Here is a 144,179-nt window from a genome sequence, read left to right on the forward strand (position 1 = left end):
TGTTTCCGTGGATGCTAATTACTTAACAAAACTTTAAAGACTTTGGTGGACCGTACCTGCTGATCCCTGGATCAATATCCAGCAACTCAGTTTTTTTTTGCATATATATATATACATATATATATATATATATAAACATATATATATATATATATATATATATATATATATATATATATATATATATATATATATATATATATATATATATATATATATATATATATTATTATCTACTGGCGGTCGCCAGTAGATAGTTATAGTTAGGACTGAGTTCCCATAGGAAATCTGAAAATTCTATTTTGAATAACTTTGGCGCCGGTTGACGAATCCTCGCGAAATTTTCAAAACTAATGGGGCGCTCCGCTCAGCTCCTACCCTGTAAGTCTCGGGGTGATTCGGCAAGCGGGGGCTGAGAAAAAAGGGGGGTCCCAAAACGCGTTTTCCCCATGCATTTTCCCATAGGACCTTTAGTCGAAGGTACAGCCCGAACGGCTGAACAGAATTACTTGAAATTTGGCAAGGAGGTAGTCCTCAGGTCAAGCATGTGCCTTTTGCATATATGGTGTCAATATGTTCAGTAGTTCCTGAGAAAATTGCAGTTAAAAGTACATACATATCTATATGCGCGCACCGTGCGTGCACGGTGCCGTGCGCGAGCGTAATTCTTATTGGTGGTTAGATGTCAGTCAACATTCGAATCGGTCGAAATCAGGAAGTGTCAGATGCCATTTTGTGTGTGGCAGTGAAAAAGAAAGGTGGAGAAGATGAAAAGGGGGCAGGGTAGAGAGTTCCTGACCCCCTAGCCTTTGTCAGGGGGTCCCTGAAGGACCCGAAGGGTGAAAAAAACATTTTATTTTAAAAAAATCGCGGGGTGCAAAACACTTAAAAAAAAACATTTTAAACTGTTTATAAGTTTATAGAAGATATTAACTATGCTGTTCAACTTTACCCAAATTCAAAATAAAAGAGCTGAGCCATTCCATATTAAAGGATACAGTCAATCTATAACTATATACATAGGTAGTTTATTGTAAAATAAATATATAAAAAATATAATAATACATACATAAATTAGCATTTGAAAAACATTACAAATTCACTAAAAAAAACATAGGTTTCACACACGTTATAGTTAGGAATTAGCATTTAAAAAACCTTGCAAATTCACTGAAAAAAACGTAGGTTTCACACATGTTATAGTTAGCTGGACATTTCACTCGTAAAAAACCATAGAAATTGGGGGGGCGTGGCTTTGGAGCCGTTGGTGATGGCCGCTGATTTCGGGAGCTCCGCGGCGACGTAGACAGTGGAGGGCTTCCAGGCTTCTTTTCTTCTGTTCTGGGTTGCAGAAATCGACATGTCCTTCGTCGGAATACCTCAGCTATCGGTGTGAGGAATAGCGGAGAGTTTCCATGCCGTTAAGGTGATTTTATTTCGGGAAATGCAGTCAGTCAGAACAACGGCCGCCATTTTGTTTTTTGTGACGATAGTTTCCTGATACGTTCGTCACCCTTTTTATCAATACCATTCACTACGAGACTGATATTATATCATATGCACAAAGGTTTTTTTTTTTTTTTCTTCATGTACCTCCTGCAGACTCTTTTTTCTTCAGTTTTTCGTTCTCCTCTCATCAACGCTCTGTGGCGGACTTCTTCCAACTTTGACAGATATTGTTGTCTGAATCATCTCTCCTTGTGATCGTCTCTTTCGTCACCAAAAGAGACTTTGTCTTCATGGCAATGCCGCGCGGTGCTCGCAGTGGCGCTCGCGCTGGGGCTCACCAAGTTATCTCCTCGCCACTGGCTGATAACAACCCTTTTAATGTCCTACGAGGCGCTATGGATGAAGCTTCTCCGGAGTCTTCTGATCATAAAACCTCCTCTTCGGCGGATACTCGCCCCAAACAACTCTCCAAATTACCTGCAGCTTCGCCCTCTGGCAAACGGGCAAAAATTAACCCCCCTTCTCCTACTAATCCATCCTCTTCAGTCTCTATGGAGCTTCTCCTTGAGGAAATCCGTGCTCTGAAGCCGTATATGGAAGAAACTAATTCGCGCCTACAAAGCCTTGAAGACAACTGGTCTCACACCGTCCAGAGAGTTGGGGTCCTTGAACAAAGAGTTGACGCGTCCGAAGATACCTTACAGCACGTACCCCTCTTACATACAGAAGTTGATCGGCTCAAACAACAAGTCGAACAATTGGAAAACCGCAACAGGCGCAACAACCTGCGTATTTATGGTCTAGCTGAAGGCCTTGAAGGTTCCAATCCAATTTCATTTTTTCAGTCATTCTTACCGTCTCTTCTTGGTCTTCCTGAATCTCCTCCTTTGAACATTCAACGCGCTCATCGTTTGGGCCGGTTTTCTGCTTCTTCCTCCTCCTCAGCGAGACCTCGAGGTACTATTTTATATTTTTTGGAATACACGGACCTCCTCAAAGTACTCCAAGCTGCCAAACAAAAAGGAAAGATCTCTTGGCATGGCTCCAATTTATTTTTTACTCAAGACTATGCCAAAGTGACTGCAGACCGTCGGAAAAAGTTCCTGGAAATGAGACCTGCTCTTCGGAGTCTTAATGCGAGATATGGCCTTTTTCATCCATGCCTTTTTAAAGTGACATATAATAACAAGACTGTTTCTTATGAGGATCCGGCTGTTCTCCAACAATTTTTGAATAACTGTCGTCATGAGTCTATGGATGTCTCCAGATTATAATTATTTTCTCTCCCTCATGTAGAATGTTTGCTGTTTTACTGTATATGGTTTTATTGTTCCACATCGTTAACATTTGTATTTGGTCTTTTTTCCCCTTAGTTTTGGATACCTGGGCCCCTGTTTGTTACCCTCTTCAATTTTCCTGGATGCCGCCCTCCCTGCCGTCGTTGCCCTGTGGTTTCCCGTTCGGCGTTTCATTTCCCTGATGTGGTTCCAACACCCTCATCCTTTCTTGTTCTCCTGTGGTATGTCTTTTGCCATTGTGTTTTTATGTTTATGGAATTGGTTGTTTTTGCTTTCTCGCTTTCTTCTCCTTATTCTACTCTCTTCTCTTACTCCTTCTTTCTTTTCTCAGTATCATTGTCTCATTCTTTCTTCTTTTGCTCTTACCTATTGCTCTTTTCTTTCTTTTTCCCTCTTTCTCGGGATTCAGTTCCTTCAATTTATTTTTTATCTTTTTTCCTTATTTGTTTATGCCTATTTCATTCTCATTCTATCTCTGTATTCTTTGATTTTCTTCCCTTTTCAATATAATGTGTTTTATGGTGGTTCCTTGGTCGTATTTATTAAATTATGTATCTGCTTTTCTTTCTTGTATTTGATACTATCTCTTCTCCCTGCAATGCTTTGTCTTTCCTTCCTTTAATATTGTAAGGATTACTATCCAATTTTTCCCTATTTATGCTTTTCTGTTTTCCTTTTATTTACATTTTTCTCCTTCTATATGAATGACTTTGAATATTTTATCCTGGAATGTTAAAGGTCTTGGGTCACCTATTAAACGCCAAAGAGTTTTATCTCATGTAGCAAATTTAAAAGGGGATATTGTTTTACTACAAGAAATTCATGTTAAAGATACTGAAATTCCTAAATTGCGTCGCAATTGGGTTGGTCATGTGTTTGCCTCTCCTGGTTCTGGGAAGCGCAATGGTGTTGCCATTCTATGCCATAAGAAGTTAGATGTTCAGCTTGTCAATCAAGATAATGATACAGATGGTAGGTGGGTAGCAGTTTCTTTGTTGATTAATAAAGTTCCTTTGACTATTATTAATATTTATGCTCCCACTGTTCCAGATAAAGTCTTTTGGCCCCATATTCTCTCCTTACTTATGCAAGTCACCGATGATTATCTAATTTTGGGTGGAGACTGTAATATGGTTGTGGACCCCTTTTTGGATAGAAGATCTGATTCTAGATTCTCCCCTTCCCACATGCATTCTTTGTTTACTTCCACTATTTCTCAAAGAGCCCTTGTTGATTCGTGGAGGCTCTGCCACCCTACTCTTAGAGAGTATACCTTTTATTCACCTCCTCACTCTTCCCAGTCCCGGTTAGATTATATTTTCATTTCCAAAGCCCTCACTCAGCTTATTACTCACTCAGACATAGGTTCTATCTTAATTTCTGATCATGCTCCAGTCTCCTTAAGCCTGGAATTACTCCCCCCCGTGAAAGGCACTAGGAGATGGAGGTTTAATAACTCTCTTTTACTGGACCCACAATTTACACCAGCTTTTATGGATTTTGCCTCCTCATTTTTTGTAGAAAATGACTCACCTCAATTAACTCCTTCCCTTATTTGGGACACATTTAAAGCCGCCTCTAGAGACTTCATTATTACATTTGTTGCCCGTAAACGTCGTAAAGCCTCTCAATCGGCCCAGGTACTTAATACACAAATTAAACAATTAGAACACTCCTTTTACCTTTCTAAGAAGCAATCCGACTTAGATAATCTTATTAAGGCTAAGATCTCCTTTAATAAAATTTCCACTGATTCTGCCAATCTATTTTTACTTAAGTCTAGTGCTAAGTATTATACTGCCCAAAATAAAGCCGGTAATCTTTTAGCTAGATACCTCAAAGTCAGGAAGGAACGTACTAAAATTGAATCCATTGTTACCTCCTCTAATGTTGTGGTCCATAAAGATGAAGATATTTTGGCCGAATTTACGGATTTTTATCAGCGTTTATATACTCCGGAATCCCTCCCAGCCGTATCCGAAATTACTCGTTATTTATCATCCATTACCCCACCTTCCTCCTCAGAAGTTGATTTTTCCCCTTTAGAGGCTGACATTACTCGCAATGACATTCTGGAAGCTATCCAAACTCTGAAGAGGGGTAAAGCCCCTGGCCCTGATGGGTTTACTATAGAATTTTATTCCCATTTCTCCTCCTTACTTCTTCCTAGGATTCACCAACTATTCTCATTCTTTATAACTTCCCAAAGATCAGAAGGTACCTTTCAGGAGGCCCTTATTTGTCTTCTCCCCAAAGATGGTAAAGATCACACCTTTTGTAAGAATTATAGGCCCATTTCCCTAATTAATTTAGACTACAAAATTTTTGCCAAGATCCTTGCACTTCGTTTAGAAAAAATTCTCCCAAAATTAATTGCCAAAGAACAATGTGGGTTTATCAAAGGACGTCACTTATCTGATAATACCCGTCTCTTCTTTAATGTTTTAAGTAAATCGCACTCTCATAAGTCGTCATTGGCAGCTATTGCATTGGACGCTGAGAAAGCTTTTGATAGAGTCAACTGGCAATTTATTTTTTCCTCCCTTTCTTGGTTTGGTTTCGGTCCTAAATTTCTTTCTTATGTCTCAATGCTTTATTCCTCTCCTAGATCTTTTATTCTAGCTAATGGCCTTGTTTCCTCTTCCTTTCCGCTTCTCCGTGGGGTTCGACAGGGTTGTCCGTTGTCCCCGCTCCTATTTATATTAGCATTAGAACCCTTTTTAACTAAAATTCGTATGAACGCTGATATTTCTGGTTTCCCTTATGGTTCTACACAGTTAAAGATCTCTGCATACGCAGATGATATTCTAATATTTCTTTCGAATCCCCATACATCTCTTCCGGCATTTTTATCAGAAGTCTCGAACTATGCATCAGTGTCTGGTTATAAGCTTAATGTAGACAAATGCGAAATCCTTCCTCTTAATAAATTCTGTTTTCATGCTGATTTCTTAACTTCTTCCTTCAACTGGAGCCCAAACAAAATCAAATATCTTGGTCTTTGGTTTACTCCTTCTATTAAGGACACAGTGGCTTTGAACTTTAAAAATTTACTTACAGCTCTCACTACCTCTACGAATCAATGGCATCCTTTGTTCTTATCTTGGTGGGGTAGACTAGACTCTATCAAGATGATGTTGGTTCCTTTAATCTTATTCCTTTTGTCGAATCTTCCGGTTCACATTCCTAAGTTCTACTACAAGAATATCTACTCCATTTTATCTAAATTTTTATGGCAAAACAAAACGGCCAGAATGTCTTTCTCTAGACTTAAATCTCCCAAACACTTAGGTGGTGTTAATTTTCCTGATTTTTCGTCGTATCATACTTCCTTTTTTCTTGCTCATTCTGCTTCTTTCATTTCTGATCATACTCCTGACCCCTCTTCTTGTCCTCTATGGGTAGAGGTTGAGACTTCCTTTTTTCAGCCTTTTACGTTTGAAGAATTTGTTTCATTGTCACAACCTCCAAAGAAATTTTCTCTTCCTATTCTCCAACATGTTTGCAAGACCTTTCAACCTATTATTTTCCATAACCTGGATGACCGTGCTCGTTTTTTACAATCCCCTATTTGGTATAACTCTCTTATCAAGATTAAAAATAGATCTATCTTTTGGAATGATTGGCTTTCCCTAGGTCTTAAATGGACTCATCAACTCTTTCATGATGGTTCTTTTATTCCCTTTTCTATTCTTCAAGATCGTTTCTCTCTCCCTCTTTCTTCTCACCCTAAATATACTCTATTAAAATCGGCGGCTCAAGCTACTTTTGATGCCCTTACGGATACTTCCATTCAACACAGTTTTTCTCTCATTTCCTTACCATCTTTGCATTCCTCTCCATCTGCTTCTCAAATTTATAAAAAATTGAGAGATACGTCTGCTAATCGACTGAAATCTCCTGTGGAGTGTGCCTGGGAATCAGATTTAGAGGATTGTTTTCCTCTTACTACTTGGGATAACATTTGGAACAAAATAAGGAAGTCATCTAGAGCGGCAAATACAACCCAAACCCTATTTTTTATATACAATCGACTTTTAATTACCCCATCCAAACTACACCACATTGACCCCTCTATCCCGTCCAGCTGTTGGTCTTGTTCGGCTTTAGTGGCTGATCTTAAACACATGTTGTTTATTTGCCCTGCTGTTCATCTTTTTTGGGGCAAAGTTTGGCAACAAATTAACTCCATTTTTTCTACCAATTTCCCCTTCTCTTTTTCCCATATTTTTCTTGGGAGTCTCTCACAATTGTGGTCCTCCTCCAACACTGATACTTCCATAGTTGACCTCCTTCTTGCTGTGGCATTTCAACAAATCACGAAAGCTTGGAAAGATACTTCCCTTATTTCCTATCAAGCATGGTGGTATGGGGTTTGTTATAACCATAGGCTAGATAGAGCATATGTCCACCCTATCTCCCTTGCGATTAAAAGAGACTTATTATGGCTACCCATTACCTCTTTTCTAAATGTGTCTGCCCAATCCATCCCCTTACACAACCCTTGCAGGGAGGAAGTATCTAAACCTCCTTAATGTTTTTGTTCTTATTAATAATTCTGATAGTATTAATATAGGTAATTTTGCCAATTCGCTCTATATCTTGTTACATACTAATTCGAATATTATGAAATCATATTTGTTCCTTATACTGCCACTTATTTAATATATTGTTGTAATATGTTTTTGATGATAGCCCTTTTTCTTTCCCTCTTTTCTTCTTTCTCTTTCTCTCTCTACTTCTTTCATTGATCTGAACTTATTTATAATGTATTTTTTATCATAAATGTATATTATTATTGTATTGCAACTTTTTTCATTCTTCAATAAAATCCTCTTTAAACTGAAAAAAAAAAAAAAACATAGAAATTCCCCTGTTATAGTTAGTTCAGCTAACTATAACTCGCGCGACCGCAATCCACTGCTGATGACGTCGCATATTACATCACTCATGACATGGTCAGTGACATCACTCATGACATCACTGATGACATCTCAAATGACATCACTGATGACATCATCCAGTGATTATGTGTCTTTCTGGAAAAAAAAATTTTTTTATATATGTATATCTCTAAAGGTTAATGGAAGAATATATGGGTAAATAAGTGTCTAAATAGATTTTTTGTTTGTAAAATTAATTGTATAACTGACTTATTAACAGTATCTTAGTGAATACAGTGATGTAATATGCGACGTCATCAGCAGTGGATTGCGGTCGCGCGAGTTATAGTTAGCTGAACTAACTATAACGGGGGAATTTCAATGGTTTTTTACGAGTGAAATGTCCAGCTAACTATAACATGTGTGAAACCTATGTTTTTTTCAGTGAATTTGCAAGGTTTTTAAAATGCTAATTCCTAACTATAACGTGTGTGAAACCTATGGTTTTTTTAGTGAATATATATATATGGCCTTTGTTGCATTTCCGCAATTAATTCCATGATCTGGCCCTGCTCCCTTTGTGTTTTGAGCCAAGTCTCTATCCCAGATATCTCCTTAAGAGCTTTCTCTCGATCAGACCACTCATATTTAATGAGGATGGTCAGTATTGTTTTGGAGCAGTTTGTGAGTTTTTCACACATTTATCAATAATACGAGGATCTGGCTCTTCATAAGCTAGTACTGTGAAGATCCCGAGTCCTCTTGGGACCATATCCATGTCAAGATAGTTATCTAGGGAGGCTGCTTCCCACCACTTGCTTAGTTCAACCTCATATATCTTCTCTAGTCTGCCCAGTTGCCCTGTGAGCGTGGTGTTGGTTTTACAATTACTTGTGCTTGTGCTAGTTTTAATATTTGCTGCCAATAATAGTGCCTTTGTGCAATATATATATAGTGCTTTTGATGTAACTTTTGTTTGTTTGCAGGACGTTCTCAATGCGCTTTCAAAAATGTATGATACCTGTTTTTATTTTATTTTACAGAGAGGAGGGGACTCTCATCTGGCGTGCTGGGTTCAAAAAGAGGACCTCGCTAGGGTACCCTACTTTTTTCATCTGGAGCACTTTGAGCACACTGGGTGATATTATTTGCACTTTTCTCTTTTATTAATTTCAACTTTAAAGTTTGGACTAGTTTGAGTGCAATTTTGTGAATATTTTGGGAAATAATTCTATGTGCCTTGGTCACCCTGACATTTACTTCATTATACCACTGGGGCATCATCTCTGTACTATGCCTTAATGAGTTACCTGTTCATCTATGTCACAGCTTTCCAAACTTTTCATGTTGGTAACACACTTTGTGGAGATGCATCATTTTGGGACACAGTAAGGCAGTGTAGCGAGCAAGCGTAGCAAGTGAGCCTGAACTACTTAAGGCGGGTTCGGAGGGGGGGGGTTCTCCCCCGGAAGAAAAATTTGAAATAAAAGTGGTCAAATGGTGCATTTTCAAGCAACTTTGAGACCATGTGGTTGAACACAGACCCCTGCAGCGGATGCCTTTGTCCACTGAGCCACTAGACCCGACATACACACATCTCTCTCTCTCTCTCTCTCTCTCTCTCTCTCTCTCTCGCTCTCTCTCTCTCTGTCTCCCTCCCTCTCTCTATCTCTCCCTCCCTCTCTCTGTCTCCCTCCCTCTCCCTCACTCTCTCTCTCTCTCTCCCTCCCTCTCTCTATCTCTCTCCCTCTCTCTCTCTCTCTCTCTCTCTCTCCCTCCCTCTCTCCCTCTCTCTGTCTCCCTCTGTCTCACTCAATCTGTCTTTCTCCCTCTCTCTCTAACTGTCTCCCTCTCTCTGTCTCCCTCCCTCTCCCTAGCTCTGTCTCGCTCTCTCCCTCCCTCTCTCCCCCTCTTTCTCCCTCGCTCTCTCTCCCTCTGTTTCCCTCCCTCTGTCTCCCTCTGTCTGTCTCCCTCCCTCTGTCTCCCTCTATCTGTCTCACTCCCTCTGTCTCGCTCCCTCTGTCACCCTCCTCCCTCTGTCTCCCTCTGTCTGTCTCCCTCCCTCTGTCTGTCTCCCTCTGTCTGTCGCCCTCTGTCTCCTGCTCTGTCTCCCGCTCTGTCTCCCTCTGTTTCCGTCCCTCTATCCCCTCTCTCTGTCTCCGTCCTTCTGTCTCCCTCCCTCTTTCTCCCTCCCTCTCCCTCTCTCTCTCCCTCTGTCTCCCTCTCGCTCTCCCTCTTTCTCCCTTTTTCTCCCTCTGTCTGTCTGTCTCCCTCTGTCTGTCTCCCTCTTTCTCCCTCTCTCTGTCTCCCCCTCTCTCTGTCTCCCTCTCTATCTGTCTCCCTCTCTCTCTCTCTCTCTGTCTCTCTCCCTCCCTCTCTCTATCTCTCTCTCTGTCTCCCTCTGTCTCCCTCACTCTGTCTGTCTCCCTCTCTCCCTGTCTCCCTCTCTCTCTCTGTTTCCCTCCCCCTCTCTCTCTCTGTCTCCCTCTGTCTCCCTCCCTCTCTCTCCCTCTGTCTCCCTCCCTCTGTCTGTCTCTGTCTGTCTCCCTCTTGTCTGTCTCCCTCCCTCTGTCTCCCTCCTCCTGTCTCCCTCTATCTGTCTCCCTCTATCTGTTTCCCTCACTCTTTCACCATCCCTCTGTCACCCTCCTCCCTCTGTCTGTCTCCCTCTGTCTGTCTTCCTCTGTCTGTCTCCCTCCCTCTGTCTGTCTCCCTCTGTCTGTCACCCTCTGTCTCCCTCTCTCTGTCTCCGTCCCTCTGTCTCCTTCCCTCTGTCTCCGTCCCTCTGTCTCCCTCCCTCTGTCTGTCTCCCTCTGTCTGTCTCCCTCCCTCTGTCTCCCTCTATCTGTCTCCCTCTCTCCCTCTGTCTGTCTCCCACCCTCGGTTGCCCTCCTCCCTCTGTCTGTCTCCCTCTGTCTGTTGCCCTCTGTCTCCCTCTCCGTCTCCCTCTGTCTCCATCCCTCTGTCTCCCTCCCTCTGTCTCCTTCCCTCTCTCCCTCTCTGTCTCTCTCCCTCTATCTCCCCCTCTCTCTGTCTCCCTCTCTCTCTGTCTCCCTCCCTCTGTCTCCCTCTGTCTCCCTCCCTCTGTCTTCCTCCCTCTATCTCCCTCTGTCTGTCTCCCTCTCTCTGTCACCCTCTGTCACCTCACCCCAGCTTCCCGGGCACACACACAGCCGCACCTGAGTAAATCACAGGTCTTTAAAAGACTATTTACTGGGAGACATTATGCAATAGATGAGGCATAGTGAGAACAAAGCTTTCAAAGGAATGCCTCTTAATTAGCAGCAGTTATATGCTAAGTGCCCCGCGACACACCCACCATTTGCAGGCGACACAGTACTGTGTCGGGACACACAGTTTGGAAAGCTCTGGTCTATGTCTTAATGCCATGTACTCCAGTACTGCAGCTCACTTGGGCTATATCCCCTTTTGAGTTACAGTTTGCTACTTTACTTTACAGGACAGAGGTCCATGATTTAGCCTGTAACCTCAGCCCATTTTATAGCCCACCGGGGTTCTACTCCTGGCCCTAGCTGCAATTGGATTCTAGTCAGTGGATGCCATACACTTTAATCCACACTGGTGGCTTTTCCACTTACAGCCGCCTATTGACCCCTGTCTTTCAATTTACTGGCATGGAGGATACATTTTAGAACAAGCACCACATGTGCGAGTATTGACATTGTCAACCCGTTAACATTACTAGTACATGAGTATTAAGAAAGGCCAATTCACACTATTAGTTACACTTTCCATTTCTCGTGCTGTCCCACACCTCAACTCCACACACATTAGGAGTGCTGCCACTGTCACCACTGATAGGAGTCATCTTAACGCCTGACACTTAACACCAATTGATCTTTGAGAACATACTAAAAGCTGGGTGGCACACCCATGTGACTTTGCATTAGTTATTTACATATTGAGGCAGAGTATAGCTTCACATCAGAAGCACTACCATTGTCAGCCAGGATGGCGCTCTTCTTAACGCCGAACATTTGATACCAAATGGTTTTTGAGAACCAGTAATTAGCTGGGTGAAACACCCACACTACTTGGCATGAGTAACTTACATATTGGCGCCAATAGCATATGTATTGTTTTACTCGCATGAATTTCGTTTTATTGATATTTTCTCTGATTTTGATGCACTTGTACGTCTGCATTTGCACTATGAGTCGAATACGAATATATATATATATATATATATATATATATATATATATATATATATATATATATATATATATTACCTACTGGCGGTCGCCAGTAGGTAGTTATAGTTAGGACCACGTTTCCATAGGAAAACCTCAACATTCTATTTTGAATAACTTTGGCGCCGTTCGACGAATCCTCGCGAATTTCTCAAAATAGGTGGGGCGCTCCGCTCCGCTCCTACCCTGAAAGTCTCGGGGGGATCCGTCAAGCGGGGGCTGAGATAAAAGGGGGTCCCAAAACGCGTTTTTCCCATGCATTTTTCCATAGGACCTTTAGAACGAGCTACAGCCCGAACGGCTGAACAGAATTACTCAAAATTTGGCAGAGAGGTAGTCCCTAGGTCAAGGAAGTGCCTTTTGTAGGTTTGGTGTAAATCTGTTCAGTAGATTCTGAGAAAATAGCCTTTAAATCAATATATATATCTGAGCCCGCTTACGGTACGCTTACCGTACGCTTACGGTAAGCGTACGGTGGCGTGCGCGAGCGCGATTCTGATTGGCTCTTAGATCTTAGTAAACATTCGAATCGGCCGAAACCAGGAAGCGGCGGCCGCCATTTTGTGTATTTCACTCTGAAAAAAAAGAGTGAAAACAAGGAAAGGGGGCAATGAGGAGAGTTACAGACCCCCTAACATTTGTAAGGGGGTCAAAGAAGGACAGAAAAGTACAAAAAAAACATTTATTGATTTTAAAAAAAATCACGGGGTACGCGTACGGTAAGCTTACGGTAAGCGTACGGTAAAAAAAATAAAAAAAAATAAATGAAAAGCAGATTTAAGAGTTTAGAAATTAGGGAGCTCTTAAAAAGAGCTGTTGTGTTTATGAAGTCATTTTTTTAGTGGTACCTACAAGTAAGTACCGATGCAGAGTCTAAGGTTCAAGAGGAAGACTCTGTTCCCTTCATCATTGAAGTGCACACCATCTCCTCTATAAATGTCTTGCATGTCATAACGCAAGTTGTTGTGGTAAATGGAACCCATACCATAGTCTCGGAGGAAAGCAGAAACAGATTTGTTGACGTGCTTTCTTGCTTTGTCAATCTGCGGACAAAAATGATTGGACCAGTTCCATTTTTGCCTTTGGCATATGTTAGAATACACAAAGGCAGTTTTAGGGAAAAGTGAAAACAGTTGTGCAAAGGTCTCCTTCATAAGCATTTCCAGACCTACCCCAGTCAAAGTGCCTAGGTCATTGCCACCACAGTGCACTATTATGAGGTCAGGGTGTTGGATTTGAATGAAGGATTTCACCAATGGCATCAATTGGTGCCACTTTAACCCTCTCTGACCAATCCATTTAATGTCTACATTTGGCAAAGCAAGGTCTCTCACCATACCTGTTTTCTCTGCAAACTTTTCACTCCAGAAGACATAGCTGTGCCCTACAATCCACACTGTGAACATCTTCAAAGGAGAACTGGATGCACTCAGGAGGTGTCTTTCAGTAGAATGGCAATATGAAAAGAAAGACAGTTTGGAAATGGAGGCATACATATTTTTTTCAAAACAAAAAGAACTGATTGGCTGTTTCATACCATTCTAGAATAAAAACTAGGCTGTATGTGTAAATTAATAGAAGCATGTTTTGTATTGGTAAAAAAAAATGTGTAACCAAAGAACAGTACTATGGATTTGCTGTTAGGTTTGAAAAGTCAAGCACTCTTGCTCTGTGGAATTGAAACATTGTTTGGCGAACTTCTGACCTAACTCAACACAGCAGTGTTCCATGAGCTGTTGCTATGGTAGCAGGCAGAAGTCAAGTTGGGGGAAGGGTACTAGGCAGAAGTCAAGTTGGGGGAAGGGTACTTTTGGAAAAGGGTTGGTTTTCAACCAATAGAAATGTGTGATTACATTTGAAAAAAAGGGGGAAGCACTGAGATTTGAAACTTACAAGTATATGTGTGGAAAATAGAGGGAAAGTTTGCCATTATCTGGTTCTGCTGAGAGGAGAGAGGTGAACACAACAGAGATCCTGGCTCTGATAATCTGCTGTTTGAGTGTCACATTTCTTTCACAACTAACTAATTTTAAAGGTGAGTTTACAGTTTGAGAGGGGATGTATGTGGTAACTTAAGAAATGAATAATAGAAATGGAAATTGTTTTTGTTGTAGTTACACATGGTGGTTTCATAATGTGTCAGTCTGAAAAAGTGATTTTCACTTGCCCCGAAAAAAAAAAGAGCAGTAAGTGTGCTTTCAAATTGGCAAAGAAATTTCGTTTTGGGACTAATGTGAAAACATGACTCTGTGTGCAGAGAGGAATTATAGGCAGAGATTTATTGCGTATTGCTCTGGTGATTTCACAGTTGCATTAGATGGAAAGGGGGAGCGAATTTTTGGGGGAAGAAGCAGAGTCTTAGCACACACCCATGTGCTTGCCATGTATAGTCATGCACAGTATTTACAAGCGAGTGGGGTTTTCAGGTTTCAGTCTGTAATGCAAATACATTCAGCATCACTAAGGCTGGTTGCCCTTGCTGGAGTGTAGGCAGTCACCAAGAATACACATGGTGGTGGTCTGAAAAAACAGTTTGGACATGTGCATTTAAATAAATCAAAAAAAGTGGTTTCATAATGTGTCAGTCTGTAAAAGTGATTTTCACTTGTAAAAAGTGATTTTCACTTGCCCCGAAAAAAAAAAGAGCAGTAAGTGTGCTTTCAAATTGGCAAAGAAATTTAGTTTTGGGACTAATGTGAAAACATGACTCTGTGTGCAGAGAGGAATTATAGGCAGAGATTTATTGCGTATTGCTCTGGTGATTTCACAGTTGCATTAGATGGAAAGGGGGAGCGAATTTTTGGGGGGAAGAAGTAGAGTCTTAGCACACACCCATGTGCTTGCCATGTATAGTCATGCACAGTATTTACAAGCGAGTGGGGTTTTCAGGTTTCAGTCTGTAATGCAAATACATTCAGCATCACTAAGGCTGGTTGCCCTTGCTGGAGTGTAGGCAGTCACCGAGAATACACATGGTGGTGGTCTGAAAAAACAGTTTGGACATGTGCATTTAAATAAATCAAAAAAAGTGGTTTCATAATGTGTCAGTCTGTAAAAGTGATTTTCACTTGCGCCGAAAAAAAAAAGAGCAGTAAGTGTGCTTTCAAATTGGCAAAGAAATTTCGTTTTGGGACTAATGTGAAAACATGACTCTGTGTGCAGAGAGGAATTATAGGCAGAGATTTATTGCGTATTGCTCTGGTGATTTCACAGTTGCATTAGATGGAAAGGGGGAGCGAATTTTTGGGGGAAGAAGCAGAGTCTTAGCACACACCCATGTGCTTGCCATGTATAGTCATGCACAGTATTTACAAGCGAGTGGGGTTTTCAGGTTTCAGTCTGTAATGCAAATACATTCAGCATCACTAAGGCTGGTTGCCCTTGCTGTAGTGTAGCAGTCTGGACATGGGCTTTTTAAAAAATCTGAAAAGTGGTTTCATAATGTGACAGTTTGTAAAAGTGATTTTCACTTGCCCAAAAAAAAGAGCAGTTAGTGTGCATTCAAATTTGCATAGAAATTTTGTTTTGTGACTATTGTGAAAAGAAATGTAGTAATATATTTAAATACAATAAAGGAATTGTTACAGAGAATCGGTGAGATCTGTACAAATAAAACTTTAGAATTTTATTGGATTACCATTGGAAATTTAATCAAAAAAGAATTTTAAAATTACTATTTGGTCTAAAGGAAATGAAATCAGATGTATTTTGGAGTTATTTGAGATATAATATTGTGATTATACTTCTGAAACAAACATATCAGACGGTATTTTAAAGAAATAAGTATTGGTATTAGATGATATTTTTTTAGAATATTATGCATTTCTATAATGTTAAGTTTAAGTAAAAAAAGAATCAGGGCTTTTTTAATACAATCTTTGTGATTGTTATTTTTTTTTGCCCGCTGTAAAATGATGAATGCAATTGCTTTCACAATTTATAGTGAAATGCAATATATTCTGAAAACAGCAAAAATAAGGCAAAAATATTTTATGGAAAAAAATGTAAATATGTGTACTGTATTATAAAATGTTTTAAAAATATTAATACTTTTTTCTTTTTTTCCAGATAGATATAGAAAATTTTCGAAAACTACAAACATTTTTAAAACTATTTTTAAAAAAACAAATGAATAAATATTTTTTCAGTGAGTATGGTAAGTCAATAATAATAATTGTAGTCTCTCAAGGACCTTGTAATGTGTTTATTGATTTTTAGTGTTTTTAAAAAAAAAAAAAAAAAAAAGTACGCGCACCGTACGCGTACGGTAAAAAAAAATAAAAAAAAGTTTTTAAAAACATATGTAAAAAAAAAGATGAAAGATAAGGTTGGCTCTTAAAAGAACCGTTGTGTTCATGCAGGGACAGAGGAAAGGAAGCATGGGAAAATTATTCAAAGCGACAAATGTGCTGATCTATTTTGTTGTTCACTAGGGAAACACTGGTCTCCCTATAGCAAATTAGATCTTGACAAAATGTGCATCGAATATCAACCTTCCGAAATCGAGGGTTGATTTCCAGAGGGCCAGCAAAAGGAGATTCTCCCCCACAGATGAAGGGCTCACCTGACCTGCAGAAGAAGGAGTCAGTCCTGCAGATGATGGTTCAGGCTGAGCTGCTGTGGATGTACTGGCTTGTCTTTCTGAAGAGTTACCTCCAAAAAGATGACCATGTGTCCTTCTGTGTACATCCTGGAGGTGTCTCTTCATGGTGTGATTCCCAAAGGAATACTTCCTGTTAGGATTACCTCTAGAAAGTACACGCTTACACAGCTTACAAGTCACTAAGGGTGCATTTACCTTTTGCTGGCCTTCAGGAAAAGTAAAATAATCCCATACATAAGAGGGCTTTTGTTTCCTCGATCTCTGCCTCAAGACAGTGCTGCTAGTGCTAGCCTCACTCTCAGAAGAGCTCTGCTGTTCTGCCATCGTATCCCAAAGACAAACCAGCTCCTTCTCCCAAGGGATCACAAGCAGAAATGAGGGGAATGGGTGTGGTGTAGGAGAGTTCTAGAACTGAAAGTAGTTTCAACCAATCAAAAGTTGTGTTTCATGATCACATGACCTACCGTACGCTTACGGTACGCTTACGGTACGCTTACGGCAAAAGTGCGCATGCGCGTAAAAAAGACACGCGCTTGCGCGCATGCGCATAACAGTCACTCCCGGCACTTCCGCGTAACGTGCGCGTGTAGCGTACACGCGTACGCGTCCCACGCGGAGTACGCGCGGCTACGCAAATTGCGTAACTATACGCAAGCAGCGTAGGAAAATTACGGACGTTGTGTAAACCGTACGCTTACCGTGAGCTTACGGTACGCGTACTAAAAAAATTTAAAAAAAAATAGAAAAAAAGTACTGCAAATAAATTTTACATGTTTATTTTAAAAAATATATAAAAAAAAACATATTAAAGAATTTTAAAAATTTAATCATAGTCTTTATAAAAGGTAAGAAAATTAAAATAAAAATATGTTAGAAAAAATAGAAGAAAAAAAAAAAATAGCATTTAAAAAACCTTGCAAATTCACTGAAAAAACCATGGGTTTCACACACGTTATAGTTAGGAATTAGCATTTAAAAAACCTTGCAAATTCACTGAAAAAACCATGGGTTTCACACACGTTATAGTTAGGAATTAGCATTTAAAAAACCTTAGAAATTCAGTGAAAAAACCATAGGTTTCACACACGTTATAGTTAGGAAATAGCATTTAAAAAACCTTAGAAATTCAGTGAAAAAACCATAGGTTTCACACATGTTATAGTTAGCTGGACATTTTACTCGTAAAAAACCAATGAAATTCCCCCGTTATAGTTAGTTCAGCTAACTATAACTCGCGCGCCCGCAATGAACTGCTGATGACGTCACATATTACATCACTCATGACATGGTCAGTGACATCACTCATGACATCACTGATGACATCTCAAATGACATCACTGATGACCTCACTGATGACATCATCCTTGTGATAGAGTGGCAGACCTCCTCTTCCCCTAATAAAACCTTTGATACACACATTCAAAAATAGAGACTAAAATTTACAAAACAATGGACATACCAATAACAGTTACAACAACCTCTTCAGTAATTCTAAGATCCACATACACATCCACTCATTCACCAACAGTCCAATACAGTCACTCATACATGTACTCACTTATCATATGTACTCATACACCTATACATCCTGTTACACAATGCCACTCATCCATAGAGCTACTCACACACATAGTCACTCATGCTAATAAAGAATCAAACATACATTTACTTGCATATACAGTTATACACACACCACCACACTTACTTCTACGGAAACTTACACAGACTTAGTCTTTTAAACAATCACTTATAGAAATACATACTTATTCATACAGGAACTCTTTCAATCTCTCACTCTCACATATACTCACATATATAAACCAATAGTCACATATACTAGTTTTAAACATATGTAGTTACTCATAAAGACACTATTGAGACAGTCATTCACTCACTAACACACCCATACACACACTCATCCACCCATGCAGTCCTGCACACATGCTCTGTTCAACACATACAAACAGTGAGTCACTCATTCATGCACCTATGCACTACGTCATACCCCCCACCGAACCATGCAGACACTCAGACTGATACTCAAAAAACCAACTAATAACCTATATAGACACCCATGTAGCTACTCACCAACCCATGCAGCCACTTATACACAAAGTGAAAAAATGATACAGATATTTATATATTTAAACATTACTCACTAAGCCATGTATTCACTATGATACACTTAATCAGTCAGTTGCATAATCAATTTTTCAAAAAGAAATCATCCATTTAGACAGTAATATACCCATTTATTCTTCCATCAACCTTGAGATATACATATATAAAACATATTTAATTTTCAGAAAAACACACATTCACTGGATGATGTCATCAGTGAGGTCATCAGTGATGTCATTTGAGATGTCATCAGTGATGTCATGAGTGATGTCACTGACCATGTCATGAGTGATGTAATATGTGACGTCATCAGCAGTTCATTGCGGGCGCGCGAGTTATAGTTAGCTGAACTAACTATAACGGGGGAATTTCATTGGTTTTTTACGAGTAAAATGTCCAGCTAACTATAACATGTGTGAAACCTATGGTTTTTTCACTGAATATATATATATATATATATATATATATATATATATATATATATATATATTATCTACTGGCGGTCGCCAGTAGATAGTTATAGTTAGGACCGTGTTTCCATAGGAAATCCGCAACATTCTATTTGGAATAACTTTAGCGCCGATTGACGAATCCTCGCGAAATTCTCAAAATAGGTGGGGCGCTCCGCTCCGTTCCTACCCTGAAAGTCTCGGGGGGATTCGTCAAGCGGGGGCTGAGAAAAAGGGGGGGTCCCAAAACGCGTTTTCCCCATGCATTTTTCCATAGGACCTTTAGTCCGAGCTACAGCCCGAACGGCTGAACAGAATTAGTTGAAATTTGGCAGAGAGGTAGCCCTCAGGTCAGGGATGTGCTTTTTGAAGGTCTCGTGTAAATCTGTTCAGTATTTCCTGAGAAAATAGCATTTAAATCAATATATATATCTATGGGCGCGCTCCGAGCGCGTACCGTAAGCTTACCGTACGCGCACGCTGCCGTGCGCGAGCGCGATTCTGATTGGTTGTTAGATCTCAGTAAACATTCGAATCGGTCGAAACCAGGAAGTGTCGGCCGCCATTTTGTCTCTCGCAGTCTGAGGGGGTGAAAAACAAAGGTGGATAACGTGAAAAGGGGGCAGGCTGGACAGTTCCTGACCCCCTAGCCTTTCTCAGGGGGTCCCAGAAGGACCCCCAAGGGCAAAAATTAATTTAAATTTTTTTTTGAAAAATCGCCGAATGCGCGTAGCGTACGCGCACGGCGTAAACGGAGAAATTCCGCGAACTTCGTGTAATTACGCGTACCGTGCGCGCACGGCAAAAACAAATTTACAAAAAGGAAAGCTTAAAAAAAGAAAAAAAAAAAATTGTGAGGTAAGGTTGGCTCTTAAAAGAGCCGTTGGGTTCATACAGGGATGGAGGAAAGAAAGAATGGGAATATTATGAGCGTCTACAAACGTGCTGGTCTATCTTATTGTTAATAAGGGAAACACTGGTCTCCCCAAAAACAATAAGACCACAACACATTGTACACCACATTGCAACCCTCCCAAATCGAGGGTTAACGTCCAGAGGAGCAGAAGAAGGTGATGCTCCCACCTCAGAGGAAGGGCTCAGCTAAGCTGCCGATGATGTACTCGGCTGAGCTTCTGAGGTTGGGCTCTGGTGACTTACTGAAGAGTTTTCTCCAGTATGTCGAGCAAAGGTCCTGGGATGGCTATCCCTAAGGTGTCTCATCATAGAGTGATTTCCAAAGGAATACTTCTTCCTTGGATTTCCTCTAGATAAAACACGGTCACAAAGTGTGCAAGTGACCAATGGAGCATTGACCTTTTTCTCCCCCTCTGGAAAAGTAAAATACTCCCATACAAAAGAATTCTTTGTTTCCTCCTTCTCTGGATGATGGTGGTGCTGCTAGCCTCACTCTCAGAAGAGGTCTGCTGTTCTGCCATTGTATCTCAATGTCAATTCAGCTCCTTCTCCTAGGGGATCTCAAGCAGTAATGAGGGGAATGGGTGTGGTGTGGGAAGTTTCTGGAACTGAAAGTAGTTTCAACCAATGAAAAGTGTTCTTTGTGGATCACATGACCTACCGTGCGCGCTCCGTAAGCTTACGGTACGTGCTCGGAAACAAGTACGCATGCGCGAACGTGACGCTTACGGAGCGCTTATGGAGCGCGTACGTAAGACGCACTCGCGCATGCGCATTACACGCCCCTGCGTAACCGCGACGTTGCTTCCGCGTGTACGCGTACGTCACGTACGTATCACGTAAGCGCGCTGTACTTATGACGTACGGAGCGCGTAGCGTCAGCTTACCGTACGTGCATCGTATCACATAAGTGCACCGTACTTATGACGTACGGAGCGCGTTGCGTCAGCTTACCGTACGCGCACGGAAAAAAATGCATAAAAAAAAAATTAACCATTCCATAATGCAGGATATAGTACATATATTATTTTATACATAGGTTTACCAAAAATCTCAAAAAAAAATTTGCATTTAAAAAACCGTACAAATTCACTGAAAAAACCATAGGTTTCACACACGTTATAGTTAGGAATTAGCATTTAAAAAACCTTGCAAATTCACTGAAAAAACCATAGGTTTCACACATGTTATAGTTAGCTGGACATTTCACTCGTAAAAAACCAATGAAATTCCCCCGTTATAGTTAGTGCAGGCAACTATAACTCACGCGACCGCAATCCTCTGCTGATGATGTCAGATATTACATCACTGATGACATATGTGTCTTTATGAAAAATAAATATTTGTAATATATGTATAGCTAAAGATTAATGGAAGAAGACATGGGTAAATAGGTGTCTAAATACAGTGATGTAATATCTGACATCATCAGCAGAGGATTGCGGTCGCGTTACGTAAATTACGTAATTACGTAAAGAAATGGAGGACCGTCTTGAAAAATATGAGGACGAAATCCAACAAAGAAAACATAGAAAATTCATGAGAGATGAGGCAGACTACAAAACGGGGCAAATATTAACGTTCACAAAAAGATTCGATGTATTAAAAAAGAACTACGCTAAGACACCTCAAGTAATCATTGATGATCCAAGCAGTGAATCTGACATTACTGGCAGTGACAACGAAGCAATGGCTAACGCTACCACCACTGGCACGATTACATTTTTAGAGGAAATGCGCTTGGTCAACTTAGATCAAAACTTATCCAGGAATCGGGGCCAGGGCAGTGGGAGAAGCAGAGGCAGAGGCAGAGGGTCTGGAAGAGGAGATACAAAATCTTCTGAAGTCACAGAAAAACAAGAAGATCCCGGTCTAAAAAAACAATACTGGCTGAGAAACAGAACCAAAAAGAACTAGACCAGGAAAATTTGGTGATCAACTTGCCAGATTACACCCCCACTAAAACAGAATACCGAATATTAAACAAAGGCCTCACCTTTTGTCCTCAAAAACACTTTAACTATACCAACACGAAGATTGACTTATACAAGTATGTATGATTACTAAATTCACAGTAAAGAAATATTTGTTTGATTTCAAAGATATAATTACGAGTGCACTGGTAGATGTGAAAAAAGCATTAATAATAATGTAAAAACATCATATCTGTCATAAGGTGATTCCCAATTAATTTGAACTACAACTCCCAGAATTCTATGGGAGTAATTAATGGACAGGAAATGACATATAATAGCAACAGAAAGTAATGTCACCTACCGTGAGAAAGGCCGTTGTGGCCGAAACGCGTCGGTATGACAGACTGGGCTCTGTTGAAATAAAACTTTGAATACTATCGGTTCCAGAGTGCGGCGTCCTTTGTTGTAAAATAAAAAAAATATATATATATATATATATATATATATATATATATATATTATCTACTGGCGGTCGCCAGTAGATAGTTATAGTTAGGACCGTGTTTCCATAGGAAATCCGCAACATTCTATTTGGAATAACTTTGGCGCCGGTTGATGAATCCTCGCAAAATTTTCAAAATAGGTGGGGCGCTCCGCTCCGCTCCTACCCTGAAAGTCTCGGGGGGATTCGTCAAGCAGGGGCTGAGAAAAAAGGGGGGTCCCAAAACGCGTTTTCCCCATGCATTTTGCCATAGGACCTTTAGTCCGAGCTACAGCCCGAACGGCTGAACAGAATTACTTGAAATTTGGCAGAGAGGTAGTCCTCAGGTCAGAGATGTGCCTTTTGCAGGTCTGGTGTAAATCTGTTCAGTAGGTCCTGAGAAAATAGCATTTAAATCAATATATATATCTGTAAGCGCGCTCCGTGCGCTTACGGTAAGCTTACCGTACGCGTACGGTGCCGTGCGCGAGCTCAATTCTGATTGGTGGTTACATGACTGTAAACATTCGAATCGGTCGGCCGCCATTTTCTGTCTCTCGCACTGAAAAACAAAGGTGGATAACGTGAAAAGGGGGCAACGAAGAGAGTTGCAGACCCCCTAGCGTTTGTCAGGGGGTCAACGAAGGACCAAAAAGTACGAAAAATACATTTAATAATTTTTTTAAAAAATCGCGGTGTGCGCGTACGGTAAGCTTACCGTACGCGCACGGCAGGGTGTGCGCACGGTGAAAAACCAGAAAAAAAAATAAAAAATAAATACATAACTTAGCATTTAAAAAACCGTACAAATTCACTGAAAAAACCATAGGTTTCACACACGTTATAGTTAGGAATTAGCATTTAAAAAACCTTGCAAATTCACTTAAAAAACCATAGGTTTCACACATGTTATAGTTAGCTGTACATTTCACTCGTAAAAAACCAATGAAATTCCACGTTATAGTTAGATCAGGTAACTATAACTTGCGCGACCGCAATCCACAATGTGTCATTTCAGATGTCATCATTGATGTGAAGAGTGATGTCACTGACCATGTCATGAGTGATGTAATATGTGACGTCATCAGCAGTTTATTGTGGGCGCGCAAGTTATAGTTACCTGATCTAACTATAACGTGGAATTTCATTGGTTTTTTACGAGTGAAATGTACAGCTAACTATAACATGTGTGAAACCTATGGTTTTCTAAGTGAAGTTGCAAGGTTGTTTAAATGCTAATTCCTAACTATAACGTGTGTGAAACCTATGGTTTTTTCAGTGAATGTATATATATATATATATATATATATATATATATATTATCTACTGGCGGTCGCCAGTAGATAGTTATAGTTAGGACCCTGTTTCCATAGGAAATCCGCAACATTCTATTTGGAATAACTTTGGCGCCGGTCGATGAATCCTCGCGAAATTTTCAAAATAGGTGGGGCGCTACGCTCCGCTCCTACCCTGAAAGTCTCGGGGGGATTCGTCAAGCGGGGGCTGAGAAAAAAGGGGGGTCCCAAAACGCGTTTTTCCCATGCATTTTTCCATAGGACCTTTAGACACAGCTACAGCCCGAACGGCTGAACAGAGTTACTTGAAATTTGGCAGAGAGGTAGTCCTCAGGTCAAGGAAGTGCCTTTTGTAGGTCTGGTGTAAATCTGTTCAGTAGTTCCTGAGAAAATAGCATTTAAATCAATATATATATGTGGGCGGAGCCTAACCACACATCTCATCCTGAGATCTGATTGGCTGTCAGCACTTCATCCAAGACGTGTTGGCAGCCATCTTGGGACCAATATACATGATAGCACCTCATTAAAAAGCATTGCAGTTAATAGAAGATTTTAAGACTTTAGTTACATTATAAATCATTTGTTGATGGTACCATACTCATTTTAGGAATTGTGGTATGTTCTAAGGTGATTTCACCATGTGAAAAAGCCTTCTGCTGGGATATCATGATTGAGAGAAAAATATTTTCTCATGCTTTTACCACAGAGGTTTGGAAGGTGATCTATAAGCTAAACTGAGAGCTTATTTTCTGTAAATTCACATTATCTTTCTCAGTCATGTGAGAATGAAGTCTGACATTCTCAGTAAAACATGTACATCCAACAAGGGCAGAGACTGTCAGTTGGTTCCTTTGTGTTCTACTGCAGCTTTCCAGAGTGTTCCAAAGAACTACTAGAGCGCTAACCGTCCTACTTATGATAAATGTATGGCACACCTGAAGCCATCTTGCTTGGATTAAAGTGGTAACTCTTAAAACATTTAATTTAAAAAGGAACAAAATGAGGTGGTTCATTTTTCCATAAAAAGTATGATTAGTGCTGCATAAAGAAAAATTAGGGCACATTTTGAGTGACTTCTCAAATCCTGGCATGCAGACTGAAACATGCACTTTCAATACCAGCAGCAGTTTTCCCTGGTGAGCAGTAGCTTTACTACAGTGATCTAATGAGCAAAAAGAGTGCTAACATTCTGATTTTATGGCAAATGTGTGACACATTTGAATGCCTTCTTGATGGAATCAAAGTAAAAAACTGAAAGTATTTCCTACTGAGGAGACTGCAGTAAATGAGGAAATTAGGAAACTTCATAACAAATAAGTCTCCCAAGATGGCCACCAGAGACAAAAGAGCCCAAATGTAGCCCAAATATCACCCAGATGTAGCCCAAGTATAGCCCAATGACAGAATGTCCAAGAATGTTCTTAAAAACAACTAGAGCACTTACTGTCTTCATTATGACAAAAGTATGGCACACCTGAAGCCATCTTGATTGGAATAAACTGGTAACACTTAAAACATTTAATTTAAAAAGGAACACAATGAGGGGGTTCATTTTGCCATAGAAATTATGATTAATGCTGAAGAAAGAAAATGAGGGCACATTTTGAGTGACTTCTCAAATCCTCTTCTATTTCATTAAAAAATTCTGACATGCAGACTGAAACATGCACTTTTAATACCAGGAGCAGACTTCCATGGTGAGCAGTAGTTTTACTACAGTGATCTAATGAGCAACTAGAGTGCTAACATTCAGAATTCATGGCAAATGTGTGACATATCTGAATACCTTCATGATGGAATCAAAGTAAAAAACTGAAAGCATTTCCGACTGAGGAGACTGCAGTACATGAGGAAATTAGGAAACTTCATAACAAATAAATCTCCCAAGATGGCCACCGGAGACAAAAGAGCCCAAATGTTGCCCAAAATCACCCAGATATAGCCCAAATATAGCCCAATGACAGAAGTGTGCAAAACACTTATTATTTTGTGTTTTTGCAGTGTTATATAGTGCAGACTTGTCAGGTATTGGAGTGCTTTACATGAGCATTGGTTACATCACACAAGAACAAATTCATTTTGGTTGTAGACATGGGGAGACTAAGTGATTTGACCAGAATCACAGAATGTCGAGCTGAAGCAGAAACTTCAACCTGGTTCCCCAGTTGCAAAGTCTGCAGTTCTGGAAGTAACACCACATCCTCTCCCCTAAGTGCAACATTTAATCAAGTTGTCAACTAGATAAAAAAAATAAAGATAACAAATAATTTAAAAGTGCTTTGTCGCTATTTGAAAACTCAGAAAATATGTCCTTATTTTAGTCTTTTAGAGCACTAACCATAATTTTGATGCCAATAAGACCCTCTCATATATGTAATTTCTAAAGGAATGCTCTAGGTATTACAGTTTTGATTACATCAAGATGATGTCAGGCGCTCCACACTTTTGTAATAAATATAGAATGTTAGCAATCTAGTTGTTCATTAGGATACTGTTGAGAGGCAGAGGCCAGGGGCACGGACTCTGAAAATTGAAGGCAGGTAGGAGGGTGCAAAGGCAACAATTTAACCACACTGAGCAGGCAGGAAGGGCCGTGGAAGCACAACAGACTATGGAGGGCAGTGGAAAGGGGGGCAGGGGCAACAAACCAACAATACAGGACTTGCAAGAGAGGCTGTTGGAGGGAAGATCTATTACGGGTCAAGGAAGCTAGGGGCGGTCCCCAGAGCCCCGGGAGCCACCACAGAACTGAGCAGGAGAGTGAGTCAGGGACAAAAGGGGCACCTTAATTTGAGCCGGGGTGCCTAGGAACGCTTGCTCCAAAAATGAAGAAAACAGACATATGAGACATGGAATTGGAGGCAGAATACAATGGCAGTTTAATGAGAAGATGCAACTTCAAAGAAACCGCAGAATAGAGACCTAAAGTACAAAATACAGAATCCAGATAATCATACAGCTGTCATGATATTCTCTGTATCTCAATTAATGGACTGACAGAGAGAGAGAGAAAACACATCTATAAATGCATCATGAGAAACAAGTTACACCAAGGAAAATGTTACCTAGGGACACTCACATTTACTCTTAGAGCAAGCATTCCTGCAATTACAATACAACCAGCCTCATGCATCAACCCAAAATCCAGTCGGTAAAATACCGATTCGGTAATAGCTCCCGGTATTAAGGAAAAAATACCCAATCCCAATGCATCAACCCAAAAGCAGAAATCGCTATTTAAGGAATCCTTAAATAGCGATTCTTTAAATAGGGATTCCTTAAATACCGATTCCTTAAATAGCGATTGCATTTAAGGAATCCCAAAGTGAGATTCCTTAAATGCAATGCATCAAAGTTAAAAAATTAGCGATTTCGCTAATAGGGGGAGCAAATTACCATGAAGATGAACTGCATGGTAATTTGCAAAAACTTTGAAAAATGCACTTTTGTGCATTTTTCAAAGTTTCATGTTGCGCACACACATGCCCTTAGAGCATGTGTGTGTGCAACATATGTGCACATATCATTTTCAGGGGTGCAACAGGGTGTCCTTTTGACACCCTGGCACCCTTGAAAGTGCTCCCGCTATTAGCGATTCGGTAATACCGAATCGCTAATACAGACTGGCTTTACATTCATTCCTATGGGCCTCCAAGCCCATAGGAATGAATGGGTAGGTATTCCTTATTACCGATTCGGTATTACCGATTCGGTAATAAGGAATATTAAGGAATCGCTATTTGAATAGCGATTCCTACATGCATAGCCTTTTGCTATTCCTTATTAGCGATTCCTTATTTTTCGCTAATAAGGAATCGCAAATGGCATTGTTGATGCATAGGCCCCATTATCTTTTAAATGCAAAAGTAAAGAGAACAATGGTTAAACATAACATGACATTTCATATAGGTAAAATAGAATAAGATACTTCAAGCAAAGCCGAGCAAGACATTTTAAGCAAAGGAAGACAAGAGCTCCCAGTTCTTGGGGAAAACCTGCACAGCCTGTTAACCTACATACAGACGGCGAGGTTGTCCGTCGATATCTGTGGGTGCTCCCTTTTTATATCATTTTGTGGGCTCCTTTGCACGCTACATCTACCTACGTATGCTACCCAAAAGCTTCGTCTGCAGATTTTACCAGACATTTCGTCATTTACCCACTTAATGCTGACAATGGACTGGGTGAAAAGGTCAGTCTCTCAGGCCAATCGCTTATCGTAAGTTCCATAGAGCAAGCAGAAAATAATGGGTATTGTACAGGAATTCAATATATTCATGTATAAAATCTCCTCAGTTCTCCTAACTTGACGCTCTGCGGTTGCCACTTCCTTAAAAGCGGGAAACCTGCCCAGGAAGCAAGTACCAGTCCAGGATGCAGCCTACTGTATGTCGACAGCTTCAGGGGGATGTTGAACTTTGATACCGAGCACGGAGCACTCGGGTAGGGTGGGGGCTACTAGTTTGGAGCAGAAGGCCTCGCAGACCTGCCTTCAGACTGCTATACACTAAAATTGCAGAGCTATGGTCAATTTAACAAAGAGGCCTACATATTGAACAGAAGGGCCTACACAGGGGTTTTATGCTGGCTGAGTGGTAAGGATGTCTCAGGATAATTATATAGCAACACAGGACCCGCTGGTCAATTTAATACGGCCTACAAATGCGGCTGGCAGGGCAAGGACAAGGGTCTCATACTTCAGGTGTGGACAGAACGGGCCAGGGGCCCCCTGTGATACAAAATCTACCCTCCTTCAAGGCTGTGGCAATGTAATAGACCATTGTGGGCAGAAGGAAGAGGCAATGGTAGTACAACCATACATGCCAACAGACCCGATTCAGCCAGGAAACGTCCAATGTTTTTAAGCTCAAATGGGCTTTATTTGATCTGTCTCCTGTCTACAATATCCTCTTTTTCAATGTAACTCAAAGGGGAAAATCAATACCCCAGTTTTTTTTCAAAATCTCCCTCTTACCAAGTTCAAAATGTTCGCAAGTATGGTACATTGGATCATGGAAGGAAATGGGATAGGGACATGGACTTGGATAACAGAGGACAGGAGAGACATGGAGAGGTGCACCAAACTGACCCTGCAGGGCAGGCATCAGGGTTTGCAGCAGCACAATACACCACACAGGGCATGCAGGACGGGAGTGCAGCACAACAATCCATAGAAAGCAAGAGGGAGGGGACAGGACCATGCACATGGACAACAGAGAACAGAGGGGCAAGAGGCAATGGTAGCTAGCTGACCATAATGGACAGACAGGAGAGAAGGCTGCAGCATAACAGACCATAAAGGGCAGGAGGGACGGATCAGGGGAATTACAATGGAACAGACAAGCCAGGAGGGAGGGAGTAGGGGTCTGCACATGTAAACAGAGGGCTGGGGGCAAGGGGGCAGGGCAGGAGCAGCAAGATGGCCATGGAGGTCAGGCAGGATGGGCACTAGAAGCAAGACACAACATGAAGAGCAACAGTGAGACTGTGATGGCATACACACAGACCATGGAGGGAAGGTGGGAGGGGGTCAGGGGCAGCTAACTGACCACACAGGGAAGGTGGGAGGGGCCATGGCAGCACAGAAGACCATGCATGGCAAGTGGGAGGGTTAGTGGCAGCACAATGGCTATGATGGGCAAGAAGGAGGGTGCAGGGGCATGCACAAAGGACGATGGAGGATAGAAGGGAGGGTCAGGACCTGTGCACAGACAAGAAAGTTCAGGGGAAGGGGCCTCACAACAGACCACACGGGGAGGGCAGGAGGAGCAGTTGCAGCACAACAGACCAGGGAGGGCAGAAGGGTGTGGCAGTACAATGGACCATGTAGGACAGGAGGAAGAGGATAGAGGCATGGCATGTGGACAGGCAGGGTGGAGGTGGCAGGGACAGGTTACAGTCATCTGACAATGCTAGGCAGGTGGGAGGGGAGTGGCAGCTCAACAGAACACTCAGAGTAGATAGGAGTGGCAGGTCCATGGGACATGGTGGGCAAAAAGGATAGAGCAGGGGCATGCACAAAGACATCGGAGGGCAGGGGGAAGGAGAATAGGGGCAGCAAGCTAAGCACAGAGTTTAAGCAGGAGGTCAATGATGGGGCATAGAATTGGGCAATGGAGGGCAGGAGGAGTGGACTGGTACATCATACTAAATTGAGGGCAGTGGCAGCACATCAGACCATGCATGGCAGGAGGGAGGAGGCTAGTCCATGGATTCACACAACAGAGGATAGGGAGGAGGGGGATGGGGCAGCAAGCTAACTGTTCAGAGAAGGCGGGTATTAGAAACTTTATTGTTTTTAAAACATTTTGTCTGTGCAAACTACTTAAAATATGAACAAGTATGCAGCATAATCTCACTTTTATTCAGGAAGAAGAAGACGTTAGTGACTGTGACTCCGGGCTCACTTGGCAAAAACACCCCCTGACCCTCCACCCCCTATCGCAAAATGTAATGCCCGTGAAAAGGGTAGGTGAACACAGTGTTATATAGAACATAGTCCTGAGAGCACGATTGAAAATGAAAACTAGATATAGTGTATGGTATAAACTATGCACCAAAAAGTGTGATATAAGATGAACCAGGCGTGAAATATAATATGCAATACATTGTGCGCAATGACAGATTCATTGGAGAGCGCGAGATAGCACAGGCACTAGCGTGTGCTATGCGATATGCGCCTTGGAGTGTAATATGCACAGGGCAGTGTTGTGTAACCTAACTAGTCTCTAAAGTTGTAATATAAAATATGTGCTGGGGAGTGTAACGTTGCATATGCACTGTGACAAAGATATGGATCCCAAATTGTAATATGTATGGCATAGCACTGTGCGTTATAACATAGGCATCGAGGAAGGCACGTTAGATGGGGCAATATAACCCGTGCGAAGACAAGTGTGGCATGACATTTTCACGGGGTGGTGTTACAGTGCACATGGGCTAGAGAGTGTCATAGCATATGCACTAGCTAGTGGAATACAATACAGAGGTGTGTGGCACTCGGCAGGCAATGGTGGGTGTAACACAGCATTGGGCTCTGTCAGGAGCGCGCTGTGACTCGCAAGTGATGTTCGTCCCCTTTCCAGAGAGTAAAATAAAAAGTATTACACATCCGGCAGTGGATGTGTGTTTTATTAACTGTGAGGGGGGTTTCTTGCATAGTTTTGGTCGAATTTTTGTCGAATCCCCTTTGAATGGCTTGGTGTGCATGTGTATTAAATGTGCCCGTCAATAGCTACCCATGTTTGTATAAATAAACAACAAGGGTGTCTACCGGGATTAGGCACGGTAGAGCATCAGACATGTCAGAGCTTCACTAGTGGTGTAAATACATTCCACGTGGATTAATTGCATGCATAGTCGCCTTTTAATGAATATCACGCAAATCGTCATGGTGATAGGTACGTACGGTTTGTCCAGCATGTCCTAGGTGTGTCTATAAATATATATTTTTTAAAAATAATAAAAAACAGTGGCCGGCCCTGGGGATTGGGGTCAAAAAAATATAATTAGGAGACAGGCCCTGGGGGATGGGGTCATCAGGGCCAATAAATTAGAATAAGAAGGGGAACCACACAGCCCCCCTTCTTAAAAAAATAAAATAAATAAAAGACTGGCATCGTGCCGGAGGCCATGCCCCCTCCATGCAGCACTCTGCAAACGCGCCCCCAACAGGCATCTCCAGTATGCGCCAGGGAGCTGCGCTGCAGACAGGTGTTCTGAGGCCAAGCCCCTTTTTACACCTCTCTGCAACGCAGCTCTGTGGCGCTTACTGGAGGTACCTAGTGGTCTAGTGTGACCCTAGGGACCCTTAGGATTCAAGGGGACTTAATCTCTCAACTTAGAACAGCCACAGGGCGCGTTTACACAGTGGTGAAGGGAGGGGACGGGGCCTGAGGTGACGTGTGCAAACACGCACCATGCCACGTTTTAAATTGGGGATATAATTTCCCTTCAATACTGAGGGCCCCTGGGGGCTAACTAGCCCACCAAGTGCTTCCAGTAAGCGCCACTGAGCTGCATTGCAGAGAGGTGGTCCAGGCCGTGCCACTTTTTACACCTCTCTGCAACGCAGCTCTGTGGCACTTACTGGAGGTACCTAGTGGGCTAGTTGGACCCTAGGGACCCTCAGGACTCAAATGAACTTAATCTCCCAACTAAAAACGGACACAGGGCGTGTTTACACAATGGTGAAAGGAGGGGACGGGGCCTGAGTTAACGTGTGCAAAAACGCCCTGTGGCCTGTTTTAAGAGGTAGTTTTAATCCCCATGCCCTATTATATACTAGGGGCTTATAGAGGAGGTAAGGCTAATCACAGGGGGACCCCAACGCATAATGTTCCCTAGTGTATGTAGGTGTTTTCACTGTATTCTAAGTGTCTTTTAACATAGCACTGGCTCTAGGACTGGTTAGTCAGACTCAGTTACCACCAGTATCCGTCTGAAAAAGTTGAGGGTACAGGATGATTTTGCAACAAGGCTTCTTTCTGCTCTTCTTTTTGTTCTTTCTGCACGTTATCCTTCTTCCTGCACTTATCTTCGTATTTGAGGACTTCTGTTGCTTCTTTCTGCACTTCTTTTGTTTCTTTCTGTGCATTTTTTCTTCTTTCTTCACATGTCCTATCTCTGTAGGCATAGTTAGAAATTAGCATTTAAAAAACCTTTGAAATTAACAGAAAAAACCATAGGTTTCAGGCACGTTATAGTTAGGAATTAGCATTTAAAAAACCTCAGAAATTCACTGAAAAAAACATAGGTTTCAGGGGTGTTATAGTTAGCTGGACTTTTCACTTGTACAAAACCATTGAAATTCCCCCGTTATAGTTAGTTCAGCTAACTATAACTCGCGCGCCCGCAATGCACTGCTGATGACGTCACATATTACATCACTCATGACATGGTCAGTGACATCACTCATGACATCACTGATGACATCTCAAATGACATCACTGATGACATCACTGATGACATCATCCTTGTGATAGAGTGGCAGACCTCCTCTCACCCTAATATAACCTTTGATACACACATTCAAAAATAGAGACTAAAATTTTCAAAACAATGGACATACCAATACCAGTTACAACAACCTCTTCAGTAATTCTAAGATCCACATACACATCCACTCATTCACCAACAGTCCAATACAGTCACTCATACATGTACTCACTCATCATATGTACTCATACACCTATACATCCTGTTACACAATGCCACTCATCCATAGTTACTCACACACATAGTCACTCATGCTAATAAAGAATCAAACATACATTTACTTGCATATACAGTTATACACACACCACCACACTTACTTCTACGGAAACTTACACATACTTAGTCTTTTAAACTATCACTTATAGAAACACATACTTATTTATACAGGAACTCTTTCAATCTCTCACTCTCACATATACTCACATATATACACCAATAGTCACATATACTAGTTTAAAACATATGTAGTTACTCATAAAGACACTATTGAGACAGTCATTCACTCACTAACACACCCATACACACACTCATCCACCCATACAGTCCTGCACACATACTGTGTTCAACACATACAAACAGTGAGTCACTCATTCATGCACCTATGCACTACGTAATACCCCCACCGAACCATGCAGACACTCAGACTGATACTCAAAAAACCAACTAATAACCTATATAGACACCCATGTAGCTACTCACCAACCCATGCAGCCACTTATACACAAAGTGAGAGACAGATACAGATATTTACATATTTAAACATTACTCACTAAGCCATGTATTCACTATGATACACTTAATCAGTCAGTTACACAATCAATTTTTCAAAAACAAATCATCCATTTAGACACTTATATACCCATTTATTCTTCCATCGACCTTGAGATATACATATATAAAACATATTTAATTTTCAGAAAAACACACATTCACTGGATGATGTCATCAGTGATGTCATCAGTGATGTCATTTGAGATGTCATCAGTGATGTCATGAGTGATGTCATGAGTGATGTCACTGACCATGTCATTAGTGATGTAATATGTGACGTCATCAGCAGTGCATTGCGGGCGCGCGAGTTATAGTTAGCTGAACTAACTATAACGGGGGAATTTCAATGGTTTTGTACAAGTGAAAAGTCCAGCTAACTATAACACCCCTGAAACCTATGTTTTTTTCAGTGAATATATATATATATATATCAAAAATTAATTCCACGCTTTAGCTTTGTCACCACAGCGAGAATTCACTGCACCACAGCAGAGATGAATTTAACAAGTAAAGCGATCACTCAGAGTTTAGCTGACACTAGTGGTTGTTTATTCCAGGTTACGCATTTCGCTTGACAAGCTTGCTTGTACTTGTACTAAACTTATATTATTGGTAAATATATTTTCGCGAATTCGCGTCGGGTGCGCTGGTTGTGCGCCGGGTGCGCAGCTGCCATCTGACTTTAAAAGACAACATTTGATTGGTTCATATGGTTTCCCATTCTAACAGTTGAAGGATCCCATCCATTTTAGTCATTCTCTCTGCAGCTTCACAGGAGAGACACCTGTTGTGTTTTTGCAGCTAGTCTGTAAATGTTTTGGGTGTTTTTTGGAAAGAGTTGGAATGGCTTCTTCCAATCCTCAACAAGAACATACTTCTGATGAAGAAGAGATACAAGATCCACCTCCGAAAAAGAGACCACAATCCATCATCTGGAAATTTTTCACCATCCCAGATGGTGAAAAGAGAGTCAATGCAAGGAAGGTCAGTTTTACTCTCTGTCCACGGATTTTGTCTAGAGGTATTGACAAAAATATGCCTGTGACACGTCGAGCATGTACAAGCACCTCCAAACAATCCACCCCAGACATTTTTGCACGGGAGCAGATGCAACGTGCACAACAAAATATGCAACAAGGTGACCAGGGAGCTGGTCCCAGCACTTCAGGAACGTCAAGTACATCATCTCGAGGGCCGGATATATGCTCAGAGTTTGGAAGCTTAAAACAGCTATGCATAAAATGCAACACCATCCTATGTTGTGGTGAACAATCTGTGGATGCTGTTTGTTCTGCAGCAAGTAACCATCGCTGCTAATCTTTTTTTTTTTTAATGATTTTAGAATTCCAAAAGTTAAGACTTTAGCCTGTTGCTTTTTTAAATTTTCCAAAAGCACCCAAAAAATGTACAAAATAGTTTAAAACAACACACAAAAAATTTAAAAACAAAAAAGAGTTCTTTTCATAACTACATTATCTGGTTTAAAAAGAGAAATAACTGCATGTTAATGTCTGCATGATTGCTGGAGTATATGTGTTGAGCATGATTGATTCAAAGAGTGCATGGGTTGCGCATGGTAATTGTATGAGTGCATGAGTACTGCCTACATGATTGTACAAGTAGAACAAACGCCTTTAACTCCATGGAGACTGAGACGCCAGAAAGGAGTACGGATCCGGTCTAGATGTGGCTTACGGTCCCACATCTTTAGCATCGCTTGTACCTTACACTACACAGTTAGTGGTGCTGCACAATACTCGAGTGTTTCTCTAAAAGAAGAGAAAACAAGAAATTAATTTCTTCCTTATTTAAAACTTCTTGTCACTTTTGGACCACGTCAGAAAGAGTTTAAATAATATTGAGATACAGCTTGTAACTTTATTGTACCAAACATTGAAAATACTATCTACAGGACTTGCGCTCCATATTCTATGCCCTGAAGCAGCCCGCAACTGGAGAAACGCATTGGCTGTATTGTTTGTCCAGCATCTTATTTGAAATAAAGGACTGAATACCTAAAGACTTCTTTCCCGACCCTTGTGTAGAAATCGAGCATCTGTGCTTTCAACCTTATTGGAGTTTGTTTAAGTTGCCTCTCAGAGCTTTGTGTTTTATGATTGTACAATTGTATCTGTAGTCCGTGAGATATTGCATGAGTGGATGGATAATACGTAGGTGATTGCATTAGTATATAAGTGGTGGTTGAGTGATTGAAAGAGTGTGAATGAGCAGTGTCCATGTGGTTACAGGACTGCATGGATAGTGCACATGTGAATGTAGCTGTGAAGTGTTACTGCCTGGGTCATTGCATGAGTACATGGGTAGTGACTGGATGATTAGAGTACTGCAAAGAGACTGCTTAGTGAATTTAAAAGTGCATGTGCATTGACGGAGTGATTGGATTAGTACATGGTAGTGGCTGGGTGATTGGAGGAGTGCGTGGAGAGTGACAGTGTGATTGCTGGACTGCAGGGGGACTGCCTGGGAAAATGAAGGTGTGAATGAGCAGTGTGTAGGTGGTTAGAGGACTGCATGGGTAGTGCACATGTGATTGTAGCACTGCATGTGTTAGTGTCTGGGTCATTGTATGAGTACATACCTACTGATTGGATGATTAGAGTACTGCAAAGAGAATGTATGGTGAATTCATAAGTGCTTGGGTATTGACGGAGTGATTGGATAAGTAAATGGTACTAGCTGGGTGATTGGGGAAGTGCACGGGGAGTGACAATGGGATTGCTGGAGTGCATGGGTACTACCTGAGTAATTGGAGGAGTGCATCAGCAGTATCTAGTTAGGTTAAAGGACTGCATGGGTAGTACACAATTGATTGTAGCAGTGCATGTGTTAGTGCCTGGGTCATTGCATGAGTACATAGGTAATGACTGGATGATTACAGTGCTGCAAGGAGAGTGCTTATTAAATTGAATGGGAGACTGCATGGGAAGTGACAGGGGGATTCCTGGACTGCGTGGGTAGAACTTGGTTAATTGGAGGAGTGAATCAGTAGTATGTAAGTGGTTAGATGTCTGTATGGGTAGTGCTTGGAGTATTATTTCTGTGCATGAGTTAATGGCTAGGTTATTGCATGATTACATGGATACTAACTGCATGATTAAAGTGCTGTAAGAAGAGTACATGGTGATTTTATAAGTGCTTGTGTTTTGTCGGAGTGATTGGGTAAATACATGGTGCTGGATGGGTGATTGGAAGAGAGCATAGGTACTGACAGGCGGATTGCTTAAGTGCATTAGTACTACCTGGGTAATTGGAGGAGTGAATCTGAAGTGAGTAGCTGGTTAGAGAACTGTATGGGTAGTGCACAGGTGATTGTAGCAGTGCATGGGTAGTGCTTGGGTGACTTAATCATACCTGTTTTGAAGTAGATATAAAACTGATTGAAACATTTTTTCACTTCTTTTTTTTGTAAAGTAAATTTAAAATATTTTAAACTTTAGTAGTAGGACCTGTAAAAGAGAAGAAAACAATCCTGTTATTACATATACTTTTATAGTTTTAAGAACACAACCTTATTTTGCAATTACATAACAAATTCAGTTTGCCTTTTTTGCTGTCTTCAGATTCTATTGAATTTCACCATACACAGTGATTTCAATTTTGATCATCAGTCGACAGCGGGCAAAAAAATACAATCAATAAGATTGATAAAAAAACACAAATCTGTGTTCAAAATATCTACTACAAATTCAACTATCTATTTACATTTTCACAAATGAACAGCCTCATTAACATTGTTTATAATACAAAGATCAAATATAACAGCACCTTCTTTCGAACAAAAGTTTCCAAATGCAATATCAAAGAACAGAATCAATAATTCAGACCGTAATTCTCAACATCTTCCCAATAGGCCGAATGATGTTTTTAAAAACAGTTGCATTAGGGATATCCAAGATAAACATCTGAATTCATATTGACATCTTCCCAATAGGCCGAATGATGTGTCTGAAATCATTTGTAGTGAAAATATCCAAAATATACTCAGTAATGTATGTTGACATCTTCTCAGAATTTTGGCATCAGAAATATTAGATATGAATTTGGTAATTCATAAGACAACCAATATTTGAACTCTAAATGTGCATCATTGCAAAGTGTCCATCCTTTATTGCATTTTAAATACACAGTATAGTGTCCAGATGTTGAAGTAGGTCCATTGTGGAAAACAATATCCACTGTTTTAAAAGTTCTTCCTGAAATTGACACTTGACCTGACACAACATTTTTAATTTTGGTTTCCAATTTTGTGCCATCTGCTCTACAACATTGCAGCATTAAAATGATATATTGTCCACATCTTTCTATAAATAATGTTGACAACATGTCCGATTTGCACTGAGTACATTCCATATCTTGATTAGCTGATTTCACTAATTCATTGAAAGACACTGTTTTGCAATCTGGTATTGTCAAATATATGAATCGTTCAGTGTTTATTTTAGTTGTAGATGAAAATGAACAGCTGTCACATGTATGATCCCATCTGTAACGTAGTCCAAACAGATATTCAATTTGTAGTCCTTCATCTTCCAATACTGCAAGCATAAACATAAGAAATTCCTGAGCATCTTGCTGTACCTTCTTTGTAAATTGTGAAGAACCAGAACATGTATCCAGAAGATTATGCACGCCAGAAGCAGTATGGATTTTCGTTTTATCAGTTTTCAACTTTTCAAAAACATAATGTAACAAAGAACAGAATCTTTATTCTCGATTTTCCATAATTGTATGCTGTAGATTATCTAAAAAAAATACAACTTTCACGATTACATTAGCATAGCAGTTGATACCTGAACTATTTTCTAACTGATATCCTACAATATTGGTAACCATGTCCACTTCCATTTTCTTTCCAGCCTGATCATTCTTTTCAGTTATTCTCTTCTTTGTAACCTCACTAGAATGTTTTTCATATCTTTATTTTGGACGTATCAAACGTTTTTCATTATTTGGATATACACCTAAGTTAGGACCATAGAGTCTTCTTAACCTATTGTACTCTTTTACACAATTTACATCTGCACTAACTTTTTCCTCATCAAAATCAATCAAATACAATCCAGATAATGTCCTTACTCAAGACAATGCAACATATGCCATACCCTCTTTAAACACAGAAATTCCACTATTTACCAAAGCCCTGTCAACACTTTAACCTTGAGATTTATGAATGGTCACTGCATATGCTTTTTTTTTGTTGCTTTTATTAGCCACTTGTTAAGTACAATACAGATAAGAACGTACATAGTACAGGAACGAAAATGTACTAAACATAAGATCATACTTAGCATAGAAAGAAAAAAAAGAAATTGTACATACAGCCATCATAAAATATTGACAAAACCCATTCGAAAAAAAGAGTTCAGATTGATACACACACTCAGTACAGATACCAATTAAATATTAATCCCACTGAAGTCTGGACCAAACCCTCCCAAATTTAACTCTCGACTGTAAACCCCTAGCTTTAGCTAATGCCAATTCCATTTCATATACCCCCCTCAGTAATAACCAAAAGTCAGTGATCTTGGGACTAAGTGTATCAATCCATGCCTTAGCAATACACAACCAAGCACAAACAATACAAATTGATACTAAAGATTTCGATAGATTGCCCGGGTCTGTTACTGTCCCCAGTAAGATTTCTTTCTCCGTTAATTTAGTCTCCTTGCCAACTAACTTACTCAGCTCTCGGGCAACCTCATACCAAAACATGGTTAGCCTTGAACACGTAATAAACATATGTTGGAGATCCGCGGCATATTCGTTACACTTAGGGAAGTATGATTTCAAAGAAGCTTGGGACATAGCCCATTTGGAAATGACCTTAGGGGTGTAGTACAGCATAAACATAATACAATGTTGTTGCAGCTTTAAATTAATTGAGGTTACAGCAGAGTTGATTAAAGACATTGAGTCAAAAACCTCTTCCTTAGTAATATCAATTACAAAAATGCGATTTAATTTAGCTGTAGTCTGTATTCCGTCATCTTCCAATTCAGATATAAAACTCTGATAGACTTTCCCTATAAGGCCCCGCCCTGAGGTCTTGAAAATAGCCTGCAGTACCTCAGATGAATAGGGTAAGGCTAACAGGCTAACAGTCACTGCATATGCTAAACAAACAGGAAACTGTTTTCTACGAACATACAAATCTTTTACATGCTAGAAACGAACACCACAACGTGCACGTTTCACCTCTTCAATCAGATCAAATTTAATCTTCAAAAATTCAATTCCATCTCTATTTGGATAGAAACAAAGTCAACAACTTTCCCCATGGCTCCATTAGCGAAACCTTTCTCAACATCTAAATTATGCCATAATATTACCCAACAGTTTACTGATACATATAAGGTATTTTCTAAACCATCAGTCTTAGATATTGATTTTTCCAAAGAGTCTAAGTTTAACTGTAACTTCTCCGACAGAAGAATACTTACTCCTTCATGTTCTATTTTATCCGTGGCTACCATTTTCATTATCGGTTGTTTCTCCAGTTTAAACAGTTCTTCATTGAATGTATAGCATTCTTTCAGTGTTGGCATAAGACAAATGATAGACTTCTTTTCTGCAATTTTTTGGTAGATTGTTTCAGGTGCAATATTTTCTTTTGGAAACAAGTTTGTTAGTAGCCGACTTTCTAAAGCTTCTTTGCCATCCTTTGATAACATAACAAATTCTAATATTTTGAAGAATGTTTCCATAATCTTCGACATTTGTTTGTCGCATGTAGTTCTTTATATTCAAAATAACTCAAAATTTTGACATTTCCAATACTTCCCAATGATTTTTTTAGTGTCTTCATGAAGAAAGGTCTTAAAAACTGATTGGCCTTTCACAGGTGTGAGTTGTAGTAGATCACCGAATACAATTACATGTTTTTCTCCAAATAAAACATCGTAATTTGTTTTCAAAATCTGCTGCATTCTCAAATGTACAACCACAAGCATTACATTTCAAACCATGCTTACCTCATCAATTATCAGAAGTTTCATTTTCTTCAGTACTCTTGAAACTACGAAACAAGCTTCTCCAGATAGCTTGTGATATTACAACTTATTTTCATGTTCTGCTGGTAACATAAGTAAACAATGTAATGTAATCCCTTTGATATTGTGTGCTGCTAATCCAGTTTGAGCAGTTACAACACACGATAAATGTCAATCCATTGTTTTCTGTAGATAACTTGCCAAACATTTATTCAAGAAACTTTTTCCTGTTCCAGCTTGCCCACTGATCCACATAAGAATAGGTTTAAATGATGTACATTGGCAAACACTCTTTTCATGCAGTAGTCTGTGTTCTATTTGTTGTATAACTTGGTGATATAGTTCTCTCTGTTCAGTATTTAGTTGCTCTTCTAAGTTTTTCAAATCAATATTGTCCTGTTGTGCTTGTTGCATCACCGTTTCCACTTCACTCATTGCTATTGCTGCTTAATTTTCAAGTATGGCTTCTCCAAGTGGATCTTGACTTTGTGCAGCAGAACTCTGACTATCTTGAGAACTATCTACAGCTATTTCAGCTGCAATAGTACTTTCTTGATTAATCTCTTTGTTCAACATTTGGAGATAATTTGGAAAAATTGTACACTCAATTCTATCTTTACATGCATTGAAAGAATCTTCATAGCAGTCAAAATCTGCAAGTAATTCCATCTCACTCCACCAAGGTTTGAAGAGTTGCAGAAGAGCTAAATAGAAAAACTCCCTTTTATCTGGACTATCGCAACTTAGTTTCCTGTGATTAATCAGATTACCTTTGGCATGTTTTACCAAACATCCTTCAGATCCAATTACAGCATATTTTCCTTCATTTATATTTTCCGTAACATTTTGTTTGAAGCTGTAATGTTGCAGTACTTCATATAGACATATCTTTTCCAGGTGTGGACTTCTATTTGGATAGCACGTATCCAACATATTTGTTTTAAGAATATCTGTACTTTCTGGATCATTCAATGCTAAGTATTACATTTCTTGTACAGATTTCAAAACTCGATTTCGTGTCGCAGCAAGACCTAGACTTATCCAGATGATTCCTCTTGACTTTGAATATAAACTTGCAGATGCCAATCGATCTAAACATTTGTAGGATCTAATTTTTCGATGTGAAAGCATCTTCAAGCTGAAGCTGTACAATTTTTTGCTTAGTGTCTTCTCTTGTGAAATGTCTTCCCACATTTCTTTCAGTTCTGTCTTCTCAGATTTTGTAATATATGATGTAACATAGCGAGCAACAGCAATTGAGTTATCTGTAACATATTGTATATCCATATTTGCATTCCACATCATCAAAATCACTGGATTGTAATCATTAATGTACTTTGAGTCTTCTGTTCTTTTTATATTATAAGTATTTTTCAGTGATTTCCGAGTGATGGTAATCCTCACTGCTGACATAAAACTGTTCACTTTCACTTTGGAAATTACTGGAGGTGGAAAGCAAAATCAACATTTTGTGTAAAATCTTTCCTTTGACTTGTATTTTCGTCGACAATATTTTCCACATCGATGATTTTGAAACCATAAAACTTGCTGTCTCAAGTTGTTTCCTACTTTTTTTTGTGGTATGGTTCAGGTAACATATTGTTCAATAAAAGACAAAACAGTCTCATCACTGTTAGTTCCAAATTTTTGTGTATTCTTGATCCATAACAGCATATGAATATGAGGTGCACCTCTAGCTTGATATTCCTTTCTCCAAAAGAAATCAACACCTTCGCCAATAGGTGGATTATTTTTATTACAGATGAAAGACATCATAGCTTCAAACCTATGATTAAAATATCTGCATACATTTTACAGGATCCAGGGAACACAGTTCTCCAGCTGTCTTCAATTCAATATTCTCTATAATTGAATTTGCTTGTCGTAGAAAATCTAGTAAATCATCCCATGCGTACTCAGCACAACTAAGTGTAGCAAACCACATAGGGGTTCCTAAATTCCTTAAAATACATTTCAGTTCCCCATGACGTCGATACAAATATTCATTAGTGCCTCGTTGACATGCCATCAAATTAATTAACTGTGTTTCTAATTGTTCATCTCGTTCTTCAACTTTGTCCATGAATTGCTTTGCAGAAACATCCGAAAAATTAATCCCTGTTTTTAATATGTGATTCACTGCATATTAAAGTGCAGAAAGGTCACTTTCAAATAAAAGATTAAACAAATATGGAATACATTCACTAAATCTTGCATCTTCTGAGTACAGTCATAAAGTACGATATTCTTGAAGCTGGAATCTGAACAGGCCATTCATCATATCGTCCACCTTTTCCAGTAGGGAACAGCTGTGGGAAACAACGAGCTTCCAAACTTTTTTTCCATACACTCATGGGAGTTCCTTTAGCTTTTTTCATATGGAACAATTCAATACTGTCTCCTATCACTTCTTTTGAGCGTAGAGGGTGTATAGGGTAATATTAATACATTTCTTCTTTTCTGGATTTCTCCACTTTTTCTATTTGTCCACTTGCAATGTCTGTTTCATCTTCTAAACATATTTCTTGTTCTTCTACATTTACAGTTCTATAGTAAACATTGTTTTGCACCATATATAATATAGCCTTTTGGACGTCGGTGACATCTACTAACTCTTGTCATATTTTCCTACTCTTTGTAGGTACACAATTAACAAGAATGACTACAGGTTCCCTTTCCTCTCTTTCTACACCAACAGTTTCCAAAAAATTATATAACTCTAAAGGTAAATACACAACTCTTCCTTTTAAATCTTTTTGTAGATCTGTTGGAGGCAGCTTACCTGTTTTAGGCTCCATACGAACAATAGCCTGAAACAGTTGCAGAGATGGACTCATATGTATTTAAATCTTTAAGTTCTGGAGGTATAGCTACTAATTCTAGGTCATTATGAACAGCTCTAGCTGGCATTTTGTTCTCTTCTAATTTATTGTAACAATATTTACAAATACATTGCTGACAACCCAACTCAAAACGACCTTCCACAAACAAATAAACAGCAAATTCGCCCCATTTATCATTGTTTTCCTTTTCACTATTTAAAAACACATCTACATTCCTAGTTTGAATTTTATAGTGAGTACATCTGCAACAAATACAAACATAGTTGGGAATTTCACCAGAAACTACTTTAAACTTTGTTATTTCTTTTTCAAACTTCACATCAGTATGATCTTTCATCTCTTCTTCAACACCTACACTTATCAAACTCTCACTTTCTCTACACTCCTCTTGACCAGCAAAGAACCGTAACTCTATATCATCACAAACTTGTTTTACATCCAACACTGAACCATGCAAAAGAGCTGTATTAATTTCATTTAGACATAATGCAGGACTTTTCACGTAGTATAATTTTCTAACTAACTTCTGCATTTCGGAATGATGCACTGCTAACATTCTTAAATGATGAAATCGACTTTGACATACTTTCCTAGAAAGACTGTTGCAGGGATTCTGCTCATGCACAGAACTATATGCAGGAAACCAGGACCTCGGTGTATTGTTGTGTACCAAAAAAGCCACCTCAGTGCCCAAAACCCGAATCTGACTAGCATTAGTGTCTCATTTGTTCTCCATACTACAGCGAAACTACCAATGATTAGACAACCTAGAACATGCGACTTAGTAAACTCTCAGGAATGGTATGAAACAAGAACACTCTTTCGTTCACACTCATACTTGGCCACAACGTGTGTAATCAGAGACACTGTATAGTTTAAAATGTTTATTTTTAACTAACGTGCTCTAAGGTACAGTACTCTAGCCAATACAAGCAGCATAATGCATAAAAAAAAAAAAAATTGCATTTTTACAATTCCATAAAGCACAAAAGAGGAAATCATATTATAATGACAGAGGAAACAGGACTATAGCTCCTTTTACCACCCTCCCCGTGCTCATGAGCTACTTTAGAATAGTTATAGAAGACCTCTAGGCTTTGTCAGTGAGACCCCATATTTACAAAATCAAATGCAGTGAATTACATCTCCTGATCAGCACATTCTTCTATGTTGGAAAGGTTATCTCAAAGTGCTTTCTCATGCATGTAATGCCATATTAAAAGCACCCGAGTTTCAGTTGGGCCTCTGTGCTGCATGTTATGTCTATGTGCGTGGGACTGACCAAAGTGAATCAACAGCATACATTATTACAGGCTGTGCAGACAGAGAGCGTGGTGCCGAGCTGGATATGTGAAAGGTAGACAGTTCTCATTTGCAGCAGCAGCGCCAGCAAAGCATTTCACGAGACATGTAGTGTTGTGTGCAAAAGCAGCAAAATGGCCGCCAAGCATATACTAATTATGCTAACTTAGCAATGTCTGCAGTTATCCCCATTTCCTCACTACAAGACAAGCCAGAGAATGGCCTTGCAGCCCTGTATTTTTTCTCACTTTGCAAGGGTCCAGTCCTTGTAATATCTTAATCTTCTGTTTCACAGATTTTTCCCATATTTTTTAAAGAAATTAAGTAATATATCAATAGAATCCTGTTGTATACTACAAATACTACTACAATCCCATGTAAACACTGGAGCCTGTGTACGTCTCCCTTGAACTTCCTCAGCTATTACTTCTTCCACACAGGAACACGCTTTTCTTTTTCAATTGGACAGCCATCACAGATAACAACTGCATGAACTAATGTATTTTGTTGAAAATAGCTTTCTTCATTAAAAAAAGGATCCGTACTAGAAGTATGTTTCCATTTCCCGGAATTTTTTTTACAAAAGTTAGTTCTATTTACAATTCTTTTTCTTTTACATTTGTCTTTCATAGACTGCATTATTGCATTTAAAGTTTTCAATCTGTTTAAAACTAAGAAGAACAATGTTCTTTTCAATTCAAATGCTTTTTCAATGGCACTTAGAATCTCCTTTTATTGTTTGCAAAATGCAGATCTCTTTTTGTATTTTTTACATATTTTTAACAAATGTTGTAGTACTCGATTTTTATAAATCTTTTTCGAATCATTAAAAATAGTTTTTTCCTCCTTTCAACATATTTTTTTTTCTGATAATCCAATTTTGCACTTTTTTGTACATTTTAGTTTTCCTTTTATTTCACTGTACTTCTTTTGTCTCTCTCTTCTTTATTTTCAGAATTTGTTAGACTCTTTAAAACTTTTTTTTGCAAATTGTTTAGCTCTCTTACCAGAAGAGTTTTCCTTTAACGGTCCATGTTGTAGTTGATCTAATTTATCTTTTTCTTTTTTCTTTAGATATGCTTGTTTTTTTCTTCTCTTTTCCTTTGCTCTTTTTTTGTCATTGTAATTCTCTCTTAATATGTATGCAAAATATCTGTAGAAAAAGAATTTAAAAAAAAACTCTTTAATATAATTAAAATAATTTTATACAAACATTCATACGTATAGATATAAAAATACATTCAATTTTAAAACTAAAAGCATATCCACATATCATTTTCACATTATAGTAACACTTATAGCTCAGATATGTTGTACAATTGGATAAGTACATGGTGCTAGATGGGTGATTGGAGGAGTGCATGGGGAGTGAGACGGGGATTGCTGGAGTGCATGGGTACTACCTGGTTAATTGGAGGAATGAATCAGTACTGTGTAGGTGGTTCGAACGCTGCATAGATAGTACACAGAGCATTGTAGCAGTGCACATGCTACTGCCTGGGCCATTGCATGAGTACATGGGTACTGGCTGGATGATTAGAGTGCTGCAAGGACAGTGCATGGGGATTTTATAACTGCATGGGTTTTGGCAGAGTGATTGGATAAGTACATAGTGCTGGCTGGATGATTGGAGAAGTGCATGGGAAATGACAGGGGGATTGCTGCACTGAATGGGTACTACCTGGGTAATTGGAGGAGTGAATGAGTAGTGTGTAGGTGGTTAGAAGTCTGCATCTGTAGTGCACGGAGGATTGCAGCAGTGCATGTGTTAGTGCCTGGGTCATTGCATGAGGACATGAGTAGTGACTGGATGATTACAGTGCTGTAAGTAGAGTACCTGGTAATTTTATAATTGCTTGGGTTTTGACAGACTGATTGGATAAGTACATAGTACTGGATGGGTGATTGGAGGAGTGCATGGGTAGTGACAGGGCAATGGCTGGAGTGAAAGGGTAGTCCTCATGGGATTATAGCACTGCATGACTTAGTGCCTGGATCATTGCATGAGTACATGTATACTGACTGGATAATAACAGTAGTGTAAAGAGAGTGCATACTAAATGTATAAGTGTTTTGGTATTGGCAAAGTGATTGGATAAGTACATGGTGATTGGAGGAGTGTGTAGGAAGTGACAGGGGGATTGCTGCACTGCATGGGTAGTAACTGGGTAATAGGAAGAGTGAATCAGTAGTGTGTAGGTGGTTAGAGGTCTGCATGGGTAGTGCACAAAGCATTGTAGCAGTGCATATGTTAGTAACTGGGTCATTGCATGAGTACATGGGTAGTAACAATATGATTAGAGTACTGCAAGGAGAGTGCATTGTGAATTTATAAGTGCTTGGGTTTTGGCGGAGTGATTGGATTAGTACATGGTGCTCGATGGGTGATTGCAGAAGTGCATGGAGACTGACAGGGTGATGACTGCACTGTAAGGGTACTCTACAGGTGATTATAGCAGTCCATGGTTAGTGCTTGGCTCACTGCACGAGTACATGGGCACTGCATAATTAGAACACTGTAATGATAGTGTATGGTGAATTTAAAAGTGCTTGGATATTGGCACAGTGATTGGATTAGTGCATGGTGCTGGATAGGTGATTGGAGAAGTGCTTGGGAAATGACAGGGGGATTGCTGGACTGCATGGGTACTACCTGGGTAATTGGAGGTGTAAATCAGTAGTGTGTAGGTGGTTAGAGGTCTGTATATGTAGTGCAAGGAAGATTTTAGCAGTGCATGTGTCAGTGCCTGGGTCATTGCATGAGTACAAGGGTAGTGACTGGATGATTAGAGTACTGCAAGGAGAGTGCATAGTGAATTTATAAGTGCTTGGGTTTTGGTGCAGTGATTAGATAGGAACATGGAACTCGCCGGGTGATTGAAGGAGTGCATGGATAGTAACAGGGCGATGACTGCACTGCAAGGCTAGTGCTTAGAGGATTCTATTAGTGCATGAGTTTGTGTGCTACTTTACCATTTTACAACTACTTTTAATATTACACCTAGCCGAATAGAAAGCAGGAACCATTCACATTTCTCTGCTATAAATCTAACCATATTCGTAAAGCATGCTGGCTGTGGGATGGAAGCACTTCACCAGTACTGGCTCAGTGATCAAAGGAGTGCAGTAGTACAGCCTGGGTGATTACATGAGAAAAAAAGGTAGTGCTTGCATGATTGGAACAGTATTAGGGTAGTGCCTGGATGATTACATAATTGCATAGGTAGGTCATACATAATTTGGAAAGTGCATCAGCACTGCCTAAGTGATTAGAAGAGTGCATAGATCCTGACATTGTGATTGGAGAAGTGGAAGGATAGTGACTGATTAATTGAACCAGTGTATAGCTAATCTATTCATGAATTTATGATTGCAGAAGTATGTCAGGGGGATTACACAAGTACATAGGCAATGCCTAGTGATTCCAGGAGTGCTAGGGTAATGTCTGGGACATTTTAGGAGTACATACAAACTGCTTGTGTGATAAAATCTCTACAACCTTATCTCAAACCTCACTTTTGTGCTGATGCTTTACCATTCTACAACTACTTATAATGTTACACCTAGCCAAATAGAAAGCAGGAAACATTCACATGTCTCTGCTATAAGTCTCACCATATTCCTGAAAACATGCATGGATATCTCTGTACCACAACACTATGTAGACCTCATAAATTCACAGAACAAACTTCAAGTTTAAAACCAAACACCAAAAATGATATGGCATATTTCAACTGTACCTCTCTAAAGACTTATAAAAACTAGCCTTATCACTAATATCTTAACTCAACATATACACTTCCCACTTGAAAGCAACACCTAAAATTATGCGGTATACTACAAATGTACACATCAACACACTGAAACAAACTACCATAATCTGTAATCCATATTCCAAAATACACATAATACTATACAAAAAATATATATATTAAACAACATTTAAATACATTACAACAAACTGTAATAAACATGTCTACATTTTAAAATATATGTCAAATTTTAAAGTTCATGATTTATATTTTACCTTTATAAACAAAGCCAACACATAATACACCTCACAAATGTGTAACTCACATTTAAAATTAATTTGTAGACTGTGAAGTATCAGAAACTCTGAAAAGATTTTCTTATGCACACACTCAATATACACCACTACTCGCAGCAAAGCAAAACCAATAATGGCAAACTTTCCCTCTCTTTCTCCACACATATACATCTAAATAACAAATCACGTTGCTTCCCAGATTATTTCAAATTCTAAAACACATTTCTTTTGGTTACACATATCAACCCTTCCCAACTGACTTCTAAAGGAGCTCAAACTGCTTCTGGAAGTTTTTGGAGTCGAGCCTCCACCGTGCACCATAAGCGATGGCACCAGGAATCCATACGGGAGTTTAAAAATATATTTCAAATAATTTTACCACTCTTTTTTTAATAACACGCCACATTTAAAGATAGCACTGACTTGGAAAATCTCACTGTAATAACATATTACTTTAATATTAATAACAAATTCACATTTTAATGCCACAGTTAACTTTCAACCCTACCACCATTCTGCTTAATGCCTGTTTCCATAGTAACAGTTCATGGAACACTCAACTGAACTCACAGGTCACAAGTTCAGCATATTTTCAAGTTCACCACACAATGTTGCAAATACACAGCAGGTGTGGTTGACTTTCTAAAATATGAGCTTATTCTTTGTAATGTACCTTTTAAAAAATGTTTACCAACCAATAAGAAACATGCTTTTTAAAGACAGAAACATGCACCCTATTTTTGACTGTACAATGTTCTTAAATAGCCAATCATTTCTCTTCTTTTTTTAAAACTGTTTCCCCCCTAAACTGTCTTTGTATATTCTAACATATGCCAAAGACAGAAATGGAAGTTGTCCAATCAATTCTATCCACAGACTGAGAAATCTAGTAAAAAGTTTGATAAAGCTGTTTCTGCTTATATCAGAGTCCATAGTATGGGCTCCATATACAACAACAATCTGCGTTTCGATATGGATGGCATCTACAGGAATGATGGTGTACATTTCACTGATAAAGGAAACAGAGTCCTTCTCAACAACCTAAGCCTCTGAATCGGCACTTACATGTAGCGACATAAATCTCCCAATAAGCATAAGGGCTCTTTTTAGAGCCACCCAATAACATATAACTAACTTTTTCTAAAAATACCTTAATTTGTTATGCTTGGAGTTGCGCACCCATCATGTTCACACTAGGGGGCCGCGCTGAGAGCCATGCACCCATTGCGTTCACACAAGAGGGCCGCGCTGAGAGCCGCGCACCCTTCATGTTCACACTAGGGGGCCCCGCTGAGAGCCATGCACCCATCGCGTTCACACTAGAGGGCCGCGCTAAGAGCCGCACACCCTACGTGTTCACAGTAGGGAGCCGCGCTGAGAGCCACGCCAGGGTCGCGACTCCAATTTTTTTTTTTTTTTTTAACGTTCACTTTTATTAATTTACATTCACCTCAGGCACCCCATCCTCTGAGGCATCGTCACATCTCCATATTTATTTTTTTTAAAGGGGAGGGGGCCACGTGGTCCCCCTCCCATACCACTTCTGGTCCCACCCCCCGGGACCTTGCCTCACTGTTGGGGACCGTGGTGGGAGCCCAAATTTCCCTACGGTCCCTCCGGCTCCCCGCCTCCTGCAGGAGCCGGCATTGCTTTTCCACAGGGGAGCTGCTGACATGCAGCTCCCCGTGTGGAAAAGCAATCTGCTTTAGATTTTGGAAGCGAGAGCAGGAAACCTGCTCTCGCTTCCAAAATCCAAACCAGAGTTTGCTATGACAGGGCGGGAGTCATGCTCCTGCCCTGTCATAGCAAACAGCAGTATCCCAGGGGTGGACACCCCGGGACACTGCAGCAGGCGACCCTGGGGGGTGGCGGTCCCCAGGGCCATCAAAGGCTCCAGGAGGGGGCCGCCCAGCCCCCTCCCTCTATTCTAAAAGCCCCGGGGAGGTGGTGGTCCCCTGGGCTTCAGGGGGCCCATGAGGCCCCCCCCTAAATAACTAATCAAACCCCTGGGAGTTGGCGCTCTCCGGGACTCAGAGGGGTCTAGCGAGGCCCCCCACTCATTTTTATTTCTGCCCCGTGTAGGTGGCAGACCTTAATTAATTTGAGAGAGCCCCCAGCACCTGGCTCACCCGGGGGCTTTTTGAAAACAAAGAGCGCAACCCCGCGCTTCGTTTTTTTTGTGTGTAATTTCGGTGGGATTTGTGACCCCAGCGTGCATTCTGCTGAAATAAAAAAAAAATGCATATTTACTTAAAGCCCCGGGGGTGGGGATCCCAGGGGCTTAGAGGGGTATCGGAGGCCCCCCAATAATTCCAAAACAAGACACAGGGATGTGGCGGTCCCCGGGGCTGCGGGAGGGCACACGGCCCCCGCAATAGAATTATAGGATTGCCCCCGGAACCTGGTCCACCCGGTGGGCTCATTTAAATGAAGTGGGGTAGCCTCCGCTTCATTTAAAAAAAAAAAACCATTCTCCAGTTTTGAGCACCCAGTGCGCATTTGGACGATTTTTAAAATAAAAATAATAATAACTTGGGCCTGAGGGTCCTTGTGGGACCCCCTGAGCAGGCCTAGGGGGTCAGAGTGTTTTTACCTTGCCCCTTTTCTTCACTTTTAACTTTGTTTTACTGATTTCTTGTAACTCGGTTTTACCGAGTCACAAAATGGATGCCAACACTTCCTAGTTTGGAGTGTTGACAACCAATTAGAATGAAGCTCGTGCACGGGAAGGGTCGCAAACCCACCGCGGCCATAAATATGGATATATGTATTTTTTGATTTTCTCAGCAACTACTGAACGGATTTACACCATTTAAAAAAAGGTTGGTTTCTAAACCAAGAACTACCTTTTTGCCAATTTTGGTGTAATTCCGTTCAGCAGTTCAGGCTCATGAATCCAGATCAGGATTACCCCTGTGAATGCCCGTAATTTGTCTTTGGAGCGTGAATACTTTCTACGAGTTTGCCCTCGTACACGGTGCACCTGTCAGCGAGTGCAGGGGCACTGGCAGGCTTTGGAGCTTAGTGTATATATATAGATATATATATATTCCGTTCCACAAGTGCCAAAGCTTAGGACGCACTCTCCATCAGTAAACCTCCGTCAAATAGGGCAGCAGCGCAGTCAGCGGATACACAGGTCAATCAAACTTGCCTTACGCGTTTCAGACACTCTCCATCAGTAAACCTCCGATGGGCTCCTGATGCTGGGAGCCAGCTCCGGTCCATCAGTTTGGCAGAGTATTTATGCAACGCAGTATGCTGAGCATGGGGAGCCCACTAATGGCTGTATTGTTTTGTTCTAATTAATATGAATTGACAGCATTGAGTTTTATTACGCACCGTGGTGTTTATTCAGAGACTACTGATCCCATAATGCAATTCATACACCATGTGAGGCCGCACCTGTTGGCAATAAAAGGTACTAGTGAAATGCATCAGAAGTCTTTTGCCATTCATTATGCTGCAACTCATGTCTGTGATAAAGGACGTATACAAAGTCTGAAACGCGTAAGGCAAGTTTGATTGACCTGTGTATCCACTGACTGCGCTGTTGCCCTATTTGACGGAGGTTTACTGATGGAGAGTGCGTCCTAAGCTTTGGCACTTGTGGAACGGAATAAATTACACGGCAGGCCAGCCGTGAGAACTGCACCACTGCGGTCGCAAGTGGGCCGATGGGCTCCTGATGCTGTGAGCCAGCTCCGGTCCATCAGTTTGGCAGAGTATTTATGCAATGCAGTATGCTGAGCATGGGGAGTCCACTAATTGCTGTATTGTTTTGTTATAATTAATATGCGTTGACAGCATTGAGTTTTATTACGAACCGTGGTGATTATTCGGAGACTACTGATCCCATAATGCAATTCAGACACCACGTGAGGCCGCACCTGTTGGCAATAAAAGGTACTAGTGAAATGCACCAGAAGTCGTTTGCCATTCATCATGCTGCCACTCATGCCTGTGATCAAGAACGTATAAAAAGTCTGAAACGTGTAAGGCAAGTTGGATTGACCTGTGTATCCGCTGACTGCGCTGCTGCCCTATTTGACGGAGGTTTACTGATGGAGAGTGCGTCCTAAGCTTTGGCACTTGTGGAACGGAATATATATATATATATATATATATATTCACTGAAAAAACCATAGGTTTCACACACGTTATAGTTAGTAATTAGCATTTAAAAAACCTTGCAAATTCACTGAAAAAACCATAGGTTTCACACAAGTTATAGTTAGCTGTACATTTCACTCGTAAAAAACCAATGAAATTCCACGTTATAGTTAGTGCAGGCAACTATAACTCACGCGACCGCAATCCTCTGCTGATCCTAATACTGTATTTAGACACTTATTTGCCCATGTCTTCTTCCATTAAATTTTAGCTATACATATATTACAAATATTTTTTTTTCATAAAGACACATATGTCATTAGCAGAGGATTGCGGTCGCGTGAGTTATAGTTGCCTGCACTAACTATAACGTGGAATTTCATTGGTTTTTTACGAGTGAAATGTACAGCTAACTATAACTTGTGTGAAACCTATGGTTTTTTCAGTGAATTTGCAAGGTTTTTTAAATGCTAATTCCTAACTATAACGTGTGTGAAACCTATGGTTTTTTCAGTGAATTTGTACAGTTTTTTAAATGCTAAGTTACTTTACGCCGTTCGTGCCGTGCGCGCCCACTTCACGCAGTTCGTTCCGTGCGCGCACGGTGCGCTTCGCGCACCGCGCGCCCACTTAACGCAGTTAGTGCCGTGCACGCACGGTGGGCACGTGGTGCGCTACGCGCACCGCGTGCCCACGTTAGGCTGGATGGGCCATGTACGCACGATGCCCTTCGCGCACCGTCCGTGTACTGAGGACATATTATGCGCTTCGTTCTGAAAGGTTTTCGATTAAATGTTCACTCACACTTTGATATGCCATGCACAAAAGGTGCCCTGCAGGCACCTTTTGCCCACGGGGGGGGGGAATTTGGATTTTGTTTTTTTTTAATTAATTTTTTACCGTACGCGTAAGCGTATTCGGCGTATTTTAAAAAAAAAAGAAAATATATATTTTTTGGCCTTGGATGGCCTTCTGGCACACCATAACAAAGGCTGGGTGGTTAGGAGCTGTCTAGCCTGCCCCCTTTTTATGATATCCGACTTTGTTTTTCCTCCACCCCTCCGAGTGCGAGAGAGAAAATGGCGGCCGACACTTCCTGGTTTCGACCGATTCGAATGTTTACTAAGATCTAACAGCCAATCAGAATCGCGCTTGCGCACGGCACCGTACGCGTACGGTAAGCTTACGGTGCGCGCTCGGAGCGCGCTTACAGATATATATATTGATTTAAATGCTATTTTCTCAGGAACTACTGAACAGATTTACACCAGACCTACAAAAGGCACTTCCTTGACCTGAGGACTACCTCTCTGCCAAATTACAAGTAATTCTGTTCAGCCGTTCGGGCTGTAGCTGTGTCTAAAGGTCCTATGGAAAAATGCATGGGGAAAACGCGTTTTGGGACCCCCCTTTTTTCTCAGCCCCCGCTTGACGAATCCCCCCGAGACTTTCAGGGTAGGAGCGGAGCGTAGCGCCCCATTAGTTTTGAAAATTTCGCGAGGATTCGTTCACCGACGCCAAAGTTATTCCAAATAGAATGTTGCGGATTTCCTATGGAAACAGGGTCCTAACTATAACTACCTACTGGCGACCGCCAGTAGGTAATATATATATATATATATATATATATATATATATATATATATATATATATATATATATATATATATATATATATATATATATATATATATATATATATATATATATATATATATATATTATCTACTGGCGGTCGCCAGTAGATAGTTATAGTTAGGACCCTGTTTCCATAGGAAATCCGCAACATTCTATTTGGAATAACTTTGGCGCCGTTCGATGAATCCTCGCGAAATTTTCAAAATAGGTGGGGCGCTACGCTCCGCTCCTACCCTGAAAGTCTCGGGGGGATTCGTCAAGCGGGGGCTGAGAAAAAAGGGGGGTCCCAAAACGCGTTTTTCCCATGCATTTTTCCATAGGACCTTTAGACACAGCTACAGCCCGAACGGCTGAACAGAGTTACTTGAAATTTGGCAGAGAGGTAGTCCTCAGGTCAAGGAAGTGCCTTTCGTAGGTCTGGTGTAAATCTGTTCAGTAGTTCCTGAGAAAATAGCATTTAAATCAATATATATATGTGGGCGGAGCCTAACCACACATCTCATCCTGAGATCTGATTGGCTGTCAGCACTTCATCCAAGAAGTGTTGGCAGCCATCTTGGGACCAATATACATGATAGCACCTCATTAAAAAGCATTGCAGTTAATAGAAGATTTTAAGACTTTAGTTACATTATAAATCATTTGTTGATGGTACCATACTCATTTTAGGAATTGTGGTATGTTCTAAGGTGATTTCACCATGTGAAAAAGCCTTCTGCTGGGATATCATGATTGAGAGAAAAATATTTTCTCATGCTTTTACCACAGAGGTTTGGAAGGTGATCTATAAGCTAAACTGAGAGCTTATTTTCTGTAAATTCACATTATCTTTCTCAGTCATGTGAGAATGAAGTCTGACATTCTCAGTAAAACATGTACATCCAACAAGGGCAGAGACTGTCAGTTGATTCCTTTGTGTTCTACTGCAGCTTTCCAGAGTGTTCCAAAGAACTACTAGAGCGCTAACCGTCCTACTTATGATAAATGTATGGCACACCTGAAGCCATCTTGCTTGGATTAAAGTGGTAACTCTTAAAACATTTAATTTAAAAAGGAACAAAATGAGGGGGTTCATTTTTCCATAAAAAGTATGATTAGTGCTGCAGAAAGAAAAATTAGGGCACATTTTGAGTGACTTCTCAAATCCTGGCATGCAGACTGAAACATGCACTTTCAATACCAGCAGCAGTTTTCCCTGGTGAGCAGTAGCTTTACTACAGTGATCTAATGAGCAAAAAGAGTGCTAACATTCTGATTTTATGGCAAATGTGTGACACATTTGAATGCCTTCTTGATGGAATCAAAGTAAAAAACTGAAAGTATTTCCTACTGAGGAGACTGCAGTAAATGAGGAAATTAGGAAACTTCATAACAAATAAGTCTCCCAAGATGGCCACCAGAGACAAAAGAGCCCAAATGTAGCCCAAATATCACCCAGATGTAGCCCAAGTATAGCCCAATGACAGAATGTCCAAGAATGTTCTTAAAAACAACTAGAGCACTTACTGTCTTCATTATGACAAAAGTATGGCACACCTGAAGCCATCTTGATTGGAATAAACTGGTAACACTTAAAACATTTAATTTAAAAAGGAACACAATGAGGGGGTTCATTTTGCCATAGAAATTATGATTAATGCTGAAGAAAGAAAATGAGGGCACATTTTGAGTGACTTCTCAAATCCTCTTCTATTTCATTAAAAAATTCTGACATGCAGACTGAAACATGCACTTTTAATACCAGGAGCAGACTTCCATGGTGAACAGTAGTTTTACTACAGTGATCTAATGAGCAACTAGAGTGCTAACATTCAGAATTCATGGCAAATGTGTGACATATCTGAATACCTTCATGATGGAATCAACGTAAAAACCACACATCTCATCCTGAGATCTGATTGGCTGTCAGCACTTCATCCAAGAAGTGTTGGCAGCCATCTTGGGACCAATAAACATGATAGCACCTCATTAAAAAGCATTGCAGTTAATAGAAGATTTTAAGACTTTAGTTACATTATAAATCATTTGTTGATGGTACCATACTCATTTTAGGAATTGTGGTATGTTCTAAGGTGATTTCACCATGTGAAAAAGCCTTCTGCTGGGATATCATGATTGAGAGAAAAATATTTTCTCATGCTTTTACCACAGAGGTTTGGAAGGTGATCTATAAGCTAAACTGAGAGCTTATTTTCTGTAAATTCACATTATCTTTCTCAGTCATGTGAGAATGAAGTCTGACATTCTCAGTAAAACATGTACATCCAACAAGGGCAGAGACTGTCAGTTGATTCCTTTGTGTTCTACTGCAGCTTTCCAGAGTGTTCCAAAGAACTACTAGAGCGCTAACCGTCCTACTTATGATAAATGTATGGCACACCTGAAGCCATCTTGCTTGGATTAAAGTGGTAACTCTTAAAACATTTAATTTAAAAAGGAACAAAATGAGGGGGTTCATTTTTCCATAAAAAGTATGATTAGTGCTGCAGAAAGAAAAATTAGGGCACATTTTGAGTGACTTCTCAAATCCTGGCATGCAGACTGAAACATGCACTTTCAATACCAGCAGCAGTTTTCCCTGGTGAGCAGTAGCTTTACTACAGTGATCTAATGAGCAAAAAGAGTGCTAACATTCTGATTTTATGGCAAATGTGTGACACATTTGAATGCCTTCTTGATGGAATCAAAGTAAAAAACTGAAAGTATTTCCTACTGAGGAGACTGCAGTAAATGAGGAAATTAGGAAACTTCATAACAAATAAGTCTCCCAAGATGGCCACCAGAGACAAAAGAGCCCAAATGTAGCCCAAATATCACCCAGATGTAGCCCAAGTATAGCCCAATGACAGAATGTCCAAGAATGTTCTTAAAAACAACTAGAGCACTTACTGTCTTCATTATGACAAAAGTATGGCACACCTGAAGCCATCTTGATTGGAATAAACTGGTAAAACTTAAAACATTTAATTTAAAAAGGAACACAATGAGGGGGTTCATTTTGCCATAGAAATTATGATTAATGCTGAAGAAAGAAAATGAGGGCACATTTTGAGTGACTTCTCAAATCCTCTTCTATTTCATTAAAAAATTCTGACATGCAGACTGAAACATGCACTTTTAATACCAGGAGCAGACTTCCATGGTGAACAGTAGTTTTACTACAGTGATCTAATGAGCAACTAGAGTGCTAACATTCAGAATTCATGGCAAATGTGTGACATATCTGAATACCTTCATGATGGAATCAAAGTAAAAAACTGAAAGCATTTCCGACTGAGGAGACTGCAGTACATGAGGAAATTAGGAAACTTCATAACAAATAAATCTCCCAAGATGGCCACCGGAGACAAAAGAGCCCAAATGTAGCCCAAAATCACCCAGATATAGCCCAAATATAGCCCAATGACAGAAGTGTGCAAAACACTTATTATTTTGTGTTTTTGCAGTGTTATATAGTGCAGACTTGTCAGGTATTGGAGTGCTTTACATGAGCATTGGTTACATCACACAAGAACAAATTCATTTTGGTTGTAGACATGGGGAGACTAAGTGATTTGACCAGAATCACAGAATGTCGAGCTGAAGCAGAAACTTCAACCTGGTTCCCCAGTTGCAAAGTCTGCAGTTCTGGAAGTAACACCACATCCTCTCCCCTAAGTGCAACATTTAATCAAGTTGTCAACTAGATAAAAAAACATAAAGATAACAAATAATTTAAAAGTGCTTTGTCGCTATTTGAAAACTCAGAAAATATGTCCTTATTTTAGTCTTTTAGAGCACTAACCATAATTTTGATGCCAATAAGACCCTCTCATATATGTAATTTCTAAAGGAATGCTCTAGGTATTACAGTTTTGATTACATCAAGATGATGTCAGGCTTTCCACACTTTTGTAATAAATATAGAATGTTAGCAATCTAGTTGTTCATTAGGATACTGTTGAGAGGCAGAGGCCAGGGGCACGGACTCTGAAAATTGAAGGCAGGTAGGAGGGTGCAAAGGCAACAATTTAACCACACTGAGCAGGCAGGAAGGGCCGTGGAAGCACAACAGACTATGGAGGGCAGTGGAAAGGGGGGCAGGGGCAACAAACCAACAATACAGGACTTGCAAGAGAGGCTGTTGGAGGGAAGATCTATTACGGGTCAAGGAAGCTAGGGGCGGTCCCCAGAGCCCCGGGAGCCACCACAGAACTGAGCAGGAGAGTGAGTCAGGGACAAAAGGGGCACCTTAATTTGAGCCGGGGTGCCTAGGAACGCTTGCTCCAAAAATGAAGAAAACAGACATATGAGACATGGAATTGGAGGCAGAATACAATGGCAGTTTAATGAGAAGATGCAACTTCAAAGAAACCGCAGAATAGAGACATAAAGTACAAAATACAGAATCCAGATAATCATACAGCTGTCATGATATTCTCTGTATCTCAATTAATGGACTGACAGAGAGAGAGAGAAAACACATCTATAAATGCATCATGAGAAACAAGTTACACCAAGGAAAATGTTACCTAGGGACACTCACATTTACTCTTAGAGCAAGCATTCCTGCAATTACAATACAACATCTTTTAAATGCAAAAGTAAAGAGAACAATGGTTAAACATAACATGACATTTCATATAGGTAAAATAGAATAAGATACTTCAAGCAAAGCAGAGCAAGACATTTTAAGCAAAGGAAGACAAGAGCTCCCAGTTCTTGGGGAAAACCTGCACAGCCTGTTAACCTACATACAGACGGCGAGGTTGTCCGTCGATATCTGTGGGTGCTCCCTTTTTATATCATTTTGTGGGCTCCTTTGCACGCTACATCTACCTACGTATGCTACCCAAAAGCTTCGTCTGCAGATTTTACCAGACATTTCGTCATTTACCCACTTAATGCTGACAATGGACTGGGTGAAAAGGTCAGTCTCTCAGGCCAATCGCTTATCGTAAGTTCCATAGAGCAAGCAGAAAATAATGGGTATTGTACAGGAATTCAATATATTCATGTATAAAATCTCCTCAGTTCTCCTAACTTGACGCTCTGCGGTTGCCACTTCCTTAAAAGCGGGAAACCTGCCCAGGAAGCAAGTACCAGTCCAGGATGCAGCCTACTGTATGTCGACAGCTTCAGGGGGATGTTGAACTTTGATACCGAGCACGGAGCACTCGGGTAGGGTGGGGGCTACTAGTTTGGAGCAGAAGGCCTCGCAGACCTGCCTTCAGACTGCTATACACTAAAATTGCAGAGCTATGGTCAATTTAACAAAGAGGCCTACATATTGAACAGAAGGGCCTACACAGGGGTTTTATGCTGGCTGAGTGGTAAGGATGTCTCAGGATAATTATATAGCAACACAGGACCCGCTGGTCAATTTAATACGGCCTACAAATGCGGCTGGCAGGGCAAGGACAAGGGTCTCATACTTCAGGTGTGGACAGAACGGGCCAGGGGCCCCCTGTGATACAAAATCTACCCTCCTTCAAGGCTGTGGCAATGTAATAGACCATTGTGGGCAGAAGGAAGAGGCAATGGTAGTACAACCATACATGCCAACAGACCCGATTCAGCCAGGAAACGTCCAATGTTTTTAAGCTCAAATGGGCTTTATTTGATCTGTCTCCTGTCTACAATATCCTATTTTTCAATGTAACTCAAAGGGGAAAATCAATACCCCAGTTTTTTTTCAAAATCTCCCTCTTACCAAGTTCAAAATGTTCGCAAGTATGGTACATTGGATCATGGAAGGAAATGGGATAGGGACATGGACTTGGATAACAGAGGACAGGAGAGACATGGAGAGGTGCACCAAACTGACCCTGCAGGGCAGGCATCAGGGTTTGCAGCAGCACAATACACCACACAGGGCATGCAGGACGGGAGTGCAGCACAACAATCCATAGAAAGCAAGAGGGAGGGGACAGGACCATGCACATGGACAACAGAGAACAGAGGGGCAAGAGGCAATGGTAGCTAGCTGACCATAATGGACAGACAGGAGAGAAGGCTGCAGCATAACAGACCATAAAGGGCAGGAGGGACGGATCAGGGGCATTACAATGGAACAGACAAGCCAGGAGGGAGGGAGTAGGGGTCTGCACATGTAAACAGAGGGCTGGGAGCAAGGGGGCAGGGCAGGAGCAGCAAGATGGCCATGGAGGTCAGGCAGGATGGGCACTAGAAGCAAGACACAACATGAAGAGCAACAGTGAGACTGTGATGGCATACACACAGACCATGGAGGGAAGGTGGGAGGGGGTCAGGGGCAGCTAACTGACCACACAGGGAAGGTGGGAGGGGCCATGGCAGCACAGAAGACCATGCATGGCAAGTGGGAGGGTTAGTGGCAGCACAATGGCTATGATGGGCAAGAAGGAGGGTGCAGGGGCATGCACAAAGGACGATGGAGGATAGAATGGAGGGTCAGGACCTGTGCACAGACAAGAAAGTTCAGGGGAAGGGGCCTCACAACAGACCACACGGGGCAGGCAGGAGGAGCAGTTGCAGCACAACAGACCAGGGAGGGCAGAAGGGTGTGGCAGTACAATGGACCATGTAGGACAGGAGGAAGAGGATAGAGGCATGGCATGTGGACAGGCAGGGTGGAGGTGGCAGGGACAGGTTACAGTCATCTGACAATGCTAGGCAGGTGGGAGGGGAGTGGCAGCTCAACAGAACACTCAGAGTAGATAGGAGTGGCAGGTCCATGGGACATGGTGGGCAAAAAGGATGGAGCAGGGACATGCACAAAGACATCGGAGGGCAGGGGGAAGGAGAATAGGGGCAGCAAGCTAAGCACAGAGTTTAAGCAGGATGTCAATGATGGGGCATAGAATTGGGCAATGGAGGGCAGGAGGAGTGGACTGGTACATCATACTAAATTGAGGGCAGTGGCAGCACATCAGACCATGCATGGCAGGAGGGAGGAGGCTAGTCCATGGATTCACACAACAGAGGATAGGGAGGAGGGGGATGGGGCAGCAAGCTAACTGTTCAGAGAAGGCGGGTATTAGAAACTTTATTGTTTTTAAAACATTTTGTCTGTGCAAACTACTTAAAATATGAACAAGTATGCAGCATAATCTCACTTTTATTCAGGAAGAAGAAGACGTTAGTGACTGTGACTCCGGGCTCACTTGTCAAAAACACCCCCTGACCCTCCACCCCCTATCGCAAAATGTAATGTCCGTGAAAAGGGTAGGTGAACACAGTGTTATATAGAACATAGTCCTGAGAGCACGATTGAAAATGAAAACTAGATATAGTGTATGGTATAAACTATGCACCAAAAAGTGTGATATAAGATGAACCAGGCGTGAAATATAATATGCAATACATTGTGCGCAATGACAGATTCATTGGAGAGCGCGAGATAGCACAGGCACTAGCGCGTGCTATGCGATATGCGCCTTAGAGTGTAATATGCACAGGGCAGTGTTGTGTAACCTAACTAGTCTCTAAAGTTGTAATATAAAATATGTGCTGGGGAGTGTAACATTGCATATGCACTGTGACAAAGATATGGATCCCAAATTGTAATATGTATGGCATAGCACTGTGCGTTATAACATAGGCATCGAGGAAGGCACGTTAGATGGGGCAATATAACCCGTGCGAAGACAAGTGTGGCATGACATTTTCACGGGGTGGTGTTACAGTGCACATGGGCTAGAGAGTGTCATAGCATATGCACTAGCTAGTGGAATACAATACAGAGGTGTGTGGCACTCGGCAGGCAATGGTGGGTGTAACACAGCATTGGGCTCTGTCAGGAGAGCGCTGTGACTCGCAAGTGATGTTCGTCCCCTTTCCAGAGAGTAAAATAAAAAGTATTACACATCCGGCAGTGGATGTGTGTTTTATTAACTGTGAGGGGGGTTTCTTGCATAGTTTTGGTCAAATTTTTGTCGAATCCCCTTTGAATGGCTTGGTGTGCATGTGTATTAAATGTGCCCGTCAATAGCTACCCATGTTTGTATAAATAAACGACAAGGGTGTCTACCGGGATTAGGCACGGTAGAGCATCAGACATGTCAGAGCTTCACTAGTGGTGTAAATACATTCCACGTGGATTAATTGCATGCATAGTCGCCTTTTAATGAATATCACGCAAATCGTCATGGTGATAGGTACGTACGGTTTGTCCAGCATGTCCTAGGTGTGTCTATAAATATATATTTTTTAAAAATAATAAAAAACAGTGGCCGGCCCTGGGGATTGGGGTCAAAAAAATATAATTAGGAGACAGGCCCTGGGGGATGGGGTCATCAGGGCCAATAAATTAGAGTAAGAAGGGGAACCACACAGCCCCCCTTCTTACAAAAATAAAATAAATAAAAGACTGGCATCGTGCCGGAGGCCATGCCCCCTCCATGCAGCACTCTGCAAACGCGCCCCCAACAGGCATCTCCAGTATGCGCCAGGGAGCTGCGCTGCAGACAGGTGTTCTGAGGCCAAGCCCCTTTTTACACCACTCTGCAACACAGCTCTGTGGCGCTTACTGGAGGTACCTAGTGGTCTAGTGTGACCCTAGGGACCCTTAGGATTCAAGGGGGCTTAATCTCTCAACTTAGAACAGCCACAGGGCGCGTTTACACAGTGGTGAAGGGAGGGGACGGGGCCTGAGGTGACGTGTGCAAACACGCACCATGGCACGTTTTAAATTGGGGATATCATTTCCCTTCAATACTGAGGGCCCCTGGGGGCTAACTAGCCCACCAAGTGCTTCCAGCAAGCGCCACTGAGCTGCATTGCAGAGAGGTGGTCCAGGCCGTGCCACTTTTTACACCTCTCTGCAACGCAGCTCTGTGGCACTTACTGGAGGTACCTAGTGGGCTAGTTGAACCCTAGGGACCCTCAGGACTCAAATGAACTTAATCTCCCAACTAAAAACGGACACAGGGCGTGTTTACACAATGGTGAAAGGAGGGGACGGGGCCTGAGTTAACGTGTGCAAAAACGCCCTGTGGCCTGTTTTAAGAGGTAGTTTTAATCCCCATGCCCTATTATATACTAGGGGCTTATAGAGGAGGTAAGGCTAATCACTGGGGGACCCCAACGCATAATGTTCCCTAGTGTATGTAGGTGTTTTCACTGTATTCTAAGTGTCTTTTAACATAGCACTGGCTCTAGGACTGGTTAGTCAGACTCAGTTACCACCAGTATCCGTCTGAAAAAGTTGAGGGTACAGGATGATTTTGCAACAAGGCTTCTTTCTGCTCTTCGTTTTGTTCTTTCTGCACGTTATCCTTCTTCCTGCACTTATCTTCGTATTTGAGGACTTCTGTTGCTTCTTTCTGCACTTCTTTTGTTTCTTTCTGTGCATTTTTTCTTCTTTCTTCACATGTCCTATCTCTGTAGGCATAGTTAGAAATTAGCATTTAAAAAACCTTTGAAATTAACAGAAAAAACCATAGGTTTCAGGCATGTTATAGTTAGGAATTAGCATTTAAAAAACCTCAGAAATTCACTGAAAAAACCATAGGTTTCAGGGGTGTTATAGTTAGCTGGACTTTTCACTTGTACAAAACCATTGAAATTCCCCCGTTATAGTTAGTTCAGCTAACTATAACTCGCGCGCCCGCAATGCACTGCTGATGACGTCACATATTACATCACTCATGACATGGTCAGTGACATCACTCATGACATCACTGATGACATCTCAAATGACATCACTGATGACATCACTGATGACATCATCCTTGTGATAGAGTGGCAGACCTCCTCTCACCCTAATATAACCTTTGATACACACATTCAAAAATAGAGACTAAAATTTTCAAAACAATGGACATACCAATACCAGTTACAACAACCTCTTCAGTAATTCTAAGATCCACATACACATCCACTCATTCACCAACAGTCCAATACAGTCACTCATACATGTACTCACTCATCATATGTACTCATACACCTATACATCCTGTCACACAATGCCACTCATCCATAGAGTTACTCACACACATAGTCACTCATGCTAATAAAGAATCAAACATACATTTACTTGCATATACAGTTATACACACACCACCACACTTACTTCTACGGAAACTTACACATACTTAGTCTTTTAAACAATCACTTATAGAAACACATACTTATTCATACAGGAACTCTTTCAATCTCTCACTCTCACATATACTCACATATATACACCAATAGTCACATGTACTAGTTTAAAACATATGTAGTTACTCATAAAGACACTATTGAGACAGTCATTCACTCACTAACACACCCATACACACACTCATCCACCCATACAGTCCTGCACACATACTGTGTTCAACACATACAAACAGTGAGTCACTCATTCATGCACCTATGCACTACATAATACCCCCACCGAACCATGCAGACACTCAGACTGATACTCAAAAAACCAACTAATAACCTATATAGACACCCATGTAGCTACTCACCAACCCATGCAGCCACTTATACACAAAGTGAGAGACTGATACAGATATTTACATATTTAAACATTACTCACTAAGCCATGTATTCACTATGATACACTTAATCAGTCAGTTACACAATCAATTTTTCAAAAACAAATCCTCCATTTAGACACTTATATACCCATTTATTCTTCCATCGACCTTGAGATATACATATATAAAACATATTTAATTTAATTTTCAGAATAACACACATTCACTGGATGATGTCATCAGTGATGTCATCAGTGATGTCATTTGAGATGTCATCAGTGATGTCATGAGTGATGTCACTGACCATGTCATGAGTGATGTAATATGTGACGTCATCAGCAGTGCATTGCGGGCGCGCAAGTTATAGTTAGCTGAACTAACTATAACGGGGGAATTTCAATGGTTTTGTACAAGTGAAAAGTCCAGCTAACTATAACACCCCTGAAACCTATGGTTTTTTCAGTGAATATATATATATATATATATATTATCTACTGGCGGTCGCCAGTATATAGTTATAGTTACAACCTAGTTTCCATAGGAAATCTTACAATTCTATTTTGAATAACTTTGGCGCCGGTCAACGAATCCTCGAGAAATTTTCAAAACTAATGGGGCGCTCCGCTCAGCTCCTACCCTGAAAGTCTCTGGGTGATTCGTCAAGTGGGGGCCGAGAAAAAAGGGGGGTCCCAAAACGCGTTTTCCCCATGCATTTTTCCATAGGACCTTTAGACACAGCTACAGCCCGAACGGCTGAACAGAATTACTTGAAATTTGGCAGAGAGGTAGCCATAAGGTCAAGGAAGTGCCTTTTGTAGGTTTGGTGTAAATCTGTTCAGTAGATCCTGAGAAAATAGCATTTAAATCAATATATATATCTGTGGCAGCTTACGGTGCGCTTACCGTGCGCTTACGGTAAGCGATTCTGATTGGCTGTTAGATCTAAGTAAACATTCGAATCGGTCGAAACCAGGAAGCGGCGGCCGCCATTTTCTCTCTCGCACTCTGAGTGAGGCAGCAAAAACAAAGGCAAAAAACATCTAAAGGGGCAATGTATTCAGTTCCTAACCACCTAGCATTGATGATGGTGTCCCCAAAGAACCCCCAAGGCCAAAAATTCACTTTTCATTTTTTTCGAAAAATCGCCGATTACGCTTACCGTACGCGTACGTTAAAAATTAATAAAAAAAAAAAACTATCCACACTATCCCCTCCCCGTGTGCAAAAAGTGCCCGAAGGGCACCTAATGTGCATGGCATATATTATTCAAATGAAAATATATATGTATATACACAAAGTAAGTTGCTCCTTCCGGATTTATATATATTTAAAATTTAGCATATGCAACAATCCAAGATGGCGGCATAGCTTTGTGGAATTTTGTGAGCCCCACATTGACTAGTCCTACTTTGTTGTTCACTGTTCAGTGGAATATATGGCGTATGGTAGCACAGACACCCCTTGTGTGAACAAGACTGAATAGCCGAAACACTTTGTAGGAGCTAGAAATTGCTTATTAAACATTTGTAAACTTTATTTTGAGTGTACTCTCACCACATGCCACTCCTGTAGCGGCCGCAGGTTCTCTGTGGCAGAATGTGAAGACTCTATATATATATATATATATACTGATTTCCAATGAGGAATACAAATTCATGCATAATGAATTTGCGGTGCTCCCCACAATTTAAATCTTCAGAATTGGTGGTCGAGGGAAGTTCCCACGTATGACAAATGGTTCAATAGAATGAAATGGACGAGGGTTTTCGAGAAGCTTACGCGATGTGAGTGGGCGCTTCCAAGAAGTTTAATGAAAATTGGAAGTTCTTAAATTATTTGGAATATTAGACTAACTAGGAGTATTATTATATGGAAACAGAATTTATGCTCTTGACAATTTTTTAAGATTGGTGAAATTTTGGGGGATCTACAAAAGAGTTTGGAGGGGTTCTCAAGTTAACTATGGCACTTTAGCTCAAGCACTTAAGTACGGTGCTATCTTTGTGTTGTTCTGCATGTTTTCACTTTAGCTCTTAACATATATTGGCAGCTAAATATGATTGTGTTATCTAAGACGGATTCTCTGCTTTTATTTATATATAAGAAATGAAGTTGATCTTATCCAAATGTTAACTCATGAACGATTACTGTTATTGTATTTCACATGTGAATGCTCTATTGTTGATGCTCTGCTCTGCTCAATAAAAAATAAAAAATAAAATAAAAAAAGAATACCCATCCCTGGCAGACCAATCATCTCTGCCAAAGGTGGCATATGCGAGAACATAACACAGTATGTGGATTTTTATCTTCAAGAGCATGTTCAAAAACTCCCCACATACATTAAAGACACTGGAGACTTTCTCACCAAGTTGAATAAAGTTGTATGGACTTAAGGAGTACTGCCTATTATGTTAGACATTGAATCGTTGTATACGAGCATTGATCACAAAAGGGGGGTCTAACAGCAATAAAGAATTTCTTAGATACTAGACCCCTGACCAAATTTAATCATAATATAATTGTATTAGAGCTTATCAGGTGATGTCTGTTCAACAACTTTTTCTTATTTGGCAAGGAATTATACAGACAAAAGCGTGGAGTTGCGATGGGATCCTATTTCTCCCCCAGCTATGCTTGTTTACATGTAGTCTGGTGGGAGGAACAGGTTCTTAGGACAACACATAAAAAAACTATACGCCACATATGTCATATATTGGCTAAGATGAATTTTTATCATTTGTAAGGGTGATCGAGATAGTGCATCCAATTTCATCCAAGAAATCAACAACAACACTGTGAATCTCAATTTTACATCAACTATCGGTGATCAAAGTGTTGATTTCTTGGATGTGAGAGTGTATGTGTCAAATATGAAACTTGAGACGACACTGCACCAAAAATCAACGGTAGGCAACTCTACACTGCACGCAAAAAGCTCTCACCCAAAGCAATTGGTTAGACGCAACCCATATGGCGAATTGCTTAGGCTAAAAAGAATTTGCAGTATGAGTTCTGAACTTGACAAATCATTAATTGAAGCCAAGGAAAGATTCAGGTTGAGGGGGTATAGTGATAAGATCCTCAATGAGGCCATGAAGAAAGCCAATGCTAGAACTAGGGAGTCCCTGCTACAGCAGAAGAGCCATACGATGACTCTTGACAATGAATCAGCAATAGCAGCATCATCCACAACTATTGATGAGAATACATCTAGACTCATCACAACATACAGCAGCCAGGAAAGGCAGTTACGGTCTATTGTTAAGAAAAATTGGCCAATATTACTTATGGACAGAGTAATGGCACCAAGATTGCCGGCAGTACCAACATTTACCTTTAGACGAGCATCACTCATGAGAACCCAGCTTGTCAAGAGTAGTCCGGAGATTAGCCCTAGTACCTTGTTTCTAAACCCCAAGCAAGGATTTTTATAAATGTTCCTCTTGCAGGGTCTGCAAGTTTGGAGTCAATACAACACATTACTCAACTCCCTTAACTTCCACCAAGGTAGCCATCAGGGGTAACTTTAACTGCCTGACAGAATATGCGGTCTATGTGCTGACATGTACCTGTGGCTTGAGATATGTGGGTGGTACCAAGCTGCAGGTACATATGAGAATTTCCCAGCACCTGCGAGCCATAGTAAATAATGATGCCACATATCCTGTGGCATGGCATTTTAAATCTGAACAAAAAAATTACCTGAACTGCCTCAAATATGATGTTGTTGATGCCATTTCGAAGCTCTGGCGGAGCAGGAATAGAGAGTGCTTGCTAAGACAGTTTGAGTCACGTATGATCTTAGAACTAGATGGTAAAACACCATCAGGGCTCAACAATAATGAAAACCTGCATAATTTCCTTTAAATATCGTATTAATATTGCTGCATCACATTAATTATACAATATACTTTTACTCTGGGACATTTGACAACATATTGCACTAGTCCCGTGCATAGCATAAAAGCAATTTAAATATATGTTCTCCTTGTAATTAGCTCTTTCACCATTTGAGTTAAGATGTCAATATTTTAAGAAATATTTTAAGGAATATTTTATGGAATATACAATGGAATACTTTTTAATGGAATACTTTATGGTTCATCATACACTGATAAGAGATATCTGATATTGGACATTAACAGCTGCTTATTAAGATCAGAAAGCCTTCCCCAAATAAATTAATTTTATATAAACAAAAAACGACACCCAAAGATAATAAAAATATAAAAACAAAAAGATTTATTAGATGTGAATCATCATAAGTAGTTAGATTAGATAATGTATTACAGTTAGTATATTTTTTGCTCTATGACGCACAAGCACTTTATGCACTTTGCACTAATAGGAAAATTATAAAGCACATTAGCACTTTATTGAGGACAATAAGATTCTCTCTGCACAATTGAAGTAGAGATTGCTCAAATTTTAGACTTCTTTCAGGATGGTTTTAGATATATTAACATTGCTGACACCGTCAGTACTGTAGTGATTAAATAAGGGATAAGATTATAAATATGCATTTAAGCAGTAAGAAAAGAGATATTATTAATTTCTTAAGATTTTCCCATTGTTTACATATCATGTGTACAGCCATTGGGTGAAACTATTAAACCAGATTTTTTAACAGTTACTCGATGCATGTATCTATTTGTTTTAACTAAACGAACGCAATGAGATATTTTAATATTTAAACAGTGAATAGAAGTCCTGTGATAATTGTCGGTAAAAATTCGGAGCAACCATGCTAATAATGTAGTCAGTTTTTCATGTCCTTTTTTAAAGTCGTCACATGGCACAACTGGGTGTGTATAAATGTCATCACCTCATAGCGTTTCTTTATGTGATCAAGGTCATTTGTTGACCGAAACGCGTTATGACTATGGAATGTGATGAATAAATCGCACTTCAGAACAAGAGGAGTTTGTGCTCCTTATTTCGCTTGGAGGAGTTGGAAGGGCATCTTGTTAAAATCGATATATATATACCTATATAAATATATGCTCTCTCTCTCTCTATATATATATATATATATATATATATATATATATATATATATATATATATATATATATATATATATATATATTCACAGAAAAAACCATAGGTTTCAGGCACGTTATAGTTAGGAATTAGCATTTAAAAAACCTCAGAAATTCACTGAAAAAACCATAGGTTTCAGGGGTGTTATAGTTAGCTGGACTTTTCACTTGTACAAAACCATTGAAATTCCCCCGTTATAGTTAGTTCAGCTAACTATAACTCGCGCGCCCGCAATGCACTGCTGATGACGTCACATATTACATCACTCATGACATGGTCAGTGACATCACTCATGACATCACTGATGACATCTCAAATGACATCACTGATGACATCACTGATGACATCATCCAGTGAATGTGTGTTTTTCTGAAAATTAAATATGTTTTATATATGTATATCTCAAGGTCGATGGAAGAATAAATGGGTATATAAGTGTCTAAATGGATGATTTGTTTTTGAAAAATTGATTGTGTAACTGACTGATTAACTGTATCATAGTGAAAACATAGCTTAGTGAGTAATGTTTAAATATGTAAATATCTGTATCAGTCTCTCACTTTGTGTATAAGTGGCTGCATGGGTTGGTGAGTAGCTATATGGGTGTCTATATAGGTTATTAGTTGTTTTTGTGAGTATCAGTCTGAGTGTCTGCATGGTTCGGTGGGGGGTATTACGTAGTGCATAGGTGCATGAATGAGTGACTCACTGTTTGTATGTGTTGAAGACAGCATGTGTGCAGGACTGTATGGGTGGATGAGTGTGTGTATGGGTGTGTTAGTGAGTGAATGACTGTCTCAATAGTGTCTTTATGAGTAACTACATATGTTTTAAACTAGTATATGTGACTATTGGTGTATATAAGTGAGTATATGTGAGAGTGAGAGATTGAAAGAGTTCCTGTATGAATAAGTATGTGTTTCTATAAGTGATTGTTTAAAAGACTAAGTATGTGTAAGTTTCCGTAGAAGTAAGTGTGGTGGTGTGTGTATAACTGTATATGCAAGTAAATGTATGTTTGATTCTTTATTAGCATGAGTGACTATGTGTGTGAGTAACTCTATGGATGAGTGGCATTGTGTAACAGGATGTATAGGTGTATGAGTACATATGATGAGTGAGTACATGTATGAGTGACTGTATAGGACTGTTGGTGAATGAGTGGATGTGTATGTGGATCTTAGAATTACTGAAGAGGTTGTTGTAACTGGTATTGGTATGTCCATTGTTTTGAAAATTTTAGTCTCTATTTTTGAATGTGTGTATCAAAGGTTATATTAGGGTGAGAGGAGGTCTGCCACTCTATCACAAGGATGATGTCATCAGTGATGTCATCAGTGATGTCATTTGAGATGTCATCAGTGATGTCATGAGTGATGTCACTGACCATGTCATGAGTGATGTAATATGTGACGTCATCAGCAGTGCATTGCGGGCGCGCGAGTTATAGTTAGCTGAACTAACTATAACGGGGGAATTTCAATGGTTTTGTACAAGTGAAAAGTCCAGCTAACTATAACACCCCTGAAACCTATGGTTTTTTCAGTGAATTTCTGAGGTTTTTTAAATGTTAATTCCTAACTATAACGTGCCTGAAACCTATGGTTTTTTCTGTGAATTTCAAAGGTTTTTTAAATGCTAATTTCTAACTATGCCTACAGAGATAGGACATGTGAAGCAAGAAGAAAAAATGCACAGAAAGAAAAAAAAGAAGTGCAGAAAGCAGCAACAGAAGTCCTCAAAGACGAAGAAAAGTGCAGGAAGAAGGATAACGTGCAGAAAGAACAAAAAGAAGAGCAGAAAGAAGCCTTGTTGCAAAATCATCCTGTACCCTCAACTTTTTCAGATGGATACTGGTGGTAACTGAGTCTGACTAACCAGTCCTAGAGCCAGTGCTATGTTAAAAGACACTTAGAATACAGTGAAAACACCTACATACACTAGGGAACATTATGCGTTGGGGTCCCCCTGTGATTAGCATGACCTCCTCTGTAAGCCCCTAGTATATAATAGGGCAGGGGGATTAAAACTACCTCTTAAAACAGGCCACAGGGCGTTTTTGCACACGTTAACTCAGGCCCCGTCCCCTTCCTTCACCACTGTGTAAACACGCCCTGTGTCCGTTTTTAGTTGGGAGATTAAGTTCATTTGAATCCTGAGGGTCCCTAGGGTCCAACTAGCTCACTAGGTACCTCCAGTAAGTGCCACAGAGCTGCGTTGCATAGAGGTGTAAAAAGTGGCACGGCCTGGACCACCTCTCTGCAATGCAGCTCAGTGGTGCTTACTGGAAGCACTTGGTGGGCTAGTTAGCCCCCAGGGGCCCTCAGTATTGAAAGGAAATTATATCCCAAATTTAAAACGTGCCATAGTGCATGTTTGCACACGTCACCTCAGGCCCCGTCCCCTCACTTCACCACTGTGTAAACGTGCCCTGTGGCTGTTCTAAGTTGAGAGATTAAGTCCCCTTGAATCCTAAGGGTCCCTAGGGTCAAACTAGACCACTAGGTACCTCCAGTATGCGCCACAGAGCTGCGTTGCAGAGAGGTGTAAAAAGGGGCTTGGCCTCAGAACACCTGTCTGCAGCGCAGCTCCCTGGCGCATACTGGAGATGCCTGTTGGGCTAGTTGGCCCTCAGGGACCCTCAGTATTGAAGAGGAATTAATTCCCCAACTTACAATTCGCCAGGGGGCGCGTTTGCAGAGTGCTGCAAGGAGGGGGCGTGGCCTCCGGCACGATGCCAGTCTTTTATTTATTTTAATTTTTTAAGAAGGGGGGCTGTGTGGTTCCCCTTCTTATTCTAATGTATTGGCCCTGATGACCCCATCCCCCAGGGCCAGTCTCCAAATTATATCTTTTTGACCCCAATCCCCAGGGCCGGCCATTGTTTTTTATTATTTAAAAAAAAATATATTTATAGACACACCTAGGACATGCTGGACAAACCGTACGTACCTATCACCATGACAATTTGCGTGATATTCATTAAAAGGCGACTATGCATACAATGAATCCACGTGGAATGTATTTACACCACTAGTGAAGCTCTGACATGTCTGATGCCCTACCGTGCCTAATCCCGGTAGACACCCTTGTAGTTTATTTATACAAACATGGGTAGCTATTGATGGGCACATTTAATACACATGCACACCAAGACATTCAAAGGGGATTCAACAAAAATTCGACCAAAACTATGCAAGAAACCCCCCTCATGGTCAATAAAACACATATCCACTGCCGGATGTGTAATACTTTTTATTTTACTCTCTGGAAAGAGGACGAACATCACTTGAGAGTCACAGCGTGCTCCTGGCAGAGCCCAATGCTGTGTTACACCCACCATTGCCTGCTGAGTGCCACACACCTCTGTGTTGTGTTCCACTAGCTAGTGCATATGCTATGACACTCTCTAGCCCATGTGCACTGTAACACCACCCCGTGAATATGTCATGCCACACTTGTCTTCGCACGGGTTATATTGCCCCATCTAACGTGCCTTCCTCGATGCCTATGTTATAACGCACAGTGCTATGCCATACATATTACAATCTGGGATCCATATCTTTGTCAGAGTGCATATGCAACGTTACACTCCCCAGCACATATTTTATATTACAACTTTAGAGACTAGTTAGGTTACACAACACTGCCCTGTGCATATTACACTCCAAGGCGCATATCGCATAGCACACGCTAGTGCCTGTGCTATCTCGCGCTCTCCAATGAATCTGTAATTGCTCAAAATGTATTGCATATTATATTTCACGCCGGTTCATCTTATATCACACTTTTTGGTGCATAGTTTATACCATACACTATATCTAGTTTTCATTTTCAATCGTGCTCTCAGGACAATGTTCTATATAACACTGTGTTCACCTACCCTTTTCACGGGCATTACATTTTGCGATAGGGGGTGGAGGGTCAGGGGGTGTTTCTGCCAAGTGAGCCCGGAGTCACAGTCACAAACGTCCTCTTCTTCCTGAATAAAAGTGAGATTATGCTGCATACTTGTTCATATTTTAAGAAATTCGCACAGACACACGTTTTAAAAACAATAAAGTTCCTAATACCCGCCTTCTCTGAACAGTTAGCTTGCTGCCCCATCCCCCTCCTCCCTATCCTCTGTTCTGTGAATCCATGGACTAGCCTCCTCCCTCCTGCCATGCATGGTCTGATGTGCTGCCACTGCCCTCAATTTAGTATGATGTACCAGTCCACTCCTCCTGCCCTCCATTGCCCAATTCTATGCCCCATCATTGACCTCCTGCTTAAACTCTGTGCTTAGCTTGCTGCCCCTATTCTCCTTCCCCCTGCCCTCCGATGTCTTTGTGCATGCCCCTGCTCCATCCTTTTTGCCCACCATGTTCCATGGACCTGCCACTCCTATCTACTCTGAGTGTTCTGTTGAGCTGCCACTCCCCTCCCACCTGCCTAGCATTGTCAGATGACTGTAACCTGTCCCTGCCACCTCCACCCTGCCTATCCACATGCCATGCCCCTATCCTCTTCCTCCTGTCCTACATGGTCCATTGTACTGCCACACCCTTCTGCCCTCCCTGGTCTGTTGTGCTGCAACTGCTCCTCCTGCCTGCCCCGTGCGGTCTGTTGTGAGGCCCCTTCCCCTGAACTTTCTTGTCTGTGCACAGGTCCTGACCCTCCCTTCTATCCTCCATCGTCCTTTGTGCATCCCCCTGCACCCTCCTTCTTGCCCATCATAGCCATTGTGCTGCCACTAACCCTCCCACTTGCCATGCATGGTCTTCTGTGCTGCCATGGCCCCTCCCACCTTCCCTGTGTGGTCAGTTAGCTGCCCCTGACCCCCTCCCACCTTCTCTCCATGGTCTGTGTGTATGCCATCACAGTCTCAGTGTTGCTCTTCATGGCGTGTCTTGCTTCTAGTGCCCATCCTGCCTGACCTCCATGGCTATCTTGCTGCTCCTGCCCTGCCCCCTTGCCCCCAGCCCTCTGTTTACATGTGCAGACCCCTACTCCCTCCCTCCTGGCTTGTCTGTTCCATTGTAATGCCCCTGATCCGTCCCTCCTGCCCTTTATGGTCTGTTATGCTGCAGCTTTCTCTCCTGTCTGTCCATTATGGTCAGCTAGCTACCATTGCCTCTTGCCCCTCTGTTCTCTGTTGTCCATGTGCATGGTCCTGTCCCCTCCCTCTTGCTTTCTATGGATTGTTGTGCTGCACTCCCGTCCCGCATGCCCTGTGTGGTGTATTGTGCTGCTGCAAACCCTGATGCCTGCCCTGCAGGGTCAGTTTGGTGCACCTCTCCATGTCCCTCCTGTCCTCTGTTATCCAAGTCCATGTCCCTACCCCATTTCCTTCCATGATCCAATGTACCATACTTGCAAACATTTTGAACTTGGTAAGAGGGAGATTTTGAAAAAAAACTGGGGTATTGATTTTCCCCTTTGAGTTACATTGAAAAAGAGGAGATTGTAGACAGGAGACAGATCAAATAAAGCCCATTTGAGCTTAAAAACATTGGACGTTTCCTGGCTGAATCGGGTCTGTTGGCATGTATGGTTGTACCACTATTGCCTCTTCCTTCTGCCCACAATGGTCTATTACATTGCCACAACCTCTCTTGCAAGTCCTGTATTGTTGGTTTGTTGCCCCTGCCCCCCTTTCCACTGCCCTCCATAGTCTGTTGTGCTGCCACGGCCCTTCCTGCCTACTCAGTGTGGTTAAATTGTTGTCTTTGCACCCTCCTACCTGCCTTCAATTTTCAGAGTCCGTGCCCCTGGCCTCTGCCTCTCAACAATATCCTAATGAACAACTAGATTGCTAACATTCTATATTTATTACAAAAGTGTGGAACGCCTGACGTCATCTTGATGTAATCAAAAGTGTAATACCTAGAGCATTTCCTTTAGAAATTACATATATGAGAGGGTCTTATTGGCATCAAAATTATGGTTAGTGCTCTAAAAGACTAAAATAAGGACATATTTTCTGAGTTTTCAAATAGCGACAAAGCACTTTTAAATTATTTGTTATCTTTATGTTGTTTTTATCCAGTTGACCACTTGATTAAATGTTGCACTTAGGGGAGAGGATGTGGTGTTACTTCCAGAACTGCAGACTTTGCAACTGGGGAACCAGGTTGGGGTTTCTGCTTCAGCTCGACATTCTGTGATTCTGGTCAAATCACTTAGTCTCCCCATGTCTACAACCAAAATGAATTTGTTCTTGTGTGATGTAACCCATGCTCATGTAAAGCACTCCAATACCTGACAAGTCTGCACTATATAACACTGCAAAAACACAAAATAATAAGTGTTTTGCACACTTCTGTCATTGGGCTATATTTGGGCTACATCTGGGTGATTTTGGGCTACATTTAGGCTCTTTTGTCTCCGGTGGCCATCTTGGGAGATTTATTTGTTTTGAAGTTTCCTACTTTCCTCATGTACTGCAGTCTCCTCAGTAGGAAATGCTTTCAGTTTTTTACTTTGATTCCATCATGAAGGTATTCAGATATGTCACACATTTGCCATAAATTCTGAATGTTAGCACTCTAGTTGCTCATTAGATCACTGTAGTAAAACTACTGTTCACCATGGAAGTCTGCTCCTGGTATTAAAAGTGCATATTTCAGTCTGCATGTCAGAATATTTAATGAAATTGAAGAGGATTTGAGAAGTCACTCAAAATGTGCCCTCATTTTCTTTCTTCAGCATTAATCATAATTTCTATGGCAAAATGAACCCCTTCATTGTGTTCCTTTTTAAATTAAATGTTTTAAGTGTTACCAGTTTATTCCAATCAAGATGGCTTCAGGTGTGCCATACTTTTGTCATAATGAAGACAGTAAGCGCTCTAGTTGTTTTTAAGAACACTCTGGGACATTGTCATTGGGCTATACTTGGGCTACATTTGGCTGATATGTGGGCTACATTTGGGCTCTTTTGTCTCTGGTGGCCATCTTGGGAGACTTATTTGTTATGAAGTTTCCTAATTTCCTCATTTACTGCAGTCTCCTCAGTAGGAAATACGTTCAGTTTTTTACTTTGATTCCATCAAGAAGGCATTCAGATGTGTCACACATTTGCCATAAATTCAGAATGTTAGCACTATTTTTGCTCATTAGATCACTGTAGTAAAGCTACTGCTCACCAGGGAAAACTGCTGCTGGTATTGAAAGTGCATGTTTCAGTCTGCATGTCAGAATTTTTTAATGAAATAGAAGAGGATTTGAGAAGTCACTCAAAATGTGCCCTAATTTTTCTTTCTGCAGCACTAATCCTACTTTTTATGGAAAAATGAACCCCCTCATTTTGTTTCTTTTTAAATTAAATGTTTTAAGAGTTACCACTTTAATCCAAGCAAGATGGCTTCAGGTGTGCCATATGTTTATCATAAGTAGGACTGTTAGCGCTCTAGTTGTTGCTGCAGTAGAACACAAAGGAATCAACTGACAGTCTCTGCCCTTGTTGGATGTACATGTTTTACTGAGAATGTCAGACTTCATTCTCACATGACTGAGAAAGATAATGTGAATTTACAGAAAATAAGCTCTCAGTTTAGCTTATAGATCACCTTCCAAACCTCTGTGGGAAAAGCATGAGAAAATATTTTTCTCTCAATCATGACATCCCAGCAGAAGGCTTTTTCACATGGTGAAATCACCTTAGAACATACCACAATTCCTAAAATGAGTATGGTACCATCAACAAATGATTTATAATGTAACTAAAGTCTTAAAACCTTCTATTAACTGCAATGCTTTTTAATGAGGTGCTATCATGTATATTGGTCCCAAGATGGCTGCCAACACTTCTTGGATGACGTGCTGACAGCCAATCAGATCTCAGGATGAGATGTGTGGTTAGGCTCCGCCCACATATATATATGATTTTACTTTTGATTTTCTCAGGAACTACTGAACAGATTGACACCAGACCTGCAAAAGGCACTTCCCTGACCTGAGGACTACCTCTCTGCCAAATTTCAAGTAATTTTGTTCAGCCGTTCGGGCTGTACCTTGGACTAAAGGTTCCTATGGAAAATTGCATGGGGAAAATGAGTTTTGGGACCCCCTTTTTTCTCATCCCCCGATTGACGAATCCCCCCGAGACTTTCAGGGTAGGAGCGGAGTGGAGCGCCCCACCTATTTTGAAAATTTCGCAAGGATTCGTCAACCGGCGCCAAAGTTACTATGGAAACACGGTCCTAACTATAACTATCTACTGGCGACCGCCAGTAGATTATATATATATATATATATATATATATATATATATATATATATATATATATATATATATATATATATATCTATGAAAAAAGTCAGGTTGGGTTTTTCTGGGATCAGTCCCGAGTCAGGTGATGCGTCCGCCGGCATAAGCCAAAGCCGGATATAGATATTCAAAATTTGACCAAAGTAATCTGACGCACTGTTAGAGGTCAAGTTGCTTCACCATAATTATTTAATCTTGTCAATCGCTATGCGCTTTGACACCAGAATGTGTGGTGTAATTGTGAATATATATATATATATATTACCAACTGGCGGTCGCCAGTAGGTAGTTATAGTTAGGACCCTCTTACCATAGGAAATCCGCAACATTCTATTTTGAATAACTTTGGCGCTGGTCGACGAATCCTCGCCAAATTTTCAAAATAGGTGGGGCGCTGCGCTCCGCTCCTACCCTGAAAGTCTCGGGGGGATTCGTCAAGCGGGGGCTGAGATAAAAGGGGGGTCCCAAAACGCGTTTTTCCCATGCATTTTTCCATAGGACCTTTAGACACAGCTACAGCCCGAACGGCTGAACAGAGTTTAATGAAATTTGGCAGAGAGGTAGTCCTCAGGTCAAGGAAGTGCCTTTTGTAGGTTTGGTGTAAATCTGTTCAGTAGATTCTGAGAAAATAGCCTTTAAATCAATATATATATCTGAGCCAGCTTACGGTGCGCTTACGGTGCGCTTACCGTACGCGTTCGGTGACGTGCGCGAGCGCGATTCTGATTGGCTGATAGATCTTAGTAAACATTCGAATCGGTCGAAACCAGGAAGCGGCAGCCGCCATTTTGTGTGTTTCAGTCAGAAAAAAAAAGGGAGATAACTTGAAAAGGGGGCAAGGAAGAGAGTTACAGACCCCCTAACATTTGAAAGGGGGTCAAAGAAGGACAGAAAAGTACAAAAAAAACATTTATTAATTTTTAAAAAAATCGCGGGGTACGCGTACGGTAAGCTCACCATACGCGTACGGTAGAAAAAAAAAAAAAAAATGAAATGAAATGCAGATTTAAGTGTTTAGATATTAGGGGGCTCTAAAAAGAGCCGTTGTGTTTATGAAGTGATTTTTTAGTGGTACCTACAAGTAAGTACCGATGCAGAGTCTAAGGTACAAGAGGAAGACTCTGTTCCCTTCATCATTGAAGTGCACACCATCTCCTCTATAAATGTCTTGCATGTCGTAACGCAAGTTGTTGTGGTAAATGGAACCCATACCATAGTCTCGGAGGAAAGCAGAAACAGATTTGTTGACGTGCTTTCTTGCTTTGTCAATCTGTGGACAGAAATGATTGGACCAGTTCCATTTTTGCCTTTGGCATATGTTAGAAAACACAAAGGCAGTTTTAGGGAAAAGTGAAAACAGTTGTGCAAAGGTCTCCTTCATAAGCATTTCCAGACCTACCCCAGTCAAAGTGCCTAGGTCATTGCCACCACAGTGCACTATTATGAGGTCAGGGTGTTGGATTTGCATGAAGGATTTCACCAATGGCATCAATTGGTGCCACTTTAACCCTCTCTGACCAATCCATTTAATGTCTACATTTGGCAAAAAAGGTCTCTCACCATACCTGTTTTCTCTGCATACTTTTCACTCCAGAAGACATAGCTGTGCCCTACAATCCACACTGTGAACATCTTCAAAGGAGATCTGGATGCACACAGGAGGTGTAATTCAGTAGAATGGTAAAAAGAAATGAAAGACAGTTTGGAAATGGAGGCATACATATATATATATTTTTTTAAACTGATTGGCTGTTTCATACCATTCTACAATAAAAACTAGGCTGTATGTGTAAATTTATAGAAGCATGTTTTGTATTGGTACAGAAAAATGTGTTACCAAAGAACAGTACTATGGATTTGCTGTTAGGTTTGAAAAGTCAAGCACTCCTGCTCTTTGGAAATGAAACATTGTTTGGTGAACTTCTGACCTAACTCTGCACAGCAGTGTTTCAAGAGCTGTTGCTATGGTAGCAGGCAGAAGTCAAGTTGGGGGAAGGGTACTAGGCAGAAGTCAAGTTGGGGGAGGGGTACTTTTGGAAAAGGGTTGGTTTTCAACCAATAGAAATGTGTGATTACATTTGAAAAAAGGGGGAAGCACTGAGATTTGAAACTTACATGTATATGTGTGGAAAAAGAGAGGGAAACTTTGCCATTATCTGGTTCTGCTGAGAGGAGAGAGGTGTACAGAACAGAGATCCTGGCTCTGATAATCTGCTGTTTGAGTGCCACATTTCTTTCACAACTAACTAATTTTAAAGGTGAGTTTAGAGTTTAGAGTTTGAGAGGGGATGTATATGGTAAATTAAGAAATGAATAATAGAATTGGAATTCCTTTTGTTGAAGTTGTGTTTATCATTTTCTGTTTTGGGAGAAATTTAAATGTGAGGAACATGTAAAATAATATGGACTATGTTTTCACGATAAATTAAGGTGTACTGGTATAAATAAGGAATACTTTAAGGGTTTGAGGTTGCACTCAGTAATGCAAATACATTCAGCATCAGTAAGGCTGGTTGCCCTTGCTGGAGTGTAGTCAGTCATCTAGGCTACAAATGTTGTTGGTCTCAGAAAGCTGTTTGGTATTGCTCTGGTGATTTTACATTTGCATTAGATGGAAAGGGGGAGGTATTTTTTTCTGCAGAAGCAGACTCTTAGCACACAGCCAGCTGCATATCCTGTGGAATCATGCATAGTATTCACAACCGAGTGGGGTTTGAGGTTTCAGTCAGTAATGCAAATACATTCAGCATCACTAAGGCTGGTTGCCCTTGCTGGAGTGTAGTCAGTCACCCAGGTTACACATGTTGCTGGTCTGAAAATGTTGTTTGGACATGTGTTTTTTTAAGAATCTGAAAAGTGGATTTATAATGTGTCAGACTGTAAAAGTACTTATCACTTGCCAAAAAAAATAGTAGTAAGTGTGCTTTGAAATTGGCAAAGAAATTTTGTTTTTTGACTAATATGAAAACATGACTCTGTGTGCAAATAGGAATTACAGGCAGAGATGTATTGCGTATTGCTCTGGTGATTTTACATTTGCATTAGATGTAAAGGGGGAGCTATTTTTTTGTGCAGAAGCAGACTCTTAGCACACAGCCAGCTGCTTTTCCTGTGGAATCATGCACAGTATTCACAACCGAGTGGGGTTTGAGGTTGCAGTCAGTAATGCAAATACATTCAGCATCACTAAGGCTGGTTGCCCTTGCTGGAGTGTAGTCAGTCACCCAGGTTACACATGTTGCTGGTCTGAAAATGTTGTTTGGACATGTGCTTTTTTAAGAATCTGAAAAGTGGATTTAAAATGTGTCAGACTGTAAAAGTATTTATCACTTGCCAAAAAAAAGAGTAGTAAGTGTGGTTTCAAATTGGCAAAGAAATTACGTTTTCAGACTAATATGAAAACATGACTCTGTGTGCAAATAGGAATTACAGGCAGAGATTTATTGCGTATTGCTCTGGTGATTTTACATTTGCATTAGATGGAAAGGGGGTGTTATTTTTTTTATGCAGAAGCAGACTCTTAGCACACACCCAGCTGCTTATCCTGTGGAATCATGCACAGTATTCACAACCGAGTGGGGTTTGAGGTTGCACTTAGTAATGCAAATACATTCAGCATCACTAAGGCTGGTTGCCCTTGCTGGAGTGTAGTCAGTCACCCAGGTTACACATGTTGCTGGTCTGAAAAAGCAGTTTGGACATGTGCTTTTTTAAGAATCTGAAAAGTGGATTTAAAATGTGTCAGACTGTAAAAGTATTTATCACTTGCCAAAAAAAAGTGTAGTAAGTGTGGTTTCAAATTGGCAAAGAAATTACGTTTTCAGACTAATATGAAAACATGACTCTGTGTGCAAAGAGGAATTACAGGCAGAGATTTATTGCGTTATGCTCTGGTGATTTAACATTTGCATTAGATGTTAAGGGGGAGCTATTTTTTTATGCAGAAGCAGACTTTTAGCACACACCCAGCTGCTTATCCTGTGGAATCATGCACAGTATTCACAACCGAGTGGGGTTTGAGGTTGCACTTAGTAATGCAAATACATTCAGCATCACTAATGCTGGTTGCCCTTGCTGGAGTGTAGTCAGTCACCCAGGTTACACATGTTGCTGGTCTCAGAAAGCTGTTTGGTATTGCTCTGGTGATTTTACATTTGCATTAGATGGAAAGGGGGTGTTATTTTTTTATGCAGAAGCAGACTCTTAGCACACAACCAGCTGCTTATCCTATGGAATCATGCACAGTATTCACAACCGAGTGGGGTTTGAGGTTGCAGTCAGTAATGCAAATACATTCAGCTTCACTAAGGCTGGTTGCCCTTGCTGGAGTGTACTCAGTCACCCAGGTTACACATGTTGCTGGTCTGAAAATGTTGTTTGGACATGTGCTTTTTTAAAAATCTAAAAAGTGGATTCATAATGTGTCAGACTGTAAAAGTACTTATCATTTGCCAAAAAAAAGAGTAGTACGTGTGCTTTCAAATTGGCAAAGAAATTTTGTTTTTTGACTAATATGAAAACATGACTCTGTGTGCAAAGAGGAATTACAGGCAGAGATTTATTGCGTATTGCTCTGGTCATTTTACATTTGCATTAGATGTAAAGGGGGAGCTATTTTTTTGTGCAGAAGCAGACTCTTAGCACACAGCCAGCTGCTTATCCTGTGGAATCATGCAGAGTATTCACAACCGAGTGGGGTTTGAGATTGCAGTCAGTAATGCAAATACATTCAGCATCACTAAGGCTGGTTGCCCTTGCTGGAGTGTAGTCAGTCACCCAGGCTACACATGTTGCTGGTCTGAAAATGTTGTTTGGACATGTGCTTTTTTAAGAATCTGAAAAGTGGATTTAAAATGTGTCAGACTGTAAAAGTATTTATCACTTGCCAAAAAAAAGAGTAGTAAGTGTGGTTTCAAATTGGCAAAGAAATTACGTTTTCAGACTAATATGAAAACATGACTCTGTGTGCAAATAGGAATTACAGGCAGAGATTTATTGCGTATTGCTCTGGTGATTTTACATTTGCATTAGATGGAAAGGGGGTGTTATTTTTTTTATGCAGAAGCAGACTCTTAGCACACACCCAGCTGCTTATCCTGTGGAATCATGCACAGTATTCACAACCGAGTGGGGTTTGAGGTTGCACTTAGTAATGCAAATACATTCAGCATCACTAAGGCTGGTTGCCCTTGCTGGAGTGTAGTCAGTCACCCAGGTTACACATGTTGCTGGTCTGAAAAAGCAGTTTGGACATGTGCTTTTTTAAGAATCTGAAAAGTGGATTTAAAATGTGTCAGACTGTAAAAGTATTTATCACTTGCCAAAAAAAAGAGTAGTAAGTGTGGTTTCAAATTGGCAAAGAAATTACGTTTTCAGACTAATATGAAAACATGACTCTGTGTGCAAAGAGGAATTACAGGCAGAGATTTATTGCGTTATGCTCTGGTAATTTTACAGTTGCATTAGTAGGAAAGGGGGAGCTATTTTTTTATGCAGAAGCAGACTTTTAGCACACACCCAGCTGCTTATCCTGTGGAATTATGCACAGTATTCACAACTGAGTGGGGTTTGAGGTTGCACTTAATAATGCAAATAAAAACATGTAAAATAATATGGACTATGTTTTCACCATAAATTAAGGTGTAGTGGTATAAATGAGGAATACTTTTAGGGTTTGAGGTTGCAGTCAGTAATGCAAATACATTGAGCATCAGTAAGGCTGGTTGCCCTTGCTGGAGTGTAGTCAGTCACCCAGGTTACACATGTTGCTGGTCTCAGAAATCTGTTTGGTATTGCTCTGGTGATTTTACAGTTGCATTAGATGGAAAGGGGGAGCTATTTTTTTATGCAGAAGTAGACTCTTAGCACACACCCAGCTGCTTATCCTGTGGAATCATGCACAGTATTCACAACAGAGTTGGGTTTGAGGTTGCAGTCAGTAATGCAAATACATTCAGCATCACTAAGGCTGGTTGCCCTTGCTGGAGTGTAGTCAGTCACCCAGGTTACACATGGTGCTGGTCTCAAAAAGCAGTTTGGACATGTGCTTTTATCAGAATCTGAAAAGTGGATTCAAAATGTGTCAGACTGTAAAAGTACTTATTACTTGCCGAAAAAAAGAGTAGTAAGTGTGCTTTCAAAATGGCAAAGAAATTTCGTTTTCTGCCTAATTTCAAACCATGACTCTGTGTGCACACAGGAATTGTTTTTAGATATTTAATTTGTGATGGTGTTATTGTGATTTTCACTTGTAGGAAAGGGGTACATAGTATTTTAAGATTTGAAAAGATCATAAAAAATGTAGTAATATATTTAAATAAAATAAAGGAATTTTTTTTTAGTTTTTTTCAGGTATTGCTGAAGAGCAGTGAACACAATTTAAGATGCCTACAAAATCCAGACAAAGGAAAAACCACAAAAAAATCTATATTTGAAGACAACTGGAGGACCTAAGTTAGCTGGAGATGCTCATGTTGGGAAAAAGAGAAAGTCTTCTGGTAAGCAGACAAAAGATTTTTTAAAGAACATCTTCAAAAAAGGGAAAAATGTACAAAATGTCTGTACTGGAAAGAATGTTTTCAATAGAAAAGAACAGGAAAAAATTGAGAATTTAGTTAATGCAAATATACCTTCTGCAATAACAAAGATTAACTTAAACAGAAAAACAGCGTTTAAAGAGATACGTAGAAAAATGTTTCAGAGAAGAGTTATGTCCAATTTGATAAAGGATGTGAAGAAATATAAGAAAAAGGCAAAATATTACAAGAGAAAAAAAGAAATTGAAGCCATTGCAGCAAAGGCATTAGAATTAAAAAGGAAACTATTCATTTTAATTTTGAATAGGATGCGTACATTAGATAAAATGGTCAATGTACTGAAATCACAAAGCAAAAGGAAAAGAGTAGTGAAAAGAACAAACTTTTGTAAAGTGTTTTTAGGAGAATGGATGCATAGTTCAAGTAGTGAACCTTTTTTTAATGAAGAGAGTTATTTTTAAAGTAATAGTTTGCTGCATGCAGTTGACACCAGAGGTCGTGCTTACGAAGTGAAAAATGGTTGTATAATGGAGAAGGAGAAAATGGTTCCAAGAGATGAGGTACAAGTGATGGCGGATGAGGCTATGGGGAGACGTCCTAAAGCCCCAGTGTACACTTGGAATTGTAGTAGTATTTGCACTGTGCGTCAGGAATCTATTGATAAATTTCGTGAGTTTCTACGAGAATATAGTAAAAAAAGTGTAAAACAGAAGATTAAGGTGCTTCAAAGTCTAGATCCATGCAGAGTGAGAGAGAATACTGGTTTGCAGGGTCATTCTCTGGCTTGTCTATCTAGAAAAGTGTGTAATAGTGTTTTCCATCATTTTAGGATGCTGGCTGTTCATCATACTGAAATGAGAACGTTTGTGAGACGGTTGTATTTTGCTAAAAGTCCAGCAATAAAGTTAGATGAATTGAATAGGGCTCTGTTCCGTGGATCGGTATCAGATGTAGAGAAGGTTGTTGATGAAATTCAGTTTTGTTACTTTGGTCCTGAACAAGACAGTGCAGAAAAGGACACAGTAAATGAGGAAGAAGTGGAAGAGAATGTAGAACCCTCTGTAAGTAAAACATTTAATGATCACATAACAAAATTTGCAATAATCTCTAATGAAAGACCAAATATAACTTGTATTTGTTGCTGCAGAACTCATTATAGAAAACAAACTAGGAATGTTGATCTCTACAGAAAGAGTGAAAATGAAGATAATTATAAGTGGAGGGATTTTGCCACATATATATTTCTTGAAAATTGTTTTGAATTGGGTGAAGATCAGCGTATTTGTAAATACTGTTACAACAAGTTAGAGGAAAATAGAATGCCAACCAGAGCTGTACATAATAATTTAGAATTTGATGTTATTCCTGCCGAACTTTCTGAATTAAATACATATGAGTCTATACTTATTCAATGTGTTCATCCGTTCCAGACCATAGTACGTATGGAGCCCAAAACTGGTAAATTACCTCCTTCAGATTTACTGAGAGGTTTAAAAGGTAGAGTGGTGTATTTGCCCTTGGATTTGAAAAAAAATATGAAAACTATTGATGCAGATACTTTGGAAACTGAACCATTAGTTATTCTGGTTAATGGTGTACCTACAAAGAATAAGAAGATTTGGCAGGAGCTGGTAGATGTACAGAAAGTACAAAGAGCAAATTTGTATTTGAAAAGGAATAACAAATGGTATGAATCAATTTATCTAGAAGAAGAAGAAGAAGATTTACAAGAAGACACAGAAACACCAACTGGACAAATTGAAAAAGTGGACAAGTCAAAGGAAGAAGAAATTTATGAACATTTTAGCATACATCCTCTACATTCAAAAGAAGTTATGGGAGACAATATTGATCTGTTTCAGATGAAGAAAGCAAAAGGAACTCCCGTGAGTGTATGGGAGGAGAGCTTGGAAGCTCGATGTTTTCCCCAGCTGTTTCCTAAAGGAAAAGGAGGACGATACGATGAACGTCCAGAACAGATTCCAGCTTCTGAGTATCGGACTACAAGACTATATGCAGAAGATCCCAGATTTCGACAAAGTATTCCTTATTTGTTCCATCTTTTATTTGAAAGCGACTTGTCTGCACTATCTTATGCAGTAAATCACATTTTAAAAAGTGGAGTACATTTACAAAATGTGTCTGCTAAGGATTTTATGGAGAAAGTGCAGCACCGAGATGATCATTTGGAAACACAACTGATCAATCTGATGGCTTGTCAGCGTGGGACAAATGAATATTGGTACCGACGCCATGGTGAATTAAAATGCATGTTACGGAATTTAGGAACACCAACATGGTTCCTTACCCTAAGCTGTGCTGAGTACGCTTGGGATGATTTACTGGATTTTCTACGAGAGGCAAATTCAAACATTAAAAACATTGAATACAAGACAGCAGGAGAACTGTGCTCATTGGATCCGGTTAATGTTTGCAGATATTTAAATCATAGATTTGAGGCTATGATGTCCTTCATCTGCAATAAAAAAAATCCACCCCTTGGAGAAGTAGTGGATTTCTTTTGGAGAAAAGAGTACCAGGCAAGAGGTGCTCCTCATATTCATATGCTGTTGTGGATCAAGGATGCCCCAAAGTTTGGAACAGATACTGATGAAGCAGTGTTATCTTACATTGAAGAATATGCAACATGTGCTATACCAAAAAGCACAGAAGAGAAAAAGTTAAAGGAGCAAGTTTTACGTTTCCAAAGTCATCGGTGTGGAAAATACTGTCGACGAAAATACAAGAGCAAAGATAAATACTACACTAAATGTCGATTTGGATTTCCTAGACCTGTTCTTTCAAATGGAAGAGTAAACAGTTTTATGTCATCTGTGAGACATACTATCACAAGAAAATCACCTAAGAATACCTACAACCTAAAAATAAAAGAAGAATCAAAAAATATAAATGACTACAACCCAGTCATATTATCCATGTGGAATGCTAACATGGATATACCGTATGTAGCTGACAATTCCATTGCTGTTGCTCGATATGTAACGTCTTACATTACTAAATCTGAAAAAACTGAATTGAAAGAAATGTGGGAAGAGATTTCTCACAAGAAGACTGTCAGTAAGAAGCTGTACAGTTTCAGTTTAAAGATGTTATCGCATCGAGAAATTGGATCCTACGAATGTTCAGATAGGTTATCTTCTGCAAGTCTCTACTCGAAATCAAGAAGAATAATTTGGGCAAGTTTAGGCCTTGCAGCAATGAGAAATCGGGTACTGAAATCTGTTGGAGAAATTGAATATTTGGCCGAGAATGACCCAGAAAGTACAGATATTTTGAAATCAAACATGTTGGACACATATTATCCAAAAAGAAGTCATCATCTGGAGAACATGTGTCTCTATGAAGTGCTGCAGAACTACATTTATTCACGGAAAGCCGCAGAAGACATCAACAATGGAAAATATAAAGTCATTGGTGAGGAAGGCTGTTTGGTGAAGCAAACAAAAGGAAGTTTGATAAATCACAGGAAGCTGAGTTGCGACACTACTGACAAAAAGGAATTTTACTACTTGGCTCTTTTACAGCTGTTTAAACCATGGCGTACAGAGGATGAACTACTGGGAGAATTTCAAAGCTATGAAGATTCTTTTAATGCTTGCAAAGACAGCATACAATGCAGTACATTCTCAACTTATCTGCAAATGTTAAATGAAGAAATTGAACAGGAAACTACAATTGCAGCTGAAGTAGCTAGAGACAGTTCTCAAGACAGCCAAAGTTCAGGAACACTCAGTCAAGATCCCCTAGGACAACCAATCGTTGAAAATGAAGCTGCAATAGCCATGAATGAAGTGGAAACGGCTATGAATCAAGCTCAAGAAGAATTTATAGACTTACAAAATTTGGAAAGACAACTGAATGAAGAGCAGCAACAAATTTATGAAGAGATCAGAAGCAAAATTGATCACGGATTTCTACATGAAAAAAAAGAGTGCTCATGCACATCATTTCATCCAATCAGGATGTATGTAAGCGGACAAGCTGGAACTGGAAAAAGTTTCCTAATAAAAGTCATCAGAAGCTACCTACAGCAAAAAACGGATTCTACTTTGTCTTGTGTGGTTACTGCTCCAACTGGGTTAGCAGCATATAACATAAAAGGAATCACCTTACATCGTTTGCTAATGTTACCAGTGGAGCATGAGAACAAAATACAATACAACAAGCTAACTGGAGAAGCATGCTTGGAAGTTTCAAGAGTATTGAAGAAGATGCAAGTTCTCATTATTGATGAGGTGAGCATGGTATCAAACTTAATGCTTGCCTTTGTGCATTTAAGAATGCAGCAAATTCTAAGGACAGACTATGACGTGTTATTTGGTGGAAAACATGTCATAGTTTTTGGGGATCTTCTACAACTTACTCCAGTTAAAGGACAACCAGTGTTTAATACTGTGACACATGAAGACACAAGAAGTCATTGGGAAGCATCGGTAATGCAAATATTTGGTCCTTCTTTGAGTACAAGGAACTTACTCCAGTTCAGGAGATCATTAAAGACTCTCCTCTTCCCTCAAACATAATTCTTTAGACGGCTGAAACCCCTGGAGATGCAGGTTAGCGCTGGGATGCTCATTGGGTTACTACGCGCTTTACAAAACCTTTAAATAAATAAATAAATAAATATAAGGCAAGCTAACGATGAAGAATATGGAAGTATTCTGAAAGATATCAGAATTGGACTACTCACAGAAGTTAGCAAAAAAGCATTACAGATTCGGCTGCTACATAATTTATTTCCAAAAGAAGAAATAGTTGCAGAGAAGATATACAAGAACATTGCAGAAAAGAAAAGTGTCATCTGCTTAATGCCAACTCTACGTGAATGCTCAATATTCAATGAGAAGCTTTTAAAATTGGAAAAGGAAGATATCAGGAAATTGGAAGCAGTGGACAAAATTGAGGATGGAAGAATTACTAGCACATTAACAGGCACACTGAAAAATAAATTGGATTCACTAGAGAAGAACATTTCCAAAACAGCTGGATTAGAAAACAATCTATATGTTTGCATGAACTCTAGAGTATTTTTAAGGAGAAATTTGGATGTTGAAAAAGGTTTAGTTAATGGATCTATGGGAAGAGTTGTGGGTTTTATTAATTATCAGAAAAAAGATGGAATTGAATGTTTAAAAATAAAATTTGATCAGATAGAAGAAGTTAAAGACATTTGTCGTTGTTCAGTTCGTTTCATGCTTGTGAAAGACTTATATGTACGTAGGAAGCAGTTTCCGTTTTCGCTAGCATATGCTGTAACTATTCACAAGTCTCAAGGATTGACTGTAGATTGTGCTTTTGTGAACATTGGTTCAACTGTGTTCAAAGAAGGTATGGCTTATGTAGCTTTGTCACGAGTGAAAACATTATCTGGTTTATTCATGATAGACTTTGATGACTCAAAAGTTAGTGCTGATACAAATTGTGTAAAGGAGTATAATAGATTAAGAAGAACCTATGCTCCTCATTTAGGTCAGTATCCTGTGTTGGAGAAACGCGTAGTTTCTCGTAAAAGGAGAAATGAGAATATCTGTGATGAAGATGTAGAGAGGAGGAAAAAAAGAGGAGTGATGTAATTGCAAGCAAAAAGAAAAAGGAAAATGAAGAAGAGGTTGTAGGATGTCATTTTGAAAATAGCTCTGGTGTCAACTGCTACGCTAATGTAGTGCTGAATGCTGCATTTTATCTGGAAAGTGTGCAAGAGCAGATAATAGTAAATCAGAGAAAAAGATTCTGTTCTGAGTTGAGTCTCCTTTTTCAAAAGCTGAGTAATGATAAAACTCAAATAGAAAGTGCTACTGAAATTAGAAAGCTTTTAGATGTATGTTCAGGACGAACACAGTTTTCTCAAAATGTACAGCAAGACACACAGGAATTCTTGATGTTTTTTCTTCAGGTACTGGAAGAAGAAGGGGTTCCCATTGAAAATATGTTTGGTGTCTCCTATAAATGGGAACATAGTTGTGAAAACTGTTACAATACATGTGGCTCTAATGTTGATTCTGAAAGGTTTATTTATTTAACATTGCCAGAAAGTAAAACAGTCACTTTTGCTAAATTAGTTAAAGATGCTAATCATAACATGGAATGCAGTGAGTGTCAATCTGAAATGTTTTCAACGTTAATTTTAAAGGAATACGGACAATATGTAATTTTAATGATGCAACGATGTAAAGCTGATGGTTCAAAATTGGATACTTTAATAAAGAAGTTTACAGGACAGCAATTATCAATTTCAGGAAAAACTTTTGTAACAGTTGCAATAATTTTCCATGAAGGACCTACTGTTACTTCTGGACATTACACAGTTTATCTTAAATGTGAAAAAGGCTGGACACTGTGTAATGATTCCCAATTGATTTTCAAGCAATGTTTGCCTTTTGATTTAGCAAATTCCTATCTAATCTTCCTGAAACCTAAATTTTAGAGAGACTTGGCAAGATCTGTACAAAACAATTTTACCATTTTATTGGATTACCATTGGAATTTTAAAAAAAAATGATTTTTCAAATTATCATTTGGCCTAATGGAAAGGTAACCAATTGTAATGTGGACTTTTTAAATTTTTAATGAAACTTTGGAAAACCAAAAATTTAGACAAAATCGGTAACATCTGCACAATTTAAATTTTGGAATGTTATTGGATTACCATTGGAAATTTAATCAAAAAAGAATTTTAAAATTACTATTTGGCCTAAAGGAAATGGAACCAGATGTATTGTGGAGTTATTTGAGATATATTTTTGTGATTATACTTCTGAAACAAAAATGTCAGACGGTATTTTAAAGAAATAAGTATTGATATTAGTTGATATTTTTTTAGAATATTATGCATTTCTATAATGTTATGTTTAAGTAAAAAGAGATTGTGGGTTTTTTTAAAACAATCTTTGAGATTGTTATTTTTTTTTTGCCCGCTGTTAAATGATGAATGCAATTGCTTTCACAATTTATAGTGAAATGCAATATATTCTGAAAACAGCAAAAAAAAGGCAAAAATTTTTGGGGGAAAATATGTAAATATGTGTACTGTATTATAAAATGTTTTATTAAATATGAATACTTTTTTCTTTTTTTTCAGATTGAGATAGAAAATTTTCGAAAACTTGAACCATTTTTAAAGCAATTAAAATTAAATTTTAATTAATAAATAATTTTTTGAGTGGGTATGGTAAGTCAAAAATTTCATGGTCCCTTTTTTCCACTTCTCCACAATCACATTTTCAGTTTTTCATTGTAGTCTCTCAAGGACCTTGTAATGTGATAATTCATTTTTAGTGTTTTAAAAAAAATAAATAAATAAATTACGCGTACCGTACGCGTACGGTAAAAAAAAAATACAAAAAAGTTTACAAAAATATATAAAAAAAAGTTGAAAGGTAAGGTTGGCTCTTAAAAGAGCCGTTGTGTTCATGCAGGGACAGAGGAAAGAAAGAATGGGAATATTAGTCGGTACGACAAATGTGCTGATCTATTAAATTGTTCACTAGGGCAACACTGGTCTCCCTATGACAAATTAGATCATGACAAGTGGCGCACCGAATTAAAACCCTCGCAAACCGATGGTTGGTTTCCAGAGGACCAGAAAAAGGAGATGCTCCCCCCACAGATGAAGGGCTCAGCTGACCTGCCGAAGATGGACTCGGCCCTGCAGATGATGGACCAGGCTGAGCTGCTGTGGATGTGCTTGGTTGACTTACTGAAGGGTTACCTTCAGTATGTCGAGCATATGTCCTACCGTGTACATCATGAAGGTGTCTCAACATGGTGTGATTCCCGAAGGAATACTTCTTGTTGGGATTCCCTCTTGAAAGTACACGGTCACAAAGCTTACAAGTCACTAAGGGTGCATTTACCTTTTTCTTGCCCTCTGGAAAAGAAAAATACTCCCATATGAAAGAGCTCTTTTGATTCCTCCTTCTCTGCCTCAAGGTAGTGCTGCTAGCCTCACTCTCAGAAGAGGTCTGCTGTTCTGCCATCGTATCACAAAGACAACTCAGCTCCTTCTCCTAAGGGATCACAAGCAGAAATGAGGGGAATGGGTGTGGTGTAGGAGAGTTCTAGAACTGAAAGTACTTTAAACCAATCAAAAGTTTTGTTTCTTGATCACATGACCTACCGTGCGCGTACGTTACGCTTACGGTGCGCTTACGGAGCGCTTACGGCAAAAGTACGCATGCGCGTAAAAAAGACACGTGCACGCGCGCATGCGCAAAACAGGCACGCCCCTTCACTTCCGCGTAACATGCGCGTGCAGCGTACGCGTTACGCGCTGCGCACGCGTGACGTACGTCTACGCAAATTGCGTAAATGAACGCAAACAGCATAGAAATCTAACGTTATAAAAGCAAGACGTGCGCTTACCGTACGCGCACGGTAAAAAAATACTAAAAAAAAAACAAAAAGGGGGAAAAAAACCACTATGTTATACTAATAAATCTTACCTGTTTAGTTTTAAAAAATGGTAAAAATAAAAAATATATTGTAGAAGTTTTTAAAATTTAACCATAGTCTTTAAAAAAGGATAGAAAATTAAAATAAAAATATGTAAAAAAATTGAAAAAAAAAAAAAAAGGTAAATATAAGAATTAGCATTTAAAAAACCTTGCAAATTCACTGAAAAAACCATGGGTTTCACACACGTTATAGTTAGGAATTAGCATTTAAAAAACCTTAGAAATTCAATGAAAAAACCAAAGGTTTCACACATGTTATAATTAGCTGGACATTTCACTCGTAAAAAACCAATGAAATTCCCCCGTTATACTTAGTTCAGCTAACTATAACTCGCGCGCCCGCAATGCACTACTGATGACGTCACATATTACATCACTCATGACATGGTCACTGACATCACTCATGACATCACTGATGACATCTCAAATGACATCACTGATGACATCACTGATGACATCATCCTTGTGATAGAGTGGCAGACCTCCTCTTCCCCTAATATAACCTTTGATACACACATTCAAAAATAGAGACAAAAATTTTCAAAACAATGGACATACCAATACCAGTTACAACAACCTCTTCAGTAATTCTAAGAACCACATACACATCCACTCATTCACCAACAGTCCTATACAGTCACTCATACATGTACTCACTCATCATATGTACTCATACACCTATACATCCTGTTACACAATGCCACTCATCCATAGAGTTACTCAAACATACTCACTCATGCTAATAAAGAAACAAACATACATTTATTTGCATATACAGTTATACACACACCACCACACTTACTTCTACAGAAACTTACACATACTTAGTCTTTTAAACAATCACTTATAGAAACACATACTTATTCATACAGGAACTCTTTCATTCTCTCACTCTCACATATACTCACATATATACGCCAATAGTCACATATACTAGTTTAAAACATATGTAGATACTCATAAAGACACTATTGAGACAGTCATTCACTCACTAACACACCCATACACACACTCATCCACCCATACAGTCCTGCACACATGCTGTCTTCAACACATACAAACAGTGAGTCACTCATTCATGCAACTATGCACTACGTAATACCCCCCACTGAACCATAAAGACACTCAGACACTCATACTGATACTCAAAAAAACAACTAATAACCTATATAGACACTCATGTAGCTACTCACCAACCCATGCAGCCACTTATACACAAAGTGAGAGACTGATACAGATATTTACATATTTAAACATTACTCACTAAGCCATGTATTCACTATGATACACTTAATCAGTCAGTTACACAATAAATTTTTCAAAACCAAAGCATCCATTTAGACACTTATATACCCATTTATTCTTCCATTGACCTTGAGATATACATATATAAAACATATTTAATTTTCAGAAAAACACACATTCACTGGATGATGTCATCAGTGATGTCATCAGTGATGTCATTTGAGATGTCATCAGTGATGTCATGAGTGATGTCAGTGACCATGTCATGAGTGATGTAATATGTGACGTCATCAGTAGTGCATTGCGGGCGCGCGAGTTATAGTTAGCTGAACTAACTATAACGGGGGAATTTCATTGGTTTTTTACGAGTGAAATGTCCAGCTAACTATAACATGTGTGAAACCTTTGGTTTTTTCATTTAATTTCTAAGGTTTTTTAAATGCTAATTCCTAACTATAACATGTGTGAAACCTTTGGTTTTTTCATTGAATATATATATATATATTATATACTGGCGGTCGCCAGTAGATAGTTATAGTTAGGACCCTGTTTCCATAGGAAAACCGCAACATTCTATTTGGAATAACTTTGGCGCCGGTCGACGAATCCTCGCGAAATTTTGCCCTGAGGGCACCATTTGAGCATGGCATATCTACACAAAAGAAAATGTAAAAGATTACCTTTCACAACGAAGCACATAATATGTCCTCCATGTGCGCACGGTGCGCGAAGCGCATCGTGCGTACATGGCCCATCTAGCGTAACGTGGGCACCGCGTGCCCACCGTGCGTGCACGGCACTAACTGCGTAAAGCACCGCGCGCGCACGGAACGAACTGCGTTAAGTGGGCGCGCACACCACGAATGGCGTAAAGTAACTTAGCATTTAAAAAACCGTACAAATTCAATGAAAAAACCATAGATTTCACACACGTTATAGTTAGGAAATAGCATTTAAAAAACCTTGCAAATTCAATGAAAAAAACATAGGTTTCACACATGTTATAGTTAGATCGACATTTTACTGATAAAAAACCAATGAAATTCCCCCGTTATAGTTAGTGCAGGCAACTATAACTCACGCGACCGCAATCCTCTGCTGATGACATATGTGTCTTTATGAAAAAAAAATATTTGTAATATATGTATAGCTAAAATTTAATGGAAGAAGACATGGGCAAATAAGTGTCTAAATACAGTATTAGCATCAGCAGAGGATTGCGGTCGCGTGAGTTATAGTTGCCTGCACTAACTATAACGGGGGAATTTCATTGGTTTTTTATCAGTAAAATGTCCAGCTAACTATAACATGTGTGAAACCTATGGTTTTTTCATTGAATTTGCAAGGTTTCTTAAATGCTATTTCCTAACTATAACGTGTGTGAAACCTATGGTTTTTTCAGTGAATATATATATATATATATATATATATATATGCAATATTATGAAATTGTGATAAGATTGTTTTAGAAATCACATTCCAAAATGGCGATGATTGCCTAAAGGGAATCTTTTAACGTGTTTGTCCTTCTACGATGTCTATGTAATGTGATGTCATGTGACCCACGTAACGCCTCTTTTAAATATGCTGCTTCTTTGGCGCGAAATTTGTAAAACATCAGACTAAGGCATAGCCGAAACGCGTCATGTTTTCTATGCTCGCTATGCAATAAACGACTAAATAACTGCAGGAGAGTCCCGTGAGTGCTTTCCCGAGTTCCTGAAGTGACTGGGAATGAGCGCGCATTTATGAACGCGAATGTACCTTCGCGTTTTAAAGCACCCGTCTTTTGAGCGCGCTGGTCTGGAGGTGCAGTGGGAGCGATGATATATATATATACATACATATATATATTCACTTAAAAAACCATAGGTTTCATACATGTTATAGTTAGCTGTACATTTCACTCGTAAAAAACCAATGAAATTCCACGTTATAGTTAGATCAGGTAACTATAACTTGCGCGCCCACAATAAACTGCTGATGACGTCACATATTACATCACTCATGACATGGTCAGTGACATCACTCATGACATCAATGATGACATCTGAAATTACACATTGTGGATTGCGGTCGCGCAAGTTATAGTTACCTGATCTAACTATAACGTGGAATTTCATTGGTTTTTTACGAGTGAAATGTACAGCTAACTATAACATGTATGAAACCTATGGTTTTTTAAGTGAATTTGCAAGGTTTTGTAAATGATAATTCCTAACTATGACGTGTGTGAAACCTATGGTTTTTTCAGTGAATTTGTACGGTTTTTTAAATGCTAAGTTATGTATTTATTTTTTATTTTTTTTTCTGGTTTTTCACTGTGCGCACACGCGTTCCGGCACCCTGGCCTTCGTCAGTGTAACACTGACGAAGGCCAGGGTGCCGGAACGTGTGTGTTAGCTTTTCTATGGAAACAGAATTAAAATGATTTTCCTGATCGAGCTGGAGTGCGCAGTACGTTGTCTTTGATGGGACGTGGTGTTTTGGAATATTGATTGCGGTATCGTCCACGCAATTGGCGCACCTGCACTGTGGAGAGCGAGGGAGTTGGGCGGTTCCATGTGCATCCATATATATATATATATATATATATATATATATATATATATATATATATATATATATATAATCACAGAAAAAAACAAAGGTTACAGGGACTTTATAGTTAGACTAAGATTTCACTTGTACAAAACCAGTGAAGTTCAGCAGTTATAGTTACCTGAGCTAGTCATTACTTACGCCCCGCAACGCAATGCTTATGACTTCACATATTACATCACTTATAATATGGCCAGTGACATCACTGATGACATTTCAAATTACATCAATGATGACATCATCAAGTGACTGCAAGCGCTTGAGGTGATTCTTGCAGTTTATAAATGCTAACTTCATTCATTCATTCACCCCATGACAATGCCATTAATGAAATAAGAGGCAAGTCTGTAGTCATGTTAACCTTGAACATGGTCCAGCTTCCTATTGTCGAAGGAGCAACATTATAGTCTATTAAATCAAACCTAGTACAGCGCACATCCTAAACTCAGGTATTTAAAAGTGCTCTCAAATGTGATAATAAAGAAAAAGGAGGCTCTGTGAAATAAAATGTTTGCCTAGGATCACACAATTTGGACAAGCAGGAAAGCCAGTATTGATTCCAGGTTATTGGTTTGACATTTAGAAATTCACCTGATGGATATCTTTGTTTCTCTCTCTCTCCTATTTTCCATTAAAGGTCACTGTTTTGTCTTTTATTCTTGGCAGAAAACCCAGCACAGGCATAGCAGACCGGACTGTGGGTCCGGAGACCCAACTACAAAGCCAAAAATGCATTTATGTTGTGGGCGTCACTCCCCAAACACCTCCAAGGAAGCTACACTCCAGTCAATGGGCTGTAATCCTGCTCTCCCTGCGTTCTGAAGCCCTTACACAGACATGCAAAGCAGCCATAGTACACTGTAAACAATATTCTGAGCACCAATGTTCCGGGTAGTTTTCCTGTGAAAGTATACATAACTTGCACATTTCTCACCTACTTTTAAACCTACCTTTTGCAAATCAAGGGGCATATCAACAACAACCGGCGATAATTATCTCTAAGCGCACTTAGCGCTAGGATAATTATCGCCGGCTAGCGTGAATTTCTATCGCTGAGATAGCGTGCTATTAGCAACGCTTATCTCAATAGCGATAAAAATCCTCACGCTAACAGGCTAACGTGAGATTATTGCTGGAAACCCAGCGATAATCTCACGTTACCTTGTTGATAGGGACAGGCAAACTTAGCCATGATATCCTCCTTCCATAGGATATCATGGCTAAGTCTGAAAAATACCAGACATAAAAAAGCAGCGTTAATCGCGATTAGCGCTGCTTTTTTTGTCTCTAACAGGGTTAGCGACATTCTTGATAATAGGAGAAATGTCACTTAGCGACATTTCTCCTATTATTTTACTCTGGAACGCCCCCTTTGCATCTTATTAGAGATGCAAGGGGAAGCGTAGAGTAAAAGGGTGCTAACATGCAAATTTGCATGTTAGCACCCTGTTGTTGATAGGGCGCTAGTTTTATCTCTCCTTTTTTGGCTTTTAAAGCCAAAAAAGCAGAGATAAAGCCCTTGTTGATATGCCCCTAAGCTGGGCGATTTGCACACTGGCTGGTCTGCGAATGTGAATGTAATTTGTGATGTGACTTATGTACTGATGTGTCGCATTGCAAAGTTTACATTCAAATGGTGGGTATAAAACCATCAGTCTAGTGAAACGGAATTATGCAGGCCGCAGTTGTGAGCCCCTGTGAATGTCTGCATAGTGGCCTGTAAAGGAAAGCAGGGAACAGCAGACTATAAAGGATCAATAGCATGCAGCTGCATTCCTTATGCACAGAAGGATGCCACTCCCATGCACCCTCCTACTTGTGATTCATAACTGGTTACTACACCCCTTCTGGAAACTGGATAGAATCACAGCACTCGTTTGCAGCGGCAAAGCCTGTTTTTTTGCGATTTGCAGGCTTTGAGCTTGCAAAAGAGCTGGACGTGAGGCCCTGTGGCCTGTCGTCTGCACAGCATGCACATCCTGTGGTGTCCCACAAGCAGCTGAGCAAAACATACATGTAAATGTGTTTTAAGTGTACATTGAGTCAGACTACTCTGGCAGAATAAAGGTAACATTTGCAGTACATTTTGACATAGGTGAGTGTACTGAACATTTAACCAAACAGAATAAAGAATTAGACTGTACAGTTCATTCGCCTAAAATGACTTGGACTAATGCATCGGGTGGGGTCTTTGGCAGAGTCCTGGGGGCTGAACGTCGTTGTGCTTTAAGGACCAGAGCTGAATAACAATCACATGCGCAGGAGCGGATGTTTACTCTGTCACCACCATCCGACAAAATGGATGGAACTGATTTTGTCAAATCATTCTTTGATCAGCTTCAGCTAGCAGGCAACTGACATGAATTTGCAATGCCTACCACGCAATGCTGATATCTGCTTCTCTCTTGTAGGGATTTTTTTTTTAAAGGATCGTTAAATTTAAGGTTTGTTCCAAACAACATCGCGGAACTCAAAACAAAACCATACATAATCCCTGTGATCCAGTAAAATATGTTATCAATCCTACAGGGCGCATTCTGACAAATGGTTGCATAGCTCAGGAAGTCTTCAGACAGACATCCATACCTACGGCTAAACAATTCGGTAATCCTTTAACAAACCGCTCTAATCCTGCAGGGCCGCAGTACAAAGCGGCATCTTCACTGCTTCGGCAGGAGAAGCCATCGATCTGTGATTGATAATCAGGGTTCATTGAGCCTTTGTACTTGCAAAGGAGGGAACTCATCCTGGATAACGGAGGTGTCTTTGAGGCCTGTTCTCTGAAGATGCACAAAGGCTGTTCTCTGTACTCGCCGAAGACGTCAATATGTGGCCTGTGCATGCAGAAAACTCAGTTTCAAAATAACTTATTCTATATAGGTTTATATTTGTGAAAGGTCATAATTCAGTGGTCAGGGTGGGCCTGGTTTGGAAAAGTCCTCCTTGGTCGTGGTAGGGGTTGGGTAAAGGTTGGGACTAAACAGAGACATATATTCTGCTGAAAACAGACCATCTACACTCAGTGGTGAGAGCGCCCGCCGCAGTGCCCTTTGCGGCACGTCCATAGTGTTTGTCAGTGTTCATGCATGCCAAAACATCTCCTGCACATGCGCACTTTTTCTACCCAATCACCTCCTCTATATTACAACACGAAAATCTCTCACACCCTACACAGCATTAGATACCCACTTACATCCATAGAGTTAACAACTCTTCCCGCAACAGGGTGAGTATTTCCCACCTGTGCTTAATTTGTAAAATAATACGCGCCATAGCTCTGACCAGGAGGCCACTGCTGCTTGAGCCACCCATTGTCCCATGCCACCACTGCCGAAACAACGACTAACCCTCTCTCTCGCCTGCAAGTGCGACAGTTCAGATTATTCCAGATCCCCAAAGCTAAAGGAATGGTTGGGGATTCAGGTATAAGCAGTTTTTAATGTATTTTGTATTCATAAACAACCGTAGTTCTGCTCATCTCTGAATTAGGTGAGCAGCGACACCATGTGGCAGACTGTCCTAAGAGTGGTGTTGACAATTAAGTGCGGTGCTGAGCACCGGAAACCAATTAAGTGCTGGCTCAGAGCACCAGAAACCACTGGCTCAAATTAGGCACAGCGCACCACATTCCCTGTTGATGAACTGACATTACTTTGTTGGTTTACCTGATGACAGGACGGTGCAGCTGTTTTTGTGTGCATGGTTTAGATTGGTTTTAGTTTAAGCTTAGCAACATTTATTGTTATATATACTTATGACATTAACACCGTCCATTAAAAATTCGATGATGTCAACCTTTTACTTAGCAGGGACTAGGGTATCCTAAGTACAAACCTGGATTGTTGTTTTACAGATCCTGATTCACAATATTGTGACACATGAATGTTAACAGGCCGCTTATAGACTCTGGCAATAAATTAGGTCACTATAATATAATATTTATTCACATGTAAAACAAATATCCTCTCAATAAATACTTTATGCCTATGCAGTGAAAATAAATCTGTCCCAATTATATCTGTTAATTGAAGTAACCGTACTAGTAAACATACATTAACACATTTATTGCAGGAGTGCAAAGGTCAAATTCGAGTTTATTCCCAGAGTACAGCAAAAATTACATTAGAGAAACATTATTTGCGGAATCACAGATTGCATTTAGCAATTACTTTACACAAGAAGACAACTCTCTAATAGCCAGGAGGCCTTCTTAATGTGATTTTACCTTACTGGAGAAAAAAACACACAAAATTAAGAATATGACAGAAACCATAGGGCAGATTTACAAGCTCCTTGCGCCGCCGGTGCATCACGTTGCGTGACGCACCAGTGGCGCAGCCCGCTCAGTGATATTTACAAGCACAGGTAAAGTCACCCTCCATGACTTAACCTTTGCTTGTAAATATCGCCCCTGTTCACGCAACACTTAGTGTGTTAGGGGCATGACATGGGTGTTGCTGTGGGTGTTCCCACGCAACACCCATGTCCACTGATGCATTTCCAGATTTACAAGAAATTGTAAATCTGGAAATGCGTCAGAATGCTACGCCACCCTAGGGGTGGCGTAGCGAGGTGCAACGAGGAGAAATGTTTTAATTTCTCCTCGTTTTTTTCCTCTTTCAATGTGTGCTGCATTCTACAGCGCACATTGGCTTGATGAAATCCCCTCAATTGATGTTTTTGTGCAGAGATGCGACATATTGTTGTAAATATTTCGCATCCCTGTGCTTTGAAACTAACGCAGCGCGGCGTTGCAAAATGACTTGCCGCACCGCGCTGCGTTAGTTTCTTGTAGATCTGCCCCCATATTTTCAGATTTTGCAGAGTGTAATCTACTATTCATTGCCATTGGTGATGGAGGAGGGTGTCGTCCTCATTTACTCAAGCTGCTTTACACCCTGCTCATCTCCATATATACTATGTATGCATACTAGTGCTTGGATGAGAAGATATCTCATGGAAGAGCTCTTTGTAGATCAAAGCATTACAAAACAAACCACCCCTAAGATACACATGTCTTAATATCATACTTATTTTAAATTCACATTTCTGTGCCCAATTTCTTTACCTTCCTAGCTTATTAAAGCTTGTTTATTTCATTGCCCTCTCAATGCCTTGCAAATATTTCCTGGTGGGGGCTTCAGGATCCTGAGATGGTATGGGTGGGGGTATCTATGATAACGGGTCATTTTCCATTTTTACAGCTCTTCCCTTGTGGGGGAAATCCTATCATTTTACTTCGCTGTGGCACTAGAAGTGGGTGAGCCACTGAAAACTCGGGCCAAGCTCGAGCCTGAAGCCTGGCTCTGGCTCATCTCGAGATCCTGTTGGAACCTCAATCCCATACCAAGTCGAACTTTCATGTGGCTTCTGTCTGTCATCCTTCCTCCAACCAGGATGTAGCATAAAGGCCAGAGCTCCATACTTTGGAACTGGGGAACCAGGTTGACGTCTGGCATCAGTTTAACATCCTGTGATCTGGGCAAATCATATATTCTCCCTGTGTCTATAAAAAATGCATGTTACCTTGTGGAATTTAACTGGTGCTCATGCAAAGCACTCCACTTCCTTTGGATAGAGTTCCTGCTATAAAACAACGGCAGAAAAATGCTGAAAGAAGTAAAGCCAAGCCTTCATAAAAGAAAAACAGATATCCATTTCCTGGCTGATTTGTACAAAGTGAAACCAGACAACCTGGATAAATTGTGGCTACTCTGCGTGAAATGTGTGATCTGAGACAAATAATTAATTTCACCAAAAGTCTTTTTTCATTATTGCAGATAAAAGCACTTTCAAATATGTGAGTTCAGGATACCAGTTGTACAAAAAGCTATTATGCTTGATTTAATAGACTAGCATGTTACTTTGTAATGATCTGGTCCTAGCACAGTGTTTACATGACAATTGTCTTACCTCTTAGTGCACTAATGATTTAAGTTTAAAAACTATCATATTTATTAAGTACTTCTCAGTGCAGTGCTAAAATGTTAAGTCTTAATGCCAAAGCTTGACTTGTTAAAGAAGTATACTTTTTTGAAGATTGAAACAACTTTATCCTATTTTACTTGCTGTTTGTTGGGTGATTTACATAGTAAACATTTTCAGGGCCCGGCTCATGAACTAGCTTTAAGCTTCGCGCCAGACCCTTGGCTCGGCTTTCACTGTAAACCCCCCCAATAAACGGTGATAACATTCCCTTTAGCCTTTGTGTCACAATGAAGGTATGAATTCCGAATGCATGTATTATTCTACCAGTGACCGAATTGGAGTCGGTAAGGTGATGCATATCTCTTCATTGCACACCGCCCCATACGGAAGAATGGCACTTCAGCACTTTACCTTTACGTTGGATTTGGACTCAAAGAACCACTGGTGAATTGCATTTTATCTTTTTCTTGCTACATAGTTAACACCAGTGTTTGGCATTTTAGACTCTTATGTTTTTAGCTCGCCGTGATCTTTTTAGTTTTCTTTCTATTGTTATCCGATTGCAATGGTTTTAACTAATTGTGCAAATAAAGTTAATCATTCACACACACACACACACACAAACGCATCCTGGTTCTGAAAGCTATCTCTCTAAATCTGGGATCGGGAACATGCTGATTTTGATGTCAACAGGTCACATTGCACGTGCAGGCGGTGAGGGAGATTGCTTATTTACACTACCAGCTAGGACCGAAATGGATGCATGATTTAAAGGGACTTGAACTTTCTTTGTTTGGGTATAATACTGGATGGCAGCTACCTGGATCCTAATACCTAGACGCTAAAGCAATGGAAGAAAACAAACTCACACAGCATGTTATCAAGTACTTAAGAGAAACTATGATTTGGAGGCAGCTTTTTTTCACCTTTGTTCAGCTCCCTAAATACGAGTGCTTGCCCTGTCACTTTGCAAGATTTATCTGTTTGTATGAGTAATTGCATAAATATTGAAGTAAATGGCACCTATTAGTTTTTTTATTTAATAATTTTGTAGCACTACCCATACCAATGTAGGGTGTCTGGACACTTTACATCACACATAGAGGCTCAATATATCATACACATATGTACACCAATATAAAGGAAATGTTACATAAGGCAATGTGTTTTATATTTTATAAGGCAAAGGAATCGAATGTCATCAGAACAGCAGATTGAGGTATATACAATAAGAATTTAAACCAATGACTTACAGTTTGCATGCAGCTTCCTAATGCTGGTAAGTAGAACAATGTATTGTATGGAAGATATGCAACCTATGAACTGGAAGTAACAACATGATCCCAGCATAAGTAGTGGCCCACTCACCTATACAAATAAAGAATGACCTGTGATCTGCTTGTTACAATTTTAACCTTCTATGCTACTTCATGAGCCAAAACTGTGCCTGGGCAAAGCAATGAACTCTCCCAGAATTGTGTTAACCACTACAATTATCTTACCACTATTGTAATCCCCCCAAAATTGCTGTGCACACAATGATATTTGCAGCAGGTGTATTAACCCCGTGAGATTTTTTTAAATGCAGCCTCTTTGTGACAAATTAAGTAATCTAGAACACATTTACTGTTGCATGTGTCCTTGCTACCAAATATTTTGCAGCAGATTATTTTAATAAGTGAATAAAATGGCTATCTGGGTCTGCTTTTCAAGCCCCGCCCACCCCTTTTCCTCTACCACACCTTGACGCCCAATTTATGGGTTTCCGGAATACATTTTTTTAAATTCCAGCACTGCTTATTATTGCTGAGAGAACTGGGAATTCCACTCATGAACATTAGGCAGATGAAGAGAAAAATTAAAGACAATAGAGTAATATGGATGAAGGGTTAGATTGAGAGTAAAAGAGATTATGTCACAAAGGTAAGGTAAAGGAGGTGGGGGATGAAATTAGTAGGATAATTTGAAGGAAACCTGATTGATTTAATATGCCTTCTGAGTTAGAATAGGAACTAGTAGATAAAGAGTTCAAATATTGTAAAAAGAGACACTGGGGGATATTCTCAAGAACGTGTGATAATCATCGCAAAATTAGCTTAACACAACTTTGCATATCGCTGTCTATCGCGGGAAAATAACGCTGTGTTAACGTTGTATTCTCAACCCGGCGGCACCATGCGATAGTCTCACGACAATGCGTCAAATGACCGCGTTAAAATTAACGCGAGGCTGAAAAACCTCAAAACACGAATGCGGAAAATGTTGCGATGTGGCCAATTTCAATACAAAAATCAGCGATAACCAGCAACAGGCCTGCAATTCCCACGCGTCTTGTGGGAAAATGCACTATAAAAGCCCCAAAAAATACAAACAAAATAATTTAAACTACGTTGCACCATGGAGGAAGCCAGAGCAAGTACAGAGGATGACCAGAACCCACAAGCCCCCAGGAGGACCATCCTGGGACCTCGGGACATGGAAGGGCAAGGAGAAGAAGACGAGGAAGATAAGGGTCAGTCCGCAGGCAAACAGGATCATCATCATGGAGGTGCTAGAACAGCACCAACAACTGTTTGTCACCTCCAACGTGTCTTTGGCAAATCCTGGACAAGGTGAATGCAGTTGGAGTGAAGAGGAGGAGGAGGACAACTGGAGAGGTCAAGAGGTGCTGGAATTACGCAAAGCGCAAAACCAAGAAGAAACTAGCTGAGAACCGTCAGGCAGCAATGCAGACTGGAGGTGGCAGTCCAGCGGAACATCAGGAGCTGGATGAGCTGGAGGAAATGGTGTCCACAGTCAACAGTGGGGAGACGGTGGCAGGAGTTGGGGGTCCGGACACTGCTCGACATGACCTGACACAGCAGCACCAGGGTGAGTATCGAACAGGGCCTGGGGGGCGGGGGGAGATGGGCACAATGGCACACACGCACAATTAAGTAGAGCACACTGCACACCCACAATGGATAATGTCCCTGATCCACTTGGCACACTGCAGCACACATACAAACAGCAAGTAGGCCCCTGTCCACCATGTGCCCAAAGGGGTCTCACCCCACACATCACCAATCTCACAACCAACACATGCGCACATGCGAAACCCAGGAAAGATGGATATTTGTGAGCCACACTGACAATGCAAGTGACACTGCATGATGATTAGCATGGCTGCAGTTCAATCATCATGACATTTTACACGCCATGACACTGAGGTGGCTGAGTGTGGACCACATCCGGAAAGGAGCAGGTCACACTCTGACACATCCACATGCACATACAACCCCTGACGGCAACAACACATCTGCAGATAAACCATGCCCAAGAGTCCCAACTCCCACCAAGAGCCAACATTAGCCAAGTCTGCAACATCTCAGCACTGTAGAAGCACAGAAGTCAAAGGCACACTGCCTCAAAGGGATAAGGCGCTGCAAAATCATAGCTGCAGGGGTGACTCACCCACAATGCAGCACACACACATAGCAACAACAACACATCAACATTGACGACAATGTGGTACAAAGTGCAACACTTTCACTACAGATCAGAGGACACAACTGGTTCCGCGTGTGCATAGAAACTGGCCAATCACATCTGGCATAGCAGGAAACTGTGAGATGAAAATGTACGTGTACAACCTCACATCCGTGATGCAGTTTAAATGTCCACTGTCCCGCATCAAATAGTCAGCTCTCCCTAAACAGTCACAATGTACATTGTCATGCAGTCTGTATGTAAACTTGAACAATGCGTCAACATACATGTGAACACAATGTTAAAATACAACTTCCCTTCACATTGCAGAGGGACAATCAAAACCTCTTGCAGAGCAGACCACACAACTCATCAGTGATGATGAAGAGGACCTCCACACCTTCTACACCGACGCCATACAACAGATCATAGACAGCTATGGCAAACCACCTCCAGGAGAAGGGCATCCCAGCTGCATCAAGGAGACCCCACCCCCTGCACAGACCACACAGCAGGAAGCACCCACCACCACGGCTGGCTCCTAGCACCTCACCGAAGAACACATCGCATTCCAAGGCCAGGTGTTAGACTGCCAGAAGGAGGTGGCTGAACAGGTATGAGTGGGGTTCGACCACATGGCAGCCAAACTAGATGACATACGTAGGTGTCTAAGTCACATCAGGGACCACTTACACTCCCTAACGGACACCCACAGTTCACTCCATGATGTCCAACAATCCATGCCCGGCACTGCTGGAGTCATGCCTCTGAGAGGAGAACAACTGTCCTGTCAGAGTGGCCTCAGCGATGTCAGCCGAGAGGTGGCACAGATGTTGAGGATAATGGAGAACATGAAGCGGATGCATGCGGAAAGAATGGCTGCCACTGATGCACGCCTGCGAAAAGTTGTTGGTATCTTCCATGCCCTGCAGATCCTCAGCAACACATTGCTGCCACTAAGGCAGTGGCTGATGAATGCTGCTGATACTTCCATACACACATCTCCGGCCCCTGATGTGTCAGTGGCACCCAGTGCTGCAGACCAAACATCAGCACTCACATGTCAGACAGATGACATAGAGGGAGAAGATGCGGGTGATTCCACCTGTGTATTAAGAAGGACCCAGTAGCAATCTTCTCGACCATATGCTCTGTTTCAGCTTAGTTCTGCCCTCTGCATCAAGCCCTGTAACAACACCTTCCACTGTCCCCTGAAACGCTCTACGACAATCTCCTGGGACCTCAACATGGACTGCCATATTCTGTTTGCTTAACAATGACACAACAATCACACTGCGGACTGTACTCTTCCTCTTCCGATGTACTTGTTAATCCCTAAATGACCCTGGCTGGTCCTCCACTGGGCGTCAATGTAATGTGGAGTTTGCATCGCCATGTACTGCTCCAGCTCCGACACTCCACCGATGGTGAATAAAGCATTCAAAATCACACAGATGTGTCATGTCCATAATCGATCAAGTATGAAAGTATGGATGAATGTAAGGACATTGGTTGCAAAAAAAGGTACACCCTTGGAAATGAAAGCAGTGCACATGTGTGACCCGGTCACACAGAGGCAGTGAGATGACTGGGAATGTGTGCACTAGCTGTGGCCTCATTACTCTGAAACAACAATTGCGCAATTTTACAGCTTTGCCCCACACAATGTTAGAAATAGGGCTTTGCATGAAATGTCAAAGTAGTTGGCAGGCCTAAAGTAGTGTCCCCCATCACATTTGACAACAGAACATCTCTTCGCATACCTACTCACACACAACTGGGTGGACACAGCCTGTAGTGATGGATCACATTAATCCACATAGCAAGAAGTTGGACACCATACTCACATTGCTGATGACACGTAAGAGCACAGGTCTATCAGCAACTATCCCAACCACAATGTCTGGCTCACAGAGATGGAGCTGGCAATAGGGACTCACCCCTAAGTGACATGCGTCAGACAGTCCCTCACTGTGTATGGACAATGCTCATTGAGGCACACGATTTGTCATTCTGATCAACACTCATCACAGTTGAACACTAGTGAAGTTGCGTAGACTTAATTAGCATGTCTACCATGGACAGACCACTCTTTGGTTGAATTTGATATTCAATTACCGGCTAAAAACACTAGGCCCTCCTATCAGACAGCAACCCACAAAAGAAGTTATGCTAACTTCAAGGTTGAAATTTTCAAGAAACACTTTGTACATCCCCCTACAGGAGAAATAAGTGTTGATGAAGCAACAGATAGACTGCAGGACCACATCGCAATGGCTCTCGAGCACTGCACTCAACAGTGTCTGAATCCCAAACCCAGGCGCACCATGTCAGAAAAGTGGTACGGCCAGGAACTAAAATCAATAAAAAGGAAATGCACCATGCTAGAACACAAATGGAGGTTAACAAAATCCCAAGAGACTAGGTCAATCTACAAAAAAGAACTGTCGCAATATACTAAAGCCATCAGGAAGGCAATAAAGGACTACTTTTCTCATAGAATTCTAGAGAATAAAGACTCCTCTAAAGAGCTCTTTAAAATAGTTAATGAGCTATATAGCCCGCTCAGTTTATCATCTAATCTGATTCCCTCGCAAATCAGTTGCAACAAAATGAACAACTTCTTTTGTGAAAAGATAGACAAGATCTATTCTTCCTTCCCCAACCCCAAGGTGGGCTCCCCGATGGACCACGAGCCACCCACCTCCCAAGCCCACTGTACTAGCTTCGGCCCATTCTCTGAAGAGGAAGTGGGCAAAGCAATGCTCAAAATTAAATCTGGCTCCCCCTTGGACCCTTGCCCCCATCATATTTTCCGACAACTCATTCCTTTAATTTGCCCTGCAGTAACTCAAGTGCTGAATCACTCGCTAGAAGCGGCAGAATTTCCATCCAGCTGGAAGAACGCCACAGTCACCCCCCTTCTAAAAAAAGCAGGCCTAGATATCAACAACCCGGCCAATTATAGACCCATTTCCCAACTTCCCTACTTGTCGAAAGTCCTGGAGAAACTGGTCAACAGGCAACTGGTCAGTTTTCTCGAAACGAATAACCTACTGGACATCACACAAACAGGTTTTAGGGCCAACAACAGCACGGAAACAACTCTCCTGGCCGTGCTTGACAACATCAGAATGCATGTGGACCAGGGGAAAACAGTTGCCCTAATCCTGTTGGACCTCTCGGCGGCATTCGACACCGTCCCACACAAACTGCTCCTGGAGACCTTAGCATCTAGAGGCATTAGGGACAGAGCACTGGGATGGCTGCGGTATTTCCTATCGGAAAGATCACAATCGGTGCACCTGGGCAAGTTCTCATCCCCTCGCCGGATCATCAAATACGGGGTCCCGCAGGGGGCCTCGCTAAGCCCTACTCTGTTCAACGTTTTCGTGTCTTCCCTGGCTGGAATCGGCAGACAATAGGGGTGTTGAAATCTGTTCCTATGCGGATGACACCCAACTCACTGTAATCTTGGACGAGAAGAACAACCCCAAGGACAGGCTTCTAAACTGTCTCTCTGAGTTGGCTGAATGGATGCACAAGCACTACCTTAAGCTAAATGCAGACAAATCAGAGATACTGCTGTTCGGAGGCCACACTCAACTGTGGAACGACACCTGGTGGCCCGAAGCTCTGGGTATCCCTCCTGCCCCAACATCAACAGCAAGGAATCTTGGAATAACTATTGACACCTCCCTCTCCATGAAAACTCATGTAGCCGCTATATGCGGTAAAGGCTTTGCAACTCTGAAGATGCTTAAAAGAGTCTTTCCATGGATTCCAATAGAGTGCAGAAGGATCCTAGTTCAGTCTCTCCTGATGAGTAGGCTGGACTATGGAAATTCCCTGTTCGTAGGCATGGCAGAGTACCTATTCACCAAACTCCAAAAGGCTATCTGCATGAAAAGAAAATTCGACTCGGCCACAAATTGTCTGCGTGATCTACACTGGTTGCCAATGAAGCAAAGAGCAACTTTTAAAATGTTGTGCATCACTCATAGAGCACTGCACAAGACAGGCCCTCTCATCCTTAGAAACAGGATTCAGTTCTACACTCCCACCAGAAACCTCCGCTCACAAATCTCGGCGCAAGCCAGCATCCCCCGGGTAAAGAGAGCCAGGATGGGTGAACGAGCCTTTTCCCACGTAGCTGCAAGGAAGTGGAACGAACTTCCCGTGGGCCTCCGACTCACAGAATGCCACCTGGCATTTAGGAAACAACTAAAAACCTTCCTTTTCCCCCACTCCGACTAAACCACCCAACTATGCCCACTGCACCCACACTTTAGCAATCTCAGCGCCGTGATATCCCTTTGGGATGATTGTTAGCGCTCTATAAGAAACCTAAATAAATAAAATAAATGTGCGTGTCAGTATGGGCAAGACAAGGGCCACAACATGCAGACCAATGCATCAGACACTAACTGGCAACATTCGGACACAGCACAGTTCCACGTGACAGGCGTTGTGCATGTGCCCGGGATGTTCTGCCCTTGCGTTGGTGGCTCACGTAGAACCGGCACTCTTCTGACCTGCGGCAGTTATGTGGATGATATGCCACAGCTCGGAACAACGAGTCGTATGTGTGTGCAACATGTGTACATATGCGTTGTTGTGTACGTAAGTGTCAAGGGCATTCCATGCAAGAGTACCTCGAGCAACGACTTGTGTGTGTGTAGGGTGTGGATATGTTGGTCTTTCATTAGCGTCGTGCCTAGTGTGGGAGTCGTCATCATCTGCCATGGTATATCGCTCAGGGGGTGCCTGCTGCATGCAAGACCTAGGTCGGAGGTGCAGATGTCATTCCACCTTGTGAATTGAGAAAAAGGTGCTTTCATCCCTAATGTTAGTCTGACTACTGCTTGCATTCTGGAAATGTGATGTGGCTTTCGCGCGGCAATTGAGGCTAGGCCTTAGGCTTATGGTGCACCATTAGCAATACACACACAACAGTTGGCATGTATGAGCGAAGAGCCCGAGCTGTCTTGCGCTCCTTGTACTGTCCCTTCGTGCGCGGCCGCTCTCCGGGTGCATGCGATATTGCAACATTGTCGATTGCAGGCCGTGTGGTGCAGACACTGTGACAGTGACACACGCATCAGTTGGTTTTCTGTCCAGCCCAGAAATGAACCACGCCCAGAGCCCAGGGATAATTAATCACACCCCTACGCTGGCCTGGCGTACGCCGACCCAGCCCACTCAGTTTACATATAAAGGGGGGACGACGACGCTATGTATCCCAGTTCTTCCCCACTGCCGGAGGTGACATGGCTGTGTCCGCCAGTCATATCACGAGACTCAATCATAGAGGGTCCATGACTTGCATTGCACAGACTTGGTGGCACCGGGTACACTGCGGCCGGCACAGGCCTACCGACACGGGACGGTGACTTTCAGTGCACTGAGGTACGGGCACCTTAAGTGCTGAGTGGGTATGCAGCCTGCAATGATGCGTCGTCCTGGCTGGCCGGACTGGTAAGGATTTGTGTGAGAACTGCTGGATCGCAGTGTAGGCCTGAGCCAGTGAGCAGCGCAGGCCTACCGCCATGTGGCGTTGCCTCGCGGTTCACAGAGTTAGTGGCATCTAAAGAGCTGAGCGGGTGTGCAGCCTGTGATGATGCCGTGTGCACTGATATGATCTCTGCGATTGCGAAATCAAGACCCAGAATCACGTGTGTGACCTTGTGGCCCGCAGTGCGGGGCTGCATGATGTGGAGGCTGCCAAGGTCACTGGCCCTGGGCTTGGTGCTTGCACCGGCATGTTGTGGGCCCTCTTGGAGACACGCGGGTGGCGGAAGGTGAACAGTGAGGCCTGGGTGCGCAGAGGGCGGCCAATCACCGCTGGACGGCGGGAGGGGTTGGGGTGCAGCAGCCTGTGTGCGCAGGTGCGGGCAAGTGATGATGGCGTGTGCAATGATATAAACTCTGCCATTCATAAATCTGGACTCTGTTTCAGATAAGGGTCCTGGTGGACTGCAGTGTATACCGGCACGTGGTTGGAGACACACCGGTTGCAGCAGGTGAGCAGTGAGGCCTGGGTGCGCAGTGTCAGCACTCTCTCTCCCTCTCCCTCTCTTCCTTTCACTGTCCCTCTCTCTCTCCCTCTATTTCTCTCTTTCCCTTTCTCTCTCTCTCTCTCCCTCTTCCTCTATTTCTATTTCTCTCTCTCTCTCTCTCTCTCCCCCCTCTCCCTCTCTTCCTTTCTCTCTCTCTCTCTCTCTCTCTCCCTTTCTTGGTCTCTCTCTTTCTCTCTCTCTCTGTCCTTTGATGAGCGCATGACACACCTTCTTATCTTGAATTTTGATTTGCAGGCTGTGACTTACAGATTGTCCAAAGGAGATCCGCCATGACTCTTCCAAATAGTTGTTTTGAGTTTAATTTGAATAAAAATGTATTTGGAAATTCAAAGATGAATGAATGATTCTCATTTTGCTGACCAAACATGAATGTTAATTCTTGTAATTGTGCGACATCTGGTGAACTGTTTTGTTCATGATTTCGTAAATTTGATGTGACATATCTTTGTCCGGGGGGGGGATTGCCTGGGGTAGGGCCCGGGGGGGGGGGGGGGGGGGGTTGGGGTCCTGGGGATGGTGGCTGTTGGTGTTGTGGCCCTCTTGGGCGTCTGAGATGCATGATCAGTAGCTTCATGGCATCTGTTGTTCTTCTGGTGTGGCTGTGGGTTTGGCTCCCATTTCTGGTGCAGGTTATCGTCCAACTTAATACCGGGAAAGAGCAGGTGTTAAAACCCTGCTGCTAACGCGCCTTATTGCAAGTTTTGTGATCTTATCGCCGATCTGGCTGGTCGTTGAGAATGTTGCAAAGTGGTGTTGTCACGGATTTTTGCACGGGAACGCCTACTCTGCATCTCATTAGCGTTAGTTGCCAGTGTCATCTGTGGCAATGTTTTTTGCAGCTGCTATCTCAGGAAAACTGGTAATATCGGCTGTTAGCACCAGCTTGTGAATAGGGCGATAAATTTATCGCCACTTCGGCTGCGATAAAGAGCTAATAACTCGGTGATAAATCCTTGAGAATATGCCCCACGGTCTTTTTGCTTTCTAACATATATAAAATGAGTTGTGTGATACATGGTATATAAAACAAGTTATAGTCATTAGAAGATAGAAAAAGAGACAGCGCACCATTGAAAAGTAGCAGTAAAGAGGTTCAGCGGAAGAAGAGTGAGAAACAAGAGAGGAGGTGAAGCAAGCTGACAGCTATTGAGCGAGGGAGAAGGAATAAACCAGGTAGGAGGAGAACAGACAAAAATAAATAGATTAAATACTGTGGGAAGGCAGAAGGGCATGCTTAAAGAAGAAGTACTCGAAGAGCAAGGAAAGGTTGAGTATGAGTAAAAAAAGATTAAGAGAGAAGAAGAGAGAAAGAGCAAAAGACAGCAAGAGAAAGTATCAAACAATGAGAGAAAAAAAGAGATTGTGTAATATCAGGAAAACTCACAAATAAATAAATAAATTACAGGGAAGGGAGAGAGAAACAAAGACAAAAAAGAACTAGAGTGAGGAAAAGAGAAAGCGAGATACAGAGGAAAGAGGGACACACAATTTATGGATGGGTGAAAACTCAAGAGAGAGATGGAAACAGAGGAGAAAAACAATAGAAGGAAAATAAAAGCGAGCGAAGCAGAAAAGCAGAAAGGGAGTAGATAACAAGGAGCAGTGGGCGAATGAGAGGAAGAGACCCATGAACCTTTACCATACACTCAGACACGATAGCCGCTTGATCAATATATTGAAGTAATATTTAATGTTTAAAGAGTCCCACGAGGCATCCTTAATGGAGATTAGTCATTTCCATTTATCTGAAATGCTGTGAACGTTTCCTGGTTTCATTGAAAGAAGAAGAGCAGGTAATAACTGCATTCCATTACAGATGTGAGGAGGTAAACACGGTGCATCCTGCTTTATGCTTTTAAGTTGCAACTTGATAATTGCACTGAATAAGCTTGGAACACTCCTGGGCTGCAGGGAGGGGGCGAGACTAGGGAGCAAGAGATGGAGCGAAAGGGAGCAGCGGGAGAATAGAGGGCCAGCTGAGACACCAAGGAATTCAGAAATAAAGCTCACACCATGCTCTGAAATGAAGACATGTGAGAAGAAAGTGGGGGAAAGGCTAAGGAGAAGAGACCGAAACATTGAATCTAAGGACAAAATGATGTATAAAAGTAAAAAAAGAAAAGAAAAATCAAAAGTGAAAGAAAAACAACAGAAGAAAGAAAGCAAAAATGTTAGAGAAACAGAAAGAGGGTAAAAGAATGACTCAAATAAAGGGTAGAAAATAAAGTGAAAATAAGGATAAGGACAGTAACAAAAAGCAATACAAGAGAGGTAACCACAATTCAACAAAGTGAATTCAAGTAACACACATATAAGATCCCACTTTTGTATCGGGGTGCAATTTCTACTATCACTCCTCAATTTAAATTGGATAAATCAGAATGTAGTACCTGCTCTGTCTCCAACGTACCATAAACTATCACGTTGCACAACATTGTGGATGTGTCTGAAGTTAGATATTGTCCAGTATTCATAGTGCTCTCTCACTTATCATGCATCATAAATTCTAGTGTTTACCTGGGTATCCACATGATTTATATGGTGAGTCCTCTGCTCAGGCACAATAATCCATCCCTCTGAGCCTCTCTTCCAAGGGGGGGGAGTTCCGTTGGATCGCCAATGGCGTGCAACATAACATTTTGCTACACTTAGTTCAGTGCCTGCTGACAGGCCCTGTGAACCGTCCCAACCCTCCATAAAGCACAATAGTGTCATTTTAGGGTTTCTAGTGAGTGGGATTCTGATAACTATTCGCAGGGTGCTATGTAGGCGGGCTCAACAGTCCTGTATGTTTGGGTATTCCCACCTGTAAGAGCCTGTGGGAATTCGGGCTCTCACCTATATACATTGATATCCAGGATTTTGTAAACTGAAATGGTGGTCCTTTTTAAAAGTCTTAATATCTAATAAATATTGCGTTCCTACTCAATGAAATGTTTTTTGATAAACCTCACAGTATTCTCATGAAGTTAATTCGAGCATGAGTGTCAATGAGGATTAAATGGAAAATAGCAACATTCCTGTTGGATGGGGGCTGATGTGCAGTACCGGACACTGTGAGAAAATATTTAGGGCATATTTATGTAGGATTTGAGTTGGCCTTGTGCAACGCAATGGGTTGCAAGAGTGATGCAACTCTTAAGTTTGATTTATCAAGCCACCAAAGGCAACCTTGCGTGGCATGATAAATCTAGAGTAGCGCAATGCAGCACAGTGAAAATGACTGGTTGCATTCCCTGCCCCAGTGTGGTGTTCCATGGGTGAAGCGTGGGTGTTTCCATGCGCCCAACCATGGATTTTGGTGCATTCCCAGACTTATTATCAGTGGTAGAACTAGGAATGGGTCAATATGCTATGCCTCCCCAGGTGAGGCTTAACCAGGAGAAATATTTTTATTTCTCCTCGTTACTTCCTCTTTCCAATGTGTGTTGCATTGGCAGTGCATACTGAAAGAGGAAAATTGCTTCCGGGGATTGTTTTTGTGCAGTAAGGTGTCCCTTCCGGTACAAAAACAATGCTGCTTACAACGCAGGCACCCTTGCACCATGGTGCAAGGGTACCTATAATGGCCCCAGGCAGCACATTGTGCGCCAACGCTGGGACATTACAGGAATGTGCCATATATTTTGATGTACGATGCATTCCTGCCCTTTTCCTATCAAGCAGCTCAATGCAGCAAGGCAACACATTGCGCTGCGTGATAATTTCATAAATATGCCCCTTAGTCTTTATGGCTGGCATCAGACAGTCAATGTGCTCACATTCAATTTGAAAAAGACATAGAAGTGCCAAATACACTGAAACCTTGTGTAGTTGGAAAATAGCATGGAAGAGTCTGCACATATTTATGAAAGTAAATCATAAGGCCATGAGAAAATGTAAACTATGTACATTTAGAGATAATTTCTTCTTCTCTGTCCTTTCGCATTAGGCATATATAATCCTGCACATTGGATCATATTCACAAAATTGTCAAAAATTCGAGCTTTTTTGACACGTATTCATTCAATCCACTCTCACTTAAACTTCTTGAAAATTGGATTTCCAAAGAGGCGGTGCAGGAGGCATGTGGACTTATACAGCAGATAGGATGACAAATCAGCATAATATCAAAAAACTGTGGGGCATATCAGCAATCAGGCGTTAAAAAATTATTGCCGCTTTTGCGTCCGTTGTCGGACGAAAAGCGGCGATAATTTTATCGCCTTATCTGCAAGGTCACGCTATCGCGTGAAACCTTGCCTTATCTCCATTTCCCTTAACATCCATCTTTGCATCTCTAATCAGATGCAAAGTGGGCGTTCCTCCCCAGGATAATGGGAGAAATGTCGCTAAGCAAAATTTCTTCTATTATCAAGCCTCACGCAAACCAGCATAGCGACAGGAAAAGTAGCGATAACCTCTGTTATTGCTACTTTCCTTACACCTGCTTTGAAACTGACTTAGCCGTGATATCCTATGGAAGGTGGATATCATGGCTAAGTATGTGAGGCCCTATCAGCAAGCTATTGCCAAACTTCATGGGATTATCGCTGGGTTTCCAGCGATAATCACACATTTGGCAGTTAGCGCTAGGATTTTTATCGCTTTTGAGATAAGCGTTGCTAATAGCACGCTATCTCAGCGATAAAAATCCACGCTAGCTGGCGATAATTATCCTAGCGCTAAGTGCGGTTAGCGATAATTATCGTCGGTTGTTGCTGATATGCCTCCCAGAGCCTAGTGGGTGGGTGATATGCGATGGCGAAATGCTACTGGTCAATAGTCAAAAGGGGTAACCATGTGATATAAACTTACGCTCATACATATAGATCTTTCTGGAAAGCACCGATGTATATCAAGGCGGCAGTGGCAGGAAAGGGGTATCTTTGCTGATTGGACCCCAATCATGCATAAACTCTAGACAACTTTTCCAACAAAAAGTCTCTGTGGCAAAGTGGTGAAATAAATACGCTATTTCAGTTAAACAACTAAACACCCATACATAGTTTACGCAATTCTATCTGATGGATGCTGTAGATGTGGGTCACCACCAGCAGATGTTCTTCAGTTGGTGTGGTGATGCTTTCACATATTACCACTCTTTATCATGCCGTTTTTAATTTTGTGGGTAATATGATTTACATCCTCATATATTCTGATCTCATAAGTTCCCAACTTGAAGCCTATTTTCAATCCATTCAGCAAGTTCCGGGTTTTGCTTTGTTGGTCATTACCCGGAGAGCTGTGACAAAGGTTTGAGGGTCCCCTCAGTACAGAGGGAATGGCCCAAAGACACAATCCATTGCAACAATGGTTTTCCAGTCAATTTAGCATCTACCTGCTCCCAGACTGACTGATCTTTCCTTAATAACAAATGGATGCTCTATATTGCTATTAAGAGTCTGTAACAGAAAAACATCATTATATGCAATGTCAAATACTACACACTCTTATATTCTCGTTCCAAATGATGAAGGTAGGCTGTATACTCCACATCCTCATCACAATATATAACATATATTGTTGGAGTTGGCCCTCATTGCCGGGTCATCTCCAAACGTTTTTGCCTTAACCCTCCTGTTTTCTGAACCCATTTTGTTGTCCTTTAGGGCTCTGTCCACTTTACCACAGCTAACCAGTGGATGAGAGGAGCGCACTGGTCATGTTATCTGGTGGAGGTATGTCGCACAAGTTTTCATTTTTGAAGCTACGGCATGTTTCAAGATATTTGTTTGATCACATATTTTAGGGATTTTAAGTGCTTGTGGAGGATTGAGGTAATGTGGGTGGGACAGATTGAGTATAGAGAGCATTAACTATATGGTTTGACCATGAGTCACTGGTTCAAAGGCACGTTTTCTTTGCACAAGAAGGATGGAATGGATGTATTCTTTTGAGCATTGACTTCAAGTGATGTGTTTGGCTGTCATCATTTTGGAATTAGTGTCACTATATAGGTATACACATTCGAGTAGAGCATTATGGGGCAGGAGTTCTTTAAATGTGAAATTAGAGCATATTTATAAAACAATGTTTTTACTCTGATTTCATAATGTAGTTACCCCTGAGGAAGGGCAACAATTGCCCAAAATGCATTGGGATTAATTCTTGACGTTGAATTATGCCAACTTTGAATCTCTGTGTGTCACACGAGCAAAGCCTGGATGGCACTCGTTGAAATAAATTGAAAAATGGAAACTGAAATATTTATAAAATCATGGATTACCTCAAGTACACATACAGAATAAATTGGATTCAAATCAATGGATAATAGTGTTTGAACTCTTTTGTATTGTTACAGTCGATATTGCTGTGCATCCTGTGTCGGGATACCTGATGAGGCTTCCGCTGTTTTGGGTCTTACGTCAACGTGCACGGAAGGAACGCGTTACAGGATAGCACGGACCTAACATTGCCTTGAGCACAAAAGCAAGAATTAACAATACCAAAGGGTTGTGTGCATTCTAACATTATAAATGTGTAAAATAAACTTTTTGCCAGACCTAAGCCTTCATTTTTAATACATATAGCCATCCCTATGGTAGATCCTAAAGAGCCCAAAGGGCAGGGTGCAGTGTATTGTAACTTTTACATGTCCTGTTAGTGAAAAACTCTTACATTTGTTTTTCACTACAGAAAGGCCTACCTCCCCCAGGGGATGATATTAGGTTATGGTATTACATTTAATAAGTGATAACTTTCAACTGGGAGCAGGTGGGAACGTCAAGTTTGGTATCTAAAGAATTGTAATTTGAAACCTTCTTTAATGGTAAAGTTTGATTTTATGTTACAATTGTGAAAATGCAACTTTCAGAAAGTTGCCATTTTCTTGTCAGAACCATTTGGCACCTGCAACCTCTATCCTCATCATCCTGAGCCAGCTACCTGCCCTTTTATGCTTGTGGAAGCCCAAACTTTCAATAATGGCCTGCTTTTCATGCTGCATCACCCACAGATCATATGCCATGCACAATATGGCTCTTGTATTACTTACAGCATGTGTGTCAATGTGTACACTGGTATGGTGACCGCCTGTTTGTATTTTTCACGGGCTGTCCTGAATTGATGTGATTTGTCTGTGAAGGTATGAGTGGTCATCTACGGATGCCATTTTGCCATAATTTAAACATTGGCGTCCCTTGCAGGGCAGCATCAGAAACATGTGCTGCAGCTGTTCAAGGCAGCTCACATCACACTGATATTACATGTGCTTCTCCCAAAGTACACCAAGTTTTAACTTGAGGATGAGCTTGGCAAGAGAAGTGCCAGCACATTGTTCTCCTTTCACAGTGTCTCTTAGGACACGTTCAGTTGTTGTTGATTGCTTTCTTGCAAATAACACTTTGTTTTTCCAAGGATTTTTAATGATAGGCCATTAGCAGTGAGACGATTGCATTTGCATTTGAAAGGGGATCTCTGCCCTCTCACCTACTGAGCTATTTAAACCTTGACTGCCTACAAGAAAAAAAAGCATAAAGTCAGAAACTAAATTTTGTTTTGCATTTCACAAGTCCCCCAAGTAGTGCTATGAGAAACAGCATGCGCAGTCATACCTGGCTATAGGCATTGTGGTGCCTATAGTTTGATTTTGACAGTTTCATTAAGAATTTTAAATCCCAGATGGCAAAGTGATGTTGGGTAAAGCGCCAGAACAAGGCTGAAGGAGAAATAGATGTCGTGGAGCCACTTGTCAGCAGTCCATTTTATACTGCTAATTTCACATGCAAAACAAAACATTTTACATGTAAACTCTGCTAACATCGTTTTTGAGGGTTTCCTTTTTCTTTCACATCTTGTAGTAAAACATGTGTTGGCAATGCAAATAATTTTGTCTTTTGAGTAGTTAAAGTTTTTTTTTTTACCAAGATTCACCACAAAGGTACAGCAAGGATAGCTGCAGTGCAAGCATCCTGAAAACAAAGAACAAATAAAGGACAGGTTGTAGTAGCAGGAGGAACATCACATGATTCTCTCACACATGCAGGACAGATACAACATAGATAGCTAACACACTAAAGAGGGAGTGAGGGGAGTTAAAGGACTGTTGTATCCTCTCTGGTAACAGGCATAACAATACAAGAAGTACAACACCCTAGGAATAAACATCCAAAACATCTTGTGGAATTAACAAACATGTATGTATTCATATAGGTTGATGAATCTCACCTATCTAGTGTGGTATGTTTCCTCAGTGACTTCTGCATCCAGTACCAGAGGGTACTACTGTTCACTGGTTATACGGTCTCCTATAAATTGGCTTACCAGTGAGGTTATGTCCCTTGCGTCAACATTTCCATTTTACATTTTTCTAACTATTAGACCTGTATTAAAATTGCACAGGTGGGCTAATATATTTTTTTAATACCCTCTTTATACCAGAAGATTTAAAAGGGAAGTATTAAGCACATTCAATATATTTGCTTTTAATGCAGCGCAAAAGCAATGGCATCATCACTTCTCCGTAAAACAGGTACACCCTGGACAGAAATGGCAAATGTCCCTCTTTCAGAGGATAGATACAGGTAGGACAACAGCAACACACAATTTTATCTTTACCCAGAAATAAACAGGGTGGGTAGCAACATTGTAAGATTTGCCGGCTCACAGCACAGGTACAAGATGGCAGTAGGAAAACACACTGCCATCTTTAACCCCTTCCCTGCTCATGACGGAACCACTCCGTCATGAGTCACGGGTGCCGTGTGCTCATGACGGAGTGGTTCCATCATGCTGCGGCCGTTGGCGGCCGCTCCGCCCACGCGGCGCTAATTCCCCGCCTGTGCGGGCGATTAGCGCCGTGGGCGGAGTCATGACGGAACCACTCCGTCATGAGCACAGCTCAACCGTGACTCATGACGGAGTGGTTCTGTCTTGAGCACGGCGCCACCGCAGTGCCCCCAAACCCCCCCCAGCGCCGCGGCGGAATTCCCGCCGCGGGGAAGGGGTTAACTGAAGTTAGCAGTCACAATCTTCTATTCTGCAAAGAACAAATCCAGCAGTGCAGACAAGTGCACGATATCATAGCACACTGAACATGTACTCTTAAGCAGAACCACTGGAATTATGTGATTGTGCGGCTGTGGAAATTTTCGCATAATTATATATTTGCCACATAATCCATCATCTGTTGCATAATCCTCCTATTTTAACAAAAATAAAAATCCCAGATCAAACGGTTCAAAAATTATAAAAAATGCATTGACATGCATTGACACTTGTTGTTGCACAGTGAAAGGACATTTGTAAAGGTTGACTGGACATCTATCTGTTGCTTGTGCTATGTGCGGGTATTAAACTGGTACTAATGAGATGCGATCAATGCCCAGACAGTGTCAGCAAGTGCAAAAATGTCAAAATAATGAACTGTTATTATTACAAAATGTGCTGCGTTAGGCTTCAAAATGAGCCTTTCCATGCCGTATAATTTACTTAACACTGCCGTATAATTTGTCCTTCCCCGCCACGTAATTCCAGTGCCCCTGCCATAAGGGATGGTTGACATATAAGTTACAGACATGTCTCTGGAGCAGGTGCTTAACTGAATGAGACAGTACAGTAGAGAGAAGTGGTCCCAGCAGAACAACTTCTAAGAACACACACAATTGAACACCAACAGTTATACATTTTCACACTTAAAAATCCGTGTTCAATATCATTTAATCATATCAAACATCCTAAGATGTTAGCAAGCTAGCAAAACATCTGGAAATTATGTTCAACAGTAGTGCTTCATTCAAAGGATGGAGCGAAGGGGAGAAAGGTCATGTGTATCAGGTGAGGGTTGGAAGTGAGAAGAAAGGTAGTGACAATTATAAGCATCACAGTCCTATTTACAAAAGGGGAGGCTTGTCCAGCCTGATAAATGAGTGTGAACAATTAAATAGCCATTGTTAGTATTACACAGGCACAGTGAAGAGGCACTGTTGGTCAAACTGGCATCAACACGTAACAAAGTCGACGTTTCGACCCCACTATAAGGTAGGTTGCTTTAGTCCTTACACAGGGGTCTTCCTCAGGACTGTGTATGGGGCACCGCGGGCCACCCTTTATTGGGTAGTCAAAATATTGATGGGCCTGTAAGCTTCTAATGCAGAGAATGGATAGATGGCACTTAATGAGAGTTTTTGAAATCTCTATTCTGAATATTCTCACTTCATAGTTACAATGGGCCGAGATTCACACAGAGGGTTTAAAATTACTTTACATTAGGTTTGCGCAGTCCTACGATTGAAGAGCCCCACAGGTTCTGGATTTCTTAACGGCCGAGTGCATACGTTAATCCCTATGTAGAAGGCTTAAGTGGGTAGTACAACATGACTGCATATATGCAATTAATCTGCTCTAGAATAAGAGCACCTATCAGAATAAGAGGTCATTTTGGGATGAAGTGGTATACTACGACTCTTCAGATTTCCTGCGATCCCGCAGTTCACACTTGCGGCTGGTAAATAACTTTTGCTCCCATATCATATTTTGCATGATTTGTATTTCTTAAAATAACTGCTATCAGATTTGCAATGGGTCAGGTGCCGTTTTCAGGTTGCAGCCTACCGGACAGAGCAGCTGTCTGGTTTGCTAAAGACATTTTAGGGACATTCAGAAAGTTGAACTAGGAATGCATTCCTCCTCGTGTGCTTACCATTGGATTTATGGCCTGTAACTCACATTTTCTGGCTTTCCATTTGTGACTTTATTTGCTTTATGTTATCCAGCCCGAGTGCATACCTCCTGTTGCCCATACCCATTTGCTGTATTCTTCCACAAACTCACTTTCTGTAAACAGGACTTTAAATCTTGTTCTTTATTCATGATTTGCTGTGCTGTGCATTTAAAGACAGAGGGCAAATGTCAGGCTATGCCTTCCAGGGAGCTTGGTGTTTATTTTTCTTTCCCTGACTTCAAAGTGAGAGGATTTATGTGCCAATCATGCTGGCTACTGGTGGTGTACCTGAAAAAGGCTGTACAGTGTTATTTTTTTTCTAGCACACAACAAAATGTTGGTATCAGTAAAAAAATACCTCTGTGCTGAGGATCAAATCAATACATTGGATACTGACATTTAAATACATTATTGTTTGTGTGCTGTACACTTTTGTAAGAAAGACTATATGTCAGAGTAGATGTAATGGTCATTTAAATGGAAACTGTGTTCTCGATAATAGAATATTCCACGTTACTCAACTCCACTCTACTCTGCACCATTCCATGCCACTGCACTCTCCTCTCCACCACTCCACCCTACACCACTTCACTCTACACAGTGTCACTACACTTTTCTTTGCACCACTCCACTCTTTGCCTCTCTATCTTTACAGCACTCCACTCTACTCTATGCCAATGCACTCTACCCCACACTACTCTACTATGCACCTCTGAACTCTTTGCCACTGCACTCTATACCACTCCATGCCACCCTATTCTGCAACACTGCACTCTATGCCACTGCACTTTATCCCAATGCACTCTACTCTGTACCACACCACTGCATGTCAGTGCACTCTATGCCAATCCCCTCTATGCCACTCTAATCTACTCTGCACTACTCCAATCTACTCTGAAACAACCTACTCTACACCACTGCACATGGTGCCACTGCACTCAGCACCATTCCACTCTACTCTACGCCACTGCACTCTATGCCAACGCACTCTACACCACTTTACTCAAAACCAATGCACTCTATGACAATCTACTCTGCGCCACTGCATTCTACGCCATTGTACTCTGCCACTGCACTCTATGCCCTTCTCTTCTACTGCTCCTCTGCAACACTGCAATCTCTGCCACTCTACATTATGCTGATCTACTTTATTCCTCACTTCTTTATGCCAATACAATCTACTCTGCAGTGTGCACTGTATGCCACTATACTCTACTCTATGCCACTGCACTCTATGCCACTCTACTATACACATTGCCCTCTATGTTACTTTACTTTCTACCACTGTACACCACTGCATTATACACCAATGCACTATATGCCACTCTACTCTACACCACTGCACTCTGTGACACTCTACATTTCAGCACTGCACTCTCTGCCACTGACCGCTATGCTACTCAACTCTATGCCACTCTACTATGTGCACTTTACTCTATGCCACTGCACCCTTCTCTGCACCACTCTATGCCTATGCCACTCTACTGCATTTTACACCTATGCACTATACACACTCTAATCTATTGTGCACCGCTGCAGTCTGGTACTGCACTCTGTGCCACTTCCTTCTACACCTCTGTGCTGCACTCTGCACAACTCTACTCTGTGCCAGTGCACTCTACCACACTCAACTATGTATCACTGCACTCTACACCACTCCAGTCTAGGCAACTCCACTCTGCCCAACTCCACTCTTTGCCACTCCACTCTGCAACACTGCAGTCTATGCCAATGCACTCTACACCACTGCTCTATACCACTCCCCTCTACCCTGTACCACTCCACTTTATGTCACTGCACTTTACACCATTCTACTTCATGCCACTTCACCCTACCTCACTGCAACCAATGCTGCACCACTCTACTCTACGCCACCCCACTCTATGTCACTGCACTCTACACCAATACTCTATGCCATTGCACTCTACCCTGCACCACAATTCTCTACCCTGCACCACTCCACTTCACTCTACTCTGAAGCAATCTGCTCTACGCCACTGACCTCTATGCCACTGCAATCCGTTCCACTCTACTCTAGTCTGTGTCAGTCCACTCTATGCCACGGCATTCTACGCTGTGCCACTCCACTCTAAACAACTGCACTTTAAGCCAATTCACTCTACACCACTTAACTCAAAACTAATGCACCACATGCCACTGTACCCATGCCAACTACTGTACACCAGGGTGCTTTATGCCACTATATTCTACAACATTCTACTCTGCCACTGCACTCTACACCACTGCAAGCTATGTCACTCTACACCATTCTTCTTTACATCACTGCACTCTACGCCACTCTATCTTATTCTGCACCACTGTACTCTATGTCACTGCTCTCTATCCTTCTCTACTCTGCACCACTTTGTAGCACTGCACTCTATGCCGCTGCACTCTGTACTACTGCACTCTGCATGACTGCACTCTGCGTGACTGCACTCTATGCCACTGCACTCTGTAGCACTGTATGCCACTGCACTCAACGCCACTATACTGCACTCTATGCCACTGCATTCTATGTTACTGCACTACTCTACCCTATTCCAATGCACTCTACACCACTCTGCTTTGCATCACTCAACTCTACGCCATTGTACTCTGCACTCTACTCTGCAGCACCGCACTCTCTGCCACTGAACTCTAAGCCACCCTACTCTGCTCCACTCTACTCTGTGCCACTCTACTCTATACCACTGCACTCTACCCTTCACCACTCCACTCCACTTCACTCTACTCTGAAACAATCTAATCTATGCCACTGCACTCTGGGCCACTTAAATCTATGCCTCTCTTCTCCACTGTGTGCCACTGCACTGTATGCCACAGCACTCTATGCTATGCCACTCTACTCTAAACCATGCACTCTAAGCAAATTCACTCTACACCACTGTACTCAAAACTAAGGCACCCTATGCCACTGTACCTATGCAAACTACTTTGAACGAGTGCCCTTTATAACACTATGCTCTACAACATCTACTCTGCCACTGCATTTTTTGCCACTGCACGCTACATCACTCTACACCATTGCACTTTATGTCACTGCAGTCTATGCCACTATATTCTACTCTGCACCACTGTACTCTACATCACTACTCTCTGCCTCACCCTATGATGCACCACTCTACTCTGCCCCACTTTACAAACTACACTCTGTCACTACTTTCTTCATGACTTCACTCTACACCAGTGCACTCTATGCCACTGCAATCTATGCCAATGCACTCTATGCCAGTCTCCTGCACTATGTGTCACTGCACTCTATGCCACTGCACCACTCTCCTCCATGCCAATGCACTTCACACTACTGTATTCTGCATCTCTGCATTCTATGCCACTGTACTCTACCCTGCACCACACCACTCCACTCTACACCACTCTACGCTCTTCACTTTACATCACTCTACACTGCAACACTATTCTCAATACCACTTAACTCAGTGCCACTCTCCTCTGCATCACTCGACTCTACGCCACTGTACTCTACACCAATCTACTCTAAGTCACTGTAATCTACACTGGGCTGCTGTCCTCCACGACACTATACTCTATATCACTGCACTCTATTCCACTTCACTCTACTCTGAACCAATCTATTCTGTGCCACTGCAGTCTATGCCATTCTATTCCATTCTGTGGCACTCCGCACTACACCTCTGTATTCTACACTGCTTCACTTTATGACACTGCACTCTACACCAATGCTCTCTTTACCACTTTACTCAAAACCAATGAACTTAACGCCACTGCACTTTATCCCAATCTACTCTGCAGCACCGGACTGTATGTCACTGTACTCTACTCTGCGCGGCTGCACTCTATGCCACTCTACACCATTGCACTCTGTCACTTTACTCTGCACCAATCTATGAAACTGCACTTTACAGCAATGCACTTTATACCACTCTACTCTGTGTCACTCTACTCTATGCCACTCTACTCTGTGCTACTCTACTTTAAACCACTCTACTCTGCACCACTCTATTGCACTCTATGTCAATGCACTCTACACTCCTCTACTCTACTGTGCACCACTGCACTCTATGACACTGCACTTTACGCCACTTCACTCTACACCTCTCTACTCTACTCTGCACCACTCTACTATATGCAAGTGCACTTTACCCCACTCTTTGCCACTATACTCTACATCACTCCAGTCTAGGCCACTCCATTCAGTGCCACTCCACTCTACACCACTCCACTCTGCAACACGGGACTTTATGCCAATGCACTTAACACCACCACTATATACCACTCCATTCTACCCTGAGCCACTCCACTCGACACACTTCACTCTACGCTGAAACAATCTACTCTACACCACTGTGGTCTATGCCACTGCACTCTATGCCACTCAAATCCACTCTATACCACTACAATCAATGTTATGCCACTCTGATGTACACCATTCTACACTATGCCACTGCACTCTACCATGCGCTACCATATTCTACCCAGCACAACTCCATTCTAATCTGAAAAGTTCTACTCTGTGCCACTCTATTCCCTGAACTCAATTATGTGCCACTCTAAGCTTCTGCAATCTGTGTTATGCCACTGTACTCTAAACCACTGCACTGTATGCCAATGTACTCTACACCACTTCATCAAAAAGCCAAGTAACTCTATACCAATGTCCTCTACACCACTTTACTCAAAACCAATGCCCCCTATGCCAGCAAATTTGTACCACTGCACGCTATGCCACTGTGTGCTATGCCAATCTGCAGACTGAACTCTCTGCCTCTGCACTATCCACCTCTTGACTCTACTCAGCACTACTCCACTCTGGCCTGCATCACTACACACCACTTCAGTCTACGTCACTCTACTCCACCCTGCGCCGCTCCATTCCATGTAATTGAACTCTATGCCACTGCAATCTATTCTACACTGCTCTACTCTATTCCACTGCAATCTACACTATTCTATGTCACTACACTCTATGCCAATGCATTCTACATCACTTTACTCAAAACCACTGCACTGTAAGCCACTACAGTCTACGTTAATCTACTCTTTACCACTGTACTTTATGCCACTTCACTATAGGCCACTCTACAACACTCCACTATATTTCACTCCACGATACACCACTCTTTGATGCTCTACTCTTTTAAAATCTGCTCCAATGACACTCTATTCCACTCTACTCCTCTCTATGCAATTGTACAACACTACTCTACACTATGATGCTCTATGCAACTCCCTCTATGCCACTTCATGCCACTTTACTCCACTTTATTCTATGACACACTACTCTACTTCACTGTATGCCACTCCACTCCATGCCAGTCTACTCCACTCTATGCCAGTCTACTCCACTCTACGTAACACCCTCTGTGCCACTCCACTCTGCTCTACACCACTCCACAACACTCTATGCCACAACACTCTATGACACTCTACTCAACTCTGACACTGTACTCCACTATACACCACTCAACTCTATGCCTTTTTGACTCTCTGTCACTCTACTCCCTCCACAACGATCCACAGCACTGTACACTACTCTATGACACTCCACTCCTCTCCTCTCTATGACACTCAGCTCTAATGTACGCCACTCCATGCCCCTCTATGACCCTCCATAACGCTCCACTTTATGACACTCCACTCTATGCCATTCTCCTTTCCCCACTAAATTTTAGCCATGCTGAACAGCAGGCACTCTGGTGTACAGCACTGCTAATACATAGTGGCAAAGCCAAAAGCTCTTGCATAGGTGAGTCAGATTGGCTGTGGCAGTGCTTGTTCATTTTGTAGTTGGTAATATTTTGCCTGGCTGTCCACACCCTATTGGTTGCCAGAAAGTTTGTGTTATCAGTAGGTTTGCTGGCAATGGTGCTTCTGGAATTTGGCATGCCATTAGATAATCATAGTTGCTTTACATGTTTAGTGTCTGCTCAGGAACTGGCAGGTTGCAGCCCTCCTTCTGCGCGCCCCTGGGAGCAAGCCAGGAAGCTGACTGCTATATCTGCTAAGAAGGCTCCTGAAGTGAGCCTATGCCACACACACTAATATCACATGTCTCCAATAGATCAAGTTCACACTAGTTTAAATGTGTTATTTTGCATGACTCATTTCAATAGGAACTGTGAATGTTCATTTGTATAGTCCCTGAAAAATAATCAAATATATTTAAGTAATCACTCAGTAATCATTTAGCCCTTGGCCATACCATAGCAATACATCAAGTGCATGTTCATTACAGGTTCAATGGATTCCTAGGTTCTTTTAAAAGCAGTACTGTTGATGTAGGTAATGATTATTAATGAATAGAAGCGTCCAGCCTGTGGTGTTTTTGACTACCCATAATTATTAGGCCTTCTTTTAATTTCAGGGCTAAAACACTAAACAGAGCATGCTTTTAGGCATATAATGTGTACTTTTATGAAAACCTAGCATTTAATGTACAATTTCAAATGCTGTTACTGTATAGCAATCAAAAAATACAATGTGTTTTTTATTTTCCGTCTTTTAGATTAAGACCAAAAATTGTAAGACAAAAGGGGATTTTCAAAACAATACAACCATCAGACATTTTTATTTCCATATACATAAATATATGTTCACTGAAAAAAAAAAAGGTTAAAACAATGTTATAGTTAGGTGAATCTGTCAGTGGCATTATCAACGTTTTGAACTAAAACAACACAGAAATCCACCAGTTATAGTTAGCAGAGATAACTATATGTTGTTCCTCCGCCATGCACTGCTTATGGCCTCACATGGGACATCACTCAGGACATGTTCTATGACATCATTTATGACATCACTGATGACATCTCAAATTACACCATTGATGATATAGTTTTCATAGTGGTTGGTAACTACCATTTTTCTTTTCTACCTAATTTTGTACAGTCCATATCCAGATAATGGGTATAATTGTTAACAAACCACATGTTCCCCTAATGCATCACAGGTGTGTAGAAGTATTGAGCAGATATAAATCTTCGTATTGAGGAGTAACTCTGGGTGCAGGTGACAGCGTGTTCCGCACAAGTTTTTTGATACTGCAGAAAAAGGCTCCTACATTGTAAATAGTCTACCTACTACACACTAAGCATTGTAAGCACCCTTGAATTATTAGACAGAATCATTTTAGCACGACAATTTCCACTTAACCTATGTACACGTGCTTGTTTTTCTTCAGAAGATGGGCTATCCATTAGGGGTGGGCGGACAACTCCGTTCCGCCCACGGAATGTGCGGAGATTTGCCCCTTCCGCCTTCCGCGATATAAGCAGAGAAACAAGGCAAATCTCCACACACTCGGGCATAACGGAAGTTGTCCTCCCACCCTCCGCCCGCCTCCCGCCCGCAGAATTAAATAACATTAAAAAGCACATTTCAAATAACCTTACCTTATCGGCGGCATCCCCGGGCTTCCATCCGTCTCCATCGCGTCTTCTTCTGGGAACTGCGCATGTGCAGGAGCCCGCGCATGCGCATTCCTCGCCTGGAATGCGCCTGTGCGGGCTCCCGCGCATGCGCAGTTCCCAGTAGAAGACGCGATGGAGACAGATGGAAGCCCGGGGATGCCGCCAATAAGGTAAGGTTATTTGAAATGTGCTTTTTAAAGTTATTTAATACTGCGGACGGAAGGCGGGCGGGAGGCAGGTGGCACGTAACGGAACTATGCAGAGAGTGCGTAGATTGGTTCCATCTCCGTGCCTCTCCGTGTAGGTCCCTTACGCAAAACCCACCCCTACTATCCGTAAAGCTTTTACCACAGTATGTAGGCTGAAGGTAGTATGATCTTTAGCACATTCAGACCTTGACAATTTTAAGTAAATAATTGCTTGCTGAACAGTATACACTGTGCTTAGTAGATAATTTTTAATACTCTGTGGTGTATTTTTCATGAGAGTTTCAGCATCCGCAAACTGTGTGGTACACTCTCTACATAAAGTAAACGCTGTTAACAGTACCTATTTTTATACTAATTTCCACTTGATTTCTCAAGTAGGTTTAGTGACTGTAAGGGGTTTGATACAGGTAATGAGTTTCCGTAGTAGGTCAATGTTAGAAATGGGGGCCTCTAGTTGGCAGTGGCTTCCACGCTGTCCAAGTAGGGACCCTTCATTCTAGTCAGGATAAGCTAACACCTGCTCACCCCCCTGGTAGCTTGGCACGAGCCATCAGGCTTATCTCAGAGGCATTGTGTAAAGCATTTTTACATAAAACATGCAGTAACAGAGTGAAAACACTTCAAATGGACACCACATCAGTTTGAAAAAATAAACAATCTTTTATCTAAACCAAACAAAACCAAAAATTCAACATACATAACTCAAAATATCACTTTTAAAAGGTTTATAAAATTCTGTCCATAAACTCTACGGATGCTTTGATTTTAGCACAAAGTACATTTGATGTGTCAAAATCCAAGATTAGAAGCAGTCTCAAAGGAGGAAAGCATCAAAAAACACATCATTGGTCAGTCCTTGAGTTCTAGGGGAATTGCAGGCGTCAGTTCTGCTGCATGCAGGAGAAGTGTTGCACCAATTCCTTACTGTGAGGAGAAGTGATGCCACGATTCCGGAGGTGACTCCTTTAGGAGAGGCGCTGCATTGGAAACTTACTACACAGGTGTGATGCGTGAGGAAATCCAGGTGCTGTGGGTCAATGCTGCAGCAAACCAGGTGCTGCTTTGATTTCCACAGCTGCAGATAGGTAATGCGTTGATTCTCTCAGCGTCACAAGAGGGCCTGTGTTGAAGTCGGAGCAGGGGACTCGGATGTCCGAGACAATGCTCTGGACTCAGGCTAAGGTGGTTCTTTGGGCCACAAACAGGCACCACGTCCATTTGTCAGCCACACCACGGCAATGCGCTGGTTTTTTAACCACACGGCAAGCTTGCAGCAGGAAAAACAGCACTTGAAGGGCGATGCATTGATTTTCAAGTCTTGAAGCAGCAGAAACACCTCCAAGGGCAAAGAACTTGAATTGGCAGTACTTGGCAGGTCAGAACTCCAGCAGTAGAATTCAGAGATGGTGCAGAGGAAGTATTTGATGGCCCTGAGACTTCCAACATAGGCAAGCATACACAAGCCCGTGGAGCACATTTGAAAAGCAGGATACACGAAAGCACAGTCCAGTTCTTTCACTGCCCACAGACAGAAGCAGCAACTGCAGGCCAATGCAGCAAAGCAACACACAGCAAAAGGGCAGTACTCTTTCTGACACCTCGTCTTATTGGCAGAGTCCTTGATTCAGAAGTGTTCTAAAAATGTGGGGTCACAGGTCTGATACATATACCTCTTTTCCTCTTTAAAGTAGGCATACATTAAAGAAAAGTCTTTGTAGTGCACAGATCTTCTCTTGTCCTGTCCTGTCTGAGGACACACTACAGGGGGACGGAGATAGCATTGTGAGAGGACAGGCATAGCCCTATTCAGGTGTCAGTGAAAACTCCTCTCATCAATCTAGCTCAGTAAGGTCCATCAGCCTAGTAATGGGCAATCAGGATATGCAGGGCACACCTCAGCTTCCTTTGTGTGACAGTCTAGAATGAATGCTCAAACAGCCTAACTGTCAGTCTAAACCAGATGTGGATTCCACAGGCAGGCAAAGGCACAGGATGGTAAAAAAAGAAAATGCCCAATTTCTAAAGAAATCGTGAAATATGTGGATACATTTTTAAAACCTTTTGTACAAAATGTTCCATCTTATTTAAGAGACACTATGGATTTTATTCAGAATATTGAAGATCTTGATTTTGACCCTGAGACACAGAGATTGGTTACCTTTAACATTCCGTCTTTTTAAACTCAAATTCCACAAGATGATGGACTTCGAGCTATTCAGCATTTTTGGATGAAAGACCTAGGCCACATTGCGTACCAACTAATTTGATTGTCAAACGGGCTCAATTTGCCCTAAGTAAGAACTACTACAAGTTTGGGGATTAATTCTTTGTCGAAATTAAAGATACAGCGATGGGTTGTCCCTTCGCTCCAGAGTTGGCCATGCTGTTTATGGCAAAATTTGAGGAACAGTTCATCTATGAAAATAATACTTTTGTGCATCACATTGGGAAATGGTTCCACTTTATTGATGCCATTTTTTGTCTATGGAATGGACAAGATGATTCTGTGATACAGTTTACTGACTGGCTGAATGAGAGATCAGCTGACATTATGTTCAGTACATCAAGAAGTGATTCATCAATCACATTTTTGGATGCCGTAGTGTTTGGTAAAAATGGAAGATTAAAAACTACATTGTTCTCTAAATTAACTGATAGAAATAATGCTTTGCATTATACAAGTCACCACCCGCGTAATCTCAGAGACAATTTGCCTTATGGGCAATGTCTTGAAGTCAGATGCAATTGCTCAGAGAAAAGTGAATATTCTTCACTAATCCTTGAAGCTAAACTAAAAGAACGAGAATACCCAAAGAAACTTCTAGAACGAGGATACCCAAAGAAACTTCTAAATAACAGCATGAAACGTGCATGGTGGACACCAAGGGAGACCTTGCTGGAAAAGAAGGCAAAAACTAATTTAGAATGTATGGTGAGTGTTTCCACGTTTTGTTCAAGAACTAACCAGTTCAATTAAATCATTTTTCAGAACTGACATTTGATTAAAAGAGTGGATAAATCGTTCAAGCAGCCATTTTTCGCATTAAAAAAGGAAACGGACCATTGGAAACCAACTTGTGTGTACCAGTATATCTTCGGAACCCGCACAAAATAGTTTGTGCACACTGTAGAATATACCACCATTGGAAGGATACCATAAATGTGGCACATGTGTGTGTTGCCACCAAACCATAGAAGATACACTCTTTGAGCATAACCATGTTAAATGGCTACATAAATCCTTCTCAAATTGTAAAATGAAAAACGTGGTCTACGCAAGGTTCCCCTGTAAGCAGGTGTACATTGGCAAAACTAAGCAGGGGGTTTGCCAAAGGATTATCCAACATAAATCAAGTCTTCAACGCAAAGTGTTGACTGCTCCTCTGGTCAATCATTGGCTTGAAAAGCACCATACCGAAGCCGACGTTAGATGGACAGTACTAGCTATAATCAAATTGGATCCCCGTGGTGGGGACCTTGACATGAGATTGAATCGCAAGGAAGCTTACCTTATTCTTATATTTTAACACTGTGGCAAGTGGGCTCAATGAGATGTCCAAATTGAAGAGCTTACCCATTAAGTAGGGTGGTTTGCACCTGTTTAGCGTTTGAAACATTGTGTAGACATATACACCATTATGTACTGGCTGCACCGGCTTTCTTTAACTTTTAACTTAATGCTGCGCACGTCTAAACTACATTGCCCAGAATCCCTCCCAGTGAGCGGGTGGAGCTTCTGGCTGCTTTTGCATGTTTATATGATGAGCATCTAACGCGACCGGCTGCTGATGGGTCCCAGTGAGCAATTCAACACTGAACAGTGGCTGTAACAAAAGTAAGTTGTACATAATGTCGGCTTGTAATATTATCGAGCACCGTGCTGCAAGTCATTTGAGTGTTATACGGTTTTATACAAACTGAGGACTGTGCGAGTCAGGAAAACATTCAGGTGCATCTGGCGCAACAGCATGATTTCTCGCATATCCGTTGCAGTTATTTACCCATCATTGTTCATGCAGAGTGGTATGGACTGTTTGGTCGGCTAGTTGTATTTTTAGATAAGCTTATGAACTTTATTCCGTATTGTGAAACCTGAGCAAGTCGCCTTTGCACCAATGCCTTTTGTAATGCAAAGGTCCAGAGTTCTAAATCCTGACTTAGCGCTGACCCGAAGGTCATTTAGAGACAATGGTTATTGAACTCTAAGGGCTTGCTTCTGTGGTCTAGTAAGTATTGGACCATATTAGTTGTAGTGCTACATTAAGGATTTATTATGAGTTTTGATACAAATGAACCAAGTTGTGACAATTGGACAATTGTCTTTCATGCATGACCCTAAATAGTGAGCTTTGTGCTTGTGCTCCGAGCCATCTATGGTAACTATGGCAAAATGTGTGTGTAGATATAATGATGTGAGAAGTTGTTTTCTCACCTGATTAATCTTGTAAAACAAGTTATATGTACCTGTATGTTTATTTCTGTTGAGTGGATATCAGTTCTGCATCCTGAGGAGAACGCCATAAAGGAGGATCAGGGGGTTTGAAACGCGTCAACCATTTCCAGTGGACTCACTGTCGCAATTGAAAATTGTTTTGTAATAAAGAGTGACGTTGCAAACTAGGGATTGTCCAAAGAGGATTGTATAAAATATGCACCTGGGGAAAAGTCACACTCTGACCGGGGCCCCTTGCCCAGAAAATTAGGGAGCTTTTGAATTGCTTGAGAATTACTTTAGGATAAAATGTATTTTCCCTGTGAGTACGCGTTGGGTATTTTATTGAAATAAGAACTGATGCATTGATGTATAGACTCTATGGGGTCCATTAGGATGTAGGGCGGCGGGACCACCGCTGCGCTGGCGGTGCGGAAATATGCCTTATTCCGCCCTCTAGCAGCGGACATCACGGCCGCCATATTAGTATGGTCAAACATAGGCCAATTTCCGACCGTCGCGGTGTGACGCGCATAGCCATCAAAGTGCGCCCGCCACCGTGGCAGTGGGAGCCAATGGAGACCCTCAGCTGTGCAGAATGACGTCCGCCCCGCTCCACAAATTAGGATCACTCAAGCAAGCAGACGCACCGCAGCGGAGACACCGCCCAACCAGAGACGGTGGAAACTCGACAGCGGAGCGCGAAACCAGAGTCCCGGTCCACTCCACCCGGACACGACTGCAATGGACCCAGCCCTACATGTCTTTCCAGTGCTGTACGTGCTACATCACCAGGAACTCATGGACTGCCACGGACGATGCCGCAGGTACGCAATAACACAACACACAACCCACGGCCTGACACAGGGTCCAAATCCACATCAGACACCCTAGGGGGGACAGGGACACAACCACCAGGGCACCCACACATCACCCACCTGCCACAAAGTCAGCCAGCTGCATCCTGGACACACAGCTACTGCCACCATGCATCAATGTCCCGGTCACATCACCGCAGCAGCGAACACAAGCAAATACATGCGCACAATGCTGAAGGCAGGGCCAGTGCCAGGCATGGGCAGGGCACAAAGACAACAGGGACACACCCACTCCCACCACACACTGGCACACCCCATGAAAGCACATGTCATGTGCCCCCCCTGTGCACCCCACGCACAACAACAAGCCAGGGCAATACATACCCTGCACCACACAATAAACAATCATGGAGACACACAATACAGGAGTGGCTCCACAGGAACACACAACACATAGCACAGTAGCACAGGGCCAGGGAAACACACACTATACCACACTCAGGGAAAAAGCAATGAGGACAAGCAACAAATGAACACACACAAGGAATCAACATCCAAATGGACACACAGCCTGCACAGTCACACATACATATCCCAGACTGACACAGACAAACATACACACTCACATGCCAACAGCAATGGAACACAACAAATAGGGAAACCAAAGTGGGCTGCACACAAATGGAAGGCTATGGAAACACACAACAAGCTTGTGTACATCACACCAACACAAGGAACGGAGCACAACACCCTCACACCATCAAAGCACACATGGCTGGCACAGTCAGTGAAATCAAACCACAGACAGCTCAGTGCAACCACACTGGGAGACAGCAAGGCAAACCATGTATAGGCACAAGGATCAAAGGATGAAAGGAAGGCCCTGAAGTCAAACTGGGAACAGCCACACATCCATACAACTACTTCACAGGAGTACACCAGCAGCACTACACACAGGGACCATCTACACACCTCAGGACTGACAAACACCAGTAAGAATCTACACACATACCCCCCTCACACCAGCAGCACACAACACCAGCGCCAAACACACTGAAGGCTGGCAATACTTGACAGGCAATACACACACAAACAACCACACACCCTGGGCTCAGCCACAAACATCACACACACACATGGGGATGCCACCACAAATGTGGAAACAAATACAACAGACAAACACAGATCCCAACTGAAACACACACAGAGCCACAACAACAACAACAGACATGCCCTGAGCAGCTAAACTGGGGAACGGCAATGGGAGCACAGACACAACAGGAGTGTACAACCTCATCACTCAGGAACAATGCACAGACAACATACCACAACACACACAAGAAGTGCACCATCACAGAACAACACAGCCACAGCAAACAAACAATAGATGCACTGACAGAACAATCACATAGCAAATATAACACAACATCAGGGGATGCACACCAGGCAATCACAAGGCAACATACACACACAGCACTGCATGCACAACAAGCTGTGTGTGCACACCAAGCATACCAGACACACACAGACATCAGTGACAGAACAGCAACCCACACAACACCATACAGCACAGCACAAAGACAACAGCACACCCAAGAAGTGCAGCAATGACACAAACAACACACATACATCCAACACAACACCCAATAGATGCACAAGTCAGGGACACAAAGGTGGAAACAACTTGACCACATGACTGGGCAGCACACACAGTTGAACTGCATAGCAGCAACCATGACTGACAAACAGCACCAGAACATCACACATGACCCATTGGGGAGTGACACATTGACACTGGACAATGAACTGCAGTACAAAGCACAGTGGCACAAATGAAGTCATGGAGAGGCACACATACATACAAACCAAGGGGACAGCTCACACCAAAGTGAAGTGTACTGCATGTCAGTAGGGGACATGGCAGGAGTGTATCATACACAAAGAGATGGAGTGCAGACCCACAATGGGTAGGCAGTTGAAGCACAGATACGGGATGGCATAACAACACACACAACATGCCAAACTGGAGGCAAGAAGGCACCATGGGACAGCAAGGCATGAGAAACACACTCACAATGGCAGTGTGGAGCAGCAGGTCTGCACAGACCCCACAAACAGCCACCAGACACATGGATGTGCAACAAAACACAACACTGAATTGCCAGTAACACCCTCTGCATACTCACAAGTGACAAAAACAACTAGAAGGAATCAGACAGAACTACAAGGACACACCAACACACTGCACAGTGCACAACAGACAACTCACACATGGGCATACAACCACATCCACAGGGATGAACAATCAAAACAACAGGCACACAACACCTGGGTGACACATGTGTGTAGTTGACATTGCATAGGCATGCACACATCAACACTCCCCACAAACACACCCCCTTCACACTGCACACTACCTGGCCATCCAAGAGCACACATGGAAAGTAAGCCATGGGACTAGGGTGACTGGCCATCACAAGATGACCACACACATACACCACTGGGCACACATATAGGAAGAACACATACATGATGACCCTGGACAGCCTGCCTGCAATATTGTGTGCAGAAACCCACCCTGTGCTGACAGTGCCCCCCAACCTGACATGTGTACTATAGAGCCAACATGAACTAATCAAGTAAATGACAACTTCAAACCATTCGAAATTGACACCGTTGTCACCACAAGCATCTGTGCCAAGAAAAACTGAACACCCTGTCACCCCTGAAAAAAAGAGAGCAAGCGAGCCCAAACATTGACCATGTTGAAGTGCTACACAGACCATGTGGCACAGTAAACCATTTACACACAGCAAAAGAACTTTATTCAGTAAGGACACTGACAAAATAGACACCTGGAGCAACTGTCTTTATTCACAAGTTGCACAGATAGGCATCATGAGAAGCGAAGAGTAATGCACAAAATGCAGAGCATGTCCATGAGAAGTTGCACAGGCAAGGGAAAAACAGCAGTGAACAACAAGGCCAGTGGCCAGGGCAGAGTGCAGAGCATGTCCATGAGGAACTGCACAGGCAAGGGTCCAAAACAGCAGTGAACAACAAGGCCAGTGGCCAGGGCAGAGTGCAGATCATGTCCATGAGAAGCTGCACAGGCAAGGGGGCAAAACAGCAGTGAACAACAAGGCCAGTGGCCAGGGCAGAGTGCAGAGCATGTCCATGAGAAGCTGCACAGGCAAGGGGGCACAACAGCAGTGAACACCAAGGCTAGTGGCCCGGGCAGAGTGCAGAGCATGTCCATGAGAAGCTGCACAGGCAAGGGTCCAAAACAGCAGTGAACAACAAGGCCAGTGGCCAGGGCAGAGTGCAGAGCATGTCCATGAGAAGCTGCACAGGCAAGGGTTCAAAACAGCAGTGAACAACAAGGCCAGTGGCCAGGGCAGAGTGCAGGGCATGTCCATGAGAAGCTTCACAGGCAAGGGGGCAAAACAGCAGTGAACAACAAGGCCAGTGGCCAGGGCAGAGTGCAGAGCATGTCCATGAGAAGCTGCACAGGCAAGGGGGCAAAACAGCAGTGAACAACAAGGCCAGTGGCCAGGGCAGAGTGCAGAGCATGTTCATGAGAAGCTGCACAGGCAGGGGTCTAAAACAGCAGTGAACAACAAGGCCAGTGGCCAGGGCAGAGTGCAGAGCATGTCCATGAGAAGCTGCACAGGCAAGGGGCAAAACAGCAGTGAACAACAAGGCCAGTGGCCAGGGCAGAGTGCAGAGCATGTCCATGAGAAGCTGCACATGCAAGGGTCCAACACAGCAGTGAACAACAAGGCCAGTGGCCAGGGCAGAGTGCAGAGCATGTCCATGAGAAGCTGCACAGGCAAGGGCAAAACAGCAGTGATCAACAAGGCCAGTGGCCAGGGCAGAGTGCAGAGCATGTACATGAGAAGCTGCACAGGAAAGGGCAAAACAGCAGTGAACAACAAGGTCAGTGGCCAGGGCAGAGTGCAGAGCATGTACATGAGAAGCTGCACAGGCAAGGGCAAAACAGCAGTGAACAACAAGGCCAGTGGCCAGGGCAGAGTGCAGAGCATGTCCATGAGAAGCTGCACAGGGAATGGTCCAACACAGCAGTAAACGGCAAGGGCAGTGGGCATGACAAACTGCAGACTGAGTCCATGAAAAGCTGCACATGGAATGTGTGCAACTGTACCTTTCCATGGTCAGCAACACAGTCAGGGGCCAACAATGTGCAGTACAGGCCTACCTGTGTGAGACACATGTGTGTGAGGGTAACAAACAATCAGACTTGGCTGTCAGGCAGACTGGGAGCTGGCTGTGTCTCGGGGACTGTTGGGGAACTTAAAGGGGGAGAGAGCGGAACAGCTAAGGTAGAGCTATCAGTGTCTTGGCAAGCTGGAGGACTGTTTGGACCAGGTGGTGTAGTGGCACGTGGAGGTGGAGTCATGCAGACGGGAGCCACGGTGTGGCCGGGAGATTGTGGAGGGGTGCCCTTCCACTTCTTGGGGATCCTAAATGGCTTGTCTGACTTGGGATCAATGGGAAGTGGTGTGGGCACAACAGGCACACACACCACCACTGCTGTAGCAGGTGCAGGCGCTGGCAGCCCCTCTGGTGATGTTCTGAACCCAGCGGAACGCTTTGCCTTGCTTCACCTCTGCCCCCCCTTCCCCTTTTTACTAGGTGTTACCCCTACAGTGCCCTCTGACCCCTGCTTCACTGGGCTTGGAATGGGAGTCGAAGTGGTTGGTGATACTGCCTTTGAGCCCTTCCTAGGTTTACCCTTGGCATGCACCACCTCCTTGGTGGTCACAGACACTGTACGATTATCTTTGTGCGATTCTTTGGGGGCAGGAGAGTCCTTGGATGGGGATGCCACTGAGGCATGTGTGCCTGAGGTCTGCTGCTTTGCTAATTGTCCACTGGTGTTGCCTGGCGGGCTTTTCTCCCTGCGCTCTGGGGTGCCTTTGGTCTTCTGTGGGGATGGTGTCTGCGCACGGGACCGCTTGGGTTGCTGCTGCTGTGTGCGCCGTGTACTGTATCGTGACTTTGATGTATGTGGACCGTGGTCACTATCGTCTGACGTGGCCACTGCCCGGGGGGGACAAAGGGACTGGAGCTGGACTGTGAGAATGTGCCTGTTGCAGGGCAGACGTCACTGTTGATGACAAAGCCTGGACTGTCCGGTGCAGCCCACCCACGTCGGAATGTATGCCCTCCATGAAAGCAACCACCTGGGCTAATTTCTTGTCGTGGTCAATGAAGGCATTCAGGAGAGCTGTCTGGCCTACACACAGCTGGCACAAAAGGTCCACAGACTCGGCACTGATGGCAGCGGGGGGGACAGGGGCAGGGGCAGCGGTGTCAGGGCTGAGGGACAGCACCAGAGGAAGTGGCTGGGAGGATGGGCAATGGCCGCTGTGTGGTGTAAGTCGATGCAGAGTCCCCAATCCCTGTGCCCTCCAACATGGAGGCACCCCCGCTGGCATCGGATGATGTGGTACTTTGCATCTCAGGCTGGGACTCCTCCAGCAGACACCTGTCCCCCTCTGATGCGCTGGTGACATCTGTCACTGGGCTCCTGGGCAGCTGTGGTGCTGGTTTCACCCCCACTGGTGTCCGTCTCCTGTTCCTCCGTATCCACAGGCGATGCTGCATGGGAGAGAGAGATGTAGGGTCAGGTCAGTCGCAAAAACAGATCAAACATATGCAAGCAATGCATGACAAAAGTAGAGCAAATCGACATGTTGCACACCACCCTGTGCAATCACATCGTGCCAACTCACTACATAGACTCAACCAGTGCGTGGAATCTGGAAACTCAGGCATGAGTGAGCCATGTGATGACCACACAGCACAACACCCTGCTTGTGGCTCTGTTCAAACAGACACACAACTAGTTCTGAGCACATCTAGGGACATGGTGGGGGCACAGTACTTGTTGCCAATGAAATAACTGGATGGAACAGGAGGGAACAACACATACCCAGACTACAACATGACAGTCCACAATGGACATTAGTCCATGTCACCCACCATGTCGTACCTTGGGCACAATGGAATGCTGCACATTGCTGTAAGATGTCTAGCCCTCCCCAATATGGGTTCATGCAATGGACGCATTGATGTACGCACAGTCAGAGTGGGCACACTGCCGTTCCCTCCCATGGGATTCTCAAGAATACACCAATGCAGAAGAAACCTGAAGAGCACAACTCAGAATGTAATGTGAAGGCACAGCATCCAAATCTACTTTGCAAGTACAGGTGGGGCAAATGCATGCCACAGGCACCCAGGCCAGAAGCCAATTACATGCCACAGCATCACACTACCAACATCACAGGGGCCAGCTCTGGCACAGGCTCTGTACACATGCAGCCACTCCCCGCCAAAGGCAGACTCCCCAAATGCTCACCCCTGGCTTGCTGCTGATGCTCCTTCAAATGTGCATCCAGCTCAGGCTGTGTCCCAGCCAAAATGCACCCAATTAGTTGTGTCATGCTACGCCATGCCAGACGCCCAGTGCAAGGAAGCAGCCCCAGGGTCATCTCCGCCACATTCTTTGCCAGTCGGCTGATATCGTCGCATCTCTTGTGGCAGTGGGTGCGCCATCGGTTTGAGACCCCCAGGGCTCGCACCTTCGCTGCAATGGCCCTCCACATGGCCTTACACTGGTGTACCTTGAGCTGCTGGCATGGGAGACAAGAGAGAGAAATGATCAGTGACACAGTGCCATGTACCAACATCTATCAGTATGGCAGCAAGATACAACATCATCACATATTCAACGATAGGTCAATCAGAGGCTAAAGTACAGCCCACATGGGACCCCTGCATGGGAAAAGCTGATGCTAAAGCATGCAGGTGTGAGGGCGAACACAGTCCCTGCACATCTCACACACATGCAGGATGCCAGCACTGAAACACTCATATAGCCTGCCCACATTTCCAGTCCATTGTTTGCTTGAGCAACACATACATCACATGTCAACCTGTGTTTGTGGGTGGACTCACTGTGTCCAAGACTGCGTAGCCATCAATGTCCCTGTCTTGTGAATATTTGAATGTGTCATGGTGGTCACATGGATGGACATGAGATCACAAATCCAATATGTCAATCACAAGGGCAGTTGTGTGCAAACCACAGTGCTGAGATGGACCATAGCTGGAGTGACATGTGACAAGACTGATGTCATACTCTGTAAGTTGAGTGAGTTGTCCTTGTCTTTGTAGGTGGGGACTGTGCATGCAAGCTGGCCTCACACTGAGATGGACTACAGGGGCACACACAGACATCCAGCAATCATTGTCCTGACTACAGCATGAACAACCTTCTGTGTCACTGTATGGCTGACAACACAACACAGGTCACTCATACATACATGTGCAGGGAGGGAAAGCTGTGGCATTGGGTACACACACCCTCCCACTGGAGACAGCATGTCAGGCAGTTCATGACACTACCCCACACTCCCAGGCACATACTGCATCAGTCCACTACATGGGTGGCCCCCCTGCCCTACCACACCACTGTTGAAGACTTACCACAACATTTGGGGCACCATATAACCTTGGGTACTGTGTGAGCACCTCGTCCACCAGGACCTCCAGTTCCTCGCTTGTGAAGGGACTGGCACGGATCTTCTCTGTCCTTGCTATCACTGTGGGCATGAGACAACAGCAGGGGATTTTGGTGGCGAGGGTTCCCAGGCAGCAGTCCCTGGAGGCAGCAGCAGGTGAGGGGTCTTAGGCAGCAGTCCCTGGAGGCAGCAGCAGGTGAGGTGTCTCAGGCAGCAGTCCTTGGAGGCAGCAGCAGGTGAGGGGTCTCAGGCAGCAGGCTCTGTGAGGCTCACTCCCACATATATAGCCCCTGGCGACGTTTCAAAGGTGCCAAGCTGCAGCAATTGGTGTTCCAGGTCTGCCTCTTTCAAATGCATCCAATGACCGCCTCCGCGGTGGCGGAGCACACCTACCACGATCTTCAAAATTGCATCATGCCACCACTTTAGAGCTTCGCATTGGCTTTAGGGTGAGCTCCATGGTGGTGTAACACCGCAGGGGCCCGGTGTGCGCTACCGTGATTTTAGTGGTGGGGCATGCCATTTCCACATGTCTACATGCCTATGACTACCGCACTTGTGTGAATGGTGGTGCTGGTGACACACCGCCGGTGCCAGGCGGTAGCTACCGCGATATGGGTGCCATGCATTGACACGAGGCACCACCATTCTGCCATTCTGGTGGAGCATGCCAACCGCCATTTCCACATGTCTCCATGCCTATGACTACCGCACTTGTGTGAAT

Source organism: Triturus cristatus, chromosome 7, assembly GCF_964204655.1.
Source record: "Triturus cristatus chromosome 7, aTriCri1.1, whole genome shotgun sequence".
NCBI lineage: Eukaryota > Metazoa > Chordata > Amphibia > Caudata > Salamandridae > Triturus > Triturus cristatus.